Source organism: Dermacentor variabilis, chromosome 7 (genome assembly GCF_050947875.1).
Source record: "Dermacentor variabilis isolate Ectoservices chromosome 7, ASM5094787v1, whole genome shotgun sequence".
Classification (NCBI taxonomy): domain Eukaryota; kingdom Metazoa; phylum Arthropoda; class Arachnida; order Ixodida; family Ixodidae; genus Dermacentor; species Dermacentor variabilis.
This window is the reverse complement of record NC_134574.1, coordinates 115,210,208-115,354,386: the sequence shown is the minus strand read 5'-3', so window position 1 is coordinate 115,354,386 and position 144,179 is coordinate 115,210,208. Positions and strand designations below refer to the sequence as shown.

Here is a 144,179-nt window from a genome sequence, read left to right as displayed (position 1 = left end):
CATCAGTGCGAAGTCGAAGGACGAGAGGAGGAGGAGGAAAGAACTTTATTGTGTGCCCTGCGAGTTGGTGGGGAGGGCCAAAGGCCCCGCCTAGGTGACAGCCAGGAGTTCGTGGGTCCTGGCGGCATCCTCGGCCCGCTGGACGGCCCATAGTTGATCCCCGAAGGCGGGGCTGAGCAGCGCGGCTTCCCAGCGCGTGTGAAGGCTGCTACCAGAGGCCGCGTTTTCTTTATTGTTATTTATCCCTCGTCATTCCCATAATATATGCTCCAGAGTGGCTGTGGATTCACATGTTTTGCATGTGTCCGTAGAATATACGTCCGGATATATGATGTGCGAGACAAAAAATAAGATTTGCTTTTAAACGAATTGCGACGCCTCCGTCACGTGCCACCAGTCGCCGTGACATCATGGACTTTCGCGGCGTCTGCTCGGGTCTAGTTAATTCTTTATATGTAATCATTGAACTACATAAATAAATTCCGCTTGTAAAGCGGAATTTATTTACAGAATACCTGCATCGCCGAGAAGAATTTACGCGGGGCATACAAGTGTGGTAACAGAAATCAGAAATGTTTGTGCCTCAAAAGTTCAATAAAAACAGGCAAATTTAACATTGTACACATCCAAATATGCAATCACAAACTACGAGGAAGATATATAGCATACATATCACGTCCCTAGATATCACTATAACGAAATTATTCCGCCGAAGGCGCCGTCTGCTATTACAGTATTTCCCAAGCGGTTGTGGCATGATGTGCTCCTGGGCCATGCACGACGACTCTAGGTCTTGACCTGTGGGATCTTCTAGGGCCTGGCAGCGCACACAAGAATGTTTCTATTAGCCTAAAACGCGTCGCAATACCACTACGCACGTTGCCAGCTGTGAGCTACGTCAACGCTACAAGTGTCCCACTAGAGACTCACCTGGACTTCTCCCATCCCATCGCACCTCCTAGTCCACGGTGCGAGATCGTTGATGCAGACCTTCTCGGCCCCTTTATGCAATCCACCAAGGGCAATGAGTGGCAACCAATGGATCTGCGTCGACCACCCGACACGCTACACCGAAACTGTGGTGACTCCTACAGCAACGGCCGTGGTCGTTTCGCGCTTTATGCAGCCGTTCATCTTTTTGCGCCACAGATCCCCAAGTGCCGTAATCAGTGATCGTGACCGGAAAGTTGTTGCCGATCATATCGTGGAGCTGCTTCGTCCTTCTGCGTGTCAGTTTTATCGCAACCCGCACCTGCACCAACTCTGTTACGGTGAGATCTCCTTATTTATGGGAGATGGGGAACGATGATTGAGGCAAGCTTATTTGTCGAGCAGACGCAGATGCAGATGCTTGGTGATATACTGGCACGTACTCACCCTGGGGGATTGGCCAATAATCTGCAGGTCACAGTTTGGGCGAACGTCGTCCTTATCTTCTATGAAGCGTCCACCGTAGAGCAGCGATATGATTATTTAGTGTTTATTTAAAAGAGCAAGCTCGAGAACACGTGTCAGGTTCAGGGAGCGCTCGTGCCGAAGATGTACAGTCAAGCACAAAATTTTGCGGAACACTATATCTGAGAAAAAGCCGAATATCTGCGCAGACTCGCAACGCAGTCTAGTATTCGCATTTACAGCTTCTACTGGTATATGTGAAAAACATTGTGATGTTTGGTTTGGCTGACTATCGTGACCGGCTGCTCGGAATCGGAATGCTTTCCAAGATTCCGTGGACCATAAGCTTTTGTGGTTGACTGTACCTTAGATCCGTGAGGGTTATCGCGTGGTATCAGAACGTACGGCTGCTCATTTTGTAAGAAAGAAAACAGAAGAAAATGAACAGTGAATGCTAATGTGAAGACGAAAGAAGCAAAAATATGGAGACAAGGCAGGTTCATTGTATTGACATCATTTAATGAATATCTCCGAAAGGTACTTTGGCGTTTGAAAGGGGAAAAACAACATAAAAGAAACTACTTTTCTGGCGCTGGTAATGCGCCTTGCACGTTTTTCATCGCGTCGTCTATATTGCAAAGTTCGCTTCAGAAGTTTAATACACAGTATTGCAGCCTATCAATGGATGGCTACTAAAGAGCATCAAGCCTTCACACGATGCGCGTCATGTTACATTGTAGCTCTCACAGATAGAGACATAGACAAGTTCATTATCAACATGCTGCGACAAATTACACTGTGATACGTAAATGCCAACCTGTACAAACCGTTATCATATCAAGCTGCTCTGCTAAACACGAACATGGGCACGTGTGCAAATATTTTTTCGAAATATGAGTGATAGAGCGGAATCAGAGAGCTCTCACCAAGCTTGATATGCCTAGCTAACCAACTTGAGCATTGCAGTGATGGAGGAAGTGCTTAACCTTGTTTCAAATTTGGCTGAAGCTGTTCTAACTTTCAAATCTGGCGGTTGGCCGGGAGGGGTAAAAGGATGAACATCAATTCACGCACGTGAACATCAAGCAGGACATCTCGAAAATACAGTGCTTTGGCTTGCTGGTAAAATCTTATTCCAAACACTTCAGGTGTGCAGCCATAACAACCACTTCGCATCATCATCGATTGAGTGTACAGTGAACGGGGAAGAGATAGCCATCAAGCTCTACATGACCTGAGTTTGTACTTAAAGCTGAAGTAACATTAGACACAATTTAGTGCAACTTCCCTCTTCCCTCTTCAATGGCTTCTGTGGAAGCTTCTAAATAAGCCAAATATTCAAAACGACGTTCATGAAGCTCAGTCCCTAGGAGCTATGTCAGTGCAACAATGTGTTTTGTTGGTATTGGAACTTGGTTTTGTTGGTTGGTACTTTTGTTTTTCACTTTGTGCTTCGTGTTTCACGTATGAACTTTTTGCAAAGTGTAAAAACAGTTCTGGGCATGCCTTGACACTCAGGACTAAAATTCTTTCATGTGCTGACCACTGTCCACGGTGGCTATACCTCTGCTAGTGCAGGTAATATTGCATTGCACAGATCGCAAGCAGTATTCGCCTGCATGACTTCATATACAGAGTTTTACCATCTCGCCGCTGCACCTAAAAAAATGAAGCTCACGAAGGAAGGACCATCATTGTGCACAGTGAGGTTCTGATGAATTCGGCCTAGTCGTTCCTAAAGCGACTTTAGTCAGGTGTACCTTGGAGCTTCCGCTCGTTCATTGTATATTGGAGCCTTCTTTGCAGCTTCCACGCTTACGCATGCAGATATATACACGAAAGGAAACATAGTGCACGCTCTGATGGTTTGCGCACAAAACACTGTTTGTCTTCTTTTGTTGAGAATCGTTCAATAAGTTTCATCCATGACGTGTAAGCCTTTATCTGCCCCGTACCATTAGATGAAGCTGATAAGTAGGCAGCGTAGAATTACGTGTTCCAGTTCATCGGTTGCTACTTCAGCAATGTGGGATGTGGTGGTGAGGATGGAAGGTGAAGCAACTAGCGTCCAGCGCCGGTTGCCACCTGGTCAGATGTGGCACGTGTGATATTCACATCGTTCTCGTTGGAAACATCTTTCAAAGCGTGGCCAACACGTGAGTCTTGACCTCCGGTCTTGACCTCGTATTGACACACACGCCGGAAAGCATTTCCCACGTCAGTTCTCGTCGCGTTAGATAAAGCATCCGAGGAACGGTTTATGTTTTGAACGGGCACGCCTCGATGACGTTCCAGTGACGCGTTTGAGTACCTCAGCTTAAGCTAGACAAAAGGCAATGATATATGGCCAGATGAAGTACGGAGCGTCTTGTGCGCCTGGATTTCTGGAAAAGCTTGAGTCTCGATAAAAACACACCCGAGTTATGCGAAAGCTTCTCGCACTGGGCAGCATTGCGTTAAGTGTACCTTAAGCTGAAGCGTTTCAACGCACTGTTTTGTGTCCAGCTGCGCTCAACATATTGGTGCGAGCCACACACACTCAGCTTGGTTCCTCGCGTCTACGTTGCAAGAAGAGGAGCAGCACAAAACTTTCGTGAATGCTACTACACCGTCTCCGCAGGGAGTATTAACACGACGAAGGTCCACAAGCCGGGCCCCACTCAGTCGAAGCACAGCGCCTCCAAGTCCAAGTCAACACTAACAGACTCGCGCTGCACACTCTGCCCGTCTCATGGGTCGAAGCTGTTCTCGGCGTCGTTCTGGTAGTCGAAAGGCATGCTCTCGACTTCGGGGTTGCCGGCTGTCGTGGGGAAGGGTCCCTTGGTGCCGGGACAGTCGCAGACGGGGCAGCCGGCAGAGTTGCGGGTCTTGGTGCACGGGGCCTCGCAGCTCTTGAGCTCCTTGCAGGGCAGACAGCGGCACATCCGACAACCGGTGGCCATTTGGATCGAGGTGCAGCCGAAGCCTTCCTTCGGCACGCATGGCTTGTCGTCGCAGGGCACTGCGTCGTGGCAGGGGAAATGTAAAAAAAAAGTTAATAAGCCGACTGACTGGTCAAACACTCTTGTCACTGATATCATTTGGTGTCGGGTGAGCTGTTGGCTGACCCATTAGCTATTGGCGGAATTATGCGCTAACTTATTACATGTATAGCAGGTTCAGAGGGCCCGCGCTTGTGCGATTGTGCTTTAACGCTTCGTGTTTGGAAATCCATGATTCATACAAACACTTTTCATGGAGCAGTTTGCTCCGGATGAATGAGATGGCGCTGCCTCAGGCGAAAGCGTGCAAAAGTACTCGAATGCAAAATCATTACTGCTTCTGCCATGCTACTGTGCGATCAGCTATTGTAAATGCAACTGGGTAATTGCTGGTGCAGTGTGGGGCTCCATTCATGCTGCAAAATGTGAAACGGAAGAGCGAAGACGTGTGCAGTTGGATGCAAGAACAGTGACTGGGATATAGAAGAACGGAATGAATCTGTGTGGCGAAGTTCGCGAACTGCTGCTGCACAAGGACTCCATGTGTTTCCGGTCCTTCGCGACGCGCAGGTTTCCTCAAGGATACACAAGTTCACTCATCTGCCAACGTTGTATCGCTAACCTCCAGAGAAATTCAACCTCGTAACGCCGGCAAGAGTGAGTACTGCTCATTACAACGTGATAAAGTAGCGCCGTTTCCTGATGTAGTGAGTTCTTTGAACGTTATCCACAAACAAACACACACACACACACACACACACACACACACACACACACACACACACACACACACACACACACACACGCACGCATGCACGCACGCACGCACGCACACTTATACCGACTCTACTGCCCATGCATCAAGAATAAGTGAACGGAATCTACGCTTTGGAAGTGTGGATAACGACAACACCAACAGCATATGAATGTTCGAAGCTGAATGTTTTGTGACTGTAGAAAGGTTAAGCGAGTGACTACCGATAATGCGTCTTAGCTACAAGCTATTACAAAGTACAGATTATCTAAGCTCTAAGCTTTAATTGTGCGCGACAGGGGCAAATCTACCGCAACTGATCACAACCGCGAGCGATTTGGCAGAATGTAAACAATCAGGTAGCGAGCGCACTGAGGAACGTTATTGAGTCAGAAACAAGACAAGCCACTGCTTCAAATTGATTGGCAAATAAAAAACAAAGAGCAACAGACACTATAATCCTGATTTAATTCAGAAGCGAAACGTTCGGACAGCTTTGAATACATTTCTAGCCCCGCTTCTAGTATAAGCATCGTATACTTGGCTCGCAGCGTTTCGACAACGCTTAATGAGCTCAGAAAGCGCTTAAGTGTCCTCTGAAGCTGCGACCAAAGCTTCGTGTCGTCCATCCAATTACTGCTTACGATATCCGCCAAAACAGAGGTTTGCTGAGCCGCACCATGGCGTCATGCACATCCATTGTAAACGCGGAGGCAGCCGAGGCAACCAATGGACGCGTCACCACGTGATCAAACATGGCGGCGCCCATGGGATCGTCGTGAAAAGGATCTACACAAGGGTACAGTATACCAACTCCCGTCTTCTTTCACCGAATCATCTCTGATGTGATTTGTATTTCGATCGATCCATACATAGACGCAGAGACTGACTGATTTCTTAACAGTCGGAGTTATCGGTCGATATAGGCAGGTTAGCAGACTGGTTCATTATGATCCATTGCCTCATTTACAAGTAGCCCAATAACCATGCGTTATGGATGCTTGTGGCAACTCATTAAGGTCACAATGACTAGTTATTGTAGCATTTCACTTATCTATCGCTAGCGCCTTGTCGGTCTTGTGATTCCGTCAATGACAACACTCACCGCATTTGCAGATGGGGCAGTTGTCCGGGTGCTTCACCACTTTGCACGTGTATCCGATACCGCAGTTCGGAATGGGTGGACAGGAATCTGCACAGAAGAGGAATGGCAGCATTTTTAGGATTTAGTTAATCACTACTTGCAAGCTTCCTTTGACCCGCTTGTGTATTTGGATGTGATCTGTTGTTTTATTGTTGTTAATTTTAATATTTATGTATTACATTCCTTTTGTATCATATCAATCAGTTCTACCTAGTGTACCCAGCCTAGCATTCCTTTTTCACTCTTTCAGGAACAATTTCTGCAGATTTCTGGACAGCAATTACTCTCGTCTCATGACGTCCTACCAACCGAAGAGAAAAACAGTGTGTACCAAGCTCCCGCCAGCATTCATTTCTTGAGAGTGACAAGTTACAGACTCGTAAAAATTAATTACCATGATCCCATAATATATGGTCATTACACACTAATTGCCAGTACTGACGCAAAAGTTCCAAACTTCACAACACATTTTTGTGTTTCCGTAGGCGTATAAGAATACGGGAAATTATCTATGTAGTCACGCTAGATCATGTGGTCTACACGGCTATAACATCAGCATTCTCAATCCTTTACCAAGCCCAGCCTATTTATACGACTACATTTTATGAGACACTACTGATTAAACTCCCGTGTCTCACGCGGTACTGTTTCTTTTTTCTTCTAATTTCGCTTCCGAAACTGTCACTTTAGGTAACACACGGAGATGCTCACGAGCGCGGCATATTCAATGTGCTTTGAATGACGAAGGCGTCGAACTGGATCAAAGTCCCGCTGCTTCTCCCATCACTCGAAACAATACCTCCCTCCCTCCATCTCACTACCGTTTATTTTTCATTAGTAAGCTTACTTAGCCATGACACAGCCCTGTTACATAGCCCAGTTGCACAAAACAGCCACTCTTCAATAATTCACCTGTCGGAATTAGAGAAAATACAGGGACCCAACGCCACTCTCTGCTTGCTTTACTTTTTCGTGGTAACATAAACATACGCTTCTGCATAAACAAACGTGCACCAATATTTCTAACGAGCGAAGAGGACAGCACTCTGTAATGTAAATCGGAATTACTAATCGCCTTCCAATTCCATCAGCGTCTGGGCCAATCCCCCACAGTGGGAATCAGCCAGTGACAGAGGCCAAACAAACAAACAAACAAACAAACAAACAAACAAACAAAGAAACAAACAAACAAAGTAGGATGAGAAAAGCGTGGCAGCTTTATGTTAACAGCGCTTCCAAGGCTGGGCATCTTTACAAGGGTCACGGTACGCTTCGTCACAGTTGTTCCCCTTCACAGCTGTCGGTTCGATTTTCTTTGCGTCTATTTCTTCCAAAGGGGCTACCACACTTCATCCTCTAATTCACTTGCCATTTCTTCTTCTTCTTCTTCTTCTTCTTCTTCTTCTTCTTCTTCTTCTTCTTCTTCTTATTATTATTATTATTATTATTATTATTATTATTATTATTATTATTATTATTATTATTATTATTATTTGCTTCTCTTAGTTTTCTCTTTCGACTTAAACTTGAAGTTCACGTCTGTCGAATTCATTTACGCCGTCAATCGGCGCAAACCCCTCGATCTTCAGTACACGTGCACACGAGAGCCGTAATTTCTTTCTGTCGCGTGTGACGTCTCATTCATTATTTGTCTCTAACGCCTCACGCACGGCTGCATAAGCCTTCGCCACAGGGCTCAGGGAAATCTTTTATTTATTTATATTTAGCTTTCGAAACGCCCTTCGTGTACCTTCGAGGTGACGCTCCTGCAAGTTTCAAACGCCCATATGTTGCGTACAGTCGCTAAGTTTAACCGGCCCAGACATTTCTAATGCGCAGGCAGGAGTCGTACCATACGGGGGAAACCCGCCACGTGATGACTTCGATAAAGCGAGGAAACGATAAAGGCGAGTCCTTCACCTTTTCTCTTTTTCCCCCAGAAACGAACGGCACAACGCAAGCTTCGAAGACTAACCAAAAAAGAAGAAAATAAAACGAGAGAGAGAGAGAGAAAGAGAACTGAATGTGAAGGGGGGAAATATCAGTAGTGGTCGCAGACAACGGCGCAAGAGGATCTCACCTTACAGGAAGACGAAAGAAAGAAAAAAAAAATGTTGTCGAGTGGGTAAACCAAGGTTGCAGACTGGGCGAGATCAAACAGGAAAAAAAAAAAAATAAGAAGAAGAGCGAATTAAGGAAAACGTTCGTCCGTTTGGCGCCTTGCGGCAAAGCAGGCGGGGTCCGCGAAGAGAGACGGTGATTACAGTGCGAAGGGGGCGTGCTTTACGCTATGCGGCAGGGCCACCGGACTTTCCATCACGCGTCGAGTGGTGCCTGCGGGCGCGCGTTCTTCCGGCTGCGTAAAAATGAGGAGACGAGGGAGCCGTCAGCCAGTCGATGCGTTCACGTTAACGCCGCCGGAAACGCACGGATTAGTTCACGGATAGTCCAGCAAAACAATCACTAATTAAAAGCACTGTATAACAAATGATTTGTTACTCATGTAAGATTTGATTGTATTTTTTTCCTTTTGTCGGTTTTTCTTTTGGAACGAATAATAATAGCAATAATACTTACATTAACAAAGAGACATAAAAAATACAGAAGTCAGGCACAGAGGGCTCTCGACTGGCAGAGAGCCTGGCGGACAGCGAAAACTCACGCAGCGATACTTGCGAAATAGTTCGTCCAAGTTGTCGGCAATGCAAAGAACGGAGGGAAACAGCAGACAAGTATGTCAAAGCTCGCAAGAAAAGGACCGACAGGTTATAAAGGACAACGCGACATAATAGTACGTATATTTAGCATAACTATTTCAAACCACAGAAAGCCAATATTTGATTAGAAGTAAGCCTGAGATCCTTTTAAAGTTTATTCTTGGAATCAGCATCAAGGACATCTTGCGGCAGTGGATTAAAAAAAACGGCGGCGCATCAAATACCCGCCTTCTTTTCCATACGCCGCTCAACACCTAGGAATTTAGTAGCTCTATCTCGGCCCAAGACTGGCGAGGGACAGCGTGTGGCACCAAAGGCATCTTACCCACAAGTGTCTGAAGCCAACCGTTTCCATTTTGCAGCGCATCGAAATCGTGCAAAATCAGTGCACCGCACACTCCTTTCTTTAATTATAGATATCTATATTGTAAGTAATAATTTTCAACAAAGAAGGCAGAAGAGAATCAACTCGGTTTCGAGATCGAATCGAGCACTGCGACTTTTACCGTTAAATGCAGTACTGGAGAATGCTGTGAACTAAAGCATGTACAGTTGCCTTTCGGACCGACACTGGCACGAGATATCTTTCCGATACATGACACGTGACACAGTACGCAACTTCTTGACATATGCGAGCAAGATGGGTGCTTCACGAAAGGTCGCTGTCGAAGGACGGACGAACGTACTTCACAAGTAGACACTTCCATAGCGAGCAACGAGCCCCGTACCAAAGATAACGTAACAGCGGGATATACTTTCACAAGGGGGTTCTGGTACAAGGTGAGCTCTGCTTAAGAAGCATTTGCAGCAGTACGGATAGCTGCAAACCAGCCTGTTGCCTTTGTAACTCCAGTTTGCACAGTGGAAATCGCAACTGCATAACTTGATGCGCACGCTAGCAAAACAATGTCGTCAGCGTATTGACAAACAGAAACAGATACACATCGTTCGCAAGGTCATCAGCGTGCGAGTTAAATAACAATGGACTTAATATCGATCCGTGTGTGGCGCCAGAATTCAGTTCAGAATTCGGAACTGTCTAATCGAGACATACGGATGTCTGCTGTGGAGAACGTTTTCTAAGTAGAACGTGCCGTCTGAATCCAAGCAGCGAACGCTTACTTAACAATATAGCGTGAGAGGGCCTCCTACTGATCTTACCATAATAATTTAAAAAGAAATGTTTTTCTAAGACTTGAGCTAAGCATGAGATTGTTGGAATCGGTCTATAATTTTCAACCTTGTTGCGTGCGCCGCCCTTATGTAAAGATGCAAATTTTGCTAGTCTTATCTTAACTGTGGAATTACACCACTTGAAATGGCAGTGTTCATGATTTATGACAATACAATCTTTTAGGCATATAAAATTTCTTTGTAGATCATTATTGCTAACACCGGCAACTCCAGGTCATGTTTTTTTTTTTTTACTTAAGGGAAAAAAATGAATTATATACCTCATAATTTTGTCTTCTTACAGAAGGCAGGCCAATATCTGTCTAGGCCGATATCCCAAGTTTGTGCTCCGCAATGGGCATGTATCCGCTTGGTGGATTTAAACACCTATCCCCCCAGAAAAGTAACTGTCCGAACTCTTCATATATGATTTTACCATTACGCCAAAACTGAGTAACATAATCTCCATATAGCCAAAATAGAGGTATGCAAGCCATTGTAATCTTCGTTCATGGAGAATAATATATCGGCTTTGTGGAGTTAAAGTTAAGCGCTGTATGCGGGTTTCAGTCAGTCGACGCGCGTCCTTAAATGTGCCTGTATCGCTAATCGGTAGCACCGTCTACGTATTCGCGGTATGAGCAAGGGCATTTTTTTCATACGCCTTTCTTCTCCCAACAAGGAGAGTCACGGCCGTTCGCATAAGCGCTGTTTCCTGTTATTCACGCAACCCCGTGGCTAAAGGGACGAAGAAAAATAATAAGACGAGTGAGTGTCTAGGAAGCGCCACGCTGTCAAAAGTATACAGCTTCCGCGTTCGAGCGTTAACTGACGTCTCAATCGTGTTCACGGCGTTTACCGTGCTTGCTCCTCAAAGGCCAACTAGAGGAAGAAGTGCACTGCGGGCTTGTCGACAGAGAGAGAGAGAGAGAGAGAGAGAGAGAGAGAGAGAGAGAGAGGGTCAGCTCGCCCGCCTGCAGCTCTGGGCGGACAGAATACGCTTTGGTTCCGCAATCTTCTCTACACACAAAAGGTTTTGCGCAAGCGCCATCGTACAGCGGAAGACTGCAAGCTGCCCTGACGCCGCGCTCCTATACGAGCACGCCGGCGCGTTTCGCAACGCTTGAGCAAGTTTTCGCTACTCATCATAAGTCGCAAGTCACTCAAGTTAAGGACCCGCAACGCTTGTCGTTTTTACTTTGTTTGTTTGTTTCGTGAAATGAATCATTCGCGCTATTTGTCTGCCACGGGCTGTTTGGCGAGTCCTGTCTGAGTGTATAGTGTTGTGTGTTCGCCCGCGTGACCCAGGAGCTGCCTAGGCTCCTCAGAACAGACGCCAGCATCGCGTCACCCAACACACGTACCGCATGTTTGGTGGGTGAGAGGGATGGTGAGTTTGCGGTGGGGGAAGGGCCCGTACGCCGGTGCCCCGTATAGTTTCCTACAAAAGTTACCAAGAGGCAACTCTTGTGCTATGGCGTCCACGGCAGCGGCAAGCACAGCGGTTCAGACGAGGTGCGAATGATGGACAGTAGGCATGGATTTGCCCAAGTATCGCCCTCCTGGCTCCAAACGGCTTTGTGACTTTGGAAATTCGTCATTTCTAGAAAATATTGCACTATAAGTACAACAAATCCAAGTGAATGTATGTGCGTAGACACCTATTGCCGTGCCGTGTTTCATAAAACTGATTGCTTGGAAATTTGAAAAATAAAGGGAAATTAAGCTTAAGAAATAGCGCCGCGAGGACGTCTGAAGCCGCAAGCACGAAGTTTAGGCCCCCTAATTTGCATGTTAGGTGAACGATCACAGCTCCAGAGTTCTCATTAGCGATTTCCGTACGAGTCTCTGCCCTACACACTACAGGCTTTCAGAAAAAAAAAATTGAACTCTCAACACCGCGCTTCTGTTTCGCGGAGAACGGCGCGCCGTCTGCTGCCGGCAACACCCTATAGGAACACGATGGCTCCAGCGGAAGCAGACGTCACGTCACCACACACGGACGCCTCGAACCGTCTGCGCACGTATCGCCTCACCTCGCCGCCCACGCAGGATGGATCGTTCAAGCAAGAACTCGAAGAAAAAAAGCCTTCCGGAGTCAGGCGCGTACACACACGCGCGTGCAGATAGGCGTGCGCGAGGTGTCATCACGTGCTCGCGGAAAAGACCCGACTCGCTCGGCGCTCGCAAAGAAACGAGGCGAGGAGACGAGTCGGGAGGAGGGTCCTTGAATTTTCGACAGGTGCGATACCGGCATGTGTATGGGCCCAGCGAGGGGAGCGTTTGCGTTTATGCAATCTCGCATTCCTGCGTATCCAGTCCTATACATCCTGTAGACCTCTGGGTGGAGGAGCTCTTGGAAACTCGCGGCAGTGCCGTCGTTGCGGACAACGGTCTTTCCGTTCCATAGAACAACCACGCTCATTTCTTCGTCAGTGTATGCCAGGACCTATTCTGGAATTAAATGATGTTATGCGGTTTGCAAGTGCCAAGACCACGGCATGATTATGAGACAAGCCGCAGTGAGGGACCCCACATTAATTTTGACGCCTGGGCTTCCTTAACGTGCGCCCAATGCACGGGCGTGCTTGCATTACCCCCCCCCCCCCCCCCAGCGAAATACGGCCGCTGTCGCGACTTGACCCAGCGCCCTTGGGCTTAGCGGGGCAACGTCAAAGCCACTACGCCACCACGGCGTGTATGATGTGTTCTATCGCTCAATTTCGTTGTACAGCGATAACCGGAGGACAGTCTGTCGTAGAGTCGTTGGTATGACGCTTACTTTTGTTTGGATCTCACCGCTGGTACGATCTGTTGGGAACTCGGCGCTGACGCCCGTGGTTGTACCTGGGTCGCAAGCCCCAAGGGTAGCGTTGGCCTGGCGGCCTGGGGTACAACTGGAAGCATCCGAAGGTCCCGGCAAAGCATGAGTCGACTGGTAACAACGAAACAACTTGTTTATTTTAACATCGCAAAGAGTTGGCGGTCAGGTTTGACCGAAGTAGAGAGACGGGAGAGCACTTCACTCAACAGAAGAAATCGGAGCCCTCCTTTTGGCGTCCGGGGGCAGCTGTTTTTATACTCTCGCAGTTGAGGGCAAGAAGGAACCCCTCAAAAGACGAGCACGTGAATGTACAATGGGCTAATGGTGACGCACACTGTCGTAGCGATGCCGTAGCACCATGTCGAGCACGATCTCGTAGCACCCTGTCGTAGCGCTGCCGTAGCACCATGTCGAGCACGATCTCGTAGCACCCTGTTGTAGCGCTGCCGTAGCACCATGTCGAGCACGATCTCGTAGCACCCTGTTGTAGCGCTGCCGGTCGGGCACAATGACTGTAATGAGAGGATGATCCCTGCTTTCGCCTCGCCTGGTTCTGGCACAATGACTGGAATGCGAGGGTGATCCTTTGCGGTCGCATCGCCGCAGTCGCGCCTGGAAACACCTGGCGATGAGCGTTGCGGCGACGACGATCGGGCCAAAATGTCTGCCGCCCCGCCGCAGTCGCGCCGGCAAAACCACGTGTCGCAGGCGAAACGCAACAGACCGCCCCGCCGGGGGAAGGAGATCCCGATGGACAGGGGACTGCATCCGCTGTCCGGAGGGATGTCGCTCGATGATGCTCATAACCGAAGTCGGGCGTCCCTCGACGTTTCTTGAGCGCAGCGCACAGAGAAGGCCTCGTTCTCTCGTTCAGGTTCGCACGGGACACTGCAAAGTGACTTCGGGAGAGTTCACATTTTTGTTCTCGTTCCCGGCAAGCGTTAGAACTACGCTGAAACTCAACCGCTCAGTCAGCAAGCACGGCACAACCCTCACTAAGCCCTGCCAGGCTCTTTCCCCTTTTTATACCACTGCCTAGTTCCTTACAGTAGTCTAGCATCACTCAGAACACGTCCACAAATTGAAAAATTGCACTAGAAAGCATATCATCACTTTGAAACACTAAACAAAAGCAATATGTTAAAAAAAAAATCCTGCCTCAGGAAGAAAAACATCAGTAACAAACAATTTTGAGGCTGATTCCTACGTTAGGGGCTTCGACTTAAGCCATCGGCGTTACCGTTGAGACTCCCCTTTTTGTAACGCACCTCAAAGGAATATTGTTGTAAAGCGAGGCTCCAGCGCAGGAGGCGGCCATTTTTGGGAGAGATGGTCTGCAGCCATTGGAGAGGGCAGTGATCCGTCTCAATGATAAACCTCGAGCCGGCTAGATAGCATGACAATTTCTGAACGGCCCACACGAGACACGCACACTCTTTCTCGGTGGCGCTATACGCCTGCTCACGACTGGTCAGCTTACGACTAGCATACAGGACGGGGTGTTCTACTTCTCCATTTTCCCGTTGGCACAGTACAACGCCCATGCCTCGCTCACTAGCATCGCACTGAACAATGAACCCTGTTGTATAGTCTGGCGATCGTAGCACAGGCTGGTTTGTTAGGGCACTCTTTAGGGCGCTAAAAGCTCTTTCCTTTGTCTCTTCCCAGACGACTGTTTGAGGCTCTGTCTTTCTTAGAGCATCCGTCAGGGGAGCCGCGATATCAGAGTACCTAGGGATGTACCTCTGATAGTAGCCGGCGACACCCAAGAACGACCGAATATCGGTCTTGGTGCGCGGTTGCGGAAAGTCTCGCACAGCGGCCACTTTTATTTCAGAGGGGCGGCGACGACCCTGACCAATCACGTGACCGAGGTAGACAACCTCGGCCTGTGCTAACTGGCACTTAGGAGCCTTGACTGTCAAGCCCGCTTCGCGCAGGCGGGTTAGCACTGCCCGCAAGTGTGCCATATGCTCAGACCAGGATGCGGAGAATATCGCTACGTCGTCTAGATACGGTAAAGCGAATTCTTGCTGTCCCCGCAACACTTTATCCATGAGACTTGAAAAACAGTATGGCGCGTTCTTCAAACCAAAACTCAACACTTTAGGACGGAATGTTCCCATTGGTGAAATGAACGCCGCATACCTACTAGCCTCTTCTGTAAGTGGAACCTGCCAATAACCCCTGACAAGATCTAGGGTGGAAATAAACTGAGCGCTACTAACTTTCTCAAGGCGCTCCTCGATGTTAGGGATCGGATAAATTTGATCCTTAGTGATGGAATTAAGCCTGCGGTAGTCGACGCAAGGACGAGGTTCCTTGCCCGGTACCTCAACTAAAATCAAAGGGGAGGTATAATCACTCTCACCTGCCTCAATAACACCGAGCTGTAGCATTTTCTTTACCTCAGCCTCCATAATATCGCTCTGGCGGGGTGACACCCGATACGCCTTGGATCGTACTGGCTCTGTGGAGGTAAGTTCTATATCATGAGTAAGTACAGATGTCCTACCAGGCCTCTCAGAGAACAGACCTTGAAACTCTTGTAATAGCTGGTGTAGTTCGGTTTTCTGCTCGGGCGACAGCGGTGCTTTACTGATAAGGTCACTAATGACTTGACCGGTGTCTTCCCTGTTCGTCACTGAGCCTAGTCCCGGAAGCTCGACCGGAAGCTCTTCAGGAACGTTTACCATCATGCACACCACTGCTTCCCTTTGTCTATAAGGTTTGAGCAGATTACAGTGGTAAACTTGCTGTGCTTTCCGCTTTCCTGGCAGACTTACCACGTAGTTAACGTCCGACAGTTTCTGAACAATTCGTGCTGGGCCCTCCCACTGCACGTCTAGTTTGTTGTTTAGCGATGTGCGCAATATCATGACCTCATCGCCCACCTCAAAACGACGGGCCCTGGCTGTCCGATCATAATAAACCTTGGCCCTCTGCTGGGCCTTTGTCATTGCTTCACCTGACAACTCCTGTGCCCTTCTTAAGCGTTCGAGGAGCTTAAGTACGTACTCCACCACGACTGGGTCGTCGCCCCTACCTTCCCATGATTCTCGAAGCATGCGAAGCGGAGATCGAAGCGAGCGACCGTACACCAGTTCAGCTGGCGAAAACCCCGTAGCCGCATGCGGCGCGGTCCTTAAAGCAAACATCACCCCAGGCAGACACAGCTCCCAGTCAGTTCGATGTTCAAAGCACAACGCTCTCAACACGCGCTTCATGACGTAGTGGAGCTTCTCAACGGAATTCGACTGTGGGTGGTACACTGAGCTGTGTAACAGCTTTACCCCACACCTTTCGAGAAAAGTTGTCGTCAAAGCGCTAGTAAACACTGTGCCCTGATCTGATTGGATTTCCGCAGGGAAACCAACTCGCGCAAATATGGACAGTAGTGCATTAACTATCTCAACTGAGCTGAGTTCTTTAAGCGGCACTGCTTCAGGGAACTTTGTCGCTGGGCAGATCACAGTCAAAATGTGTCTGTACCCCGTGGCTGTTACCGGAAGAGGTCCCACTGTATCAATAACGAGCCGTCTAAAAGGCTCCGTTATGATAGGTACCAATTTCAACGGCGCCCTTGATTTGTCCCCTGGTTTGCCCACCCGCTGACAAGTGTCACATGTCCTCACGAAATGGTCTGCGTCCCGAAAACACCCTGGCCAATAGTACTCTTGCAAGAGACGGTCCTTAGTTTTCTTAACTCCTAGGTGTCCGGACCACGAACCCCCGTGTGACAAGCGCAACAGATCCTGACGACAGCATTGAGGCACGATCAGCTGATCGAACTCCACTCCTCGGCGGTCTAGATACTTCCGGTACAGGACTCCACCTCTTTCCACAAAACGCGCAGTTTTCCTGGCGATACCTTCTTTGACATTGCAGCGCACGTTTTCCAGGCTGCCATCCTTTTTTTGCTCGACTATCAAAGCCGACCGGCTGACTTTTAGCAACCTATCAAGTCCGTCTGACGTAGGCGCGATGAGCAAATCAGTAGATAGCTCTTCTAACTTTCCCGCGTCGGGCGTTTCCTCTCCAGTATCTGGCGCCTTTAACGTTACAGACTCAAGTTTATTCAGTTCGGGCGTGCTCGGAATATCAGCTTGCTGCGCCTCTGACCCTTTTTCGTTGTTTGATAACGTCGGCCCCGCAACTACCGCCTTTGCAGCGAGCTCCCGAACCTTCGATCTGGTTAAGGCCTGAACACTAGCTTCACCAAACAAAAGCCCCTTCTCGCGCAGGAGGTGATCGGACCTGTTTGAAAATAGGTACGGGTACTGGGGGGGCAGCATAGATGACACTGCCGCCTCCGTCTCAAGCGCTCCGAAAGGTCCTTCAATAAGCACTTTTGCTACCGGCAGACACACGCTATGAGCTTCCACGGCTTGCTTGATCCATGCGCACTCGCCCGTGAACATATGGGGTTCTACGTAAGACGGGTGAACTACATCCATCGTAGCTGCGGAATCGCGAAGCGCTCGGCACTCTTTCCCGTTCACGAGGAGGTCTCGCATGTAAGGCTCGAGAAGCTTCATGTTCTCGTCAGTGCTGCCTATTGAAAAAAACACAACTTTTGGTGTTGTCTCCGGACACTGCGCCGAAAAGTGACCCGGCTTCTGGCACGTATAACACAAGCGCGCTCGCCTCATCTCGAACCGCTTTCTGCGTTTGGCTGCCGCCGTCTCTTTACGTTTGGTCGGACTGCTTTCGCTCGCATCCGCACTACGCGTGTCCCCCTTTAATCTCATGGGCGTGAACTTCGGCCTCTCAAACTTCGAGCCAAATTCACCCTTTTGACCGTCCTTAGCTCCGCGAGCCCGACGCGTCACAAACTCCTCGGCTAGCTCAGCGGCTTTAGCCACCGTACAAACGTCTGGCCTATCCAAGACCCAGTATCGCACGTTCTCCGGTAACCGACTATAAAACTGTTCTAGCCCGAAACACTGCAGAACTTTATCGTGGTCACCAAACGCTTTCTCTTCTTTGAGCCACTCCTGCATGTTCGACATAAGCCTATACGCAAACTCTGTATATGACTCACTTCTGCCTTTCTCATTTTCCCGAAACTTCCGACGGAACGCCTCCGCAGACAGCCGGTACTTTTTTAGCAGACTCGATTTTACTTTGTCGAAATCCTCTGCCTCCTCTCTATCTAAGCGAGCGACTACGTCGGCCGCCTCGCCGGGTAACAAAGTGAGCAAGCGCTGTGGCCACGTTTCCCGAGAGAACCCCTGCTTCTCGCACGTTCGCTCAAAGTTAACCAGGAACAAACCAATGTCCTCTCCAAGCTTAAACGGCCGCATCAGGTCAGTCATTTTGAACAATACTCGTTCTCCTGCACCGTGTGCCTGACTTCCATTACGAGCGCGTTCCATCTCAATCTCGAGACGCTTCATTTCCAACGCGTGTTGACGGTCGCGCTCTTCTTTTTTCTCTTGTTGCTCTCGCTCTTTTTGTTCTTTAAGTTCGCTCTCCTGTCTTTTTGCAGTCTCCCTCTCCTCAATGGTCTCAAGGCATTCCGACAGCTCGTCATCCTCAGCTTCTAACTCAAGAATAGCCTTTAGCAGTTCTGGTTTTCTGAGTTTGTCCGAGACATCCAGACCCAACTCTCTTGCAAGCTCCAACAATTTCGGTTTGCGCAACGACTTCAAATCCATGGCTGCTCTGAATGCTGCTTTCTCTACTGCCTATTATTGTCTTGCCGCAAACTAACCCGGCAGCAACGACAACCACAACTACCAGCTCTGTTTCTGACACTAACAAAAGCCTGGCAAAGCTCAGAAGAAGAAAGTCCCGCACTCACCAAACCTCGCAGGCAGGAATTCCGCGTAGTCGTTCCGCTGCAGGCAACCAGTCGTCACACAGGGCTCGTTGCACTGCTCCCGGATCGTCGTTGAGCTGCTCAGCATACAGTCAACTGCATCTCTTTGCTGCTGGCCTCCGTTGTCGCGATCCCACCGCTGCCACCAGATGTTTTGGATCTCACCGCTGGTACGATCTGTTGGGAACTCGGCGCTGACGCCCGTGGTTGTACCTGGGTCGCAAGCCCCAAGGGTAGCGTTGGCCTGGCGGCCTGGGGTACAACTGGAAGCATCCGAAGGTCCCGGCAAAGCATGAGTCGACTGGTAACAACGAAACAACTTGTTTATTTTAACATCGCAAAGAGTTGGCGGTCAGGTTTGACCGAAGTAGAGAGACGGGAGAGCACTTCACTCAACAGAAGAAATCGGAGCCCTCCTTTTGGCGTCCGGGGGCAGCTGTTTTTATACTCTCGCAGTTGAGGGCAAGAAGGAACCCCTCAAAAGACGAGCACGTGAATGTACAATGGGCTAATGGTGACGCACACTGTCGTAGCGATGCCGTAGCACCATGTCGAGCACGATCTCGTAGCACCCTGTCGTAGCGCTGCCGTAGCACCATGTCGAGCACGATCTCGTAGCACCCTGTTGTAGCGCTGCCGTAGCACCATGTCGAGCACGATCTCGTAGCACCCTGTTGTAGCGCTGCCGTAGCACCATGTCGAGCACGATCTCGTAGCACCCTGTTGTAGCGCTGCCGGTCGGGCACAATGACTGTAATGAGAGGATGATCCCTGCTTTCGCCTCGCCTGGTTCTGGCACAATGACTGGAATGCGAGGGTGATCCTTTGCGGTCGCATCGCCGCAGTCGCGCCTGGAAACACCTGGCGATGAGCGTTGCGGCGACGACGTTCGGGCCAAAATGTCTGCCGCCCCGCCGCAGTCGCGCGGGCAAAACCACGTGTCGCAGGCGAAACGCAACACTTTGCACCCCATAATGTGGACTTGGTTTTGAACATGCTGTGACACTGTTTGGCCTCTTCATCAATGACACCGACCCCCCCCCCTCTAAAGAAGATAGAATCAGTCAACAAAGAATCGCATGGCTACCATGGCTTGTGCTTGCCCTTCATTTCCGGGTTGCTGACAGATTTACGTTTTTTTAGATTTCAGCGGAATGAACGTGAACATAAAATTTCTCATGGGCAACCGTACATCGCCACCAGCTCGGCATGAATCTCTTCGCCAGTATGTCCCCAGAAGCGCAGAAAGTGGATTCCCCCAGCTCGTTCTTGAACCAATTTTCCCGTTGGACGCTGCCGTGGACGCTGCCGTACTTGTTTTGATGCCCTCGCGGTGTTCCACGGTACTATATGAAACGCAGTTTGTGTATTCCGCTAAGACTAGAGAAACGTTCGCTCATTTTGATGCACATCCTGTGAGCATGTTCCAATTCGTGGTACCGATAATACGAGCTTCGTGAACGCGCCCCTCGCACATACACGAGTACACATATGCCCTGCAGGCCGCGTTATTGTTTCAGGAGCACGCGCAGCCCTGGGGGGCGCTGACGCGTGTTGAGCCCCAGGGTAGCGTATCCCACCGCGGTCAACCAGTTGTTGCGACTCGGTGTCGGAGCGGCCATTACGGTTCCGTGGCTGATGATGTGCGAGATGCCGGGCGATCGAGCGGTCCGGGGCGACGTCCAAGATATGAAAAAAAGGGTGGTTTATTTACAAATTTACATGCTGAGAGTTTACATGTACTTGTTTGCGTGTCACAGTATATGTCGGGTCCCGTCTAGTCCAGGCAGGCGCTCATCTCGCCCGTCAGCCTTGGTTGCGCTGATTAAGTCGCCAGATCCCTGGTCCACAGAAAGCAACGGTGCAGCGTGAAGGGCCTATCATAACAGCACGCTCGCCGGCGAAGCCTTAACCGTCGAGAAGGGATGCCGCGGGTTGTAACAAATGCTGAACGCCAATCGTAACACGCGGTTTACGAGACGCCCGCGGCCTTGAAGTTCACTTTGAACCCAGCCGCGCGTGCAACGGGTGAAACGACGCAACGCTTATTCATGCACGCAACGCCTCTTTCCGGCATGCAAATATCACGATCTTGTTTGCGCAACGTTCCGTCTTCAAGTACTCCGCCCGGCGTCGCGGCTACTACAAAGAAACGGGGCTGACGTCGTTTGGTGAGCGAGAAACGACGAGGGTGGCTCCTGCATTACGAAGGCGCTGACGTGTCCGCTTTGGCAAGAAACGGAACCTGCCGCTGCTACAGCCAGATAAGCAAATGAGGGGACGACGCAGCCCGCCGCCACCTACGCTGCCACGAGCCTCGCGTCTTCCGGGCGCGTCCGACTACATGGGGGGGGGGGGGGTGCAAGGCTACAAGAGCGCCCCCAAAGTACTGGGATCGCGCGTTCTTCGAAGCGTCTTGCGATATTTCAGATGTGCTAGTAACACTACGTTAACGGCGATGAGCGATGTATCTATGTACATATATATGGTCACGCACGTAAGCATGTAGACGTTACATCCACACGCTGACCGCCACGGGGGCTCAGTGGCTATTACGTCCTGTGTAAGAAGTTGCGGGTTCAAGTCCCGGCTCCGCAATTCGACCCTTCCTGTCGGGGAAGCAGAAATAAGGCCGCATTATTTTTCTTTCTTTCTTTCTTTCTTTCTTTCTTTCTCTCTCTCTGTTCAGTTAGATTTAGGTACACGTTAAGAACCCCAGGTGGTCAAAATAAATCCGGAACCCGCCACTACAGAGTCCCTCAAATATGACCCACTGTGCAGACTCGGCACCCTGAACTTCACAATGAAATTCAACGAGTACGCGTTAGCAATGCTGTACCATAAATGAGACATCCTTATAACGACCTCTACTGTGCGGAAGCTGGGAGAAGCTGGGAGAAGTGACGGCTCACTCAAATGTATGCATTTGGCGATTCATGCTGGCGAGTGCTAAATGGCCAAATGCAAGAAAAAGTTGTACTAACACTATATAATTAAAACATCCGAAGGACAAAACAGCTTGCCCTGAGCTGGTTAAATAAACTAGAAGTACAATCTCTCAGTGGTCGCTGCAGTTTCTTGAGTGAGTGCAGTTTGATTTGTTTGACTATGATAACTGGCAAAGATACCCTTATCGAAGAGATCAAATTTGCTTGCTCGAGCAGTATTAGACTCGATAGGAAGTGCCTGCCTGCGTCTCAGACCGTTCGTACTTTTTTTTTTCTTTCTTCTGCGCAGCATTCGCACGCAAACGTCGAACAAATTCGAGTCTGAGAATTTCCCGTGATCCGTTATTTTTGTCCCGGTTCCTCCAGTGTGCAGAACAGTCAGCCAGGTTCCAGCCTTCATTGTCCTCCCCCTACCTTCGTTTTAGCCTCTCACTTCTTTCACGTCGAATATTATGCCGATCCAGCTGAAAGATGACGGTGACAGCGCGTTACAGTCCGACGCGTACAACTTCATCGAGAGTGAATCGAGCAAAGTTCTGGTGAATTTATTCACGGGTAACTCGAGCCAACTAAGAACGTATTATCGCGGCCCACTGACCAAGTCAAGGTGCGAAAGAAAATGCATCTCGGTGGCCATTACGGTTTCCCTTGTAGGGTTGTCCAAGGAACCTTGCTAAGGGCTCTGAAGCGTCTGTATCTCGCGTACTTTGACTAATTGAGCACTGACCAGAATAACTTTCCGGTTATATAACACCCGGACAGACGACGCCCAGTCAAAACCTCCGCCTCGTACAAACCCTCGATTCAACCTGTAAGAGACAAGTCTTTAGACGTATCGGCCTGCGGAGACAGCTGTGCTCGTGAGGATTGCATAGCGAAGACATTTTCTTTCCTCGCACGGCGTCTCTTTTTGTTTCTGTTCTTCGTCGGTGATTTTGACTGACGATTACGGGTTCCCGCAGCGTGCGTATATCGCGCTCGGCCTAGCGTGAAATGAGAATCGTCGCACGCTCCTCGGCGGTCCAACGTGGGAATCCGACACTGCTTGAAATTCCGCCCCAGGCGACGCATGCAGCAAGACGCGCTACGCTGTGAGCATTCCTGTAAGATATCTTTTGATGCTTCTGTTTGACGTACGTGTTCGTAAATACGGAGAGAAGAGACAGGAAAAAAAAACGATTTTATACCGATTCTGAGGCAAGTTCGAGGAACGTACTCCTGCAGCTGCTTGGCATTCCGCGCGGGGAATCGAGGGGCCATCCCCGCCGATTACCGCGAAAACGGTGCGATGTCGTTACATCCGCTTACAGCTGGAGGACGTTCGTGTAAGACATGGGTAGGTTACGCTCGAGATCGGGTCGCATTTGCGGCGTTCTGTAACTGGCGCGGCTTCTTCTCTGATGACGCTCGCTTCCTCTTCGTCGCGCAGATGTGACGTCATATGTAAAGAAGAAATGAGGTAAAACTACAACCAACTGTGAGCGTTTTTGGTATTTCGCTGCAAAGTCGGGAGAGTTCGTCTTTTTGTGGAAGTGTATTGGCAGTCGAGCAAATGCGCGAAGCAATAATCGATAGACGAACCTCACAAAATCCGTTCAGTCGATGTTTGGCGTTGCTTACCTTCGTGCGAATTTGTGGAAGGAAGTAAAAATAAAAATGATTCGTCGGTAACGTGTACTTGGGATGTGCCAAGATTACATACACTGTTATTAAATCGTTGATACTGTACGAGTCTGCTGTTACAGATGTATGAATACTACAAATCGTGCGTGTAAAACACGTTTGGCCTTGCTAAATGCAGCTATGTGTGGTTGCGTTGGTCCAGTTCTCTCGAGAACGGTGAACTTGGGCGCGTGTTCCCGAACTGTATTAAGTACTTGCGGGGGGTGGGGGGGGGATGAGGCGAGGCTTGGGATACCTGTGTTCCGTCGGCGAAGAGATTCCCGGGCTATAGAACAGGGAATTGGGGGCCGGAGGGAATAGAAGTACAGGCGGGACCGTAAGCTGAGTAAGAATGCGAAAACGACATAACACGACTACCTTGGAAGAAGGTTTCGAAGGAAAAGCGGATGCGGCCTCGGAGAGCTATAATGTCAGTCACGACGACCCGAATAGCTGCGATACATCCTGGCGTACGTTCCAGAGCGATCAAATGACGCTCACGCCCGGCGTTAAGAAGACGCGCGCAATCGGACGTCGACGCTGCCGATTGGCTGACGCGATCTGCAGCTTCCAACCAAACGCTGTATCAAAGTAAAGCACGCATGAGCAAGTATGCACTGAAAGGCACAGGCTTCCTTAGTTACGGCGCTGCACTCATCTCTTCCGTTTCCTTTTCTAAAATCACTTCACACACACACACACACTCGATGGGGTTGCAGTCTTGAAACGTATGCGCTGGCATTCGCGAGTGCGATCGATGCCCATTGGAAAGTCGAGGAGACCGGGATACCCTCCAGTAAAACAGCTCCGGGTGGCATTCACGAAATTACACCGTTGCTACAGCACGATAGCTGTAGCAACGGTGAGCACACCACATGCGTTGCGAATGAGGCCGCCGAAACGCGGAAGACACGCGAGCACCCAATGGCGCGAGCGGGACAAGAAAAAAAAAACGGCGAAAGGCAAAAGAAATGTGCAGACAAAACGAGTAAGACAAAACAACACAAAGCGAAAGAAACAAACAAGCAGAAGAAGGAGGGGACCGACACGCGACCGAAGCAACACGACGGCGGAGTCGGAGTAAATTATACGTCGAGAAAGCGGCCGCACCAATAGACCAAAAAAAAGAGCGAGCGTAATAAGACCCACACGACTGCCTGCGCCACGGCAGCCAACGCGGAAAACGCAATAAGCGGCCGCGAAATTCCGTCGACAAAACAAGCGCCACTCGGCGGCGGAGTAAGGTCGCACGTTCGAATCGCACCAGATCGGCGACGCGATAGGGGGCCGAGACGGCAGCGGTGGATTTCCAGTGAAACCCAGCTTGCTGGGAGACGTAGTCGAGAGCTAACGTCGCTGTCGTCGCAGCCGTGTTTTTTTTTTTCTGTTCATATTTTTTTTTCATATTGCGTGCATGCGTGCGTGCGCGTGTGTGTGTGTACATCTAGCATCTGTACAACCATGCGCGAACTATAAGGTTGATATAGGTTCCCGCAAAGCATCCTCCGCGTTGCTTTATTTTTCTCTATCTCTTAATTCTTTCCTGCACGGCCATCGCTGGTTTTCTGTCGAACGCTGTCCGTTTCGCACTCGCCGGTAGGCGAGAGCCAGCAAACGAAGAAAGCCTGCACACACCACCTCGTGAAAAACCGAACAAAATGCTTGGAGTGCGGCATATCATGCAGTATGCAGTGTAGATGCACGTTTGTAAATCAAGGGGGCGCAGCAGCGTTAGGTGTCGCAAAGCACAGTACAGCGCGCCTGTGTAGCTAGCAGATAAAAGCGACAACGGCAGCAGCGACCGAAATTGATAGGGCAAAATGCACAAAAAAAAAGAACGCCCGTCTATCGTGCGTTCGGTGCACGTTAAAAACCCCAGGTGATCACATTTAAGCCGGAATCCTTCACGATGTTCAGGACAACATTCATTTGGGCTAGATGGTGCGTACTTGAATTACGAAGGAACAGCGCCAACGAAGTCGATCACATTGGCGCTTGTCCTGTGTCGTTCTCCCCACTTGTGATCGTCTTCGTTGGCGCTGTTCCTTCGTAATTCCCCACGATGGCGTGCCTCATAATCACATCGCGGGTGGGACGCACAAAACGACAGAATTCAATACAATCGTACCACGAGTGTATAAAGCAACATTTTAAGCAGCATAGACTGATTCCGCGAGACTATATTAATATGCCCTCGAATTCACGAACGACGTACATCAATTCGCCACCATAATATCCGAGTTTGGAGCCCAATTGGAAATTATGGAATAAGTTCGCCGTTACCGAGTCGCCGAGCTTTACGGTGTATAAGAGGACATAGATATGCCGCAACAGAAAGTGACACATGCTTTTGACAACAGAACAAGCGAGGGAAAAAAAACGTTTGCTGAGTCACAGTTTCGTGTATGTATCGCATATTTCGTGAATAATAATAATAATAATAATAATAATAATAATAATAATAATAATAATAATAATAAAGATGATGGAATGCATAGTGTACTACACTTGGCGGTGAGCGTTCAGGAGACCGTTAGGCAATTGTAGAAATTCTCGAACTTTTCTTTGTTCTTGTTTTTATAATTGTCGCGATGCGGAAAGTTTTGCGCTCTAAACATGGAGTGTGAATTGCACGCAGGCACATTCATTTATGGAATCCGAAAGATTGTGAAAAGCCACAAAAGACGAGCCTTCTGACCGGATCGTATACATTGGCAGCTTTTATAGATTCCTCTCTCGAGTAGGCCTCGTTCAGAGTAGGCCTCATGCAGTGCCTCAAAAGGCGGCGAATCGCGCAATTCACGGGGATTTCAGATGTTTGAACACATGCCAACGAACTAGAGGTCTGGAACTGGCCACGGTGAGTGTTATATTGCTCGAATATTATTTGCATTTATAGCGACGCCCACGCTGAATAGCGTCGATATTTGCTTGTGCACTGCGAATTGCGGGGACATAAAGTATTAGTCGCCAGCGCGAGTCACTCAACTGGCGTAAAGAAACTACGATAAGTGAAGAGATCAACAGCGGTTTATGTAGGGCTTGAGCCTCAAGCTGCCTCCGGCTGCCCCAGGCTTGCGTCAGCGTTTTGACAAGGGGAATTGCCTCTAGTCAGCGCAACTGCTTTTTTGGAACGCCTCGACTTCCCTCACCCTTCTCTACTTCTACGTTTATTTTCCTAACCCCAATGGGAGTGCCCAAGAGTGAGAGATCACGTAAACACTGCCAAGAAAAGCAGTTGTTGCCCTCACATAGTCAAGTCGCCTTGTCGAAACATTGGCTTCTAAGACTTCCGTTGTTTCGACCAGTGTTACTCAGCTCAAGTGTCCAATGTCCCCGTGAACCTCAGTCTTGTCACGATGTGCGGAGAACACGCATGCCAATGCGGGCGACGCCGTCTGCTGCCTGTTGGTCACTGTGTCTGTGTGTCTCGCCGTCTTCACAACGCCGCATGGCCCAAGCCTGCCTCGAGCGACGCTCCAGTGCACCCCACCCCCCTTCCCGTCTTTCTCCCTCTCCCTCGTTCTTGCACGCGTTCGTTCGCGTGCTTTTCTTCGAACGCAGAAGCCTTCGGTTCTGAGGAGCTTGACCGACCGGCCGACCGCACGCCGACAACATGGAGACTCGCCTTCAGCAGGCCGCGAAACGTGACCCGAATACCGAGGGCTATTCGCTTACCCTCTTTCTCTGCACTCTTTCTTTCTTTTTCTTCTTCGGGAGGATGTGCAAAGCTGACAAGCGCTCTTGGACGCTGCCGGAGGTCCAGCCGAAAATATGCACCCTGCAAGTTGAACGCTTTGCTAAAGATCCATCAAAGCGACCGAGCCGACGGAATGCCGCGTGTCCGTGTGTTTTCCTTCTTTTTTTTCTTTTTGAGAATAGGTCGGACAGCGTCCCGGCGTCGTCTGTTCCATCTGCCCATTTTGCTGCCTTTCAAAAAAAGACGACTACTGCGAGTTTATCCGGTTTGCGATATCTATCGCTTCTGCCTGTACTTACCTGCGCCAAAAGGTATCGGGTTTCTTTTCTTCGCCTCTTCCCCGCTGATGACCTGTCATTGACCTCGTTTTGTAAACATGCCCTTTCGCCAGCTCGAACTTTGAATTCCTTGGAAACGCCGGGTGGGCCTGTGCGGCGCGAACTCGTACGTCACGTGCGCGGAGATGGTTTCTAAACGACGAATTTAAGGGAGCGTTTGAGTGCCGATCACTTGGCCTGTTAACGCGGCCGTTTACTGTGCGTAAAAAAAAAAAAAGAAGATGTGCGGTGCCACCGTCGGTTCGCGAGCAGGAAAGTGATTGTACAGGTACGTTCTGTGTTTATGACCACATTACTTTGACTTCACTGCTCGTTAAATTGAGAAATAGTTGGCGTAAAATCTCAAGATGACGGCACCCGTGAGGTGACTGCCCTTTGTTGTAGTGCAGAAGCATTAATGACAGCACTGGTCGACACAACGATGTCTCGTCTTCCCTTCTATGCAGGTAGGGACGCTCTGCGAAGATGGCCCATGTATTACCTATGCAGCAAACAAACCGCGTTTGCACTGGCGGTTCCCAAAGCGGCAACTCTCGAGTGACACTTGCATATCTCAATGAGGCAATTCAGGTCGTTTGTGTTTCACACCGACAGCCTTCATTCGCTGCTTCGCTCACTTTGAACGGACGCCGGTCAATCTAGCGCAAGAAAAACCGGTACGAGGAGAGTCAGCTTGGCTCATTAGGTGTGTGTGTGCTGGCCGCTGCGTTGCCGAGCAGACAACGTCCATGGGCCGCGGGGGTTTGTGCCCGGATAGACAACCAAATGCTGCTCGCTGGCCCGGTAGACAAGTTGGGTCACTGACTCACTGGGTATGCGCGATTGGCTCTACGGCTGCGCACTCGGCTTCGGCAGTGCGTTTGCAACATTGGTACGTGCCCGTTCTTGGTCCATCCCCCAGAATGGATGTGACAATGCGACTGCACGGATATTGCCGCCGTTTCAGCTGGGGTGCTGTGATTACGACAAGATAGGCTCTTTCGTGGTATAATTTGGCATTGTGGTTTGCGGCGAGATCGCCACCTCGTGTATTCGCTGATGTGTCCATGAGCCTTCCGTGGTTCACGGATGGCACGGCGATACGCAGCAAGTTACACAGAAAGCTAGCACTGACTTTGGAGATCATCGTCAATGACTTCTGCCACAATTTTATTTTATACGTGCTTTCCCTTATTACTTCTTTCGATTGTTCATGTATTCATTTATACTTGTAGTGCACCGGTATGTGTAACTTGTACTGGTTCGCAATTTCCGAATTAATTTTGTAATTGTCTCAACGTTCAACCATATTTGACGTTGATACTTACTTTGTATATGCCATGGTATTGTTCAATGCCTTGTTTTCTTCTCTTGAACGCTTATGTGCACGTTGTTTCAAGTGTCCTATCCAGCCCACTAAACTGCACATAGATTCAAGCGCGCCGACAACAAGCGCTTATCATTTTGTGCGTTTCTTTTTGCCCGCTTCCTCGCGTTATTTCCGTATGTGCAGCAGATCACAAAGTCAGCTGTTGTGGAAAAGCCAGCGATGAAAGTCGCCAACTCTTCCGATATCCTCAAATAAATAAATAAATAAATAAATAAATAAATAAATAAATAAATCGGTGACCTGTAGGGGTCCCTGTCGCGGGACTAGTCATGCTACTCGTTCATGCAATGGAGTCTGCACGAGGCCGAAGAGTCCAATATTTGTACAAGACGGCACGCGCTTGCTGCTTATGTTGGGTCACGTGGTGAAGTTAGTCAGTCGCGAGCAACGCCTCGGTTGACCTTCCCAGGCCGCATGGCCCCTTCTCCCCCCTTTCTCCACACACACACACACACCAAGGAAAAAAAAGAAACTGAATAGGCTGTTCTCCGTAATGAGCCTTCGCCTCAAATGAAAAGAGCGCGGAGCTCGATATGCGACCGCAAACTGTGACCCTCGCCCACCAAGTAGAAACTTAACAAATGAATCTCTACCAGTGACCCAATGGCGTCGGGCGAGCTAGCAAAGGAAAAAAAAAAAGACAAGATAAACAAAGAAACATCCTGCTATGCAAATTTGAAGCGGCGATTTCAGCGTCAGATATCGCGTACCGCCATCGCCCCGGCGCGAGGCAGAAATGTAAAGAAGCCGGGTTGGCGCGCACACAGAGTCCCGACACTTTGCAAATAAAGCAAGCATACGAGGAAGAACAGCGGTCTCCCGCGAAGCAAGCAAGGGAGGAGAGGGTTATCGTACACGCGTTCCCTCGCGGGATCTCGATGCGCGATGAATATACTAGCATCCTCGTCCGGCACAGCCTTCAAGGATACGTGCGGCCTGTTTCGCGGAAAAAACCCGACGCGGCGGCCAAATGCGCACGTCGAGCGAGTGAAAAAAAGACGCGCCCGTCTCTACGTTCTGCGTCGTTCCCCCGAAAGCGGACAAGCCCGCGGCGACAGCTGAGAAACGTTCTCGAAAGTTTCGCCCGTCCGAGACTCGGAAGCGAGCGAGCGAGCGAGGCCGGATGATTTACCGCGACGCGCGTTAAGATGTTGACCGCGCTGCCGAGGTGAAACCGCTCCGCGTGTTGCGAGCAGCGCGAGAGGCCGTCCGCGGGGGAGCAGCAGCGCAGCCTTGAATTTATTCATATCGGGGCTGTTCAATGCGTGAGACCCACGGACGCGGTATACGTATACAAGTCGGTGGCTGCCGCGCTGGCGAGTCCATCTGCATACCCATTGTCTTGGCTGCTCGTTCGACAACTTCCAATTTGACGCGTTCGTACGCAACGCGCGGCGCGCATGCGCCTTGGTCTGTCCTGCGAGCGTTTCCTTTACCGCCCTCGTGCGGTTGGTACACTTTCTTACGTTTTTATTTTGAAAGCCAGCACTGCTGTATAAAAGGTGTGAAGCATGCGCGTTAAACCCGCCGCGGTGCAGCATGGCGGTTAGGGTGCCGCGCTGCTAAGCACGAGGTCGCGGGATCGAATCCCGCGGCCGCGGCGGCCACATTTCGATGGGGGCGAAATGCGGAAAACGCCCGTGTCCCGCGCATTTGCGGCACGTTAAAGATCCCCCGGTGGTCGAAATCAATGCGAAGTTCCCCAGTACGGCGTGCTTCGCAATCGAAGCGTGCGTTTTGGCACGTAAAACCCCAGAATTAAATTAAATTCGCATGCATGGTGAAATACACACGCATGCAGTTTCTTACGCGTTCACCGAATTCCAACACGCATCAATATAGCACGGACCACTGGACTAGATATGGTAGTCGCGTGGGCGGATCCGGCGTAGCCCCACTCCTGACAAGCAAACGACGTGCCTTGATGAGCGCCATCCGGGATAATTCCACAAGCGGGTGCGGGTATGCTGTACTTGTAAAGCGTGAAGCAGCTATCCGCATCCATGTTCTCCAGCAAGTTTCCAAACGATTCCAGACTAGCCGCGTCCTGCGACGTGTCGAACCGGCTTGACACACAAACGCACCAGTGTTTCAAACTTGACTGCACGAATCGTTACGAAATGAAAGTCGCGTCTCGAGTGTGCCGTAAAGAACCTCTATATGTAGCTTCTAGCGCGAGACGGAAATTGCACGGGATGCCATCGCGTGCGCGTTGCTCGTTACCGACGTTCGAAATGAGCGGACGACCTTGCTATGCGTGAAGTGTTTACCGCGGGCGCGCAGACTTGCGCTGAACGCGTCTACGACCTCAAAGAGCGGACCGACTGTGGTGTTACAGGGAATGCTTACGACTCCGGCAACGTTCCGGGATAACTTAAGACGGCTACAACCCTTTCTTTCCCATTGCATTTGGTACCTCGCCCTGTGATATAAGACGCGGGTGGCGCAGGTTGTACAAGCGTACACATACAGTTGGTAATGTTCAGCGAAGTATAGCGGGAATGTACAGTGTGGGATCCACCGAAGAGTAGCCCCTTACTTGCAAGTCAGTGCGCTATCGGCTCAAAAGCTTGCTGGGAGCGCGGTCCCGTGAGACGCGAAGAAAGAAAGAAGCTATACGCATTCGTGCAGCTTTGGCGCACGGCTTGGAATTAAGCGTTTCAAACTGTAGAAGCGCACTCCAGGAGAACAACGCTAAACTGGGCTACATTTCCCAAGCTATGCGAAAATATTTTCACGGAGTTCGCGCCCGAAGGCTTCGAGAAGACTGCACTTTCATTCCTCGCCTTTGCCTTAGTGCTATAGTAGCGATGCGTTCAAGTATAGCTCAACTTGCCTAAACTCGAAAACATTGCGAAGGAAGATCTGCGAAATCATTCTTCAGCAAAAGAAGAATGTGAGGTGTCGAGCAAAGTGGAGGTGTATAATGCAGTCGGGATCGCACAAAAGCTTCGATGTGGACGGATACTTTGCACATTCCCGTCGTTGGTACGTAAAATTTACCCGATAGATGTAATTAGAGAAAACAAAAGAGCGCTGGGGAGGAGACTCGTATAAAACAAAATAAAGTTCTTGGTGATCTTCTAGAACCACCACGTCTTTCTTTTTTACGCTCTCTAATCACCTCACAGCGCTTATATCGCTAGTATAGAGAGACAACAGCCTCCTCTTCAAACCTGCTCTTCAGAGATCTCTAAAGCTGAGTGAAATCGCTCAATTATTACAGCGCCATGTGCTCATTCAGAAACCTGCAGGTCTCTGCGCTTTCCCGCTGGGAACATTCCAATGGCGGAGAAATTTAAAGCAGACACGAAGGTCATCCCATGTGCGTTGGGTCAGAAACTAAAGCAATGACAGTCTTGTAGAAATGTCCATTAATCCATGCGAGGGCGGAAAATGGAGTACCTCAACGTGGCTCCGACATTCATCGCTGCCATTTGATTCTTCTGTTATTCGTCCGCGCATGCGCATTCCTTTATTTGGCTCCTCGCGCACAGCCGAATCGCATGCGGCGGGAGCCTTATCGAAGGGGGAGGAGGCGGGCAGCGCGAGTGCGGCGAAAAACCGACTACGCAGTGCCAGTGCCCCACTGACGTCTATCACCGCACGCGAGAACGAAGAAGATAAAAAAAAGGCGCGTAAAGGAAAGGCTAGAAGGCCGGAAGCGAGATAGACGTCGCATCGGCAAGCGCAAAGCACGAGGCAACGTGCACGAGATACCACACGGTTTCTCGGGCGAAGCGAGGCAGAAGGCAACGCGGCCGAAAGGAAGTGTGTTCTGCACGGCGGCGGAAGCGAAGAGGTCACAGCACCCGCGCACCATGTGCGCAGGCGAAATGGAAGCCTTTGACTTGGTTCCGGAAGCGACGCTGTTCTTCGGAACCAGGAAAGGGTTCGTCGAGTCGTCCGTGGCCGATTCTCGCCGTAATTATTGTCACTGATTCGGATGGTGTGCTTCGAGAGACCGCTATTTAGAGAGGAAAGCATCTTCGGGAGATAGAAAAGCGTACACGTCGGGGGGTTCGTATCTGCATGCGTTTCAGCGTCTTCGTGTAAATCGATGTAAGCGCCGCAACGTTTTGTTATGCTTTACCACCGAACTCAACGTCAAGCTATTCTAAATGTTGCATGCGGTAAAGCGAAGTTACGATTACCTGTTCTCTCTGCTCTGTAGAAAACACACACGTGCATAGTGCCGTTCTCTTCTTTGTTTTTCTGTGCTTTTCAATGAAAACGTAAGCTACCGAAGCAGAGTGCTTTGTACTTATCACGTTGCTTGCAGACACTTTCGTCTTGTGGCACAACAATTAAGGTAGCTCGGCACACCTCGACAATTCCTATGGAGAACTATACCCAGAATGAACCATAACATCATACATCATGCCCGAGGAGCGCAACGTTTTGATTTCGGACACAGACAAAAGCTTTTTTTTTTGCTCGAGCCAAAGCATAGTCGACAGTGGGCCATTTTTGTCTACCGAAGTCTGGATGTACCTGTCTGGCTAGCCTCTTCAGGTCTGAAGACGCTAGCCTGCGGTATACGCAAGCGCACGCTGCCACACCTCCGCTTCGCGAAACCAGTAGTCGCCGAAAACAAGCAGCCAAGAATTTGAAATGCATGTTCGATACAAAAATAAAAAAAAGGTTTTGCCTGTGAAAACGAGTAGCCAACACAATGAACATCCTGGCGTCAGCATCGTCTTAATTATGCCCCTTAAAAAAAGAAAAGAATGAACCGAAAGAAACAACGAATATTTTGGTCAGAGTCTAGCCGCAACCAACTCGAAATTCGTCCATTTTCTTTTTCCTTCTTCTCGTTTCTTTTTGCATTGAGGGTTCGTGTCATAAATTAATTGGCCCTAAACTTGGTCGTACGTCGACATCAGGAAACAAAGGCAAGCGAAGGATGCGGCCAGCATTACTATCACGAGTACGACAGTAAAGAAAAAAAAGAAAGGACGAGAGACACCGAGCGACGAAGGCAAGCGACAGAGTCAGACTTCCACAATCCCCACGCGACGGCCAACCAGCCAATGTACGGCCAAGGAAAATCCGAAAGCAACGACGCCAACCAACTCGACGCAAACAATTCTACAGCGCCACACTGGAACCTCGCGCAAACAACTCCGTTGACCTGGCACGCTTGATATGGTCTCAAGGCACGAGCGTGCCTCGATGTTGGGCCAGTTCTACACCGTGCCAGGCATTGACAGACGCTTAAATACAGGTTTCTTCCCACGTGTAGCCGAAGAAAGGAAAAAAAAAACAGCTGATATCGATAAGAAACTGGCGTCCTTGACTGAGACCGAGATATACCGAGAGCGTGTACATAAAACGAGGACGTCTGCATCGACGGTTATTCAAGTCACGATCGGCACTACGGAGAACCGCCGACGACGCCAAGACTCCATGCATGCAACCTCAAGACGCACGGGTGACACTGTGACCAAAGAGACGCTTCCGCTGTTGTAGTCCGAGCTGTTGCCGATGACAGGACCCAGATGCCAGAACCGTAGAGCTGCAAGCAGACTAGCTATCGGCGACACCCCGTGTATAACGCCGAAGGACGTTTTCATTGCAGTGGTTCTAGATTTCTCCAATGGCAGGATCCGCCGCGTTAGCTCAGTGGTTATGGCGCTGCGCTGCTGAAACCGACGAGGTCGCGGGTTCGATTGTCGACACCAGCGAACTCATTCCGATTTGGAATGGAATGCAACAATACACGCTCGTGCACTGCTCTTTGGGTACACGTTAATGAGCCCCAGATGGTCAAAATTAACCCGGATGCCTCTACTCAGGAGCTACGGGGTCTCTCATGCAGCAAACACTGCAGCTTCATACTCCATCATATATCAACGAGCCAAACAAAGTGAGCATTCTGTTGCAGTTCGAACGTTAAAATGCATAATTATGTTCCCTAATAGCAGGACCTAGAGATCACGTCATGCATGCAACAGCGCACTGACCAAGAGCGACACGCATTTCAAGAACGCATGCGCACAGACGAGGCAAGTTATTGGCCTAGTTGATCGGCACATCTATCCGCCAGCAGTATGTGCCGTCGACAACGTTACCAACAGACGCACTCATTGCAGTGATCTGTATAACAACCGATAAATATAAGACACAGTAGACAGCAGCTCTGCTCTAGAAGACGGCATGACTCCAAGAAGATGATCAGACCACAGTTAAGTACATATACCATCACAGTGACTGAGAACGACACACCTTCCAAAAACGCATAAGCTGAGATGGTGCAAGCTACTGCCCACGTTGAGATTCAGGCATCAATCCACAAGCAGGAGTTGTCGACAACGCTACCACCATACGCACTCGTCACCGCGATCCATGTAAGAAGGCGCCAGTTATATAAGTCAAAGACAGCAAACCGCCCGAGCTCCCTCAAATTTAGACATCATTCCATCTGGCAGTACTCGTCGTCGGCAAACTCTACCAGAAGACGCACTACTGCCACGCTCAACAGCGGCCGGTGATAGCAGGCAACCTCAAATTACGGCAGAGGAGGGCACTCCTAGAAGGACGGCACGACATCTCCGAAGACGTCCAAGAGGGGCAGCGATTCGAACACTTACCTGTGGCGTTGTCGGTGCTGTCATCCTGCTCGAGCGCGTGGCAGAAGGCCGCGACGGCCAAGCCTGCGGCAACGAGGGCCCACCACCGCGTAGCGTACGAAGCACTTGCGCGACACATCCTCGGTGCGGAACGAACGGATCACGAATGCCAAGTGCGGGGTGCGCTCGCGCGTCTCTTTCTTTCTCCCTTTCCCGCTGACGCTGCTGCGCCTGTCGGCCGCAACGCCGCGCTCTAGGTAGCGCGCACTCCTTGCGTCAAAACCCGTTTCCCTATTGGGCCTGTCCCTGTCACAGACACGCTTTCGCCCCGTCGTGCAGGGGAGGGGGGGGGGGGGGGGGGGCTGCCGACAGAAGGAACCGTTCCGGACGCCGAAGGGTACGCAGAACGGACGACGCGGAAGCCACGTCTGTGGGGACAAGGAGACCTGGACCTTTTCTGTTGAAATGAGCACTGCCAGTACCGGCTACGACATTGAGAATGGTCATTGTAATGTGGAAATGCTTAACCAAAGGCCGCTCTCCAAGCCGCGTAAAGGAAAAGTAGGATAGCTAGATAGATGGATTGAGCTAGGGGGATCAGGTTGGAAGCACATGCTTGCTGCTACTAAATTTCACCTGTATATGGGCTAAAGCGATATGAATGAGGAAAATTACTCGAAAAAAAAGTGCTGATTAAGGTGGGGGAATAATGAGAAAATAACCGAATGATGGATGACATGACGTCCTACAAGCGCCAGGTCGAAAAGCAAAAAGAATACAACTAACGCCTGTTCACCTACATCTCAGGTCATGGAGAGTAAATTCGTGCAGAAAACAGTTGGACGTTTTGGAGTAAACGAAATGCCAGCATAGTAATTAATTCAGTATTAAATGGTTATCGAAGCTACCCGAACTGAGAACTTTTCCCAGCGTACAGTTAATTTTCCCCGGATTAATTAACAGTTTGAATTTGTAAAATTCCGTATATAAAAAAATAATACGTTGTTATGATCGACCTGTCAAGTGTAAGAAACGTTCAGGCGTACGTTCCCATCACTAGATGATTTGCCTCGTCCCAGAAAAGGCTGTCGGGATAAGCCTGGAGATCGACCTGCCAAGTGTGAGAAACATTCAGGCGTACGTTTCCATGACAAGATGATTTAACTCGTCCCAGAAAAGGCTGTCAGGATAAGCCTTGACATCGACCTGTCAAGTGTGAGAAACGTTCAGGCTTACTTTCCCATGACAAGATAATTTGCCTCGTCCCAGAAAAGGCTGTCAGAATAAGCCTGGACATCGACCTGTCAAGTGTGAGAAACGTCCAGGCGTGCGTTCCCATGACGATATAATTGCCCTCTTCCCCAGAAAAGCGTCACCCCTTTACGCCCTCAGCAGACACAAAGGAAAGGACGAAGAGAAGAAAACCCAAAGGGCAGGAGCTCGTCGACTGCAGAACCTGACGAAGGCGCTGATACTTGATTGATTGATACATTCTTTATTGGTTTATCACATGTACGTGTGATGGGAGGCGAAGGGAAAAGCCATTCAAGGATGGCTTGAGGGAGTCCTTCGCCCTCACAGTCCTTCGTCCCCATACTTCCACAGGCTCCCCAAGTTTTCCAAGAAGACATCGACCACCACAAGACCGCAAGCGATTAAGTAAGGGCCTCGTGGCTCCCGTATGATCGACCTGTCAAGTGTGAGAAACTTTCAAGCGGGCGTCCCCATGTCGACATAATTGCCCTCTTCGAAAAAGCACCACCCCTTTTTTCCCTGAGCAGACACAAAGGGAAGGACGAAGAGAAGCAAACCCTAAGGGCAGGAGCCCGTCGACTGCAGAACCTGACGAAAGCTACTCAGTGAAGGGACTCTGTCAGCGCCTGAGAGGGGCTAATCACTGTCCTTTGTAAGGATGAGTCGAGAAGCACCGATGTAAGAGCCCCATGGCGTCCAATCACATTTCTGAACTGTGATTACAAGCTCATACCAAAGTGTCTGTCTATGCGACGCACTCCAGTACTCAACACAGTTTTGGATCCATACCAGGCATGTTGTGTCCAGGGATGTTACACTCAGCTTCACCGTTTAGCAGTCAGGGACCGTCCGCTATGTGCAAATGCCAGGAAACTTCCAGGTATTCTGTGCTCCTTCGATCAGGAGAAAGCTTTCGATATCATTAGCCATAGGTACCTGTTCCGGGTTTTGGAAAGGCTGGCTTTAGCGTGGATTTTCGGCAGATGGTCCAAGCTTTGTATTCTCGACCGACTTCTGCTGTTCTCATGCAGGATCGCGTTTCGGAGGCATTCATTGTGGAACGTGGTGTATGGCAGTGGGATCCTCTCTCGCCTGCCCTCTACGTGCTCGCTTTTGGACCGCTTCTTCAGAGGTTGTCCTTTGACAGTAGAATTGGCAGGTTCCTACGTCCACTAGGTTCCCCTTCAGTTGCACTCTTTGCCTATGCGGATGACTCGTCTATTGTCGTTCCGGACGAGGCATCAGCTTCGTCCGGAACAATCAGTAACAGTCAGTAACAATCAGTTACTGCGCGGCAAGTGGTGCAAGGTTGAATAGGTCGAAAAGGACAGCCATGTACTTGACCTCCACTCCGTCCAGTCCGCAGCCCGTTCATGGTCTTCCCGTGAAAACGTCGTTGCGAATTCTAGGTTTTCTATTCGATCCAAACGGTCTGTCTTCTGAAAACCGGCAGCAAGCTAAGGAGAAACTTGAAGCCAGGGTTCAGGAATTCAGCGCCTTGTCATGTCCATTGACGGCTCGAGCGACAATTCTTCGCTCACATCTGTTTTCCTTCCTTGCGTACGCGGCGTGTGTCTCCTGCTCCAACCCCAACTAAGGTAATCTTGGAGAGGGTCCTCTTTCTATCCTCTGGAAGGGGACGATTGATTGTGCAGCTCGGCAGCAGCTTAAGTTGCCCAAGGATAAGAGAGGACTCGGAATTCCCAACCTGGGCATTGTGGCTACTGCGCTACGCGTCAGGTGGACCCAGGTTGCTCTTAACTCGGATATGCTCTTGATTCGAAGCTTTACTGCTTTCTTTCTTAGTACCCGACTCCGTTCGTTTTCGCAAAGCACATTTTCCACTCTTTCCCTCGCTCAGCTTCCTTGTCCACCATTTACGCGGCGGCTGCCAACCCTCTGGTATGCCTCCACAAGGTTCACCCCGGCGTCGATGTAGTTTCGACTCCAATCCAAGAACTAGTCGATATCCTCACCCCACTTCTCCCCCCCCCCCCGCATTGCCAAAGGTACGATCTGTCCATCCACAGACCAAGCTTGACGCTCATTACGGCCAGTTTCCTCGACGCCAGGCGCACTACATTCATGTACCGCCTGGCGCGAGGATACCTGCCGTTGAGTCACAGGCCCTTCAATGCCATTCCGGCTCGTGGAGTGTGCCCTTTTTGTTGCGGTCGTGAGGATTCTGTTCATATCTTTACGCAAAGTTTGCTTCCCGCAGCTCTTCTCCAACGGCTTGCTAGCCCTTTCAGTCTCCCAGGTGTTCCATATCAGACTGCTCACTTTTTGCAAGCTTTGCCGAAACAGGCGATTAACCAGTTCGTGCTTCTTCTTGTCGAGTGATCATACCAAGTTTGGTTGACACGCTGTGAAGCGGTTTTCAGGGGGGGGGGGGGGAGGGAGGCGCAGGGCCTTCAAGAAATGCTTGCGAAACACGGAAGGAGGTCTGGTTCAATCTCATCCGGGAACGCCATCACTTGGGCGACAAGAAGTTTCCCTAAGTGTGGGCTTGTCCGGCCGTGATTTTTGGGGAGACAGGTGGAAAACTCTCCATTAAGTTATGGTGCATGCTCCAAAGGTTGCTCGACAGTCGATCCACGGAGTATTGTTTGGCTCAGTGGAACCCAGAGCCGGAACCGGCCGTGGCGCACCCTCGTACGGTCACGCTGCTCCGCGGATGGCCTTGACCTCTCTTGTGTTAAAGCAATCCAAGGGTCTGTGAGGCTTGTGTCCTGTAAGACGGACATGGCTGTTTGTGTGTTGAGTGCAGCTGCCCAGTCGCGCGCTGCACCACAGCAGCCCCCTTGTCCGGGAAGGACCGTTGGCCTGAGCCAAAGCACCCCAACCCAGACAACCCGGGTAGAGGGGAGTGCCGGTGTGAATGTACCGAATGATGTTGGGTTGATGAGTACATGTAAGCTCTCGGACGCGGCACCTCCGGTGGCCAAGTCCTCTTCCCATCTGACAACGGCACCAATGAAGTGATCGAATACATTATTTTCTCTTTTTTTCATCAACACGATGAAATGGTGATGATGAAAGTCGTGATGATGATCGTCGTCGTTTTCTGATTCTTGCGGTGAATACCCACCTCACCTGGTCAAGATTGTATCAACGTAGGGTTATGTGGAGTTAATATACACCGTAGGTCCAAGGGTGTTGAACAGTGGGCACATAGGGTTGGTAAAACTTTTGTGGTCGCTGTCCGAGGTTCGAATCCACTTCCTCGTGAACCCAGAGAAGTAACTGCCAGGTGTACGAGCTTACCTGCCGACTTTACAAGTTATTATTTCAAGAAGACTCATTTTCTTCTTTTTCTCTTTCATTATGCACATGTCAAGAGTACATGACTTGTCCAGGTTACAAATCATTAGCGTAGAAAACTGAGCAATCCGGTAGGCGTCGACACTGTTTGCTGCGCAGTTCGCAGAAAAAAAAAACGCGTATATCCTACACTATTTTTAATGCTTCGTCTCGTTTTATCGAGACGAAAATAAATGCAGAAGTTACATTTTCGGCTGTAAACGCAAAACAAACCGCAAGATTAACAACTTACACTGTCAAGACTGGCAATTCTTTACCCGCTTAATTCCTTCTCCACAGTTGGGGAAAGTGTATTAGACTTCCGCGGTTATGCAATATGACCCTGTGCACCTATACTGATGCAATGGTTGTAACAAAACAGATATTTCAAACAAGGTAAATAAGCGACAAGAAGAGTGCTTTTTTTTAGCCAATGGGCGCTGACGTAGTTACATAGTCAAGACTGGCAAGTCTTTACCCGCTTAATTCCTTCTCCACAGTTGGGGATAGTGTATTAGACCACCGAGGTTATGCAATATGACCCTGTGCACCTATACTGATGCAATGGTTATAACAAAGCAGATATTTCAAACCGGGTATAAGCGACAAGAAGAGTGCTTTTTTTTTTTTTTGAGCCAATGGGAGCTGACGCTTTTCACGCAGTTTACAAGTAACGATTTTCTACATGGACGAAAAAATTTGTCGTGGTTGAACGGGGTTAAACAAAGTTTGCCGAGCTAAAAAAAAAATGAAGCTGATCGCCGCCATCTTGCTAAGGGCAACCGGCCCGAACCGCCGTAACGGCCATTGCAGAGCTCATTCTGTGTTTATCGTGCTTATTGATTGTGCGATATTGTAACCGCGTTTAACTGAATGAAGCATGCTTTCTGAGGAATGTACAACATCTGACTAGGTCATGGCTGCACAACTCGCGTTAAGAGGACGCCGCCTATAACGCATCACTCGTAAAGTAACCTCTCATCGTTTGATCACGACCGGCCGTATGTCGTGCGTACATTCGCTGCACTTAGAAACCAGTATACAGTGATACGACCTCCAGTGGGCCTCCTTGTAACTACCTGGAGAAGGTACAAAATATGAAGTGCAACTTCTCCACACGTGCACAACCACGCGATAGCGCTCACGAAAGATAGAACGCTGGTCGCGTCGTATATAGTCCAGCTCTCGCGTTCGGAAAGTGCATTTTATCTTTCGTACAAGAGGCTGGAAACCCTTCGCGTCAATTAGAGGGTAAACAGTGGTAAATATTCATTACGCAGTCCAGTAACACGGGCCTACTTTGTACATTGGCAATTTTTTTTTATTTCCAAATACTGTTGGCCGTCTTGGCCGTAACAGGGTGGGTACAGCTGGTTTGCACATAGCGTAAAAAAAAATGAAAACACTTTACAAACGTAAATTGGACATGAAGCAATGAATGTTGGAAATACAATGCGAAACAAATAATGAAATACAAAAACAATAGTTTGGCTAAGAAATACATGTTTCTAACAATGTGACAGTGATATTGGAAGCAGCATGAAAGAAAGACTATTGTATGTATTTCTAGAATAGTGTGACAATGTTTGCACGGCACCACTAAGATTAAAATTCATAAAAGGTTTTTAACGTGTTCCTCAAAGATTTCAATGCTACTCGACTGCAAAACAGACGCTGGCAAACTGTTCCATTCCTTAATCGTTCGCGGAAAAAATGAGTAAGCGTACATGTCCAGATATGCTTTTGGAATGGAGAACATGCAATGATTGCTTGATCTGACGTTTCTAGCCTGCCTGGGAGCAAGATAGGACGTGGTTTCAATATTGAAGTGGCCTTTCGACAACAAAAAAAGAAATTTAAGTCTAGCTAACTTCCGCCGTTGAGCCAGTGGAGGCAAATCAAGCAACCAAAGCATTTCGGAAACAGAGTCAGTACGATAATACCGGGAAAGAATGAACCTTGCAGATTTTCTCTGTATCTTCTCAATGCGGTTTATAATTCCGGATTGAAACGGATCCCAAATGACACTGGCATACTCTAACGTTGGTCTAATGTAAGTTAAATATGCAAGTAGTTTGACGGGTGTCGTTGCTAGTTTTAATTTTCGGCGAAGGAACCATAACTTTTTTTCTGCAGCTCCATAAATTCTGTCTATGTGTGATTTCCAACTTAAGTCTTTCTAAATTGTTAAACCTAGGTATTTTATCGTTTCAGCTTCGGTAAGAATTGTAGAATTCTTCTCATAATTACACTCAATAACATGCTTTGTTTTGTTTGTAACTATGAGCATGACTGATTTAGATTCGTTAATTTTCATTTTATTTTTTGCGGCCCAGACTTCTACAGCTTTAAGGGCTTGACTAAGTGACGCCTGATCGCTTTGGTTATTGATTTCACGATATAATAAACAATCGTCTGCAAATAACCGGATGGTTATGTCGTTACTTATGTTATGAGCAATATCATTTATGTAAACTAGAAAAGGAAGTGGTCCTAAAACGGATCCCTGTGGAACGCCTGAGGTTATTTTTAATTGGTTAGATTTGTTACCATTTATTTGAACGTATTGTGTCCGATCTGTTAGATATGAGCGTATCCACATAACAACATCATAATTTATATTCATTTCCATCAGTTTTTTAATTAATTCATTATGTACAACCAGATCGAAAGCCTTCGAGTAATCTAAAAATATAGCGTCGACCTGCTTTCTATTGTTCAAGGAAGCTGAAAAATCGTTGATCGTTTCTATCAACTGTGTGACAGTCGTGTGACATTCTGTCTGTCATTCAGCCGTGTGAAATTGTCTGTGACAGACAATTTAGCAAAGGCCACAAAAGCGCTGCTGCGATATTTGAAAGCGACCGGATTGAGTCAGCGTCTGGGATTCGGACTGAGTGACCGACTGATATCTCCAGTGGACTTTCTCTTCTTTTAATCTTTCCGTCCCCCTTTCCCTTTCCCCAGTGTAGGGTAGCCAACCGGGCTCAGTCCTGGTTAACCTCCCTACCTTTCATTTATCATTCTTTTCTCTCTCTCTCTCTCTCTCTCTAGCAACGCGAGGAAGTGTGATTGGCGAAGTGTGCCGCCGATACATTTTCTCGAAGCCTTTAGCCACCAAGTCGAACAAGCGAAAAGGGCGTAGCCGTCGTCAGCAAACGGCGACCATAACTCCTCTGTTTATTTTCATGTCAATTAAAAAAAAAGGGGTGGGCGCTGTGGTTCTGGATCTCTGGCTGTGCTTGCGATGATCGATCGCAGCATTGACCAAGGGCACGTCCCAGCTAGCTTCCCTCTCTCATTGCATTTCCCTCTGCCTCCGCTGTCCGTGTTTTCGTTCTCCGTACGCGCGCCGGCCGTTTGCGCCAACGGACACCAACCCTATAGCGCTTGCCGCCTATTCGCTTCGGTTAAGCGAGTTTAGCCATAAGCGAGCGATTTCCGCAGAAGGCCATTGCCGCCGAACGCAAAAGGAGGCCGAATAACCTTTCGTAGTAGCACAAAGACACACAGCACGTCAGCACGGGCACATTAAAAACAGACCCGGCATATACCTGACACTTTAACAAGCTGAAAAAAAAATGATAAGCTGTAATCTGAGTGACGACTAATGGCACTTCATCTGGCAACGTTCGGTGGCGTCCACGCAAGGGTTGAAGCAACTCTTCGATCACTAAGCGTACCAATTAGTCCAACCCTGACCATAATTCACCTGCAGTATATATTCGTCGTAATCTCTCCTTGTAACATGATGCAGTCGTAGAGTAAGATACTTCTGTTCCGGGCCAATCTACGACAATGAGCGTGATATGCGGCTGTAAGATGAATAAAATTCCAAAATTAAGCTGCAATTTGTTGGAGGTCATCCTTGGCTTCAATTGATGTTTCTCAAGGGCATTATAGAAAGCAAGCTTTTCATAAGGCGCAAAACAATATCACCTCAGAAAATGAGTTGAGCGTACATAATGAGAACGTACTGCGCATATTTTAAAAAGAACTTTCCGTTTTTTTGTTACCATACCTGGATGTGTGAGCATGTACAAGGAGCAGGCCCCATAGCACGGGGCTATAAGGGGAGCTTCTGTTACTGAATACAAAAACTTGATGAAAGTACACGGCAGCTGTTTGTATTGTATTGATATTGTATGGTCGAATGTTGGAATTTGTTAAATATATAACAATCTGGGCACTAGTTGACAATCAACAAACTAAATTTAAATTAAAAAAAAAGAAATTGCGCACGATATTCAACCGATGATTACGATACTCCCTAATGCGAATTATGAGCGCAGCTGTTTAGGTGTTTTGAATTCGCGATATATTGTGGCAAAGAATTTCATTCTGAACTACGTGGTTCTCTCGGCGGCGGCAGTTAGCCTCTGCTCGGGCAGCTCACTTAGCAGCAGCGGCAGACGAAGCGCCTCCACCGTTTTCATCGCTCATTGTTCAGGAAGAAAGCGTAAACACGGGAACGCGTGGATCGCGCTAGACCCTAATCGCGCGAAGCGCATTCTCTAGCGGCGGCGGCGGCGCAGGCGAAGCAGCGCATGCGCAGTGTGTCCGATGCCCACGCCAGCGCTTTGTTTCCACGTGCTCGCCGCATGCCTGGTCGCCGCCGTTGAGCACGTCTAGTGCGGCAATCGGCTTTCCTCCTCACCCTATCGCCATCCTCGCCTCCTCCGCTTTCTTCCTCGCGCTCTCTTCCCTCTCGCCGTCTTTCATCCCCCGCTGCGCTCCGCGTTCGCTCTTTCGTCCTTGCATGTGCTCGTTCGCTCGGTCATGCCGAAGACGCCGGGATCCCGACGCTGAGCGCAGGAACGGGCGCCTAGGAGCAGCGATATAAAGTCTGCGAATCCCAGGCGCTGTGGGAATCGGTCGGTTTAAGCGAGAGGGCTTTCATTGGTGTTTGCGAAGAACGGCATTTTTGTTTAGCGACCCCTCGCAAGTGCGGAGCACACTACTCGGTCGCACAAGATTTTTCTGGAGGCTGCCTCGCTCAACATAAACTTGTGGCGCGCGATCGCGCGCATGCCACACGTGATGACGAAGGAATGACGGCGATAGAACGAACACAACTGCGTAAATATGATTGTGTGACGACGACGCAACGACGACGGTGAAATGACAACGATGGCACGACGACAATGGCATGATCGCACTGGAACCACTACGAAACAAATGATGACGCTGGAATGACCACGAGGGAATGATGACAACTGCATGACGATGATGGTGCGACGAGACCGTGACGACAACGAGATGCCGATGCTGGAATGGTTAAAACGGTACGACTACGACGGTGTACGGAAGGCAATGACGCAGCTAGAATGACGACGTTGGCATGACGACACTGTATTGATGATGCTAAAAGGATTACAATGGGATGACGAAGTTGGAATCACGACGACGGCATAGCGACACGGCGTGACGACGACGGTATGACGACAAAGGCATAACGACAGGGGGATGACGTCACTGGAATCACTGCGACATAATGACGACGACGGAACTACTCCGACGGCAAGACGGAAATGACGTGGACGTCGACGAAATGATGACGGAATCACGATAACGGTATGACGACTACGGCTGGGAGATGGCGACGGGATGACGACGATACGACAACGCAGTTACAGCGACTGAGTGAAGATGGTGGTACGATGAAGTTGACATGACAGCGAAGGAACGATCACAATGGCACGAAGGTGATGAAATGACGACACGACAACGACGGCGTGCTGGTGTTGGAGCTCACGTCCGCGCTTACGTGCATCCCCTAGCGCCGCAGGCGGCCTCGTACCGCATGTTTATATTGGCTGCGTACTAAAGCAGCCGCGCAGAAATGACAAGGGCGCCGCAAGAAACGTAAACAAAACCAGCACCACGAGTGCTGAACAAGCAAACATGCGAGCAAACATCCGGTTTTCCTGCTCGCACTGTATCCGGTACCGGTCAGTCTTGCAAGACTGTAGCCAGCAAGGATGACAATGGTACGACGACGACGGAGCGACGACGATATTACTTCAGTATGACTCACGCATTCGGTGAGAGGTACTCGGCAAGACAAACAGAAGCAGCAGCAGCAGGAAAAGGAGGAGGAGGAGGAGGAGGAGGAGGAGGAGGAGGTCTCAGGAAGAGGCAAATAGAGCGTCGCTTTCTTTGCTGTTACCGCCAGCCAACCTCCTAGACTAGCCCTTAAATCAGCGCTCCGCACGTCAGGTAGCAGGCAAACACGGGTGGTGTTTGAAGATCGCTCGAGAGTTGCGTACTAAAGTGGAGAGAAAAAAAGAAAGAAAGAAAAGCGGCAAGGAGGCGTGTTACCGCTAAAGAAGGCAGGAAGACGCATTGAATGAAGAATGTTCGCGGAGGTCTGCAGCAGCAAGAGAACGCGAGCCCGTCGGCGCGGGGTCATTTCTGCTGAAGACGTGCACCCTGCGTGACGTCACGTAAGGGGGCGCCTGCAGACTGAAGCGAAACGTTGACCAAAATGTAGTTTCGCTTTCCGGAAAGAGTCACAGACTCGCCCGCGGGAAAGTTCGGATACGGCCTGGGTGTTACTTGTTTGCCAGATTTTGGTTCCAAAGGCCGTTCCGAAGTGCTTTCTTATTTTTTTTCCCCGAGCGTGAATGAAACCCGCAAAGTTGCCGCGCGACTGGCAGCTCGAGGCGCTTTGCGTGTATTCGCGGGCTTCTTTCACGCCATGAATTTGTAGCACATATTGAGCAACCGAAAGCTGTATCGGGAGTTCTTCATGTTGCTCTGCAATTTTCTCCTTGACACTTTTCATCTAATTACAATATTTGAGAAGCTGACTAATTAATTAGAACTAAATATGTCATTACGTAGAATGAAAAAAGATATAATCTGAGTATTTGCAAGCGACGGCAAACAACATTACCTCGGTTCTGTCCAGCTACGTGGCATTCCCATATTTAAAAAAAAAAATACTCCAGGTAACGTTTGCCGGGACACCCTGTGTATACACCTCTGCCTACACCGGATTCCCACGCGCATTCGCTTTTCTCCACTTCGACACTCCAAATGCTAACGCATTAAAAAACAAGCCAAGCGTAAGAATAGCGCATCAACACGCGTCTTTGCGTAGCCAACAGGAGCCCGTAGCTTCGGCGCCGGGCGATGGATGGGAAGTGTTTCGCGAATACGACACCCGCGACCGCCGTTGTAGCCCGGCGGCGTACCGCACTGCCAGCGAGAACACCTGAACGCGCGTGGCTCGCATGAATCACGCTGCCGACGGCTACATGCACCGGCGACGGCTTCCACCCCCCCCCCCCTCCCGTCACGCTCACGGCGCTTCCTCGTCGCGCAAACTAGCGGCGAGGGCCGTCGACGGCAGCGACGTACGTCACCGCCAGCACGCGCTCGCGCGTGCGTGCGCGCTTTCCGCGCTAAGGTCAACACACGCCGACCGCGATGCAGAACCACCCGCACGCCTGCACTCCGTTTCCAGGGCGCCTACCAAACCTTGGCGCTGGCTGCGATCGAGCAACGCGCTCGGTCGCGTGTGTACAGTCTCGAGAAACTCGAGCGGGTATAGAACGAATTCGCTTTTTTTTTTTTTAAAGCGAATTCTTCGCCTATATGTGTATACGTATTATATATGTATACATTGCCGGCCTTTCGCGTGTAGCTTGCTGGGATGCACGGAATTTTAACCGACGAAGTGTGCCGGTTAGCACACTTCTGTTCTTCTGCTCCACTCAAACAATACGTCGCGACACAGAACCTGTGAATAAAATACTTCGGCTCATGTGTACGTCTCTTAAGTACGCGCACTTCTTAGCGGAACAGCGCGCAACATTCAGTGGCTTCCTTGATTTCCTCAAACTCCTTATATTTCTGCCTGTCCCCCCTCCGTTCTTCGACAGCATGTAGAATTGGAATGTTCCACGGGCACGCAAGGAGTGCGGGAGCCTTAAAATGTGTTTAAATATGGGTCGTACTTCTCTGCGCACATACATCTGGCGATGTTCCTTCACCAAGCACCCCGCATCGCGTTCGTCCTGGCTTTGTCATTGTTGCGTCGACGCCCAACAGGTGCGCCTCCGCCTGAACTCGCGTTTGCATTTCGGCGTATATATATATATATATATATATATATATATATATATATATATATATATATATATATATATATATATATATATATATACGTTGCATCATATGATTTCATTAAAGTAACGAGTACTACGTGCCAAAACCACTTTCAGATTATGAGGCACGCCGTAGTGGAGGACTACCTGGGGTTCCTCAACGTGCACCTAAGTCTATGTACGCGGGTGTTTTCGCTCGCCTCCATCGAAATGCGGCCGCCATGGCCGGGATTCGATCCCGCGACCTCGTGCTCAGCAGCACAACACCACAGCCACTGAGCAAGCACGGCGGGTTACACACGTTGCATAGGACGACAATATAAGGACAATTGTATACACGCATCGCATTCGGTTTTGTTGCATTCACTCAACCCCTGTCACCAAAGCTTATGCTCGTTCACTCAGATTCCAACACGTGTGTATTAAATCTTAATATCAGAGCGAAGCCCTCTTTGCATGCTGTGGTCGCACACCGCCGAGCTCGACCGTGGAGGCCGCGCGCGCTATTTCTGTTTAGGAGGCGGATGCGCCGCCTACCTGCTCGCGCTTCGCATCGTTTTGTTTTTGCTCGCGGCCTGTGACATCATCGCGCCTGGGCGGCAGCTACTCATCCGCCGCCGACGCGAGGTTGCCGGCGACGCAAGGTCGATCCGTGCTCGCGGACACGCCCGACATTTTCTCTCTCTTTTCGCTGATCCGTTTTAAACGCGCAGGCATTATTCTTTGGCGAGTGTACACCCCGGAGAAACCGCGTCATTCCCGTCGCGCCTTGTGACTGGGAAATAAGCGCGTAATTCGCCAAGTTAAGACGTTTAATTGTTATAATACTGTAGCTGTAGCTGTAGATGAGCTTTGTAATTGATAAAAATAAACTGGTCACGCCAAGGCGTAAGCATACTTTGGCGAGTACACCGAGGAAACCGTGTGCGTTCCGTCGCGCCTTGTAACTGGGAAATAAGTGCGTAATTCGTCAAGGTTATACGTTTAATTGTTATAATACTGTAGCTTTATATGATTGGTTACCTTAGAATTGATAAAGAATGTACTGGTCACGCCAATGCGTTAGCATACCTTGCCGAGTACACCGAAGAAACCGTGTCTGTACCGTAGCGCCTTGTAACTGGAAATAAGTGCGTAATTGGTGAAGTTAACGCGTTTATTCATTTATTTATTTTTATTTATTTATGAAGAAATCCTGTTAACCCTCTCTTGAGGGTCATTACAGAAGTGTTATAACAGCGTAATTGTAGTTGATTGGTAGCTTTGGAATCAATTTTAAAAAGCTCGCTTCGACATGGTCATTTGATACAATAAAAATTATGAAATAATACTCGCAAAAATCATAGTCAGCAGAAGGAAGAGCGAGAACAGCGACATGAACAAGGAGATAATCAGTAGCTAGAAGAGATCGGAAACGACGTTATAGGGCAATGCTCGATAAAAAATAATAATAAAAGTAGCTGGTCACGTCGCCGTTGCCTCGACTTAGTCATTTGATGCAATAAAAAATAATTTCGAATGATAAAAACAATATAAAACGAAGCAGCTACTCAGCCTCCAGAGAAGAAATGCAGATTGTCTCCTTCAGAATAAGTCATTGTACCGAGCGCAGCAAAATATTATAATCCCCGGTAATGTATGGATTGAAAGTGTGGTCGGAACGTTATGATGTGGTCTCAGCAGGATACTTGCTTAGCCTGTAAGCCACAAAAAGAAATGCTTTAGAAATTGTGAGGATTTCTACTAATGCGTAGGCATTCTTTGGCTCCGGAAGAAGTGATGGGTAGACAAGCATACGTTAACAACCTAAATGAGAAAAAGTAAAGTAATTGCCGAACGGAAAATGCTTACGCATTAGTAGACAATTCTCAGAATTTCTGTTAAATATTTATAGCCCAGCTCTTTATAGCCCGTTCCTGCAGCGAGCCTCAGCGGCGTAGGCGTGCCGCGAAGAATGAAAGCGAACGCTGGGCGCAGCGGTAGATGAAAGAAAGGCCGTAGTGGAGAGAGGAGGAGGAAAGAGCAGGAGGATTTTGCAGCGGAACCATGAGGCGGAAATTGGCGGAGGAGTGCAGGGGAGACGGTCTGCGCATGCGCTGAATTGCCGGCGGGCACGGCATCGGCAGCCGCGTAGGTGATCTCATATGCGCTGCGGGGGAGGGGGAGGCAGGCAGGTTGTGAGGTGGGGAGGGTGTTAGGGTTGGCGTCTGACACCACGTGGCGACAGGTCATTCACCCTACCCCTGAGGCGGAGCCCACGAGCGCCAGAGAGGTCATTAACTCTACCTCCTGAGCCGGAGCCCACGTGCGCCGGAGAGGTCATTCGCCCTACCCCTGAGCCGAAGCCCACGGGCGACCTCTTCCACTCCTCTCATGGTCGTGGCATCGTGTGTGCTTACCTCATCTCCTTCACCTTCTCTTGGCCGGACCCCACGATGCCGGAGAGGTCATTCACCCGACCTTCTCCCCGGATTCGTCGATGAGAGGATCGACTTCTCCTTCCCGTGCTCGGTATGGCAGGAGGAGGGGCCCTCTCTCCGTGCCTGTCACGTGTCATCGACGAAAGCAAGATCCCGCCTACACTTGTAGAGAGCCTATTTAAGGGGCTCCGAAATGTACTTTTGATATACTTCATACTTGAGACTTCTTACTTCATGCTCTTCTTATTTTCTTTCAACTACCTTTGAATAAACAGTGCAAGTTTCGCACTGGCAAATCGTCTCGCCCCTGCTTGGTCGCCATGACCTGCCGGATGCCTGCAGCCCGCCGACAACGCCACGCTACCCAATAAGTAATGTCGGTCGAGCTTCGATAGGCAGGCGCCGCTACTTCTCGGCAGCAGTACGGTACGCTACCCTGGAGTACGCAACAAGGGCTACGCTCGTCCACAGCGTCTGCTGCTGAGGTCAGTACGCGGTAGTAGCGTGTGTGGCGGGAATCACTGCTCCTGCAAGGAGCGATGACGAGCGGCTACGAGTAAGGCTCGATGTGACGCTCCCTTGGGTGTTGTCGCCGCTGGCACTGGTCCCCGCGACGAAGGGCCGCTCTCGTCGTAGGTGGATCGAAAGCGTAGTGCCGCGCAAGACGGGCTGTGCGGCGACGATGGCTACGATATGGCGCCAGAGTAGCGCGCGTAATGCGAATTTCGCATTAAGGAATATCGTAACCATCGGTGATTTCTTTTTCTTCTGATCGCGACTTCATTTTGCGCTGTATACGATATATTGCCGATGCGTATGTGCCCACGCTATCGACTCGGGTAAAAATGCTGACAAGTAATGAAAGACGCCAAGATAATTACGGGAGTGTCCAGTACAACCTTTCTCACAGATCAGAGTTGATGTTGTATATACGGCGCTAAAGCCGGTTGATCATCATCCTCCTTCAAGCACCTGGCTTAAAATAGTTGCGAAGGTTTTTGCACAAAGCATCCCAATTTCACTTGCTTACTTTCTCAAGTTCACCGAGTGAGCGAGTGAGTGAGTGAGTGAGTGGAGTGAGTGAGTGAGTGAGTGAGTGAGTGGTGAGTGAGTGAGTGAGTGAGTGAGTGAGTGAGTGAGTGAGTGAGTGAGTGAGTGAGTGAGTGAGTGAGTGAGTGAGTGAGTGAGTGAGTGAGTGAGTGAGCGAGCGAGCGTGAAGATGCCCCATTGACTAGTTCGCCCTCAGACCACACCCTATGTGTGTACACCACGCAGTGATAATTTAATCAAGTTATAATTAGGAGTGCTGCGGGACTGAGGTATCTCCCAATTGTCTGCGTCTATACCCTGTCCTGGGCTATCGATTAAGGACTGCGTGAGAAATGTGCATAGGACGATCTCTCAAGTTCATCGATACCTCGAAGCGTTTTCTAAGAACGACGACAGCTGGCAAGGTGTATATATCCGTCTCCTCGCAGTTCTCGATTCACGTGAGCAAGGCAAGCACCTTACAAAAAAAAAGAAAAGAAATGCATACGCCCGGCACACTCGGACGACTTGTTCGTAGCCCTAATCTACTGGCGCACATAAAAAAAAAGAATATCGACTTTATCCTTGCCACCAGCGGTCAGTGATTAATTTTCTATTCGCGACGTCGCTTCCGAAGATCTCTTTGCCAGCTGGCAACTTTCCCGGAAAAAATAACACCCGTTTCAAAATTGTCAACGCTTGCCAGTTCGGTTGCCAAGTTTGCATTATCTTCTTTTTCTTGAGTACGCAACCTCGCTGCTCATCGAGTGTTCATGCTGCAACGATTCGCCGCAACCCCGTTTCTCGCGGGAGGACACACTTCCTCGCCCATGCAGGAAATGTCACAATCGCAACAACTCGCGGCGGTCAGAAGCGCCTTTTCGCACCACGTGTGCAAAGAACCGAGACTTTGGACCCAAATGGCTCTACGCAAATACTATAGGCCTGTAACTTGAGGTTCAGTAGCGTCTGCGAGCGATGGAGCAAAAAAAAATGTTAGGCGTGCCGTTAAGAGAAAGGAAGATAGCGGTGTGTATTAGAGAGCAAAACGAGTGTAGCCGATATTCCAATTGACATCGAGAGAAAAGAATGAAGCCTACAGGCCATATGCAACGCGTAGGGCAGCTAACCAGTGGTCTGTCAGAGTTACAGAATGGGTGCCAAGGTGAGGGAAGCGCAGTCGAGGACGGCAGAGAATTATGTGGCGCGAAGAAGTTAGGAACTTTGCACGCGTTACGTGGAACAAGCAAGCGCGAGACGAGGGTGATTGGAGATTGCTGGGAGAGGCCTTCGTCCTGCAGTGCACGTAATGGTAAGATGACAATGATAATTAATGGTCACTATGATGGCGACGATGGTCGTCTGCTCTACCGCCTGTTCTGTGCTGCGAGTTACGCCCATGGTATCCGCCCTCCCCGCACTCGGATTTCATCGCAGGGTTAACGTGTTGCCCACATATGGGAGCACCAAAGCAGAAGCATGATTAGATTGAAAAATTTTATGATTTATATTCATTATTTTATTGTTTTTGTCATGACAGCGCGAAACTAAGAGAAGTGGATTAGTCGTCATCGACTAAGGTGCCTACACTTCCAAATCTCCAAAACGCATATAATAATAATAATAATAATAATAATAATAATAATAATAATAATAATAATAATAATAATAATAATAATAATAATAATAATAATAATAATAATAATAATAATAATAATAATAATAATAATAATAAATCAGTAACTTCGTCAGTCATTCGAGAAAGAACACAGAGAGTAGGAAAGCTCATTTGAGGCAAGGCAGAGAGGTTGGCCTGAGGTGACAGACATCTAGCCTAACTCCACTCACATTGAAGGAGAAGAGGAGAAAGAGAGGGACATTAGGGTGAGGATAGATAGCAGGAAGTGAATATACATACGTTCATGTCCGACGAGTCCGATTCATAGCATTGAATCTAAGTCTGTGAAAACAACAAAAATTAAGGCAGAATTTATGACTCACATCGTTGATATGATGCTCGGTTGAGGGCCCTGTAGTATCACCTGTTCACTAAACGGGCTGTTGCCGATTGGCGCTAACGAAGAGGCTAACGGCTGCATTTCGCAGTCATATTAGAGACAAGCGCAGTATTCAACGCTTCAGGAGACATACAATTCGGGAAAGGGGGTTGCTTTTGGTGTGATTACAGGATTGGCCGCACCATCTCCGCCCACTTCCCTTTGCAGCACACTGCCAATTGACTTTGAATGTTCTGCTTCGTGTAAATGTGAAGAGACTATCGGTCGTCTGCTCTGCCACTGCTCCCGCTTCGACAAACCATGCCAGACTCTCCAATGTGCCTTGAGCAGACTTTTACCGTTTGTGGAAGGTGAAGTCCAGGGAACCCAACATCACCGCACAGAAGAGAGAGAGAAAATAATGCAGAGAAAGGCAGGGAGGTTAACCAGCTAGAGGTAGTTCCGGTTGGCTACCCTGCGCAGGGGGAAGGGTTAAGAGGGATAAAAAGAGAAAGAGAGTGGAAGGGGGAGATAGAAAGAAAGGGAGACAAGCACGAACAAAGCGCGTACACTACAGAACGGCAGGGGGCGGCATTCTTAGAGTCTGTCGTGAAGCCCCGTAGACCGCAAGAACGTTAATAGCGCGAATAAGGCCTTCAACGCGGATGTTCTTTCGGAGCATTGGCCTAAAGCTTTTAGTTCTGAAAGTGGACGATTGTCCAGCTTGTCCAGTACCCTGCACATCACTTGTCTCTCAGCACTGTATCGCGGGCAGACACAGATAATGTGTGCGAGCGTCTCGTCGATGTTACATGTGTCGCACGTGGGGCTGTCGGCCATTCCTATGAGGAAAGCATAGGCTTTTGTAAATGCAACGCCTAGCCACAGACGGTAAAGCATGGTCTGTTCACGTCGTGGTAATCCAGGCGGGAGGTGCATCCGTATGTCCGGAGACAACGAACGCAACCGACACATGGTGAAAACATTTGAGTCCCACAGGGGCAAAGTACACTCACGGGACATCAATCGCAGCCCAGCCGCAGCGTCTGTTCGCGAAAGCGGAATGAAGACTCGTTGACCACTTTCATGTGCCGATCGGGCGGCTTCGTCGGCTTGGTCATTCCCGCTGATGTTACAGAAAGGCACACGGGCGATTACGCGGTACATGAAGGCGACGTACTTCGAGTACCCCACGAAAGATACGGTGCGCCTCGCTTAGTGCACGTTATTAAAGTGAACTCCCCATTGTCTACTCTCTCTCTCTCTCTCTCTCTCTCTCTCTCTCTCTCTCTCTCTCTCTCTCTTTCAATTCACCTTCCCATCCCTCTTGTGTAGGGTAGTCAAAAGTGGACAGAATGTGCAGACACATATTTTCATTGCTGGCACGTAAAGGGATTATACTTATCAAGTACGAAGGTCGTAAAGCACTTATATTTAATTTCCATCTACTCGAATTGGTCTCGAAATGCAAGGATTGGTGCAATCGACATTATCGCGACGTCGTGACGCACCCAAATTTGTTGACGTTATTGTGTAGCCGTAAAGCTACAGGTACAATTACGTTGATCACTCGTAAAAATAAACAACGGTGTTGCGCATTTCACTTCGGGCAGCAGCAGGAACGGAGCAAGCCGGCGTATCATGACGTCATCGCTCCACGGGGCCAGAAGCAAAGACTGGTTCGCAGAAGCAAGTATCGCACATTATTTAGGGCGCTGCTCACAAGCCCCTAACTCTCTCATGCCACGCATAGCTAAAATGAGTCCTCCGATTTATCTTCTTTTTTTTTTCTTGCTCAAGAAGCAGGGGAAGTGTTGAAAGCGCCAACGAGGCGTTACCGAACACCGACAAAAGCCCTCGTGCAATGACTTCACGGTGGCGTAAGCGCTGGCCGAGAAAGGCAGGAAGCGTTTCGACAGAACTCGGGTCCGCTTCGTCGCTGCTTGCTTATTATCAGAAAAGCAGCCGGGTTTTTTTCTCACTCCTGTCACTCGCTCGTCACGTGTTCGGGGGCCCGGGGCACTGTATGTTTTGGTTGAGTCAAGGCCGCGTCGTACCCTTAGGCTGGGCAACATTCCGTGAGCTATAACTTTGTTTCGTCTCCCCGTGCAAACCGGCGAAACAAATTCCTACACGTCCGTGAAGGAAAGAAAAAGAAAACATTCGCCGAAACGTGCCGAAACAGCGTACAAATGCATACTTTAAAGAATACAGGTTGGCAGGGTGTGATCACAGAGGTGATCGAAAGTGTCTCAGGCCTACCGGTATAAATGGGGGATTCTACGTAGACGGGTGGGAGTGTGTGGCTCGCAGATTTCTGAGACCGAATCAACAGCAATCGAATAGTGGGAGAAGCGAGTCGAATCGAGTGTCGAATATGTTTCGAATAGCTTGCGAATTATGTTCAAGCCTTCTCACCATCAATATCGAACAATTTTTGCGTCATGGTAATCACAAGAATAGAAAGTTTTGCCATCGTATTTAGCATTATGAAGCATGCTTTGCTGTAACCACTAAGGGAGACTTAGCAGATTGTTCGCAAACTCGGGGATCTTCGTAGCATACGCAGTCAGGCATTATCATAATGTGAGCGCAACGCATGCCTGACTTTCAACTTCAACATTTCCACATATCATCATCCATTGATGATATGTTCTTCATCTGTATATATCATCGCCAGCAGCATAGCTTGATCCTCGTGGTAGTAGCACGAGCTCGGCTGAAAATGAGACGGTTCCTTACGATATGAAGTTTGTAAAGACAGCCTTGTGGTCCGATTAATAAATGTGTATACCTTCTCGACCAAACCAAAGAAGCGTGCGCTCTGCCGCGACGGCAGAGTGACCTAAAGGCAATTTTTCTCTAGTTCGAATGGTCGTAGCAGATGTTGCCACTACTGTATAAAGTATACGTTGCACTGGAACAATCTGTGTTAATATAACCAGAGGGAACAGGTGTACGTATGTGTACACCTACGTGAACAGGTGATACGTACGTGTCATAGTTATATCAGTCAGCCGAAAACGCTAGGGGTTTGGGAATATTCGAAATTTTCGACTGACTAACCTAATGGTGCCGTATTAGATTCGGGCTTCGAATAGGGAAGCGATTAATCATAAACACGGATATTTTTCGAATATTTCAAAACGTCAAATGTGCGCAATCGAACGTAAAATTTGAGCAAAAGTACGATAAGTTTCATCTTCGCTGGCACACTATATAGTCGTAAAACGTAAGGAACTAACGTAGTCGAACTGGCTACGACGCTCAGGGAGGCTAGCCTTAATTTACCGACTCCGCAGCGGTCATCAGCGCTCTCCGAAGAGTCGCGTGCATACGAACAAACTGCCTAGTTGTCCCTAACACTTCAGTGGTGCTTTTAATAAACAACGCTTCATAGCGTGCAATGTAATGACAGAAAAATAGCTAACATCATGATTCCTAGGACGCGACGAATAAATGTTTTACATAATTTCTGAAAACGGCCGTTAATTATCCGTAAAGCATTCGATTCGATTCGCTTCTGACACCATTCGGTTCGCATTCGACTCGGTGTCAGAAATTGCTTTTCGCACACCCCACTGAAAAACAACCGGAGACGTGCTACCCCCCCCCCCCCCCCGCACTCCACGCGCGACACGTGACACGTGCTCAGTAAACACACTTGGCGGCGCAGTCTCGTCAACGAGCGCGAGTTGACGTGCTTACTAACCGAGCGAGCGACGACCGCGACCCTGCGACGGTGACGCAAGAGAGAGAGAGAGAGAGAGAGAGAGGGAGGCGTCCCGAACCAAGTCAGGAAGTTTCGCCACGGCGAAAACTCCCGGCGCGCTGTTATGCGCGGTTAACTCGCGGACGCGGTGCAAACGCTCACGTATCGAGGGGTTTTCCCCCACCCTTCACGCGGTCACGAGCGGGAATTCTATCAACGCGAAAGGTCGCAGTCGACCGCGCATCCCGCCGCCACCCACTCAACGGTTACGTTATGCCGGCGAGAGATCCGCTTGCGCGTATCGCAGAAGCTCTGTGCCGCGTGTTATGAACGGTGTTATCGGAGCGCGCTGTATACCACGCGGCCTCGCACTGTGCGATTCCGTCGGGCGGGGAAACAATAGCCACGAAGACGCCGCCACTGCGGGACAAGCTTCATCCGCCATCGCTACATTGTCGAACGTTAGCGCGCAGACGCAGATTCGGAATACGCTTCAAATTATGTAGAGTGCCAGTTAAAATTGTGGCGCACCCGCCGTGGTGGTAAATCGGTTAGTGGGGCGCTGTTCGGCTGAGCACGAGGTCGCGAGTTCGACTCATGAACGCGGCGGTCGCATTCCTATGGGGGCAGAATTCCAAAAAGAAAGAAGAACGCTCGTGTACCGTGCTTTGGGTGGACAATACAGAAACCCATGCGGCCAAAATTAATCCTTAGGCGTCCCTCGTGAGTCATAACCCAGTGTGCGTTTTTTTTTGTGCTGTTAAACCTCGCAGTTTAGTTTATTTTTTATCCTGACGGAGTTGAGCTTTACGAGAAAGCTTTAGCTTGGGCCCGGCTCCGATGCCGCCTATTCAGATACGCGTAAAACGCAGAAACGCTTTTTCTGAAACAACCACTGTGCCTATTTTAATAAAATTTGTTGCGTTTGACAGAGAATGTTAATTTCTAGTGACTGTCAATTGGACAGTTTCCACTGTCATCGGGCAATGTGTGGTCATGTTAACCTGCGCGCCCGTGGCACCGTGCTGATTAATCTAGTTAAAACACGTTGACGGGATAGTTGGCTTGAATCCATGATAGATTGCGTAAACGTGACTGAACAAGGACGTAGAAAGAAGTGGACACACAAAGACAGCGCTGTCTCCGTGTGTGTCTTTTCTTCTACGTCCTCGTTGAGTCACGCTTACATATTCTGTCATTGTTAATTTATTTAGTAAGCGAATGTTTACAAGTATATACGGCCGTTAAAACTACTATCCTTACTTCTTACAGCTATGTACACTATATTTAGCTATCGCAATCAGTGCTTCGCCTTTCCGGCGGAACTGCGAATTCTTTGCTCTTTTTTCTTCTTCAGAAGTCTTCAAAACTGATAACAATGTTCATTGAAAAGGGTCCTTTATACTTATAAAGCGATTACGGAGGTTGAGTTTGAAGGTAAGCCGTTATAGCTCTGGGGCCACGAAAGCAATTTTACACTTTCTATTGGCGGCAACATCAATAATGTTTTTAGAAAAACTTTATTCCTTTTATTTGATATATATATATATGTATATATATATATATATATATATATATAGGAAATTTACCGTCGCGTTTTCAGGCATTTCTGTTTGGAATTCTATACCATCTGACATGAAGACATCTACATTATTATCATTCAAGCGTAGAACGAAGGAGCATTTCATGAACACTTCATCTGACGCGTAGCATAATTTAACAAACCTAGAATTAATTAGTATGTTGTTCACTTTAACATTACGCAATGTACTTTTCAATTACCGAGTTACTAAATTTTGCCTTAATTGATACTTCTCCTCGTTGTTAGCTTTGCGTGCCATTTATCCTCGTTTGAATTGTTGCATGTTATATTTAAGATTTATTCAATTATTTTTCTTCTTTTTAACTCTGTGAATATACCTGTGATATTGTTAACAGATTTTTTTTCTATCTTATCGTTTATTTCCGATGTAGAAACTGTATAATATATGACATGACTCACTGTTTGCCACGATCCTACTATCCTCTTCTCATGTTTTCTTAGGAGGTCCCCCCGACAGTTGTTACTTCGGGACCTCCGAATGTGTACTTATACCCATCTTGTATTTGTTTTGTCAAAAATAAATATTGATTGATTGATTGATATATATATATATATATATATATATATATATATATATATATATATATATAGAAGAGCAGCCTCGTATATTGAGAGGTCGAGAAAACGCACCCTAAATTCTTTTTTTTGGGGGGGGGAGGGGATAACAATTGGAGCCACGACACCGGAGTTTCTTGGGTCTGCAAGCTCATCGCTCTCAACTCGCGGACAGACAACGTTGACCGGACGCAGCGGCAGGTGTCGGAGGTGCCTGCTCGTGTTTTATGCTTTCGCGAAGCTCCAAAGGACCCTTCACCAGATTCGGGAAATGCAAAAGAGACAAGCCCGATATGTAAATGACGCGCTGACGATCGTGTCTGTAAATTACCAAACCGATGCCACGGCGTGCAAACAGCTCAAATTTCCAACGGAAGCTCACCCGCCCACACTTTTTAGATCGGAGTTAAAGCTTCCGGCCAGAGAATCAAGGTCCCGCGGATGATCGCCTCTACGTGGTACGCACTGGCCGCAACGTCACCTGTCATGGCACGTGACTTCAGTATAAGTAATTCAATGCCGAACGCGCAGAACAGCCACTAAAAGTGTGCCGCGCAGCAAAAAAAAAAAGGAAAAGAAAAGAAAAAAGAAGAGACAGATGAAAAAAGAAATAAAGGGAGACTATGCTCGTGAGCAAACGTGGTTCGGTCCGTCGTGCCCGACATGGTAGAAGGCTGAGAATTAATGCCACTTGCGGATGCTAATCGAGGGGTAGGGATGGAGTGCCGATGTTAGTAAGGGGGCTTTAAATGTTGGCAGTGAAGCTCGCTCCCTGCCATCACGGTGCCGGGACATTTCAGTTTCACCTACATCTGCTTTACTGGTGAACAAATTCGAAAAGCTCTTGCGGTAAGACGTTCCCTAGACGGCGCCTTGCAACTTGCTGTGTATAACCAACATTTTCGATGGGGACCAGTCAGGCGTTCAGCAGGGCGTTAGCGGGCTTCAGGGATACGAGTGTGAGAAGCGTTTTCCTGAACGGCTGACACGCAATCTCAGCGTTGCCTGCCGCTGCTCGCCGCACTCAGCGTCAACACAGGGGGGAGGGGTGGGGGGACGAAGAGTCGCAACATTGAAATCTCGACTCTAATCAGGTTAATCTCGCTTGGATCGGGCCTCCTATCGCCACATCGCACTTGCCAGCTTTTTTGGAAAGGTGATGGAGAGGATGGTACTGACTCGCTTAGAGCGGTACCTGGACCGTGACGAAATATACCCTGATGCTATGACAGACCTTCGGCGTGGGCGGTCTCGATAGATGACGTGATTGACCTTATCTCGTCTGTACAGTGACAAAAAAGCCTCGAGAGATGGGCGCATACGACAATGTACCGGAAGAAGCTATTCTGGATGCCTTGGGGAACATGGGATAGGGGAGGGGGCGTGTCTACCAATGTACTTATTTACAGTTATTTTAAGGGCAGAACCTTCTTTGTAAAAACAGAGGATGGCACAACAACGCATGGTTGTACTTGTTGTGGTGGACCTCAAGGTGGAGTCCTGAGCCCACACTCTTTAGCCTTGCGCTCTTCGACCTTGTTGGTGTACTTCCGATGTCCGTGCATCTGTCAATTTGCGCAGACGACACCTGCATCTGGGCATCAGGGGTGACGCGTCTACCAGTGCGTGTCAGGCTTCAGAGAGCGGCTAGACCGACGTCAAACTACCTGCAAGGTCGAGGACTACTAGAACTGTCGTCTGAGAAGTGCTCGCTGATTGCCTTCACGCGCAAGGCGATGGGCCCATACGTCATTAAGATCAATGGAGAGGCTATTATGAGAAGACCCACTGCTTTCTGGAAGTTATAATAGATCGCGACCTGTCCTCGAGTCCTCATATTGCCTACAGGAAAAAGAAACTCACCACGATCACCCACGTGCTCAGATTTCTTGCTGGAAAGTCGTGCGGTGCATCTGTACGAGCGATGCTTCAACTTTATGCTGCTTTTCCTCGAGGTCATGCGCTACAGCTTACCTGTGCTGGGCAGGACCCGAAGAACCAACGTTCACGTCTTCCAGTCGGTTCAAACTCAAGCACTGAGGATATGCCTTGGCCTTTCGAGAAGTGCATCTTTAGCAGCGACTGGCGTCATCAGGCGTGATTACCCATTCACAACATATATTCGCGTCTATGCCTGAAGAATGCGCATCAGGCATTTCGCCCAGATTCCATCACGCCACCTCGCCTCATTTCCTTCTTCTAGGCCACACTCAGCGTTAAGTAATATTATTGCTTCGCATCGCTCAGTGCTTCCTTGAAACTCCACGCCTGCAGCGAGAACACTATTACCGTTTTGGTGCCTACATCTCCTCGAAGTCCTCCTAAAAATTCCTGGAATTGAACAGAAAACACATTCGTCCTTTAATTAGCCCTGCATTAAGCAACACTACTGCTCCTGCATGAGAAACACAGCGGACGCCTCCACATTCACACGGATGGTTCAGTTTTTTCTGCAAGCTCAGCAGTAGCAGTGGTTATTTCCGCGAAGTCCGTCACCATGAAATTCAAGACATCGCATTCTACATAATCGGCGGCGGCAGAACTCGCCGCCCTCCGTTCTGCTCTAGAATTCGCAATTGAAGAACCGTCAGAGGCATGGCCAATGTTCTCCGACTCCAAGGCCGCTCTCCAGTGCATTATGTCGCCATTTCGTCATAGACCGAATGAACACTTAGTCGCTAACATAAGACTTCTTCATCACCACGCAATAGAGAAAGAAACACAACATAGTTTATCAGTGCATACCGGGCCACTGCGGCATCTGCGGAAACGAGCGTGCAGACGAGGCCGCCCGATGTGCTCATGATGGTCTCCACTGTGTAGCTTGTGGGCTCCGGGGCATGGCTTCGGGCCAGCTGAGGCTCTCAGAGACGACAAGGAGTGCGGGAGACATGCGAGAGACAACTTTTACTGTCCGGAGCCCAGACCAACTGAGACCGGCTGCCTGATCGCCGTTCCCCGTGCCAGGCCCGCTGCGCGTTGCCCGGGCGCATGAGCCCCGCTCCCATTATTATTATTATTATTATTATTATTATTATTATTATTATTATTATTATTATTATTATTATTATTATTATTATTATTATTATTATTATTATTATTATTGCGGTGGCGGCACCGATGTGTCGCCATGCGGCCTGCGTCCCCGGAAGAAGCTATACTGTTATTCAGAACAGGCACAGCTACAGGGCTTCGTTCGTTCGCACGTGAACTTACACTCGCACAGTGGAACTCGACGTAATTTACCAACGCTCGTCTCCACGACTTGAATCCGAACGTACGGCTCCGCCCTCCGTCAGGAGCAGCTGTAGCTGAGGAGACGCTTCTGTGCCGCTTGCGGCTTGGCGCGGCCTTCACGAACGCTTGCTCATTTCAGATCGGAATGGCCAACAGCCTTGCATGCGATAACTGTAGCTTCAAGGAAACAATTGCCTACCTTCTCTGTGAGTTTCAGCGCTTCAGTGCGCCCAAGAAAGAACTTTCAAGGGTGTTAGATAGTCTTGACAAACGCCCTTTGTCGGAGGAAAGGACCCTGGGACACTGGCCAAGACCGTCCTCAGCACAGAAGGCTTTGAAAGCGCTGTTGCACTTCTTGTGGAGGACTGGTCTTAGAGACAGTCTGTAAGCAGTGCCGTCGTATTCTCCTTTCCTTTTCCCCTTTTATTTTTGCGTTTATTTCCTCATTCCTTTGCTTTTGTAACATCTCTTTTCTATTGTCTTTCATTCCCCTTACGCCCTTTCCCCAGCACAGTATATAGCCAGGCGGTCTGAGAACTGGCTAGCCTCCCGGTCTTTCGGTCTGTTTCTCCTTCAAACCTCCTTGAAACCTATGCGCCGAGGTGTCGCATAAGCGACGGAGCTGATCGGCAGCACGAGGGCAGCACGAGGGCAGCACGTAAAAACCGCACCTTGAAAGTAAAGGAGTGGGCCAACCATACATACTCGCGGTGATAATTGGTGAACCGATCGACAGCAACAAAAGGTAAACATATTCTAATAGACAGCTTTTCTTTGTGGACACAGGGTTATCTAAGTCCTTGGAATAAGAGACGTTTAACAATGTAAGAAGCGCAACCTCTTACGCTGTGTCTTGCGGACCGAGCTCAAACTGAACTGCGTGTTGTTCTTGCAGGAAGGAGTCCTTAGCCGAAGGTTAGTAACTGTCATATTTCTACCCGCGCTTGTGTAACGACGTGGCAGCTGTTACATAGCTTTATCTTTACAAAGCGAAACTTTGATTCTATGACTTTCCGCCCTCTTTCCTCCTCAAACAGAAGACCATCAGCGAATAACCTGTCAACTAGGGTGACTGCGAAAGAGCCCCTTCAATATGCACAGAATACTTGGACCGTGGTCAATCATTCAGTTGCAGCAAAAGGCCAATATCTTCTTGAAAAATGTTTGAGTGGACGCCGGATTAGATAAGTGTCGTTGATAGGCGATGTTGCTTAAGGACGTATGGATCTGTTCTTTGTGTTGTATATTCTGTATACTTCAGTGCAAACTGAGCTCACTGTTTGGACTTCTTGATGGCGTTAATAAATAGATGACTGCTTCAGCGAGGGTTACTGTTGCCGTGTATCCCGCGTACGTGTAGGGGCGCATGCAACAGTGAGAAATTCGGCATGCACACTCCGTGAATTCTTGTGAATAAAGTTTGCAGATAGCCGAGACTATCACAAACGTATCAATATATATATATATATATATATATATATATATATATATATATATATATATATATATACGGATGAGATCGTTCAAGTGGCTCGGGAGTTCTATAGAGGTTTATACAGTACCAGTGGCAGCCACGATGATCACGGAAGAGATAATATTCTAGAGGAATTTGAAATCCCACAGGTAACGCCGGAAGAAGTAAAGAAAGCCTTGGGAGCTGTGCAAAAGGGGAAGGCAGCTGGGAAGGATCAGGTAACAGCAGATTTGTTGAAGGATGGTGGACAGATTGTTCTAGAAAAACTGGCCACCCTGTATACGCAATGCCTCGTGACTTCGAGCGTACCGGAATCTTGGAAGAACCCTAATATAATCCTAATCCATAACAAAGGGGACGCCAAAGACTTGAAAAATTATAGACCAATCAGCTTACTGTCCGTTGCATACAAAGTATTTGCTAAGGTAATTGCAAATAGAATCAGGAACACCTTAGACTTCCGTCAGCCAAACGACCAGGCAGGATTCCGTAAAGGCTACTCAACAATAGACCATATTCACACTATCAATCAGGTAATAGAGAAATGTGCTGAATATAACCAACCCTTATAGCTTTCATTGATTACGAGAAAGCGTTTGATTCAGTCGAAACCTCAGCAGTCGTGGAGGCATTACGGAATCAGAGTGTAGACGAGCCGTATGTAAAAATACTGAAAGATATCTATAGCGGCTCCACAGCCACCGTAGTCCTCCATAAAGAAAGCAACAAAATCTCAATAAAGAAAGGCGTCAGGCAGGGAGATACGATCTCTCCAATGCTATTCACAGCCTGTTTACAGGAGGTATTCAGAGACCTGGATTGGGAAGAATTGGGGATAAGAGTTAATGGAGAATACCTTAGTAACTTGCGATTCGCTGATGATATTGCCTTGCTTAGTAACTCAGGGGACCAACTGCAATGCATGTTCACTGGCCTGGAAAGGCAAAGCAAGCAGAATGGTGGGTCTAAAAGTAATCTGCAGAAAACTAAAGTAATGTTTAACAGTCTCGGAAGAGAAGTGGTAAGGAAATACATCTACTTAGGACAGGTAGTGACTGCTGATCCGGATCATGATACTGAAATAATCAGAAGAACAAGAATGCGCTGGGGTGCGTTTGGCAGGCATTCTCAGATCATGAACAGCAGGTTGCCATTATCCCTCAAGAGAAAAGTGTATAACAGCTGTGTCTTACCAGTACTCACGTACGGGCAGAAACGTGGAGGATTACGAAAAGTGTTCTACTTAAATTGAGGACGACGCAACGAGCTATGAAAAGAAGAATGATAAGTGTAACGTTAAGTGATAAGAAAAGAGCAGATTGCGAGAGGAAACAAACGCGACTTAATGACATCTTAGTTGAAATCAAGAAAAAGAAATGTGGGGGGGGGGCATGGGCAGGAAATGTAATGAGGAGAGAAGATAACCGATGGTCATTAAGGGTTACGGAATGGATTCCAAGGGAAGGGAAGCGTAGCAGGGGGTGGCAGAAAGTTAGGTCGGCGGATGAGATTTAGAAGTTTGCAGGGACGACATGGCCACAATTAGTACATGACCGTGACCGGGGTAGATGGAGAAGTGTGGGAGAGGCCACCCTGCAGTGGGTGCAACCAGGCTGATTATATATATATATATATATATATATATATATATATATATATATATATATATATATATATATATATATATATATATATATATATATGTATTGCGGGGTTTCTGGCTCTCGCGGCGTTTTTCGGGCTCGCGCGGTGGTTGCGTGGAGCCATTGCGTTGTGTTGCCGGATAAAACACTGTCGCTCTGCTGTCCATCCTCGCACGGGAAGGTCAACAGGCTTTCACCGTTGGCTGACATTTTGGCGGGATTCGGGCCCTGCTTGCGTGCGCTCCGGGTAAGCGAGCGCAAGACCGGGCCCGAGGAGAGACCACAACGGGGCGTCTGAAGGTGCGTACGTGTTCCTCTCTGCCGGCGGCGGCCCCCTTTGTCCGCCGCCGGCCGATGGTTACTTCGGCTCGTCGGGGTCCCGGCCTCGGCGGGCGCGCGCGCACTCTTCAGTGGTCTCGATGTCCTGAGGCAGCGTCTGCCGATCGTGCCCCCGTCTGTCGTTTCTTTCTATTTCCCTTTTCTCTGCTGTGGGGGCGCGCGATGGCAGGCGCTGACCAAAGGATAGGCAACTTCTTACTGCTGGGGTTCTTTGTTCTTTGTTCCTCGTTTCTTTGTTCTCTCTCGGTCGCGGTGCGCCGTTAGCGGCCACCGGCGACCATTCGGCCATGTTTTGTGTAATTAGCTTCAGATTCGGACGTGATGTTAAAACGTGTGTCTGTATTGAGTCCAACCTTAATAAATGTTCTTTGTGACTTCTCGAGAGATTTACCTACGGTCTCCCTTGCTGCGCGCGCGGTCTCGCCTTCCCCTAAGCTGGGGGCCGGCGGGGCGCGTACGCGCGCAGCTGCGCGTCGGCACACGGAGCGGACCGGAGCAGGCGCGCGCGGAATGGGAGTGTGCGCGCCGCGTGAGCGTCGCGAGGGGACCACAATATATATATATATATATATATTGACATACATGATACGTTCAGCGTCATTGCTTAGGCAGTAAAAACCAATTTCGCCTGACGGTATATAATGCAATAAAGAAGCAGTGAGACGCTCTATCTGACTCCGGAACGGAGATTGATTGCCATTTGCGCTCCATCAGTTCGCGGGAGGAGGATGTTTCGCGCTACAACACGAATTAAATGGAATCAATCGCGCGAAATTATTTTGCCACGAATGCACGCTTGAAAATTAAACTGTAGGCCAAAGGTAGAGGACGCTTCGTTGGAGGCGTCCAGGCCGGCCTCGACAAGTATGCCGGTTCTGTTTCACTTGCAGTGCAATGTGTGTTATTTCGGGCGTTTCTGCTGAATTCTTTTTAATGTTATCTACTACTATTATTTCCAAACTGAATTGTACGTGTAAGCATATATATATATATATATATATATATATATATATATATATATATATATATATATATATATATATATATATATATATATATATACGTCACATTTTTATGTCTTCTGCAATTAGCAGTTTCTTTATTGCCAAAGCGATAATCAGTTTAGCGGCATAAACACGACCACAGGGAGGCAAGGACATAAAGACAAGGCGAGAGCTTTAACGAGTGCTTAATCGATTGAAGCGCGCTCTGCCTGTCTTAATGTCCTCCCCTCTCTGTGATCGTGTTTACGCCACTACATTCCTCATTGTTTTACGGGCACCAACTTGGTTATATATATTGCTAGAGTATATATAATACTGCTAGAGTATATTTCTTTTATTGCTGCTTGCATCATCACCCTCTCTCCTACACGTTTATTGGAGGGACAAAATGTAGCGGGGTATAGACCGTTTTTTCGTAGGCGCCGCCATATTGTGAACGCAGTGGCGCCGCCTATGAGCAGCGCCATACTGGCTTGGGTGAAAGCGGTCTTTTGCATGGCAGGTATACGCTCGGCGGCAGGTTCTGGCGTTTGTTTTCGCGGTCGTGCGGTCTGTTTAGTATGACGTGCGTCTTCTACGTGGTAAACGGTTCTGTGAGACGTGCTGAAGTGGTTTAAGGCGTCATGACCGGAATTTGTGCTGGCGTTGAGGTGGACGGAACACGCAACGCGATGTGTGCGCGCATATTCGAGTCTACAATCAGCCTCAGAGATGAATTGTGTATTTCTGAATGTTGCAGTCACTAATGTGACCTCATTGCAGTATTATCCTCTATTTATAAGCTGCGGTTTAGGAGCCATGAAACATACGCGACGATCGTAACAGCGTGAGCGTGGGTGCCGTTCTGCTACGATAGGAGCTGTGATTTTATACTTTGACAAGCGTTCAAACTGTTCGCTGCAGGTTACATTGCGTGACTACTTGGTTCGATGGATGAGGTTACCGCCCCTGAATAAAATAGTTTTGGCAAGTGATAGCCGCATACCTTACAGTCTGAATTACGCTTGTCCAGCAAAGGGACTGTTTACGAACTGCGCGAGCGTCCTAAGCAGTGGTAGGTGCTGGATTACATATATATTTGTTCTATACACCGCATGGTCCAAGCATACCGCATCAGCGGTTATATATTTATAAACATTGTGCGGCGTAACTATGCGAGGCCCTATTGCGGCGTTAGCCCGTTTTCTCTTGCTTTTTCGAGAAAGAGGATGATAAACGAATTTCTTTTTCGGCTATGTTCGTTCCGTTCTCTACGACGCACTCACACGCATTACGGAAATTTTGTCCTCAAAAGTAGGCATCGCATTCTTTTTATGCGATCCCTCATATATTATGGCTGTATGCAGGCCAAAAAGGCAATGCCGAAGCGCACAGCTTACATATGTACCGTGCTGGTTCAACAACCACAGTGATCGCTGTTTTGAGCAGCGCCATCGGCCTCATGCAGGAAGGCTACCGTAGACATATGGTAATTTGAAGCCTACTAGACCTGAAATGCGCGAGAACGATGCCGGTGCATCACAAATATTTGATTGCGCCTGCCGCTTAGATGTTTCGTGGTTGCCTTAGGTTGGCCGTGCACGAGCATGCGCTCTTATGCTTTATGTTTTACTCCCTACGCCAAGCGATCAGATATTGAGCAGATTTACCATTTCATGCTGCTAATACAGAGACACCGCTTTTCTTTGCTGAATTAAAACCGATATAAGCAAAATGGTTCACAACACATACACACACCGCGACTGATAATGTGCGTACACCGCGGCTGATAAAACGCGTCACATTTTTGCGCCCCCAAAAGATATTTCTGCCTACTGTAGTCACCGATGCACCGAAAGGCTTCCCTGACGACCTTATATGAACGGACACGGCGTAAATTTTACAAAGTACCATCTAAAACATCTCGAAATCATTCCGCAGCACGCGACAGCAATACTTTCAAGCAGCGCCGCGCCGGATCACCCAAGCCAGAGAGGAGGAAAGGCTCTCCAAACGCCCTATCCTCCTCGCCCGATGAAACGGTCTATAATTTTGAAACGTTATGTGCTGCCTACATCGGTAATGTCTTGCATGCGTGACAATAAATGTATCCGGTACGGGCTTACAGCTATGAATTTTCGTGACATTGTGGGAACATGTATAACGCGTATGAAAATGTGGATAATGTAAATTGACTGCAATAAACAATAAAGTGGAAGACTACAACGATGCTGCTACACGAAGTATACTGCAGGAAGTGGGGAGACTCGAATTACCTTCATCTTAGAAAAGTTTGCACGCGCCATGCGTTATGGCACCAGCAAACGTTATCAAAGGTCGCCAACTTTCCATCTATATGGCTTTCTGAAAATGGAATGCAGTCCATTTTACGTGCATTTTTATTTTTTATTGCTTGTGCCATTAGGTATTGTATTCCGCGTGTTGATCTTGCCGTTGTTCATTTGGCCGGCTATGTTTCCTGAACTACCTGTAATTTGTTAATTTACCCCCGTCCCTCCACAATAATGCACCTATACGGCATTGTAGGAATCCTGGAAATAATGATAATCATAATACTAATAGACTGGCTGCCACGCCTGTGTTTCTTGCGAGCGCTTTGTGAATAATAAAAGGAATCAAGCCTTAAGAAACAGTGAGTGTTCTGCGTTAGAAGTAGCAGGATTTGCCAACCCTCCGGTGCTGGCGACTTCCGCTGCCAACTCCGAAAGATAATCAGGGAATGAAATAAAGTCAAGCAGAACGAGACGTAATCAACTCAGTAAAAGCTAAGCACGGGTGAAACTGCTGTCCCCACTCCCTCCCCCCGGCCTCCGTTCTATGTCGTCACAAGCACGTTTGTTGCGATTGAAAACGACTTTTTCACAAAGCCTTACAAACCATGCAGAGATCCGCTTCCTGCTGTATGCCTAGACCGACTCGAAAGATGAGTTTTGCCGCACACACATCCCGGATAGTGACGTCACAGTTTTCCCCGCACACCGCTTCGCCGCGAATGTCGACGGTGTGGGGAAAAAACATAAAGGTGACGACGACCTCACGAAGAAGATCACCTGATTTCTGTAACTCTGGACACAAGGCGATTGCGCTGCATCCCTCTCTATATTGCTTTATTTCACTACCTGCGGGAGCATCCGACTTTGTGCAGCTCCGGAAGGATGGTTCTGCTTGCGTCCTCATTGCAAGTTGCTCGTTGCTCGCGATCACGAATTCCCACTGCCGGAACCTTTAGTGAATGGCGAGCATTGCAACCATTTTCTTGAATGTGTGATCTGAAGGTAGGCATACTTTAAACGTGTTAATGAAGTGGGAGGCGACTACGGTACGTTTTTTCTGACATACTTAGCTTGGTTTTGACGGAAACAAGAGATGGTAAACAATAAATAATAAAAAGCAAGAAAAAGGCCTCGCGGTGAACAGTGGAGATTAATTTCGAAGCCAACTAATGGAATCAGCGACTGGTACGGAAAGACTGGAAAAATTCAGGGACGAATTACACAACCCCGCGCCCCAAATTTTAATTTTTGACGCGAGCATCATTGCCAGCCTATTTCTTCTTATGATGCTCGTCGAAAGCTCCAACTTGAGGCGCTAGTGAGACCCCGACGAGCATAAGGACGATAAAAAAAAGAAAGAAAACGTAGCACTGAACGGAATAAAAGCGCGCTTTCATTGCAATCTCTCAACTAGCACCGACTGCGCATTGTAGCGTTCAGTATAAAGAGAAAACGTGAGAATTCCAAACGCGTTTGTTGTCTCTCAATGATTGCCGACGTTCGAAATTTTGACAGAGCAATTCTACGAGGAAAAGGCGCATAGCAGGAAGATATGGATTATGTTATACCATGTGGCTTCTCTTCTTTTCTTTTTTAACGTCCATTATATGTTAGAAATATAAACACAGTGAACCCGATAAATCTGAGACCGTCATTGTAGCCTCCGTGTACTAACACATGCAAACTGCAGCATTTGGCAGCCAATACGGCGAGAAAACTCATTTTCAGAGCGTATAGCACATTACTCTAAGGTCCCACTAAGCCGAGGTGATGTGGTGACCAAATGTTTAGTTTTGTATATAAACTCTTGTTACGTTATAAATTGCTTGCTGTGGGCTCATTGAGGCAGGTAATACCAAAACTACTCCATTTCTCCCCGCTATAAGGCAATAAATAAATAAATAAAGAAAGAAAGAAAGAAAGAAAGAAAGAAAGAAAGAAAGAAAGAAAGAAAGAAAGAAAGAAATGAATAAATATGCTAATAACGAATCTGATTATTGTAACAATGATATGCTTTTACCATGACCGATTTATCAGTCAGTGTCTAACTGTCCACGCCGGTACACAAGCGAAGGATACACAATTCAGGCTTTAACTTTTTGTGAAGAAGTCATCCATATAAGAACAGTGCCAAACACTCAGTTGAATTTAAGCGCTGGCGAATGCAAAAAAGACCCCCCCCCCCCTCCTACCCCCGGTTTCAGCATGCTACGATGAGGCGATTTCGCGTATAGTTTCTGGCTTATCACGCCTACCTTCATGGTAAAAATGCCAAACTTTGGCCCGCAATAAGCGAAATTTATCAATGCTAATCATTTCTCTCTAGTGTCACTTTATGCAAAGAAGCGCACTTTGCGGAATAAGACCACGAAAGAAAAAGAAAACAAAGAAAGAAGTAAAAAAGAAAAGAAACGGTAGCACTTCCCTCACTAAAAATACCGGCGAGCCTAGGACAGCGACCTTAACGGAACATGATAATTCTCGTGGAAACGAGGCAGAAAGCAAAAATCCTGCCGGATCTTCCTGGCAGCGCAAGGCCGCTACGCCCGCGCTTCACGTAGGCCGCCTCCCACGCGCCTGACGTCATCCGTGACGTCACACCAGCTCGACAGCTCTTTGCTCCGGCGGCGCACGCCACGGAGACGAGCTCCAGCCGCGTCTTCTTCGTCTGCGCACGTTTTCTACGAACGCCTGCGAAGACAGAGCAATTCAGCTGGCCTTCTCATCAAGCATCGTTTCTTTGTTTCTTTCTTTCGCAGCAGTGGCCGGTTTGTGCGTTCTCGGACGCTGTATTACAGAGGAGGTGAAAAACCGTTCCGTCGGGCGTCCGAGAGGGCCAACGCGTTCCTCGAATCTGAGGGAAGGGCGTTGCGAAACGCGGTTTTCATCCCTCGTTTAGAAACCGGGCTACCGGAGACGCCCCCTCCATACTCCCACCCCCCACGCTAGCCTAGCGTAAATATACAGAAGACGTGCTCATCGTGGCGACAGTGGGCGCGTTAGATAGGCGACGCTCACGGAATCTTTTGGTCGCCTCCACATAAGGGCTGGCTTATAAGCGTGATCATCGTACTAGAGCTTTCAGCAAAAAAAAAAAAAAAGCAGAAGAAAAATCCGCACACAAATAGCTTCACGTTTTCCTTTTTTTTTTTTCCAAGGACGGACAACGAATGACACTCTCTGCCTGCCAATCTATCCATGTCCGGTAATATATCCATACACATTGAAAAAGTGTTCCTTTAAACAAAGTGTTCCTTTTTGTGGATGTGTGTGCTTTTATCGAGTCATACCTTGTACGTGCTACAATCCGCCTCTTTCATTTTCCTGTGCTGCCCTCTGCCGCACGCCGCTGAAAACGTTCTGGAAGGGTCCCGGAGCTGCGCCGGTTGATTTGTGTACCTGCGCCCGCGTTGAGTGCGCGTCGGTTGTGGGTTTCGCGGATCGCGAATCATTATTAATGGCTTCTTTGGGACGGCGTGTCGTTCCTGAAGCCATATGTTGCACTCAATGACTGCTGGGTGAGCAGGCCTGAGTGCGCTGATCTGCAAACAGTGCGGCCGATAAAGGCACGCCAAGTTCCATTTGGCGGCACGGCTGCCTAGGAATTTGTCACTGAACTTTGCACTTAGACGTCACTTTTTACATTCTTTTTACACATTATTTAGGCGCTTCGCATATTCAAAAAGACTTCGAGCGCAGTCTTCTACGTCGAATTTATTAAAGCGGTGCACCTGTTTACATGGACATCTACAGCCGCAGGTCGTTGTTATCGTCAAGTATTGTGGAAAAGGTCCATCGCTGATATGAAATAGTGTCAAAATGTAGCAAAACATGCATATCTGCGCATATGTGTCATGTTGTTACACCCTGAGACGAGTAAATATGAGCGGCCGAAGCACTTAAACAACGGCAACTGTGATCCAGATACATATATTGCGGGCTGTTAGTTAACTCATTCTCGGTTTTCTTGAACTCCATCATACTTACAGTTTTAGCGTGCCATAGAGCATTATTAGAGAAAACTGTGCTCGCATAAGTGCTCATTTGTAGGCCATGTTGTTCTCTCACGAAAACGCGCGGATACTATCGCTCACACGGCGTTGGTATAAATGAGCGAGGCGGTTGTTTTTTGATGCTGTACACCGAATACACGGTCTCTTGTTTGCCGCTCGACGCAGAGGCAAACAGTGCATCCCTGAAATCGAGAAATGTGTCGGCAAAGCAACAAGTACAGGCCCACCCATATACGTACCGAATGCGGCCGACAGCCTACAGGTACGGTGACGTAAGGATGTTGGCACAGCGCTGTGTCGCCGCTTAGCGCTTATTGTGTACGCGTCGGGCAAAGTGTAGCTGATTTCTAATCGCTAAGGCCAGAATTGAACTATAAAAGCAATTTCGTTCCACCTAAGTGCCTACATTTCAGTTCAGGTCCGCCGGTAGCGAGTGTACGAACTCGGTGGCGCCAGGTTAACCTTCGCTGAACAGGATCGACATTGGCTCAAACTTAGCGGGCACGGCTTGAGAGGGTTAAAGCTTGTGCATTTCAACTTGGTAGGCGTGCTTGACTCCCATTTTGAGCACGATTAATCATATATATACAAGCGAATGCGCTGTCGCTGTTGTGTTGTCGGTTCGACGGCCAGTCGAGCGGGGTTCGGTCGAACGATGGTCGGCACGCTGATTGCATGTGCCGGTGCCTTCGACAAGAAAGCCTGTCGCAGTACAACTCGCGCTCGTCGGTTGCGTCGTTGTCGACCTGGTACGTTAAAAAGGTTTCAGTGACGCACAATAGTCGGTCAATCATTGGAGTGAGCGTCTTGTCGGTCTCGTATCGACCCACTGTGGCCGCGCCTTACGAGTACGTGCAGTCAGCAACGCGCTGCCACCACCAGCAAGTGAGGACCGACGCTGAAAAAAAAAGACTTCGTCGACAACGTGATGTACTTAAGTGTCGCCCAAGTGTAACGCACGGGCTTTTTCGTTAAATTGGCGAACCATTCATGAAAGGCGGCAACTACCTGGCGCACGGTGCAGTCCGGACAGCTCGGACGATGCCCGGGCCGCTTTCTCTTTTAAAGTTGAGTTGCAGTCTTACGCTACGCACGTTTTACGCACTGCACCGACGTCGAGATACCAGTAGAGTTTCAACGCGGTACACGGCACCAGTGCTTTTTTTTTTTTTTCGGGGGACTCTCCGGCGGGTGGCCACGCACGCGTCCCTTCCAAAACGTTTCGCGACTAATCCGCTAGGGCAGGGCGCATGCGCCGTCGTGCCTTGAAAGAGGCGGATTTCAATAGGCAGCCTGCCAGGTTATGTATACATTATTTGGTTCCATTCTTTCTTGTAAATTTCGCTTTTCCAGAAGTGCTCTTTACTGCCTGTACTACATTAAATTTTGCTTAGGTATACTACAGCTTCGTCTTATTAAAAAAAATACTTATTTTGTTTAGCCACCTCGCGATATATGTGCTAAACGATATATGTACTAGCCCTTGCGATATATGTACTAAACGAATTTACCACTCCTGCCAGGGCCACAGCTCAGACTGTGGTATCTCACCGATAACTAAATAATAAAGACTGGCGCTATGCAGTGACTGCGGGAACTGCAAGCGTAGCGATTCAGCCAGAATGTCCGGAACGATGGCGAGTTGCCTTGCCTTAAACATCGTCCTTCTGGATTTAAATGGCTTTGTTACTTTGCGAGCTGATATCACTTTCAACGAAGCATTGTTTTATGTATCCAACGATTTGTTATGCTCACGTGTGTGTGGTCAGAGATTATTGCCCTGAGGTGGCTATAGAAAAATTGTAAAGGTTGGGGATTTAAAATATAACGTGTAATAGATGACGTCACATGAACGCCTGAAACCACAAGCACAAGGATTAAACGAATGTATGTGCTAACCATAATTCCCACATTAGCGGATGGATTACACCGCCTGGATTCCTTCTGGTAATTTTCGTAATGTAGCCATGTGATCTTCATACCTGTCAAAACTGGTTGGGCGAAAAGTAAAACACGTGAAAAATCAGCTTTATTTTTCTGTTGTTGTTTTTCAAATGCTATCAAATTGGAAGGTCAATTATTTAGCATGCAATGATACCGGCTTCTCAGTCGCATAGCAGTAACAAAGAAAGATAATAACAGAAGTAGGGGTTGGCAAATACTCGAAGTTTTGAATACGAATACACACCATTAGTAGACATATTTTGAAGCGAACTATGCGGTATACTTGAATATTAAAAACTAAGCAAATATGTCGCAAAACCTGATGTCACAGTTTAGTTACTGCTCTCCGCCTGCTAAAGGAAGTGTCACAGATTATTATAAGCGAGACAACGATAAAGATTTGCGAAGCCGAAACAAAGTGTGTAACGCAAGCTTTGTTTTTCGTTTTCGCGCTGAAAGCCGATACATTACCACATGGGATATTATTGTCTGTAGTCTGTTATCTTGTGTTTTTGGCAGTCTGGTTCCTGTAGCAGTTTTATTCTATACGCTACACCTAGCGATGTTTTCGTCGTAACGGGCCCTTTTGCCGTGTGTATACGGCACACAAGTACTTCAGCAGCTTTTTTTTTTAATTATTCCACGACATAATTCTATTTTTGGTAACTACTTATTCGTAGCTTTTGCAAAGCTAGTCGCACAAGGTTCTATAATTCTTAGAATGCTTGTTAATAATCGACAATAGTTGCTGGAATGCTTGCCTGCAAGCAGGCTGTGAAGTGGTACAGCTATTCGTGCAGTTACTTTCCTTTTATGACACTCAGTAATCTAGTGTTTAAGGTTGACCCAGTGTCCCTGATATAGTGACCTTTCTCTTTTTCTTCTTTTTGCACTAGCCACCACAAGCGAGGTACCTATTTATTCCGAAATAAACATTCCTTCTTGAAATATGTGCGTCAGCGTTTCAGTATACCATATTCGATTCAAAACTCGATACTTACTATTCGTATTCGATTCGTACTTGAAAAAGGTGATATTTGCTCCCCTCTAGATATGAGGTAACAAAAAAAAAATTAGAAGCTCAGAAATTCCATTAAACACGAATATCAGTGAGGTGAGTAAAAGAGATCGCGATGTAGTCTGATATATACAGCAGCGCATTGATAAAGAAGGCTGAGATTGCATATTTTGAAGGGAGGAGAGGGGGCTTATTTTCTTCCTCTGACACATAAAAAGTCATCTGAAAGTCCGTTCAACTGGTCGGTTTGTAGTCGACTGAAAAGTGAAAATCCACCACTGTTCCCTGCTTGCTAAGAAAACATGCACTCGAAGCGGTCAGCTTCAACCACATGCGTGACCTCTTTGTATCACAGCTTCCAGACGCCATCAATCGTTGCGACTTGTGTTTTTAGGTAATTGAAGGAAAACAAACGCTGAATTATCGGATAGACTACTTCGATCCAGGACAGAACTTTCCAACCCGTATCCGAAATTTCGGATACACTGGTCGGTGACATGCTGGCCAGCAACACGGTCCGCAAAGAACGTGTTGACTGCACTTTTGCCTCATTGAAACAACAAGCATGTAAGGGTACAGGCTACGAGCACGTGCCCAAATAATTTCTCCTCCTGACATGGTTGGTAGGATCCTGTATAACGAGCTGTTTTACTGACAATGTCGCAGAGCCGTCAAACGCATCGTCATTAGCACGTAAGGTTGCAGTCCTAATGTCGCTCCACGCAAGTATCATCTATAGGTGGAAAGTATTTCTGGAAATATTTTTATCTCTCTTAAGCGGAACGGCCTTCCGCAAAAAATCACAATATATAACGAACGGCTTCCAAATATTTCAAGTATTTTTTTCTAAATTTCAAGTATTTTTCCAAGTAACTATCTCGTACAGAAAGTGTCAGTGACGCGAGAAAGTCGTTAAAGTGGTACAATTTGTATACTAGCAGTTGCAGTTTTATTGCAATCCGCTGAAAAAAAAAAAAGCCTAGAAAATGCGGCGGGCGTAATATACTGTCTCACATTTTAGTGGGACGTGAAACTCAAGAGTGAGAAGTTCTCTTGGAAATGAAGTTAAAGTTCAGCAAAGACAAATATTATTCTAGGTGCATCAGCAAATTACCCTTCTACAATGAAGAAAAGAAGGAAAAATGAATAAAGAAATTCTTGCCGTGAGTAGAAGAATTCTTGCCGTGAGTAAGCGAGAAAATACGCAAAAATGGAAGACGGGTGGCGACGCATCCTTCAAGTTCCCGCACCATCTAGCCGTGACATCATCTATTATGACCCCGTCCGCTCGGGTGTAGTCAATTTATCAATCATTAAAGATGGGCTACATTGTATTTCTGAAGCGCCAAAAGCTGAACTAAGCAAATTTCGAGAACCTTCGTTGTGCAACAATGGCCGAAATACGAGGAAAAAAATACAATTTCAAATTCGTGACGTCGCACTGGCGTACTGGCGCGGCGGTTTCGTTGTAAAATTCAATAAAATTGAAGTTTTAGCCTCTTTGTCTGCTCCAATGATCAACGTATTACCACAATATTAGCGAAAATAGATTTTTCAAATAATGCTTTATTAGTGGAAACTGTGGAAACTGTTCAGTATTCCTCTTTAGGGTCACTTTAAATGAGGAACGAGCAGCTACTCCCGTAGAAAAGAAGAGTGGCCCATAATCCTTCACTTCTTTTAGTTTTATAAACCTCTCAGGTGACTTATCGGGAATTAATCTCTATCGCTTCAAACATCGCCTTCACTTACTCATATTGAAAACGTAATGCTCTGCAAAAGTTCATGAGACCTTTGACGAATTCTCTCAACAAGAGAACACACTCCTAACGTACAGTCAATAACAATCGTTCTCTTTCGTGACTGAAGTTCTCCCAACGAAGCGTTCGCGGCAGTTTGGAAGCAAAACATTCGTCACCGGCTTGGGTGTTATTCGTAAAACGGAACTCTGAAACATCTTCCAAAGTTCCTATACAGTGACATATAGTCATCGTACAGCACGCTAGTTTAATGCACCAAAATGTCGGAGCGGTTTATTGATGCGAAACATCAAAAGCCCTTTGAGCGAAAAAGCCGGCGTCTGTAGCAGCGAGACGGCATCTGAATTCTAATTGGCTGCGACGCCACGTCACGTGCCCGCCTCGACGGAGCAGAGCGGGCGAAGAGAGGAGAGGGCGTGAGAGGAGAGGGCAGCACTGGGACGTGCCTCTCTCTCACCCCCACTGGGCTTGGCTGCTGCGCACGCATGCCGGCCTTGGTGGCCGCTGCTGCTTCCTCGGTCTGTCGTCGCGCAGGACGTCGATGGGGTGCGGCGTTGGCACCGCAGGTTGCTGCTGGCTGGCTGGCTCGGGCAGCCCGTACCGCTGTGGTACCTTACTCGCAACGCAAGACTCTAAGAACCGCCCAGGACCTTTCCTTGGAAATTAATGCTTTCGCATTCAGAACTTATAAAAAGTACTTAGGTGTCCTCGGGTTCGTTTTTTTCTCTGAACGTACTATTGGGAAATACTAAGGAAATGCTAACAAAAATGTTCAATGTAACAAAAAAGGGCAATTTCTTTCGCTTCCGCTCATTTAGTTTTCTCAGGTTGTATGCCCATGTGGGGCAGAGAGGAAAAGCGCTCGAGTACTTATACTGAGGCACACGCTAAAGAAACACAGTTGGTCCAGTTTAATCCAGAGTCCCTCACTACGGTGTTCCTCAATCAAACCGTGGTTTTGGTGCGAAAGACACAAGAATTTGATTTTATTTTAATTTTCCCAGGTTGTCACCGATTACTTAAATAACCTATTTTTTAGCAAGGACATTATCATTGCAGTCAGTTTTTTCTCTTGCGTTGCTCTGTTTTTTCTTTCTCGTGTATAGATCCGGATTGCTTGTCCATGACTGCTATAGTTTCGCTGTCTGTGGTAAGGTAGCGTCCGTAGCTTCCTTTTAGGGATGTTGCCTCCAGTCTGAAACGTTGCCTTGATTGTTTTAACCACCTTGCTCGCTCTTTACCGCCCCTTCTTGCTCTGCTGTGCAGTAGTACTTGCATAACGAGCTGACTATACTTTCTTAGAATAATTCACGTGATCTAGCATTTTGTATCGTTATCACAAATTGCAGGCCGAGCAAATCTAAACCAGCAAGAACGCTTCTTTTGGCTTTAATATACGTTTACCAGCTTTCTTTAGCTGACGTGTATGTATAATAATTATCATAATCCCACATATAGCGATGCATAGCGCAGCGACCAGTCGTAGCAACGGGCGATATAAAAAAAAGAGAACATTGCAAGCGCGATGCGCGGGAAGAAGTATTGCTAACGGTTTTGCACCAATGTTCGGCGGTGAAGAATTTGTATATCTTTTAAACAGCTGAATTCGGTACATAGGTAAAGCGTAAATATATGATACATACAGTTTATGCTACCTGCTTTTGGCTTCGAAGTCAGGGGCCGAACTACAACAAAACGTTTCGTTTTCGAGAATCGTTTATGATTGCCCGGCCACTTTGCCACAAACATCTGCGCTGCCACTATTGATCGGCGTTTGTTCTGAGGAACGAACAGCTCTCTGTCTACACAGGCCGTTGGGTTACAGATCCTGAAATGACGTACCAGAGAACGCGAGCGGTGATGTACTTGGAGTTGAATACACCCTAAGGTCGTGGGCCATTCATACGCGCAGAACGGCGGCCCCGCGAATCACACGGTTGGCCCTAAACGTTGATCTAAGAATCCTATACGTTTTCCGTCAGTGCTCGCACGCGTTATATTCGGCCGCGTAATTACAATGATCCGCAGCCACCATTTATTCTATCCGGGCTCACTGCGCCCACCAATGTACCCGCATACGTTGACTCCTTGACCTCAGCGATACGAAGTCGTTCTCGAAGGTATACGGGCGACCTCGCGAGAAAGCGGCGGATCGCGTGACTTCCTATGTAATTTCTAGATTAGCCTGCCACTGCTGCACGGAACGAAGAAGTCTTGGATCTTCTTTGAAAAGCAGTACGGTGGGTTATCAATATCTCAGTGCGTCGTCTGAGTGTGATGGCCTTAAATATGTTTCCTTTCATCATGAGTAAGAGCTCTAGATCGTCGATTTCGAAACTCTAGAAAAATTACTAGGAAGCCTCACACAGCTCTAAATAATAGAGAGCTTTGGCTTGCCCGGTACCCCGGTTAACGGAAGCGAACGGGGCGTTTGTTTCACCGGAGGGGCATAGGCGTAAACGTGAGCGGCCGGAGCGGTGCAGCCACCTCTGGTGACGCAGAGCTCAACCAGACAAATACAGAGCTAATATTGGAGTAACGAATTCCATTCTTTTTCGCTGCTGGTCTATATCTGCGCAGAGCCGTAATTAAGTCACGGTTTGCCCCTGCGGAAAATTTACATCAGCAACAAAATAGAATATACGTGGTTGATGCAGTGTTAACTCTGTATTCGTCTGATTGATCTCTGCGTCACCAGGTGGCTGCACCTGTCAAGCAGCTCACATTTACGCCCCCCCCCCCCGCCTATCCGCTAGTCCGCTTGCGTTTACCGGAATGCCGGACAAGCTAAAGCTCTCTAATTTCCTGTAGGAGCTTTGTCTACGAACCAGTTTCGGTTTCATTTCCCTGGAAGTGTGTGTGTCGTGACGTCACAACGCAGAAGATGGCCACGTGGGATCAGGACATTGCGACGTTTCGACACCCGTTCCGGCTGGATCCTGCCACAGAATGAGTAGCGGCATGGTCGGTCCGAGAGCCAAAAATGTCGCGTGGGGTGCTGTTTGGAACATTGACAGATTCCTTCATATTGTCAAACTCTGCAATGGCGGCACTTTGAGCCAATCGGGGAGTCCGTAGCGGCCCTGCAGGCCAATCAGAGCTGACAAGATGGCGACTTCTAGAACATGGCGAAATTTGACAATGTCCAGGATAGCACTCCTGCTCCCACGTGCGAGGCCACCTTCTGAGTCATGACGTCACGATCTATACACTTCCATGGAAACGAAACAGAACATGGTTCGTGGAAAAGCTTCTAGAGGAAATTATTTAGGTCGACCTGGGGCTTGCCAGCAATTTTTCTTTTCTGGTGCTTGATGTCCAGGGATTAAATTTAGAGCAAGAAATTTTACAGAGGAAAACGTTATGTCAGCATACTCATTTAAACTGAAGACCGTGAGGGTATTTAGAGACAGCAAGAAGGACTTGAAACACTGTTCCCATTGTAACCTTATAGTGATTTATTCGCGGTGAAGGGGTAAGGATGAGGCCACGAAGCCAGACGACGCACTGAAATGCGCATAACATAACCTGTAGTTTTTCACAGAAGTTATTAAGATTTATAACCGAGTGATTAAGAACCAGAATTCCGCGGTTAGATTCTGTGAAACAGCGACTGGCTAAACTTAGAAACTGCGGTGGAAGTCACACGATTACAGCACACAGTGGCGCACACGGATTAGACAGAAAGGAGCGACGGGGCAGGCGTTGAACTCACAACTTCATTTCTAGAGTCCATGTCGCTTTCTCTGTACCTATGCTGCATGTCTCTGTTTACGTCAGTTCAGTTAAATCCCCCGGTGTAACTTTCTAGACGCGGCGGTCGCTATTTCAACCGGCGCCTTTACTGGGTATAGCGACGACGAGGAATGTACTGCGTCGACGTCCTTGAGCCGGCGATTGACCTCCCCTCACTGCGCCTCAAGGAAATCACGAACCTCCTTGACACTGCAATGCCACTTGATGCGATAGCGATTTCAGCACACTTCTAACGCTCTCTCTCTCTCTCTCTCTCTCTCTCTCTCTTTCTTCACCCGTGTCTGCTGTAACAACTATCTATATTGGACTCTTCGAGGCTGTTTTCCTCGCTGCTCTCCTTTGGTGAAACGCAAATTCATTTCGTCAATATATGCGCTTGTTAGATGAAAGGCGTGATATTGTGCTGGTATACGTGCGTACAAGCCTTTACCGACGAACAAACGAATAAAATCGTGCGCTGATCGAAGCTGCAGCCAGTGTATAGAACGGCTACACCATATAGGACGAACTGCAATAAAGTGCGAACTTGTGCCAGTTGGTACATGTTGCACAAAAAGAAGAGCGAGTAACATTCAGCACAAGACACGTACAGGACATAAAAAAGAGCCGTCTTTTTCTCGTGTCCTGTGTATTTCAGGTTTACTCCTTTTTTTTATGCGCCGTACAGGAGTTTATGGTTGCCACGATGGGTAACGTCGGAATCACCGCTCCCGCTGCGAGCTATACCGCTACTTTTATATTATTATTATTGTTAGTAGTAGTAGTATTGTACAATGGTATTATAACACTAACTTTGCAGATCTCCATAAGTTTTACGTCAGGTTCGCTGTTTTGTGCCGAGTTTCGTATTGTTGTATCGTAGTCACTTTACCACGATGCACGAGTTCTTTTGTTCGTTTTGTTGTTAATTTCACCTTGCGTTTTGTTCTATGTCAACTGTCCCGTTCTATAATTGCGCTGTTGCTTTAAATGCGTCTCTGCTTTTCATTCTTTTTTTTTCTGGTATTGCGCCCAAATATTGTCTCCTTCGGTTTGTCTGTCTCTTCCTTCTTTAATACTTACGTTACTTTTCTAGTTATTTTTAAACAAATTTTTATGTTGATGCACCCTCACGCCAGTATTAAGATCTCAGGACTTTTCTTGGGCAGGAAAAATCAACGATGCATTGATGCAAGCACATGTGCTCGCAAAAGCCTCGCATTAATTTTTAAAGAATGCCATCAATTATTTTTCTTTCACAGGCAGATATCTGCTGAAAACGGGAAGTGCGGGAGGAGGAGGAGGAGACAAAGGAGAGGAAAGACAGGGAGGTTAGCCAGTGCAAGTACCGGCTGGCTACCCTGTGCTGGGGAAAGGGGTAAAGGGAATAAAAGGAGAAAGAAGAAGAGGGAAAAAAATGGAAAAAAAAAGAGAAAATTCACACAGTAACGCGAAACTACGCGCTACAACGTTTAAAGGCGGTCGCACAATTCGCAGTTCCTTAAAAACTTCAACAAAGCCCTTAAGGCCTTGAGTGCCGAAGCCCGTCTGGACCAATGTCCTAGAGCTTTTTCCTCTGTAAAGGGGCGATTGTCCAGTTTTGCGAGAGCGGTCACGAGCACTTTTCTTCGCACTGCGTAACGGGGACAGTCACATAGGAGGTGTTGAATCGTCTCCTCGCAGCCGCAGGTGTCACAAGTAGGGCTGTCGGCCATGCCAACGCGGAATGAATATGAGTTCGTGAATGCCACGCCGAGCCACAGGCGGCACAGAAGTGTTGCTTCCGCTCGTGGCAACCCTGGTGGTAGGCGGAGTTGCAGACGTGGATCCAATTTGTGGAGACGTGCGTTCGTGAAATCACTGGTGTTCCACAGATTCTGCGTAAGCTCGCGGGCGAGGTAGCGAAGACTTGTGGCTGCGTCTGTTCTTGACAGCGGTATGGGTATAATCTGGGCACCATCATGAGCCGACCGGGCAGCGTCATCCGCACTGTCATTTCCTGAAATTCCACAGTGTCCCGGTATCCACTGGTAGATGATGTTGTGTCCCTTGTTGATTGCGTGATGGTGGAGCAGTCGGATGTCTGCGACTAGGTGCTCATTTGGTCCATGGTTGAAAGGAGACATCAGACACTGAAGAGCTGCCTTTGAGTACCATAGCAAAATGCAAATGACAATGCAAAACTGCGTCCGGGCCACCACCTGCAGTGGTTAAGGCGCTACGTTAGCCACTGAAGTTAAGACGCCGGCTTCCAAGCCCGCTAGAACGCGCCAACAACAGCTCTTACTTTTGAAACCGTGCTGCATGGCCGCGTGTTTGTCACAAATGCATGCGAGTGTAAGAAAGGGTGTATTCAAAAGAATCAACTAGAAAGGGCTGCGAAAACAGGGTAACGCGCGTAAATTCACGTGGAAGATCATCCACACGCCTTTTTAAAGCCGGAGAGAGGGTCGTCACATAAGAATTGTAAAGCGATACGGCGTGCTTGCCCAATAGCACGTGGGCTGAAAGATTCCTTATTCCAAAGCCAGTGAAAAGCCGTTTGCAGAAAAGGGCTGGAAGTACTGTGCTAATCAAATATTCCGTATTATTCATGGTGACTATCAATGCTAAAAAGATTATCCGTGCAACTTAACTAACCTACTCGCGAGCGCGGTTGAGTAACGTGGCTACATTTGATTATGCAGCCACGTTACAGCACGAGAACACCGGTGGGGTTCAAGAAAATTTGTGGAATCATGGCTCGTCCATGGTAGTCGGTCTGCATGCAATTGAAACTGTGGCCCTCTGCCAGATGTTTGCGGCAGTATCATACATATATTGGATGAATTATCATTGATTGAATTATTGATGATGATTATTACTATTATTGAATAAATTCAACCATTTGTTGCCATTTGGATGCCGACGATGCCATCCGCAAGGGTGGCGGAACGTCAATTTTTGTTAAACTTTATTCTTGAATAAAGCCAGCGATATAAAAAAAAAAACGTTGAAGTATGAATTCCTTTGGCTTTGGAGCAGTTTTTTCACGCACACAACCATACCTGGCTCAAAACTTCCTGTAGGAGCACCTTGAAAATACACGCACACAAGCGCAACCCCGCCCCCCCTCTTTCCACACACGCACACTTACACAAGCGCCGTCGTTTATTTGACACACTCGAAACCGAGTAAGAAATTTTATTCGTTTTGAACAGTGAACGTTTGTTTCTGTTCAGTTCAATCTTATTTCCCACGATTTCTTATTCCACATTGCATATAAGTGGTGGGGTTACGTATTGTAAATTTATTGGAACACAGGTTCCATTGGATTATGCCGAAACATCGACGGACAACCGATAGATGCAAACTGGGCGGGTGTAGGTGGCTTCAGTCTGATGCAACCCTGAAGAAAAATGAGGCCTTAAATAGTACAGCAATGTGGGAACGCGGGCGTGAAACGTGAAGCGGATGGCCATGGGCGTCCTGAGATATGCGTGTGGTGTACAATGTGTAGAGCGTGATGCAATCAGCGGCAGGAAAACTTATGGAGACGACATGCTGGCAACACGAAGACGATAAAAAAAGTAGTGATAAGTTGCTTTTGACTTTCGAAGATCATGTATCCTGATGTTGCAGAAGGATAAGAAAAAAAAATTACCGCTCATGGGGCACCCCGTACAGGTGGTAAAACTAGCGAAGCTGAAACGTGCGGCCCCGGTGTTTATCGCTAGGTTAATTCCGACGCTTTATTAAACTCTTTCTCAATTATTGCTTACGTCTTTGTGCTTCTTAATGAGCTTACGCACGCGTTCGGCTTGGCTTTATCGCAGGGTTTATTTGGAATGCCGCATATTGGGGTTTCGCATCATGACCATGACGGAGGAGTGAGATGAGCGGTTCATCGTGTTAATCCAACGGGTTCATCAAAATCTTTCTGAATTATGTTACGCATTTGTGTTTCGTAATGTGTTAATCGTAGTGTTTAGGGCTCGGTTGTGCGCTGTAGTTACCGAGCGACACATCGAGGCTGCACATTTCATTTAACTAAAGACAGGGGCACATTTTTGAACCTATTGTGAAGTGGGAGAGAGACGGCTGCGCGGGCTGTGCTGCGAGAGACAGAGACGTCACTGTCGGCGTAGCCAATGGCGCTCCGCACCTTTGCTGCGAGGTAACTATGTAATCATGACTATTGTCTTAACCCCGTCCCCCTCTGGGTCCCTTCCCTGCAATAATACGTAGATAAATGCGTATGCCTTACATGCGTAAGTATTTCTATGCCTACCCAAAGAGAAATTTGTCCGTCCGTCACGCAATACGTATGCAATGGCTCATAAGCCCGTAGTAGGGTTTCTGTGGTCGAATTACGAGTGTTTCGCCTGTGAGCGTATGCAGCTTCGCTGTAAAATGAATCTTCCGTTGTAAGCGAACTCTGTCCAACGCAAACACGGCGAAATCAAAACCTAAACTGTAGTTAAACGAGGGCGAGCGCTTCCGAAACTATGAGCATACATGACTGAGACGAGAAAAGTCCACGCACTATATAAACACGAGATTCTGTAACTGTCGCTAGACGACACTCCTTTCTTTTTTTCCCTTTCGTTGTCAAAATAAGGTAATTGATAAAATATAGCGCGACGCGCATGTTTAATACCGAACACACGATCTTTGGGTTTCAAATGCATTTAACCAGTTTTCCATTGTCGTCATAATGTCGTCATCGTTAACGTATTTTTTTTTTTTTTACTATTCTCGTCTTCAAACCAGCATGTCCTCCTTCTGCGTATCACCCGGGGCTTTAATATATGAGTGGTTTGTGCGCGTTTCAAATACGCATTTCTCAATTGCTGTAATTTAAAAGCGAATATATATATATATATATATATATATATGTGTGTGTGTGTGTGTGTGTGTGTGTGTGTGTGTGTGTGTGTGTGTGTGTGTGTGTGTGTGTGTGTGTGTGTGTGTGTGTGTGTGTGTGTGTGTGCGTGCGTGTGTGTGTGTGTGTGTGTGTGTGTGTGTGTGTGTTAATTCTACCATTCAATAAATGCATTTTTCTTATCTTCTTCGGAGTTCCATTTCGAAATATATGTTCCACATACACTGTTGCATTACCGGTTGGTTCTATTTGTCTTTCATATTTAGTCCTTGTTTCATTACGCGCGCTTAATATTCTATCTCATAAATACAGCCTTAGAATTTGTGTGCGGTATCTAAGTGAAACCTCTTTCTGTATTTCATTTCTGTCTCGCACTGCGTTTGTGTACAGTTCGGTCTCCTTTCTAATGGCATCGTGGCCACTAGGGCAATTGAAATAAATAAATAAATAAATAAACATCAAGGGTAAAAAGCGCTCGCCACTAATCAGCAACGTCACGTGACGCGATGCGCCGTCCCACCATCCAATTTTGTGGTTCGATCCTGTCGTGGTAACCCACCTTGCGTAAACATTTCGGCCACGCCTCGCAGAGAAACATATTGACCGACAACCACGCACCGACCGCCAGACGTCAGTGACTCACCGTGCTGACGTCACTCGCTGCCGCGAGCGTGGGTTTCAAATAATAGAAAGCGACAGAGCAGGCGGGCTCGAGCGCCCACGGATGTTACATGCGGCAACCGCGCGACGGCATCCCGAAGCCTACTTACTATACGCGGGTGCACGCATCCACGCCGCTTATTAGAGAGTTTTAGATAAGGGGAGGCAAGCGGCTTGCGTACGAAAGAACCAGCGGCCACGGTAGTACTCATGCGCAGAACCCTACGTCTGCGTGGGCGCATACGCAGTATCGTCGCCCCTATAGTTCTTGCGTACGCAAGCCGCTTGCGTCCTCTTATTTAAAACTCTCTAAGTTTTCATTCACGTCGTGCGGTGATGTGCGGTGCGGAAGGCACGGCTTGTAAAACGCCTTCGGAGAGAGAGAGAGAGAACCACACAAACAAACACAAACGAGAAGGTCACGAAAAAAAAAAAAGTCTAGCCGTATTTCGCTCAGTTCTGTGCAGCGCAGTCGAGGCTGAATATACTCCTTTCCTTGAGAGAGCCCCAAAGGAAAATTGAAATCTTAATTCCGGGGTTTCGAGCGCCCAAACTATAGTATCTGATTGTGAGGCACGCCGTAGTGGATGGGGGACTACGGATTAAGTTACGACCGCCTTGCGTTCTTTATAGCGTGCGCCTCAAGATAAGTGCACGAGACACTATTTGCTTAGTGCACTCTGTAAGGATGTGTGCTAGAGTGCCTTTTGACCGTCTGCAAAAAGGGCATGAAGTGTCATGCTCTGTTGGGAACATCTTGTGCAAGAGCACGGGATGCGCTAGCGACCCCGCTTGCGTGCGTCGCACGATCGTTTGCTGCATTCGGTTGAGTTGCGGATGCGGACGGGGAAGCCTACATCTGCCGCTTCTGTACATTTGCGTGATTTCTTTGTAGCTTGTCACGGGGTGCGGTAGCTCTGGCTCGTCCTCGGCCCGGATTGAAAGTTCTCGGGCATAGTGGTCGGCGAGTGCGTTGCCTTCCACGTGCGAGTGAGCCGGGACCCACACGAGCTCAACGGCCCGTCCCGGTGATTTGCATTTGGTGAGGATCGCTAGTGCCGCGGGAGAGATGTTCCCCTTGCGGTAGCTTGCGTAGGCGGTCTGGGAGTCTGTGACCACGGTCCTCACTCCCGGTTGGGCGAGTGCGAGGGCCACGGCCACTTCTTCTGCTTCGGCTGTATTCGTCGTCCGTATCGACGCGCCTGTGACCAGTTTATCAATGGTGGTGACGACCGCCGTTGCTCTGGTTCCGTGCTTGGGAAGCGAGGCGTCCGCGTAGAGGACCTCGGGGTCCTCTTCCGGCTGTCGAGCCAGTGCCTTGGCCCGCGCAGAGCGTCTCTCGTTGTTCCTCCCCGGCTGCATGTTCCGGGGGAGTGGCTTGGTTTTAATAATGTCTCTCCACGTTGTGGGGAGCGGCTCCGTTGTCGGTAGCTGTTCAATTTGCCATCCTATCTTGCGTAGGACGGCCCGACCGTGCTCTGTCCGGCTCAGCCTTACTCTCTGCTGGGATAGGTGTGCTTCCACCAGCTCTTCCACCGTGTTGTGGGCACCCATTTCCAGCAGCTTCTGCGTTGACGAGTAGACTGGGATGCCCATGGCGAGTTTAACTGCTTTCCTTATCGTCGTGTTCAGCGTCTCGCGGTTCACCTTCGCAAGTTGGAGGTACGGGGCGGAGTACGCTACGCGTGACACGACGAATGCCTGCACCAGGCGCAGTGCGTCTTCTTCTTTGATTCCTCTGTTCCGGTTGGTGACTCTCCGGATCATGCTCAGGACTTGCTCGGATGTGGTCTTGATTTTGTTGACGGCTGCGTGCGCCTTGCCGTCGCTGCGCAACAGCATGCTGCAGGCCCAGTATCCGGATCTGCTGCGTTGGTTTGATCTCTGTGCCGTCGATGGTGATGATTATGTTCGGCGGCGGCTCTTTCTTTGGTCTTCCGGGCTGTACCATGAGCAGCTCCGATTTCTGTGGAGCGCAGCTCAGGCCGCAGGTCCTGGCATACTCGTGGACGGTCGTTGCCGCTCTCTGCAGGGCTTCCTCCGCCCAGGCATCGGATCCCGCGCGGTTCGTCCACACCGTTATATCGTCGGCATAGAACGCGTGGTCCACGCCCTCGATCTGATTGAGTAGTTCGGGCAGGGGGCAGGAGTGCTAGGTTGAAAAGCAGAGGCGACAGGACAGACCCCTGTGGAGTACCCCTGTCTCCGAGCTCCACAGGCTCTGACCGTTCATTTCCTATCCGGAGAGTCGCTGTTCTATTGGTTAGGAAATCTTTAATATAGCCGTAGGTCTTGCGGCCACACCCCGTCTTGCGCAGGTTCTCGAGCACGCTGCCGTGGGACACATTGTCGAAGGCCCCTTTGAGGTCCAAAGCCAGTATACCCCGGGGCGCGTGCCTCGTTGCTCTTTTAAACACTAGTTCGTGTAATTGGATCAGGACGTCTTGGGTGCTCAGGTGCTGGCGGAATCCATACATGGTCGCCGGCATCTGACTTGTCTCGTCCAGGTGTGCTTGAAGTCTTCTGAGAACCATGCGTTCCATGACCTTGCCCACACAGGACGTGAGCGAGATGGGGCGCATGTTCTCGATGGTCAGAGGTTTGCCGGGTTTAGGTATGAACCGTACCTCGGCCTCTTAACATTCTGCGGGCAACTTCGAGCTTTCCCAGGTTCTGTTGATGTGACCCAGGAGCCCGCGTGCCGCCGCATCACTCATGTTATTGAGCAGCTTGTATGTAATGGCGTCCGTTCCGGGTGCGCTCGTCTTATTACTCTCGTCTATGGCTGTTAATAACTCCGTGATGGTGAACGGTTCATCCAATGCCGGATTTTCCGGTCCCCCGTACTCCTCCGGTATCGGAAATCGCCCTCTCTCTGTCTTGAGGTAGATCGCCTTGAGGTCTTCAATGAGCCTTTGGCCGTTGCCATCGTACGCGTTCAGAACTTTGGTGAGGTTGCGGTTGGTTGCGGTCTTGCTGCTCAACGGGTCGATCAGGTGTCTGAGCAGGCACCAGGTCTTGCGCGCCGACAGCTTTCCCTGCAGCCCGTCGCACGTACTCATCCAGTTCTCTCGGCACAGCTTGGTTGCGTATTCAGCGATCTTTTTGTTGAGGAGCGCGATGCGTTTGACGAGCTTCTTGTTTCGTCGTTGACGCTTCCATCTTCGCGTGAGCGAGTGCCGCGCCTCCCACATGTGTGCTAGTTTGGCGTCGACGAAGGGCGTCTGCATCGTTGTCACAACTTCTTGAGTAAATCTGTCGAGCGCGATCTTTTATTCTCGCGCCCATTCTGCGTACGTTTGATGTCTGCCATCCTCCGCGTTTTCTCCGGAGGTCTGGTTTTCTTCGTCCGTGTGCTTGCGCATTCGGTCCCAGTCGGTGATCCGGGCTTTGCCGAGGGCTGCCCGGTACCTTGGTCCCTTGATCGTTACGCTTATGATGCTGTGGTCGGAGCCCAGGTCTACGTCTTCGTTCCGCCAGGCCACTTCTAGGGAGCCCGCCATCCACGACAGGTCCGGGGTGGTGTCCCTGTTGACGCTATTTCCCCTTCGGGTGACGACGCCCGGTTCATTAAGGAGCGCCATTTCTTGGTCCTCCATTGCCTTTGCCAGAGCCTTGCCTCGTTTAGATTGGTATTTGTAACCCCATGTAGTGTGAGGGGCGTTGAAGTCGCCTAGGACCAGGAGCGGCCTGTTCCCCGCCAACCTCTTCGCCTGGCTCACTGTTGTTTCAAAGTCGTACTGCCTTTGTGATGGCCTGCAGTATGCGCTCATCACAAACAGGTTTCCGGCACTGCCAATAGTCCTTGTGTGACCCTCGACCAGCGTGTGTTCGCAGCCCTTTTGCGCCGTGAGGTGCTGCGTGGCTGCTATGTTGGTGCGCACCAGTAACGCCGTCCCGCCTTCCGTCGGATCCGTGTAGGTCACGTAACCCGGGAGTCTGGGTCTGCCGTGTGTCTCTTGTAACGCGATCATATCCGGTTTCTGGTCGAGCCCATCTATGTGAAGTTGTAACTCGGCTTCCTTGGTGCGGATGCCCCTGCAATTCCATTGGTAAATGATCGTTGTTTCCCCCCCGCGGATTTGCTTTTTACTGTTCGGCGTCTGCGCCATCTTCCTTTGACGTTTTGATGCGACCGCGCCTGTACGCGATCGATTCCTTGACTTTATTAGCGCGTTCTTTCCTTAGCGCTGCGAACTTGTTCTTCACGGTTATCGTCGCTGTCTTCGCCGCCAGTCGTTCGTGCTTGACTGACAGGATCTTTATTTGACCCTCGAAGACCTCTAACCTGGCATTCATATTGTCGAGATTCTCGTTAATTTGATTGATGGCTGCGAGTATCGCTGCCAGTTTGCCCTCTTGCGGCGGTTGCTGTTGTTGTGACGTCTGCGGTGCCGCTGCTGCCGTCTTGCAGTCAGCTGTGGTTTCAGCGTCCATCGCTTCTTGAACATTCAATGCTTGTGGCATGGGCTGCGCCTCTCCTCTCCGCTCTTGGCGGGGCGAGAGGGGGTCCCTCCGCGGCACCTTGCGTTTCTCGTTGGCGTCCTCGCGCGCCGTGCTCGTTTTGGTTATTTTAGTCGCTGAGCTGCCGCTAGCTAGCGCATCTATTTTACTCATGAGTGCTCTTATCTGCACATTCTGTTCCTGAATCTGGGCGTTTTGCCTTTCGATTAGTCTTTTAAGCTCTGTACATTCGCCGCACTCTTGGCGTGTTGCGGCGTTTTGGCTAGAGGGGGGAAGTGGGGTAGGGTTGAGGGGTGGGAACTCTCTGTCGTTCCCTAGAGCGACGGAAGACCTGTTGGTCCAGCCCACCTTTTTCTCGGCGAGTATCCCTCGTTGGTTGGACTCGACCCGGGTTCTTGACCTGGTCCGGGACCTCGAACGGGATCCCCGGCGTCTCCCGCTCGAGCTACGACTGCCTCCTTTTCCCATCGTCTCCCAGCGGCGGCCGTCCTTGGAGCCAGCCGATGGCGCCTGGTCGGCCCTGTTTGGGCCATCCCGGGAACGGGATCTCGATCGTTGGCGGCTTTGGTGGCTGCCCTTGCGGGCCGGCGTTCTCGAACGGCTCCGCGAAGAGGTGCTGCGTTGGGCACGGCCTGCAGGACCTCTATCTTCTTGGCTACTGTCGTCGATTGCCCGGAGCCGCTCCCAGCGCCGGCGCCGCACCACGTACGGCGTCTTGAATTTTGCCTTACAGGCCCGGCCGGCGGTGAGATGCTTGCCGCCGCACAGGCCGCACTTGGGCACGCACGCGTGCTCTTTGTCCGGGTTGGCGATGCCGCACCCCCGGCAGATGCGATTTTGGGGATTGGGGCACACGTCCATTCGGTGTCCAACGCGGCCGCACTGGTAGCAGACGTCGATCTGCTTGCGGTGCAGTGAACATTCAACGAGCAGCTAGGTTCCCGTAACGCACGTAATTGGGAACCTTGGGTCCCTCGAAGGCGATCACCACGGATCTGGTCTTGCCAATTCGTTTCGCCTGCAACGCCGTCGGGTTGTGCTTGTGCACCACTAGGTCTTGAATTTCTTGGGGGGTGTCTTCTAGCGGGATGCCTCGTATCACTCCTTTAACTGTTCCGTGAGGCGCCGATTCGTAAGTGCTCCCCTCGTGTGCCGTTCCTCGAATGTCGATGCTTTTCACCATGGCGTACTTGTCGGCGTGCTCCCTCTTCGAAGTACTCACGACGATTATGTTCTGTTGATGGTTTGGACAAATAATATCTTCTCTTGCTGCAATTGCATCGACTTGGGCCGCCCCAGTAATGGCTCGGCTGATTTCGATCCGGGCCACATCGCTCACTTGAAGCCCGCCGCGTGGCCGCATTATGATCTTCACGTCTTCGCGCGGGAGGTCCGGCACCCTCGCGCCCTTGAGCAGCTTGCCCTTGTTTACTCGCTTCATCCTGTGACTAAGGCTCTTGTCGGTGGTGCCATAGACGTCATCGCCACGTCTGTTGCTGACATCAACTGCGGCTTCGGCGCCATCTTGGCTTGCGTGGCTCCTTTGCTTCAACTTCTCGCCGGCGGTTTTCCACCCCTCGGCTCTCGTGAGCTGATCCGGCGAAATTTCTTCGCCATCGACCTCAATTCTCATAGCGGTCGACATATTGGGTCACTGTCCGCTTGCCAAATTAGCGATTGGTCGGTAATTGGCTGCGGCTCGATGCGGCCTGAGAGTAGGCCTACCGCTTCCCTCGGCCGAAGCCGAGGCCGGTGGGCGCTCTTCGTGGGTCACAAAATCGGCTCTAATTACCGAAGAAATGGACGCCTACCTCGGAATTGGGTATCCCGGTGGTCCACGTAGGTTCATACATCCGATCGATGCACTTTCATGAAGATCCGAGTTGAATAATCGGCGCAATTAGAGAAAATTCAGAGAGCTGACGTGGAACACGTTCATTCAGCAACGCAATCAATTCAAGAGAGCTCGCAGTAACACCGCACATACCTTTCAAAATCAGGCTTTACCAAAAAAAAAGAAGGCAAATATTTAAGTTCTGGCAGCAACTCCAATTACATTTAACGAACGCATAAATTTCAGACTAAAGTTCAAGAAGGTACAAATAATTTAATAAATGTTTGCAATACGGGAAAGAGTGTAGGGTTCTTTAACATCTCGTTGTTGTTTTTTTGCAGTATGTCTACGATCAGTGTGTGCTTCAACATATTTGGCGACTTGGGCATCCAACGTCCAAATATTCCCATTGTGCAGTTGCACGCAATTGCCACGCCGCGAAGCACTAGACCTCCGTCTTATCGATTGGGCTGCCTTGCCTGGGCCGTGTTGATGATAAGCACGCGCTCCTGCACAACAGTGAGATACAGCGGCGCTTTTCTCAATGCAGCAGTGCAACACAGCAGTTTACAGGAATAGCTGTACATTGCATCACGCTGCTCAAGTCAAGGCTACACCGTTCGGCTGCATACAGGGATGCTTGATGTTTGCAAACCTGCGCTTGAATATAAAAATGCTACAAACTATAGGTACAAGTGTAACTACCACTGTATTCTGTATCTGTAATAATGTAGGAGGGCACAAAGAAAGATCGGTAGAGCACGAAGCCATTTGTCCGGACTGTAACTTTCTATCTTGAGGATGACTCCTTAATAAGCGTCATCGAGAGTGGGAGAACAAGTGGCAATAATACATGTAGACAAATGTGCAATATAATCCGTTAGGTCCATAGTTCAATAGTTTTTAAGAAAAATTTTCTGTGCGCCCACGCGATGTTCCCCCAAACATAAAGCAAGCACATTAGCTACAGCGAAATGTGTGAAAGCTTATTTTCAAAGCCCCTTTTAAGAACTGCGAAATCGCAGTTATAAACTCTAAGCCTTGATTTTGTACATCCCAATAAAAGCCTACCTCCCATCTCTTTTCCTATTTTCCATTTCCCATGACATTTTGGTCGTGTTGCATACGAATTCGACGATTGCAGTCCAGTAAGGTGCGACTTCCAAGTGCTTTGAAGGTAACTTGCAAATGACGAGCTACATTTTTCAGCAATTAATATTCAACTCGACCAAATACTTTTCGATACCGAACAATTAGTATTCCACTCGGTTACCTCATTGCCTGCTATTCAGTAACGTCGTTACTTTGTCCTGGGTACCTTATTTCTGCAAGACAGCGATTAAGTTTCCCACGCAGGGATGACTGCTCCACAAAGCTGTCAATGTGAATGAATAAACGGACAAGAATAGCTCCACGGGGGCTTTGTGCACATTTCTTATTTCTGCCGCTTAAGTTTTTCACCACAAATATTGACTATTTACTAAATATAGTCAAATGCACCAACTAGTCCAACTTGGAACTTTACTATTCTCCCGAAAGGTGCCACGTGGCTTAGCTGTGGTGGAGCACTGTGTTTTCTAAGGTGTCATTCGTGCGTGTGCGTTATATTTCAGTACTAATAGCCAGACGACGAGCACGTGTCCATCTGGTTCGCGCGAAAAACAGCCGAAGTATATAGCGTCACGGCTTAACTTTTGGTATTTTCTCCCCATCTTCCACATTTTGCTGGCACCGGAGTCCGACGTGCTTTGTTACGCTTGGCGTGTAACACCCCGGGCAAAAAGGATGCTCAATGACCATGCCTAATCGAAACGCAGGATGGATCCCTAATTTGCTATGGTTGTCTCGAGTGGTTGCCGGTATGGCCGGCGCCCCGTAGTGATTACAGGTCCCTTTGTGTGCGTGCAACTCTTTTCACAAACTGTGCGACTCTAGAGGAGCACCCTTTCCGCGAACCGAACAGGACCCGCAGGCTGCCGCCAGAGCAGACAAGCACGCACGTGAAACATCGCATAGGAGAAAGGATCAGCCGACCATCCCCTACCAGACTCAGGGCATATCACGTGACGTTGACGTGAGCAAGATCCCGCCTACGATTTCAGCGGGCCTATTTAAGCGGCTCCACAATGTATTTTTTTTCATTCATTCTCTTCTATCATCATTATCAGCCTGTTCTATGTCCACTGCAGGACGGAGGCCTCTCCCCGCGATTTCCAATTACCCTTGTCCTGCGCCAACCGATTCCAACTAGCGCCCGCGAATTTCCTAATTTCTTCGCCCCACCTAGTCTTCTGCCGTCCTCGACTGCGCTTCACTTTCTTGGTACACATTCTGTAACTCTAGTGGTCCAACGGTTATCTAACCTGCGCATCATGGCCTGCCAAGCTCCACATTTTTTCTCTTAACGTCAATTAGAATATCGGCTATACCCGTTTGACCTCTGATCCAAACCGCTCTCGTTCCGTCTCGTAACGTTATGCCTAGCATTCTTCGTTCCGTCGCTCTTTGCGCGATCCTTAACTTGCTCTCAAGCTTCTTTGTCAGTGTGCACGTATCTGCCCCATATGTCAACACCGGTAAAATGCACTGATTGTACGCCTTCCTTTTCAATGATAATGGTAAGCTTCCAGTTAGGAGCTGACAATGTGTGCCGTATGCGATCCAACCCACTTTTTTTCTTCTATGAATTTCCTTCTCATGATCAGGGTTCCTTGTGATTAATTGACCTAGGTAAACGTACTCCTTCACAGACTGTAGGGGCTGACTGGCGATCCTGAACTCTTGTTCCCTTGCCCGGTAATTCATGATCATTTTTGTCTTCTGCTTATTAATCTTCCAACACCGCTCTTACACGCTCTCTGTTAAGGTCCTCACTTATTTGTTGTAACTCGTCTGCAGTGTTGCTGAATAGAACAATGTCATCTGCAAACCGACGGTTGCTGAGATATTCGCCATCGACATTTGCGATGACGCGACAGCGTCTAGGCAGCTGCCTTCTGTTCCATTGTGATGGTCTTTCTCTTCCGCTTTCCACTGGGCTCGTCGCGGTCGAGCAGCGCGTCTGACACAACACAGCGCTCCGCTGTGTGATCGAGGAGGCAAGTGAACTTCGCTGCTCCGGCTTTGCTCGGCCGGCTCGTGGCCTCCGAGATTACCCTCATGACAATGCAATCTCGGAGGTCACGTCCAGCTGCCAGCCCCCGCAGCGCTCTGTAGGGAGAAGTAAATGCACGGCTCCAGCTTGAGCCCTAAAATTGCGACGCGGAGATCTCCGAGGTCAGGCCCAGCTGCGGTTGCCTGACTTCTACTGCATTCACTTCTACAGCGCGGCGCGCACAGGCAGGTGCAGCTGGGCGGCGCATCCGAGATCTCCTCTGCGAAATCTCAAGGGCCACGCGCAAGCCTGCGCCAGTAGCACTACAGCCTTCTAGCACACTGTAGTCGCACCATGCGCGGTCAAGGAGGTTGCATACTAAAGCTTCTGGAGTGGAGGTGGCTCACCGAAAGTGAAGCTGGTCGCCGCCATCTTGCTCGGGGCAGAAAGCCGGCGCCGCGTGTTTAGTAGGCGTAGCAGAGCACGGAGTGAGCTGTCGCACTGCTGATGCAATGGTATTTAATGAATGTGACATGCTTTTCTTGAGCACTGCAGCACTCCAGTAAGCCATGGTGAAATCGTGCGTTGCTTTCGGCTGTAGAAATCAGCTTAAGAAGACGATGGGAATAACATTTCTCCTGTCAGTACGCCTCTCTTTTTGCTTATGGCAGTCTGTATGGTGTGCGTTTTTTTCAGTTGGGAGCCATGGGGAAGGGGTACGTACATGATGTACTACATTACACGTGGTTCGGTGTTAAATTTACGCCTTAAGTATATATATATATATATATATATATATATATATATATATATATATATATATATATATATATATATATATATATATTCGGCATGTCATTCTTATCGTGGTATGTTGGAGAATGTTTCTTTGTTGTTATACTTTGATTATTGGTTTGCTTCACCGTCGCATTGACTAAGTGTCATTGAAATGACAGTGTATATTGTAATTGTACAATTACCCAACAGCTTTACCCAGGAATAGAAAAAGACTGAAATAAAAACGTTGTTTACACGGGAAGAGACCTAAATATCACACACACACACACACACACACACACACACACACACACACACACACACACACACACACACACATATATATATATATATATATATATATATATATATATATATATATATATATATATATATATATATATATATATATATATATATATAACGTTTCCCCCTTCTTTTTCTTGTGGGTTTACGGCCAGCTTCTACTTCCGTTTCTCCTAATCGAGAAATTGCGGCCACGCCTGCCGTGGGCATCAACCGGCATAAAAAAAAAAAAAAAGCTTTCCGCAGTTACTCACAAGCCGGGCGGCCATTGTTGCACAGCTTATACCTTATCTCTTCGCCCCGAGTTCTCTTCTGCATGTGTAACGCGGGTCATCTAAAACACGCACCGATTACCGATACGAGGCTCCGGATCATTGTTCAGCGCGCTATTTGCTTTGTCTTCTACGCCCATTGATTAAAATGTAGGTTGTGTAGGCCGGTTTCCTAGGCTAAGCATATCGTTATACAGATCCTCACTACGTGCGCGTTGTCTGCGACAGGCGTTGCATTTCCCGTCCGCATATATGTGCTTCAGTCGTGGTAGTCGCAATACCACCCTAGTATGAAAAGTTATCTCATAATCAGCAGTAGCGCCAGAAACAGGGATAGAGAAAGACGGAAGGACGACGGTTGGAACATGCACGGCGCTGACTATGAACCCGCAAATTGATGCGTGTCACTGCCCCATGCGCCGTGACGTAGCAAATCAGCTATAGAAGAGGGGCAGTGACATCGATGAATGTGTCGGTTGAGATTCATTTCCTGTCGCAGTTATGGAAACCTAAATTAAATTGTGGGGTTTTATGTGACAAAACCACGAATTGATTATGCGGCACGCCGTAGTGGTGGTGGTGGGGGGGGGGGGGAGGGGACTCCGGATCAATTATGGCAACACCTGGGGTTCCTTACTGCGCACCCACTACGATGTACAATAAAGCTCGCGCTTTTGCGTTCCGGCCCCGTTAGGATGAGGCCATCGCCGGGGGGGGGGGAGAGGGGGGGTAGTAGGTCAGACCCCAGACCCACGACTTCATGAGTAAGAACGCTTCTGCGCCCGTCAGATAACGTCACGGGTGGCTCAGTTTTGTATCCGAGCTTGTTTAAGAGCGCCCCTCAGTCCCCAGGTGTAGCTTGGGTAAATAATTATTGTTATTTTTATTCTAAACGTACCGCAATCCCGTAAATGGAGTTCCTCAAAAAGGATGACAAGTCGCAGTATTACACCAGTTTATATTACCATAGGCGTTTACACGAATGCCACACTATAGCGTACTGCATACCTTAGCGCATCCGTTGACCTCCCTGCCTTTCCTCTCTTTGCTATATCTCTCTATTTAGCGCATCACGCTAGGATATGCAAGCCGGAACATGTCTCCGGCGGTTTGCTTTGCGTGTGCCCGTAGCGAAGTGCACACGGCGTCAGTCTCCTCACTTTCAGTTTTCCTTTCTCTCTCGTACGCCAGTGTTCAGATGCAGCCCGTGAGACTATACTCACCGCATCTAAACTACCCCCTCGTTGCGACTCGCCTTCCTACAGCCCATTAGGAGGAGGAGGAGGAGGAAAAGAAAGAAGGAAACGTAGGGAAGTCAAACAGACGTAGGTGCGCTTTGCTACCCTACACGGGGGGAAGGTAAGGGAGAGGGAGGGAAGAAATTACTCTCAGTGTGAACACGTGTAGTTGTCCATCACTTCGCGCCTGCGATCACTGTTGCCGTTCGATCGGATGCAATGCTCTATACATGCGGTGCGAGAGGTCACTTGTCGCCTTCCACTTAACGCCGCTACTACAATGAGGTTTAACTCGCCAAAGCAACATATAAGTTTATGGGGGACGCCGCATTGGAGAGCTCCCGATTAATTTTCACCAAATGGGGTTCTTTAAGACGATGTCACCCAAAACACAGTGCATGAGCGTTCTGGGATCTCGCTTTCACGTGAATGCCATTTCACCGGTTTGGCGAAACAAACGTCATAAATGTAGCATCAAGTTGCATTGATGAGCGAGTTGAAAAGGATGCGTACTTATTTATCAGCACGAAAACAACGAAAGATACAGAGTTAGAAGGACGCAGGACGAGCGCTGTTCGACAACTGAAATTTATTGAACAAAACGCTTGAAAAAGAAAATTTGTTCTGTATTCTTCTACCTCGGTGTATCGTCCCTAGAGCCGTTTAATTTCACGAAATAATGTCTTACCAACTAGCCTCCCAACACACTCTTCTCAACTATAGTTGAGAAGAGTGTGTTGGGAGGCTAGTGACTTAGATTTCCAATCTAAGTCACATGGAAATGGTTACTAAGCAAGTCCGTTGCGTGCTACAGTGTAGCGTTGCCCAATCTAGCAAAAGGACAGATGGCTTAGATACACAATAGTTGCGCAACCTTTCCATATGGAAAGCTTCAGCAAATTCAAGCGCCCTTCTGTCTTTGTGCTTGATGACGATGCTGATGTCAGTTTTGTCGAAGAAAGGTTTGCAACCACATGATCAATGCGCTGAAAGATTAGAGGAAGGTGTTCCTGTTAAGGTTTAAGGAAGATTGGAAACCGCAGTTGCTCAGTAACCATTTCCACGTGAATTAGATTTCCTGCGTACGCAGATAGCTGGTTTACTCGTGTTTTCTTTTTCAAGTGTTTTGTTCAATCAATTTCAGTTGTTATACAGCGCTCGTACCCTGTCCTAACTCTGCGTTTTCCATTTATTTTTTCGCGCTGATTAATAAGCATGAATCAAGGTGCTAAATTGAATAAAGTGGACCAATACAGATCATCAAAAAGGTTCCCACAGAAAAAGTGAACAGGGAGAGAACAGAATGCTTCATGTGACACCATTACTGATTGAGTTGAATAAATTAAACCAATCGAATCCTGGTTGGTGGAACATCTGTTTTAAATTGTCTTAAATTTTAATTACTGAAATTCTCTTTGTACGTGTAACCATGTAGCTCTTTAGCCATTTAACGAAAAAGGGGTTGATAGGCGCTCAAATGCCGTTTCCCTTCTTTAGTTATACTCGGGCTGTAACCCGATGAGGAGAGCTCTCAGCTACTCTAATTCAGGGCTTTTCTCAAGTGGACTCCAAGTTATTTTTGGACGGAATTGGGGACGTTCAAGTTTGGCGGTTATTCTCTACAGGAGACGGACGTCAGCGCGATAGGAAATACTAACACGAGACAGCCATCGCAGTAGTGTCAACAGCGGCGTGTGCCTGCACAATGCCTCCTTTACTGGCATTGGCCTGCACATGTCTACACGCATTGTCACGGAAGCTACACAATGCCTGGCTATCTTACATTCTTTTTCCCCTCGATTACGTGTGCTGCAGTAATCTCCTCCAAAAAGGACAAATGTGTGAACATTGCTAACATTGCAGGGTTGTAGCGACATCTATGAGTGACGCGGCGGACGACACAGGCAAAACCGAAGCCGATCTGGAACAACTAGCGACACTCAGTGGTTTGCAGATCATTAGCAGCTTACAGTGAATGCAACGAAACAATTTGCGTACTCTAATTAAAATAATAAAAAAACACAACTTCAAGTCTTTTATTAATTTGCAAATTTATTGCAGGTACCTTTATGCTGTGTGATTTACAAGTTGTCTTGCGATCCCTAGGTGGCGCCACCACTTCGCCACGTCGCGTGCGCTTACGTCATTCGTTGATTCCACGGCCCCAAGATTCCGCTGGGCTAGAGGGTGGAGGCAGCCATATTGAGAACTTCCGGAATCGCCAGGTCCCACTGAAAACGCCGTAACTCAAGTGCAAGCAAGCCAAAGCTCTACCACAGACTCGCCTCCCCAACAGCCACAGAATGACTACCATGAATCCAGAGTAGTAAGTGACTCGCCTTCGTCCCCTTTCCTGATGCTTTGGACCGCTAAGTGTGCAGGGGTGTCGCCGGCTAAGCCTACACCGCTACGTGTGTGGTGATGGGTCGTCGTGTGGGGTGAAAAGAGAGAAGCGACAGCAAGGCAGTCGTGACGCCTCCACGTCGACGCCGAGTTTGCGCATGTGGAACGTGCCTGGGAGGCCTTTCCCCGGCAGATTCTACCGCTACAAACGCGCGGATGATCTTAGTTCGAGCGTGGCGTCCCCGTGCGCTCTAAAGTGAGCCCATATGAAAGGTCCCATTGATTTGAAACCCCTTGGTCGTCACGAGATCAGTCTGGCTGGGATTAGCCAACCCTTACGTCGCAAACGTGGGCTCGGCCCGACGGTGTAAATCACGCTGGCATGCACGACTTTGAGTGGCTTCGCGCGAAAGCTTTAGCTACAATGCTGGATAAAACTTGAGCCAGGCGGGCGTGAGCGGGCGTTTGTTCGAGGTGATAACGATACTTGTTGCGGAGGCTGGGAATGCGCTTCACTGGAATATGCCTGGCGCTACGCGTACGAAAACGGTAGCGACGCACACGATGTTTTTCCTCGTTTGGACGAAGCGTTCGCTGTTTACTTATGCTGCCCTGCGGAGGAGGCTTGCTTGCGCCAAGTGGCAGCATGTTTGAGCGCCCCTTTGTCCGGTTGTCTCGCTGAACAAAACTTTTTTTCGTAGCCTTCCCTTGCCCTCCTGTCTGGACAGCTGTTTTTCCCCCTAGGCCTAACTAACGGGGTGTGTTTCACTCGCTATCTCGATCGCTCGAATGCCGCGCTGCTTTTCAATGCCCTTCGAGCCCGAGGCTACGCTTTACGCCGAGTTGTATTGTCCGCGGCGACCGTGATCGTCGAGGTTGTTCTACATTTGGCTCCAATAGAGGAACCGACCAAAGCGGTGTGATCCACCTTTGAAACTTGCGGTCACCGTAAATAACACGCGAAAAACGACGTTGACTGACACAAGTTTTCATTTTGCGTAACTGGGACTGTATGCTCGCATTGTTCAAGGGTGAAGTGCGGAAACCTCTTGTCAGTGTGTGTGTATAATGCTTATCTTGATAAACACAGCATTATGGCTGTATCGCATTTTACAAGACACCGTTTTCGACGGAGCGGCGGCTGAATTGCAGTCCGTTCTTGGAACATTTGTTCTGGGCACGGTACTTCCGAGCAAGGACATCAGACTCGACTGCAACTTCCTTGTTGGATGGCCGGTCTCGTTTTTATTGACACCATAAACATTATTCCGAAGGCTCAGCGTGCTGCTGACTGATTTAATAAAAACTGGCCTATGGAAAGTGTTTTCGTGATAGTTTGTCAAGCCGCTATTGGTCGTAGTAGCCACCTGAAAGTGGGCTTACGTAACAGGGTAGCAAGCCACGGTGTAGGTTGAGCGAATGAACCTGTACGAACCGTTGCGGGTTACCAAAATAGCGCAAACGTATTCAGACTTTCGCGACAGTTTCCACAGCTTTTCCTCGTAGCCTGCTTCTTGTTGTTGGAACTTCGTCGTTTTGATGCGCGGCCCAACTGCGCACCGGCTTAGCGAAGCTTGTGCGCAGGTTTATTTCTGGCATGCATCAACGTGGCATATTGACTGGTTCTTGAATTGCGTGGCTGATTGCGCCGTTCATTTTTCGCGCAAGCATCGGGAATTTCGCAGGCGATGACAGTTTAGTAAACACAGGCATACGACGGTACACCGAGCTGTGTCGCCGTGACAGATGTCTGCGTTGCTACGTTATCCGTGCTGCTCCCCGTTCGGCTCGGGTTCAAGGACCTGGACCTTCACTGCGTCGTACTCGACCAGGTGACGTTGCTACCATGACGACGTCATTGCCCGGGACCAAGTGCGGAAGCGTTGTCCGTGCTCCGAATCTTTAAGGTGCTGTTAATTGTTCGCCTTGTTGTAACCCGCGTCGCCACGAAAACTGCGCAGAGAAGTTGACACGTTTGTCCCGTGACGGAGAGAGTGACGTCATTTAATCTTCATCAACTTTCTCGCCTGACTCACGCTTTCGGCGCGTGGAAAATTTTGAGGGGACGCTCACTATAATGACATGACAAGCAGCGGCATGCAGAATGTTGTGCCTGCTCAGCTGCATTGCGCTGACGCGACGTCACCCGACTTGTCAAACCCCTCTCGACGTCCTCGCTCCCTGACCGCCCCCGTAATCGAACCATTCGTATAGCAACTGTGCTCTGCTTATGTCGACGCCGCACTGCGATCGGGCGGACAGCTCCTGCCCCGGCATTATTTGGGTGGACCTGATTTAACAGTAATCGCGCAACGACTTTCGTGCGTCACCCCAGCGCGTGCCTCGGTGACCGACTGAGAGGCTCATCAGGCGGCGATGAGTCGTAGGGGCGGCGGTGACGCCTAGAGCAGCCGCCGCGACCCCCGCGGTGTTTCGTAATCTCTTATCCGTCAAACATAGCAGCCCCAGACCACAGTGCTCGCGCTTCGCACAAGGACGAACCTCTTGATAAGGAAAAAAGCCACTGGAGAACGGGGGGGGAGGGGGGTGAAGAAGGTGCCGGTGTTGCTTTGGCGAGGTGTCGCCTTTCTCCTCGCCTTACCACTGCGGCGAGCTGCTTTTCTAGAACTCGCGCTGCATTTTTCCCCACCCTTATTGAAGGAAGGTAATACCAGGTGGCCCTAAAATATTCGTCCCATAACAACCGGCAACTGCAACAAAATCCAACCAAGTCGGTGGACGTTCTTTTTTCTTCTGTGCTGTTTATAAGAGCATGTCGGAAACAGTTGGTCGAAGTGAATGTACCGTGCACGTCCAACCACCATGTAACGACGCAGTTCACAGGATAGCTCCACTTTGTACTTTCAGTGCAGTTATGTCGATGTTTTGTATGGTGATTGTGCATATCAAGAATGGAGGAGAAACCTTTGCTGGAGTTCACTGAAATAAAAGGGGGGGGGGGCTGAAATCTTTCAAGTGTGCAATTCTTAAACCTTTACACCGTTTTCTGAAAAGGCTCTAAGGATATGCAGTTCACTATGCTCCTGTTCATACAGAGCAGGTATTGCTACAAAGGTTATATATAGACCTCCCTTTCACAGCTTGCTCTTTGACTAAAAACTAGGGCCAGATACGAAAGTCGTAGGTATGTAGTGTGATTTGGTGCGAAACATTGTCTTACTCTGTCGCAAACTGATATTTACCACTTAACAAGCTGAGTGACACATTTTTTCCGAGCAATGGGGGCAGCACACTGCTTGGATTTATAAAATGTATGTTACATACTGGTAGCACAGAGGTAAAAAAGGTGCCCAGATAGATGATTTGATGTAATCTTATGTCCCATATTATTCTAATATGTGAAGTAGTTATTCCGTACAAAGCGTTGCAGATCACAAACGTGAAACGGGGAGTGAGAGTTCTATGACAGCACTATTTGCATAGCTTCCGCAGCATTGCCTGCGAAGCATGAAACGGAGTTCATAAGATAGTCAGTCACTGCCAATAGGAGTCGCTTTTCAGCTTTAGGGTTGACCTTCCAAGCTTTATGGCATTGGGAGTTTCGATTCCCATCTGTGGTAGCCGCATTCCAACGGGGTGGAATGGAAAACTGCTCGTGTAATGAGCGTTGGATGCACATTAAGGGTTCATTCACACCGGCGACCGAGCAGCGAACCGCTAACCCAAAACAGCCTTTTTGTCCAAAGTGATTGCCCAAAGTGACAATTTGCAGCCATATATATGACTGCTCGCTTTACGATGAACTTGGTTGTTCAACTTCTGCAGTTGCCCTCTGTCAGTGAGCCCGAAAAGAAACCCAGGTGGTCAAAATCAATTCGGTGCACACCACATTGTCTCGCATGGTAGATGTTGTTTGCGTCAGGTAAAGCGCCATAGATTGAAGGCTGTGTTGTTGGCCGGTGGCTTGTAGTCCGTACGTGCATAGCTTGCTTTTCAGGTTTCTGCTAGTTGCGGACACATCGGCATGCATTTGGGAAATTGGCTATCCAGTATGGTTGAAGCATACATATCTTTACTGGTTGTATACGACTGGCAGTGTGTGCAAAGCGTGGGTTGTCAGAACAAGAGCCACAGCTGGCTAAACCAAGTTTCCTGTGATATGGTATCCCTCTTAGCCAGGGGCAGCTCTTTTGAACAGGAATGTCAAGGCCTATACTGTGGCATGTGTGCTATTCCTAAGTGAACAATCCTTGCTGAAGCCTTCTCTATGGCCCGTACGTTGTCTCTGAAGATGCTTGTTCAGGAGGCCCCGTGTTCATTCGTTTCTCCAGTGTTGTGAAGCTGTGCAAAAAATTGGACACAGATTTGGGTTTTCTAGCTGTGTTCACGAGGATGCTATGGGGACTTCATTATGCATTCTCGTGTGTAGAAATTATTCGATAGTCAAAATCGTATTCTTCAAATGTTTTATCAGAGAATTTCACTGTTGCAGCACCACCCCTAGTTTTACCTATGTCATGCAATTCCCCTTGTTGATTTTTGTGCAAGAGCTGAGTATGGCTAGCTGATCATGGTCTCCTTTAGCAATCCATGGAGCATGAGGAAACGGCAATTGCATTGTGTAATGCTGTTATAAGGGAACCTAGTGTAAAGGGCTCTTCCAGCTGAGCCAAGCTGCTGACTTGTTTGCTCTTAATATTCTCGGAGGTAGCATTTATTTCATGGGACATTTCGCTTTCGCATTTCATTCGGAGTAAGCAGACCTTGCCTGTGGAGAGGCGAGATGAAAAATATGTGCATCTTTCATATTTGACATGAAATTTTTTTTGAATTGGTGAGAGGTCTCTAAATAGCTTAGCATTGCCCACTAGATATGAAACAGTCTATCTCCGTTAAAAATAAGTCAGCAGTTCAACTAGAACAGTGACCTCCGCTAGGCCCCTTTATTAGTGTAACGTTCCAGTTGAGTTTTCCTTAGAGACCCCAGGCTTCAGGGGCATATACTGTATTTGCAAGCTTGAAAAGGACTAGGGAAAGGACTTGGGAAGCTTGGACAGGTATAATGTAAGGATTCCTTTTGCTAGATTCCATCCCTGGTTAACCATTGTTCAAGGCAGCTGATCTTGATGACATGGGTGGAGTGCGACTCGGACCACTGGCGAAGTGTGTAAAGGCAGCTGTGTAAAGGCAGTATTGCAATAGAATTGCTGCATTATTCCAGCCTTGTTCAACTTGGCACAAAAAATTATTGGCTAGGGCAAGAGGGGTTGAATTTGGAGTTTTCACTTGTTCTTTGACACTCTCTCATTGAAGATACAGGCCGTGACCCGCCGTGGTTGCTCAGTGGCTATGGTGTTGGGCTGCTGAGCACGAGGTCGCGGGATCGAATCCCGGCCACGGCGGCCGCATTTCGATGGGGGCGAAACGCGAAAACAACCGTGTGCTTAGATTTCGATGCACGTTAAAGAACCCCAGGTGGTCAGAATTTCCGGAGTCCTCCACTACGGCGTGCCTCATAATCAGAAAGTGGTTTTGGCACGTAAAACCCCAAATATTATATTATATATTATATTATAAGATACAGGCCGTGTACTGCTGAAAAAAACTAATGGTATGCACAGCATATGCATTTCGTAGACATGCCTGTTGCAGACACACCTGCTGGTTCGTTCTGAGTGTTGTCAGGTATGATGATAATCCTTGCGGAGTGACAGTCTCTGATAGCCTTCCGTTCCTTCCTTGGATGTCTGATAGACTGACGTCACACCAGAATTTCCAGCATTACCACCTGTATCAAGGAGGAAGGGCCAAACATTTTTCTTTTTTTTTTTTTGACATGCAGCATTAAATGCCTACTTGCATTGTTAGTGCGGCATATATTAGTCACTTGGAATGCTGAAGTATGTGAATACCGTGAAATCTTGTCACACTAAAGTTGGAGAGCTGCTGTTTAGGCTGTCATAAGTCTAGTCTTTCATCTGCCAATGCGTAGTCTTTTTTTTTTTCTTCCAGAAAAATGTATTTAGTTTAAAACGAGTGTACCTCTGAAGGTGTCTATATTGTACAAAATTTCTTTGAAAACAAATATAGGTACTTTGTAGCTTGGTATGTCTGCTATAGTAGGATACAACTTAACAAAACAGCTGTTGGCAACTAAGGCACATGGACAGCACAGGGTCGTTAGTCCGCCAGCCAATCACAGAAGCAAACAAAATTGTCAACCATTTCAAAATGGCGTTGCACTTGATACCTCCGGAGTGTCTCTTGTTCTTGGCCTTTTCATTGGCGGAAGCGATGAGGTGTGCAACAGACACGGACAAAGTGTACAGTCTAAGCATTTCGCTCTTCCAAAGTCTGTGGTACAGTTCATTTCAATGCTGACCCCATTGTGCTCATGGAACTTCACTGCCAACTGAAGTGAAACTTGACAATAGTTGCAGTGAAGCAAGCGTTCTGTCAGTTCAATAAAGAATTAGGCTTTCACTGTTCCACTATAACCGACGAGTGAAAATGTACAAAATTATGTGCTTATAATTTTGTTGTTGTGGTCACCTCCTTATTTAGGTAACAATGAAAGTTTGAAGTACAGTCAATGACCTATGTTTTGGACCCTCTAGGGAACATAAAAACATGCGAAAATTCAGGCAGTCCGAAAAAAATGAATGCATGAAAAAAAAAACGCACCTTTTTCTTTTTTTCTCGGGTCTAGAGGTAAAGGGCGAAGTACCAGACTTCCGAAACCCTGCCAAAGCATCAATGAAGGTGCTATCTGATAACTTCTGATAAAAAGAGGCGTTCAAAAACTCTGTATGCAGCCAACTGCCGGTTTATTATGTACATGTGCATTGTCGGGCAGCCAGTGTTATTGCTGCAGTGGCTTGAAGAACTTGTTGATTGTTGTTTGGACGGCGTTCCGGTTGCATGCGATCACATTTGCCTCAATCTGAGCAAGGGTCATGTCAGCACTGTACACCGATGAGTCAACAGTGCTCGCGCCAACTCGGCGCTTGTAGGCGCCGCAGGCATTGGCTTCTCATTTTCAACATCGGAGTCTTCTGAATCCCCCACAACCTGACTGACTATTCCCTCGTCAGTCAGTTCTGCGCAGAAGTTGAGCTCGTTGTCAGCGTCAACAAACTGTTCATAAGTTATTTCCGTGGGTACGGTACTGCTTTTCGCGCTTCGATGCCATTGGTGAGGACGACGAAAACGGAGGGGGGGCCACCGAAGGCAAGCAAAATCCTCAAGTTGCGAACAGTGGAGTTCGCTGACGAGCGTTGAAGCACCTTGGCCTAGCGTCGCAGAGCACACTTGACACAACAGCACAACCACACACCACGCTAGCCAAAACGTGGCCTGCGCAAACGAACGAAATAGCGCCGCTCCTAAAACTCCGCCGGAGGCGGAAATGCGGCCATTTGCGGCGATGAACATAGCCAGCGTGGCCAGACCAAATCGGTGTGTGACGGCTAGATTCGGCTAGTTGTGGTTCAAAGCGGTGATATGCTTCGGCTGCAAGTTGATTTCCTTTGCAACGGCGCTGCGCGAGGAGCCAAAGAACCTTCCGTCGCGTCAAAAAGTCCAGAAAATTGGACGGCAGGGGGTTCGAGCATCCGAAACTTCAGATGTCCGTATACATTGATTCTATGGGGTTCGTGGCGATGCCGCGGAGACGTCCGAAATATCGGGCATGTACGAAAATTTGGGCGTCCGAAAATTCAGTCGTTGACTGTACAAACTATTTGCTGCCTCACCGAGGAACAGTGGCTGATGGTTATGAGGGTGTGGGCTGTGCTTCACTGCTGACTTGAGTTGCTGGACTATAGCTTCATTCGGAGTATTGGTCGAGATTTTCTGGTCACGAATATGTTGACAGCTAATTTTGGTAAAAGCTTTAGAAAAAAAAGACTGGTCAACTTTTCATATTTTAATGAATATAACTTCTCTTTTATTGTTCATTATGTATCGGTTTTTACTGGCTTCAGTGGCTTCTGTGAATGAAAACTGATCTGTGGTTCTTGTTCTATTTGCAGTGACTATTTATTTAAGCTTCTCCTCATCGGCGATTCGGGAGTGGGCAAGTCCTGCCTGCTGCTCAGGTTTGCGGTGAGTCTTTTTTAAAAAGTGCTGGATGACTGAACCATAGCTTCTTTGGGCCCTGGAGGGTCTGGTGCAAATGTCTACATGCAGTGGCAGCATTGAATTGAAAGGGACAATGGATAAAAGTGTTTGAGCTGCATTAGCAAACGAATAGCAAGAGTTGCCACTCTTACTGTCAGAAGAGGAGGCTTGGTGAGCCATAGAAATGCAAGAATGCAAGACAGATAGTAATGCTGAAGTTGGGATTATGACATCGTAGATTATGGCTGCACTTTCTCGACGCTAGTTAATTTTTAATTGAAAGATATGTATTTCTTTGTATCCTGAAAGAGGCATAGCCAAACTTAACAAGTTTCGATAAATTTTACTGAGCTGTAACGACCTAATAGGAAAAAGATATATTATTGAAGATGCTGCGATGGGGGGGGGGGGGGTCACACTGATGTATCGTCGCTGGTGATTCGACGCAATATTCAAGAAATGGAACTTTGTCATTTCCTTATATGATTGGCTTCTTACTGTGAAATTAACAAAAATAGCATTTAAAATATTTAAAACGATGCTTATAAGTCCAAACTGATTTAGTGCTTCTCTTCAGTGTCTTTCTAAGCCAGCATGGGTAGGATGTAAATTTGTTTAAACCTTGTCATTCGGCCTTTCAACAGCTTTCTCCAAGCTCATATTTATTGTCACTGCAAATATTTCGCGCTGCAAGTACTGAGGTCATTTAACCAATAATTACTTTATGACCAGAACACTGCAAAAAAATTCCTTTTCTGCTGCTCTCCAAATACCACCTGGGCTTAAAGTACTGGCATGACATCTTCAACTTGTCTGCTTATAAAAGGACACTAGGGGGGTGAACTACTTCAACGAAGTTTACTCTAACAAGTTCCTCATGTAGCAGCCAAGCCACATATGATGACAACCACACCCAACTAATGGTGAATGTCGGTGATCTATTTAGTTACCTTCCTTGGATGTCTGAGTGGCATATTGGTGCTAATCTTTAGCCCTTCTAGACAGCTTCTTTCCAAAAATGGCCTCTGTAGTTATGGTGCTTTTTTTTTTTTGCAGGATGACACCTACACGGAAAGTTACATCAGCACAATTGGTGTGGACTTTGTAAGTTGCTTGTTTGCTCCAACGAAATGCTGTATGGCTGTTCAGTGGCCAAGATCACCGCTAAATTAGCCTGCTGATAAATCCCATGCAGGTGCTCACACAAAATCCAATCTTCCGTCAGTCGCAAGAAGTTCTAGTGGATGGAGCTATTCGTGGGAATGAGACATGCGCTGTTGAGTAAGCTTGAGTAAATTGTGTGATCGGCCATCTTCAAATGTGTGCGTGAAAATAATTGCATCAATGTGGGGCTGGAATAGCATTGCTTTTCAACGCTGACTGTTGCAGCTTGTTGCTTGCCCTAAAGCTTAGTTTTTGTAAGTGAAATGGTTGACTGATGTGTACTTGTCAGGTGAAAAATTTAGGAATCAGGTTGACTGAAAACGGATTCCTAAATACTGCACTCTGCAGATGCTGCACAGTGGTTTTCAGAATGAGGTTGTCAAGACATCTCATAAATATTAAGAGCGGGGCAGGCAGTGTTTGAAATCCGCAGGCAGTGTTTGAAATCTGCAGGCAGTGTTTGAAATCCGCAGGCAGTGTTTGAAATCCGCAGTCAGTGTTTGAAATTCGAAATCTAATCATCGGATCTGTCTGTGGCACTTGAAATGTGACATTTCTTGATCACATTTTAGACAAACTTGGGCAACGCACACAAGCTACCACTGCTTCCACAGCTACAAGGCTGTGTGGATTAGATGACTGCAATCTTAAGTGAAAATTATGGTAGCTTATCAATGTGGCAGTTTGCATCATGCTCACGTAGTAATTCACACGTCATTTCCGAGTGAATTTTTTTGAAGAATGCATGTTAGAATCGAATAAAAAAGTGTTTCTACCGTCACCTGCAGCATTTCAATTAATCCCTTGCGTAACTTCGCTATTAGGTGGGATGTTGTTGCCTACCCTCTCCAGCTGATGCATGCCTTTGTGCAGTGTGCTTCTGGCAGACCATACACCTGCTGCATGGAGCTTTGTGGTTAGCCAGCAGTAATTGTTGAGATAGAAATTGAAGCAGGCTTGTTTCAAGTCCTTCTGCAACCAACACCTGCTTCTAATTTGAGTTTCTCTATAAAAAAAAGCGAAGTTTTATGAAGTGCAACAGTTAAATGGGTCTACTTATCAGCAGTAATTCAAACAAACAAGTTTCAAACTAGATTAGTGTATTATTGCATTTCATCTTACAGCACGTTAGCAATCGTAGCCTAATGTATGTCCCAAAATGTATGTTTTAGAGTATATCAATTACTATTGCATATTACACTCCTGTGTTAACTACACATAATTTGTTCCGGTCACTTTTCTTGTTGGCATCTTAACATAAGCTGACAGTACAGCATAAGCCATTCAGTTGATGAAACGGTTGCTATGGTAACTCAGTGGCCATGGGGTTGTGCTGAGCACAAGGTTGCTGGTTCAATTCCCAACTGCGGTAGCTGCGGGTTCAATTGCCAACTGCGGTAGCTGCGGGTTCAATTGCCAACTGCAGTAGCTGCGGGTTCAATTGCCAACTGCGGTAACTGCTTTCTAATAGGGCCGAATGCAAACACTTGTGTGCTGTGCCTTGGGTGAATGCTGAAGGTCCACAGATGGGCACAATCAGTGCGGAGCCCTACACTCCATTCGCAAGACATCAAAACTCCACAATTTGTAAAGTGTATTTTTGTTTTTCATTGGCTACTGTCTTGAACTTCTTGGTTTGTCACACCCTTTGGTTGACAATTGGTCTTACTCACTAGAGAAATATGTGCACAAGGGTACAAGACTTTGCATGATGACACAAATGTTTCGGCAATGACCGGCTGTGACTGTATGCCCAATCCGTTCCTTTGGCTGTCTGAGACGAAGTCTTGGCCCGAGTGTGCAGCAAAGGACTTTGCTGAAATAGTGAGGCCATATTGTAAGAGACCAATTAGGCACTTAAAGTAGCACCTAAATGAGTTTGTTTTCCTGTTGGCTGTGGACCATGTCATGTGGAGCATCCGAGCGATTATTCAGGTTTCATGGTGATCGCTGAAAAGTTGGAATATTTTGGAGTACCAATACGATCACTGACCGACAAAGCAGACAACTTTGTGACACCATCACTGGGCTTATAGATCTGCTAGCAGGGAGGATGCGGCACATCTTTTTCGAAGCTCGACTAACGGAACTAGAGAGCTATGACAAATTAAAGACTATTTTGTACGGGTTGCGCCAGTTGCCGGGGTAATTATCTGAGGCAGTTCCATTCCACAACACCCCGCCACAAGATCAGACCTGGCAGCGCCTTGCATCGAGGCTTGAGAACTGTCACACATTCTATTCGGTGGCATGAGACGTAAAGACATTCAAAGATTGGTTTGTGCTTCTAGTTGCGGATCAAATGAGACCTTGAGCTAGGAAGCATGGAAGCATGTTAGACGCAAAGTGAGCAACATGTGGGTCAAAGCACACCAGGTTGCTGATTTTCTGGAAGCCTATGAAGATATTTAAGACAAGAGGTCTGCACGGAGGCAGCTATTAGACGAAAACTGCGGGAGAACCCAGGGATGCGGAAAGTCCAGCAAATGACATGCAGGTTGCTGCGCCTAGTGCCACGCTGCTAAAAGTGAGCCGCTTTGAAGAAAATTCAATATGTCTGCTTTGTGTGCAACGGACAGCACTATGAGTGTACTTGCCCTAGGAGAGCGATGACGTAGGAGAAAGCCGTATACTAGGTTGCCAAAGACTGAAGCTCACATGCGCTTGGTGGCATAGATACCGGTCTCGGTAGTTGTGGCATATCGGCCAACATTCAAACGAAGCATGATTGTGTGCACTGTGCAGTATGTTGACCTAACGAGTGGGAACTTTTCATTTGGAGCATTGGTTGATTTGGGTGCAGAGATGACCGCTCCGTGAAAGCGCCGTGCCGGAAAGCGCGAGGCACAAGATGGGGAACGTGATGCTGGTATCATCTTTTGGCAGAAAAGCTGTGGCAGAGTTATCTGGATGTAGACGGGGACGGTTGCAACACTGGAAGTACCTGTCAAGTGCGCATTCACCGAATAACTAGCGACTTGATATCTGCAAGCATGGCAGATGCTAAGAGGCATGTTACAGTGCTTAGGTGCTTGTAACCGGGGCTGTTTTTGGAGTCCACCATCACCTCAGATATGCAGGCAGAGAGTAGCTGAACATTGACAGCCCAGCCTCGAGTGCAGACACCAACCAGATTGCAAAAGTTTGCCCAATAGTGCAGCAAGAAGTGTGCACTGAGCCTGATAGCACAGGACAGTAAGCTGCCTGCACCCATAAACTTTCGGTGAGTACACTAGCCATCGAGCTGCGGGAAGTTCCCATGGCTGGGGTGCACCACAACGATAGGGCACAAGCAGGCAAGAAAAGTGGGGCTGTCCTTGTGTCAGTGTGCTCGGTGTTCAAGAAAAAACTAGCTAAATAAACAATTTGCGAGCAAACAGAGGCCAGAGGCTGCTGGAAATGTGGCTGTGTTGTGCGCCAAGCATGTGCACAAGTGGGTGTTTCTGAAGATAAAATTGACTCTGCAAAAGCACTTGGATGACTCAAAAAAGTTACTTTCAGGGTACACGTGGCTGAAAAACTCTGGAAACGAGAGGAATGGTTGATGGGGCAGCGATTTTGAAGCCTTGTCCTGTTTGCTGTAGTAGGATGACACCGAGCACATGGGAGAGAGGCTTGCTTATTGCATTGATGAGATGTCTCGGAAGAATTTATGAAAGGGCCACACAAAATCGCGATAGATAGCTGCATGATGGGCTGTCAGGCGCTTGTCAGAGGTGCAGGTAAGGTGCTAGTGAGGCTCGCACGTATTTTGCTGGGGCTACGACAAGATAGTTGCAGTATGTGGCATCACAATAAGATGTCGGACATGCTCTCTGGAGCATGGTTGCACCTTCAGAGTGGCTTGCGGGTATGTGTTGTGACCTGCTGCAAGAATATTCCCTTCCATGGTCTTTCCTGGTGTCTGGGGACCATGCCTGGGAGCTACCAGGAAAAGCTGCATGCATGTTCAAGTGCACTTCACAATGTCTCATGTGGCATCATTCTGTTTCCTGTTAATGTAGCAGTGTACATGTATGCAGTATTGTTTTGTTCATCGTTTTTGAACTTTTATGTGCATTTTCAAGTAACCAGTTCATTACTGTTATTTTAGTTCATATCTTTCTTGTTACCACGTGTGTGCAGAGATAATTTACGATAACAGCCCAGGTTTGAAGACTGGCCTTGTTGGTATAGCATATTAGAGGTAGGATTTCGCAACATTTTGGCGACACACACAAGAGAAACGCGCCACAGAGCGCCAGCTCAGCAGAAGACAATGTCAATAAAGGTCACGAGAAAGGTACAGTGAACAGAACGACTATTAAGAGGGCCCATTGAAGTGGAAACGAAACATCCCTAGGTTGAAGACTGGGCGTGTTGGTATAGCATATTAGAGGTTGGATTGCGCAACATTCTGACGAGACGCACACAAGAGAAACACACAGCTCTGTGTGCGTTTCTCTTGTGTGTCCCGTCAAAACGTCACGCAATCCAACCTCTAATACCCCAGGTTTGTTGTGCATGACAACCACTTGGGTTGTAATTATGACTTTGGGTGCTGGGTGTATGGTCGTTGTGGGGGTTCGTTTTGTTTATTTGAAGTGGGCGCTTGCTCATAGTTTCCCTTAAGTGGCGTGCTCACTTGTGGCTTTTCGTATTTGTAAATGTCTGGCAGTAATATTTTCTTTTTTCCTAGTACATAGCAATGTACTATCAGCAGAAATAACACGCATACGAGTCTAAAAATAGCCTAGTGTTTAGTTGAATTTCTGCTATGTACTCTATTTGCAATTGTCCTAATTTAGGCTCAGAAATGTACATCTGATTGCACATAACACTCTTGTGTAACTACGTGCGACGTGTTCTGACCACTTTTTTTTGTTGGGGTTTGAATTTTGGCTAATGGTACAGCATAAGGCATTCACTAGCTGAATCGGTCACCATGGTAGCTCATTCGAAACTCGTGTGCCGTGCCTTGGCTGCGTGCTGAAAAACCACAGGTGGGCAAAATTAATGCGGAGACCCATTTAGGGATGAACCCCAGGTTTTTTTGGCGGCTGTGGCTTGAGAAACTTTTTTGGTATTTCATGCCTCTGTGGTGGATATGCAAAATTTCGTAAGCAGGCTTTCGACCTAACCACGATGGCAGACCTCGTGTTAGAATCGTAATTAAGCTGTCTGTGTGGGCCGCTGACACCATTCTTGCTGCCTTCTCTTTCTCGTACCATCCAAGCTTTAAAAAAGCTGGTCTCAGGTTTAACAGTGCTGCTAGCTGGAATGCGTGCTTTTTCGTTGAAACAAGTTAGCTGTGTGGGAAAGCGTGCGTATGAAAGTTTGCATATACCTTATTTGTCTACCAGAGAAATATGCGCACAAGGGTGCAAGACTTTGCATGATGACACAAATGTTTCGGCAACGACTGGCTGTGACTGTATGCCCAATCCGTTCCTTTGGCTGTCTGAGACGAAGTCTTGACCCGAGTGTACAGCAAAGGATTTTGTTGAAATTGTGAGGTCATATTGAAAGGGACCACATATAAAGGGGTACTAAAACGAGTTAGTTCTCAGTGTTGGTTGTGGGCTGTCACGTGAAGTAGCCGACTGACGATTCACATTTGGTAGTGATCGCTGAAAAGTTGGAATATTTGGGAGTACGAATGCATAAGGGCAACTGAAATTTAGGACATTTTGCAGTGTGCCATTCAATAATTCAGACTCCGCCTGCAAAACTGCATGCTAATGTGATCGCGGGCTCCAGAAGAGCTTTTTGTTTTGATACATCACTGACAACTCCACATGGTCCCTTGCATGGATGTTGGCCGTGTTGCCAGCACCTTCTTAAAACCGAAACTAGCGAAGCCTAGTCCTGTAGTCAATGGTCTCGGGACAAGCGAAACAATGGCATTAAGTTAAGAAGGCTGCATCAGAGAATGCCTGCTGCATCTTTCGTTTGTTGGGGAAGTTTTCAGCATCCAGCATTCATTTGTTTAAAAATAAAACATTAATGCAAGTGGAACTCGCCAGGTGGCTTGACTTGCACCATTGTCCATGGCCAGTAGTTAGCCACTGCTGGAAAGAATGGTACTCAGCTAGTCAGCACATTCTTTTAATATAGTTGATGTGAAAAGGTGTTAGTACCCTATCTGAACAAAAAATTTACCATATGTATTTAAATGTTGAGTTATAAGACATCCAAACTAGTTCTTCCAAAACACAACTTTTGACAAATTTATTTGCTGTGTTGGTGTCGCAGTACCTGCCATTTCTTGCTGCAAATAACCGTCTTTGTTGGCTAGAAAATTCATTAGAAGCAGACTCCAGAAGCAGTTTAGAGTCCCGATGATGGTGAAGCCTAATGAACTACAGCCAAACACTAACCCAACCACTCGTGCATGCCATCTTGCGTCCTACTGACAGACTGCACACAGACCTTTAACAAGCCTACTTATGAGGCAATCATTCCGACATTGCATCACGTATATCAATGTGTGGCGTGTTTGGATCGGACTGCTGGTACGATCTGTTGGGAACTCGGCGCTGACGCCCGTGGTTGTACCTGGGTCGCAAGCCCCAAGGGTAGCGTTGGCCTGGCGGCCTGGGGTACAACTGGAAGCATCCGAAGGTCCCGGCAAAGCATGAGTCGACTGGTAACAACGAAACAACTTGTTTATTTTAACATCGCAAAGAGTTGGTGGTCAGGTTTGACCGAAGTAGAGAGACGGGAGAGCACTTCACTCAACAGAAGAAATCGGAGCCCTCCTTTTGGCGTCCGGGGGCAGCTGTTTTTATACTCTCGCAGTTGAGGGCAAGAAGGAACCCCTCAAAAGACGAGCACGTGAATGTACAATGGGCTAATGGTGACGCACACTGTCGTGGCGCTGCGCACGATCTCGTAGCACCCTGTCGTGGCGCTGCGCACGATCTCGTAGCACCCTGTCGTGGCGCTGCCGGTCGGACACAATGACTGGAACGAGATCCCTGCTTTGGCATCGCCTGTTTCGGGCCCAATAACTGGAATGAGATCCCTGCTTTGGCATCGCCTGTTTCGGGCACAATGACTGGAACGAGATCCCTGCTTTGGCATCGCCTGTTTCGGGCCCAATAACTGGAATGAGATCCCTGCTTTGGCATCGCCTGTTTCGGGCACAATGACTGGAATGCGAGGAGGATCCCTAGGCGGTCGCATCGCCGCAGACGCGCCTGGAAACACCTGGCGATGAGTGTTGCGGCGACGATGATCGGGCCAAAATGTCTGCCGCCCCGCCGCAGTCGCGCCGGCAAAACCACGTGTCGCAGGCGAAACGCAACAGACCGCCCCGCCGGGGGAAGGAGATCCCGATGGACAGGGGACTGCATCCGCTGTCCGGAGGGATGTCGCTCGATGATGCTCATAACCGAAGTCGGGCGTCCCTTGACGTTTCTTGAGCGCAGCGCACAGAGAAGGCCTCGTTCTCTTGTTCAGGTTCGCACGGGACACTGCAAAGTGACTTCGGGAGAGTTCACATTTTTGTTCTCGTTCCCGGCAAGCGTTAGAACTACGCTGAACTCAACCGCTCAGTCAGCAAGCACGGCACAACCCTCACTAAGCCCTGCCAGGCTCTTTCCCCTTTTTATACCACTGCCTAGTTCCTTACAGTAGTCTAGCATCACTCAGAACGCGTCCACAAATTGAAAAATTGCACTAGAAAGCATATCATCACTTTGAAACACTAAACAAAAGCAATATGTTAAAAAAAATCCTGCCTCAGGAAGAAAAACATCAGTAACAAACAATTTTGAGGCTGATTCCTACGTTAGGGGCTTCGACTTAAGCCATCGGCGTTACCGTTGAGACTCCCCTTTTTGTAACGCACCTCAAAGGAATATTGTTGTAAAGCGAGGCTCCAGCGCAGGAGGCGGCCATTTTTGGGAGAGATGGTCTGCAGCCATTGGAGAGGGCAGTGATCCGTCTCAATGATAAACCTCGAGCCGGCTAGATAGCATGACAATTTCTGAACGGCCCACACGAGACACGCACACTCTTTCTCGGTGGCGCTATACGCCTGCTCACGACTGGTCAGCTTACGACTAGCATACAGGACGGGGTGTTCTACTTCTCCATTTTCCCGTTGGCACAGTACAACGCCCATGCCTCGCTCACTAGCATCGCACTGAACAATGAACTCTTTTGTATAGTCTGGCGATCGTAGCACAGGCTGGCTTGTTAGGGCACTCTTTAGGGCGCTAAAAGCTCTTTCCTTTGTCTCGTCCCAGACGACTGTTTGAGGCTCTGTTTTTCTTAGAGCATCCGTCAGGGGAGCCGCGATATCAGAGTACCTAGGGATGTACCTCTGATAGTAGCCGGCGACACCCAAGAACGACCGAATATCGGTCTTGGTGCGCGGTTGCGGAAAGTCTCGCACAGCGGCCACTTTTATTTCAGAGGGGCGGCGACAACCCTGACCAATCATGTGACCGAGGTAGACAACCTCGGCCTGTGCTAACTGGCACTTAGGAGCCTTTACTGTCAAGCCCGCTTCGCGCAGGCGGGTTAGCACTGCCCGCAAGTGTGCCATATGCTCAGACCAGGATGCGGAGAATATCGCTACGTCGTCTAGATACGGTAAAGCGAATTCTTGCTGTCCCCGCAACACTTTATCCATGAGGCTTGAAAAACAGTATGGCGCGTTCTTCAAACCAAAACTCAACACTTTAGGACGGAATGTTCCCATTGGTGAAATGAACGCCGCATACCTACTAGCCTCTTCTGTAAGTGGAACCTGCCAATAACCCCTGACAAGATCTAGGGTGGAAATAAACTGAGCGCTACTAACTTTCTCAAGGCGCTCCTCGATGTTAGGGATCGGATAAATTTGATCCTTAGTGATGGAATTAAGCCTGCGGTAGTCGACGCAAGGACGAGGTTCCTTGCCCGGTACCTCAACTAAAATCAAAGGGGAGGTATAATCACTCTCACCTGCCTCAATAACACCGAGCTGTAGCATTTTCTTTACCTCAGCCTCCATAATATCGCTCTGGCGGGGTGACACCCGATACGCCTTGGATCGTACTGGCTCTGGGGAGGTAAGTTCTATATCATGAGTAAGTACCGAAGTCCTACCAGGCCTCTCAGAGAACAGACCTTGAAACTCTTGTAATAGCTGGTGTAGTTCGGTTTTCTGCTCAGGCGACAGCGGTGCTTTACTGATAAGGTCACTAATGACTTGACCGGTGTCTTCCCTGTTCGTCACTGAGCCTAGTCCCGGAAGCTCGACCGGAAGCTCTTCAGGAACGTTTACCATCATGCACACCACTGCTTCCCTTTGTCTATAAGGTTTGAGCAGATTACAGTGGTAAACTTGCTGTGCTTTCCGCTTTCCTGGCAGACTTACCACGTAGTTAACGTCCGACAGTTTCTGAACAATTCGTGCTGGGCCCTCCCACTGCACGTCTAGTTTGTTGTTTAGCGATGTGCGCAATATCATGACCTCATCGCCCACCTCAAAACGACGGGCCCTGGCGGTCCGATCATAATAAACCTTGGCCCTCTGCTGGGCCTTTGTCATTGCTTCACCTGACAACTCCTGTGCCCTTCTTAAGCGTTCGAGGAGCTTAAGCACGTACTCCACCACGACTGGGTCGTCGCCCCTACCTTCCCATGATTCTCGAAGCATGCGAAGCGGAGATCGAAGCGAGCGACCGTACACCAGTTCAGCTGGCGAAAACCCCGTAGCCGCATGCGGCGCGGTCCTTAAAGCAAACATCACCCCAGGCAGACACAGCTCCCAGTCAGTTCGATGTTCAAAACACAACGCTCTCAACACGCGCTTCATGACGGAGTGGAGCTTCTCAACGGAATTCGACTGTGGGTGGTACACTGAGCTGTGTAACAGCTTTACCCCACACCTTTCGAGAAAAGTTGTCGTCAAAGCGCTAGTAAACACTGTGCCCTGATCTGATTGGATTTCCGCAGGAAAACCAACTCGCGCAAATATGGACAGTAGTGCATTAACTATCTCAACTGAGCTGAGTTCTTTAAGCGGCACTGCTTCAGGGAACTTTGTCGCTGGGCAGATCACAGTCAAAATGTGTCTGTACCCCGTGGCTGTTACCGGCAGAGGTCCCACAGTATCAATAACGAGCCGTCTAAAAGGCTCCGTAATGATAGGTACCAATTTCAACGGCGCCCTCGATTTGTCCCCTGGTTTGCCCACCCGCTGACAAGTGTCACATGTCCTCACGAAATGGTCTGCGTCCCGAAAACACCCTGGCCAATAGTACTCTTGCAAGAGACGGTCCTTAGTTTTCTTAACTCCTAGGTGTCCGGACCACGAACCCCCGTGTGACAAGCGCAACAGATCCTGACGATAGCATTGAGGCACGACCAGCTGATCGAACTACACTCCTCTGCGGTCTAGATACTTCCGGTACAGGACTCCACCTCTTTCCACAAAACGCGCAGTTTTCCTGGCGATACCTTCTTTGACATTGCAGCGCACGTTTTCCAGGCTGCCATCCTTTTTTTGCTCGGCTATCAAAGCCGTCCGGCTGACTTTTAGCAACCTATCAAGTCCGTCTGACGTAGGCGCGATGAGCAAATCAGTAGATAGCTCTTCTAACTTTCCCGTGTCGGGCGTTTCCTCTCCAGTATCTGGCGCCTTTAACGTTACAGACTCAAGTTTATTCAGTTCGGGCGTGCTCTGAATATCAGCTTGCTGCGCCTCTGACCCTTTTTCGTTGTTTGATAACGTCGGCCCCGCAACTACCGCCTTTGCAGCGAGCTCCCGAACCTTCGATCTGGTTAAGGCCTGAACACTAGCTTCACCAAACAAAAGCCCCTTCTCGCGCAGGAGGTGATCGGACCTGTTTGAAAATAAGTACGGGTACTGGGGTGGCAGCATAGATGACACTGCCGCCTCTGTCTCAAGCGCTCCGAAAGGTCCTTCAATAAGCACCTTTGCTACGGGCAGACACACGCTATGAGCTTCCACGGCTTGCTTGATCCACGCGCACTCGCCCGTGAACATATGGGGTTCTACGTAAGACGGGTGAACTACATCCATCGTAGCTGCGGAATCGCGAAGCACTCGGCACTCTTTCCCGTTCACGAGGAGGTCTCGCATGTAAGGCTCGAGAAGCTTCATGTTCTCGTCAGTGCTGCCTATTGAAAAAAACACAACTTTTGGTGTTGTTTCCGGACACTGCGCCGAAAAGTGACCCGGCTTCTGGCACGTATAACACAAGCGCGCTCGCCTCATCTCGAACCGATTTCTGCGTTTGGCTGCCGCCGTCTCTTTACGTTTGGTCGGACTGCTTTCGCTCGCATCCGCACTACGCGTGTCCCCCTTTAATCTCATGGGTGTGAACTTTGGCCTCACAAACTTCGAGCCAAATTCACCCTTTTGACCGTCCTTAGCTCCGCGAGCTCGACGCGTCACAAACTCCTCGGCTAGCTCAGCGGCTCTAGCCACCGTACTCACGTCTGGCCTATCCAAGACCCAGTATCGCACGTTCTCCGGTAACCGACTATAAAACTGTTCTAGCCCGAAGCACTGCAGAACTTTATCGTGGTCACCAAACGCTTTCTCTTCTTTGAGCCACTCCTGCATGTTCGACATAAGCCTATACGCAAACTCTGTATATGACTCACTTTTGCCTTTCTCATTTTCCCGAAACTTCCGACGGAACGCCTCCGCAGACAGCCGGTACTTTTTTAGCAGACTCGATTTTACTTTGTCGAAATCCTCTGCTTCCTCTCTATCCAAGCGAGCGACTACGTCGGCCGCCTCGCCGGGTAACAAAGTGAGCAAGCGCTGTGGCCACGTTTCCCGAGAGAACCCCTGCTTCTCGCACGTTCGCTCAAAGTTAACCAGGAACAAACCAATGTCCTCTCCAAGCTTAAACGGCCGCATCAGGTCAGTCATTTTGAACAATACGCGTTCTCCTGCACCGTGTGCCTGACTTCCATTACGAGCGCGTTCCATTTCTACCTCAAGACGCTTCATTTCCAAAGCGTGTTGACGGTCACGCTCTTGTTGCTCTCGCTCTTTCTGTTCTTTACGTTCACGCTCTTCTTTTTCTTTTGCAGTCTCCCTCTCTTCAATAGTCTCAAGGCATTCCGACAGCTCGTCATCCTCAGCCTCTAACTCAAGAATAGCCTTTAGCAGTTCAGGTTTTCTTAGTTTGTCTGAGACATCCAGACCCAACTCTCTTGCAAGCTCCAACAATTTCGGTTTGCGCAACGACTTCAAATCCATGGCTGCTCTGAATGCTGCTTTCTCTACTGCTTACTATTGTCTTGCCGCAAACTAACCCGGCAGCAACGACAACCACAATTACCAGCTCTGTTTCTGACACTAACAAAAGCCTGGCAAAGCTCAGAAGAAGAAAGTCCCGCACTCACCAAACTTCGCAGGCAGGAATTCCGCGCAGTCGTTCCGCTGCAGGCAACCAGTCGTCACACAGGGCTCGTTGCACTGCTCCCGGATCGTTGTTGAGCTGCTCAGCATACAGTCAACTGCATCTCTTCGCTGCTGGCCTCCGTTGTCGCGATCTCGCCGCTGGCAGACCGTTGTTTGAAGTCGTAGGCGATCTCACCGCTGGCAACCAGATGTTTGGATCGCGACACTGGAGCGATCGGATGGGAACTCGGCGCTGACGCCCGTGGTTGTACCTGGGTCGCAAGCCCCAAGGGTAGCGTTGGCCTGGCGGCCTGGGGTACAACTGGAAGCATCCGAAGGTCCCGGCAAAGCATGAGTCGACTGGTAACAACGAAACAACTTGTTTATTTTAACATCGCAAAGAGTTGGTGGTCAGGTTTGACCGAAGTAGAGAGACGGGAGAGCACTTCACTCAACAGAAGAAATCGGAGCCCTCCTTTTGGCGTCCGGGGGCAGCTGTTTTTATACTCTCGCAGTTGAGGGCAAGAAGGAACCCCTCAAAAGACGAGCACGTGAATGTACAATGGGCTAATGGTGACGCACACTGTCGTGGCGCTGCGCACGATCTCGTAGCACCCTGTCGTGGCGCTGCGCACGATCTCGTAGCACCCTGTCGTGGCGCTGCCGGTCGGACACAATGACTGGAACGAGATCCCTGCTTTGGCATCGCCTGTTTCGGGCCCAATAACTGGAATGAGATCCCTGCTTTGGCATCGCCTGTTTCGGGCACAATGACTGGAACGAGATCCCTGCTTTGGCATCGCCTGTTTCGGGCCCAATAACTGGAATGAGATCCCTGCTTTGGCATCGCCTGTTTCGGGCACAATGACTGGAATGCGAGGAGGATCCCTAGGCGGTCGCATCGCCGCAGACGCGCCTGGAAACACCTGGCGATGAGTGTTGCGGCGACGATGATCGGGCCAAAATGTCTGCCGCCCCGCCGCAGTCGCGCCGGCAAAACCACGTGTCGCAGGCGAAACGCAACAGGCGTCAAATTTTGCCTAAGCTGCATTACTGCATTAGGCTTCTACAATACTAAAAGAAGCCACTCTTACCATGAGAGGAGGCCTTGCAATTTAGATACGCAGATACTGGTGACAGCTTGTTCTTTCACAATCTTTGGGTGACGGGAATTTCGATGGCGCCTGTTACAGCTTAGTTTATCGTTGAACCGGGAGAACAGACCACATTTTTATTCCTGATGAGGCAAAGACTGAACCTGGCAAGTTCCGAGAACTGAACCATACTGGCCCAAATATTAGAATATACAGTATCTTGAAATTCGTGTCGCACATGGACATACTGGTGCCGAGATTTTCCCATGAAATAAAGAAAAATGGAAGCTGGGTCTTTTATTTTCGGCTAGTTGACCTCTCAAGGTGAAATTGTCAAAAAGTTTTCAGGAGATACTTCATCAGTCTAAACTAATTTAATGTTTCATTAGCATAACTTTAACCAACCCCCACTACCTCAACACACAAATTAAACTTTCTGTGGCTATTTATGGCGTCTCTTTCTGTTCGTAGTGGTAACAATTGTGCCACTGGAGTGCAGCAAATCAAATGGCTCATTGTTGGGCATGTGATATTGCCATCGTACATAGCACATATACAATGCCAGTGGCAATGCACTGAGCCTGTCCCAAGTAATCGAGCATGTCTGCATTTTCTTTGCCTCAGAAATAGTCGCCAATTGGTCGCCATACTGCATTACTGCGCCACTGTGCTTGGGCCCAGATCTCAAAATCGGCGCACAGAAGAGCTGCTGGTATTAGCTAAGTCAGGTGTGCATTACCTGACTAGCTCGGTGGCTGCGTCACATTCGAGAATTACTCAGCGCCGAATGAGCAACTACATTTCCGTCGCGTTTTTGTGCACCTTGGAACATCGGTCATTGTAATCGCAGCTACAAAAAGTGACAAAATTGTGGTCACTGAGGGCACTTGTGAGTGACCTCAATTTTTCAGTTGTGACATCCTACTTGATTGGCCAAGCTCTCATCGAACTCTTGAACATGTAAATTGAAGCTGTACGTGCTGATGTGTGACCCATATCCGGTCTGTGTTAATCTGGTTTTCCTTCCCCCCTTTTCTTTTTCTCCTGCAGAAAATAAGGACGATAGAACTAGAAGGAAAGACCATCAAGTTGCAGATCGTGAGTATATCTGTCCTTTGTTTTGCGTGTCTGTAGTCAAGGGTCAGGTCAACAATGCAGTAGAGGCTGTTCCGAGAAAAGTGTCTACCTGTCATCCTTCTGTGCTTCAAGAGTCAAGTCTTCTTACAAATGCCACACCCACACAAAGAGGTGTTCAGCAACAATTGGCACCAGAACAGCGAAAAAAGAGAAGTGAAAGTGGGGATGTGCATTCAAAATTGAGTCGAGAGGGACGACGGACGAGGTGATTCATGGCTTTGCTCGTTCTTACTGGGTTGTAGGAGTGCTTGTGAAATGTGGCAGTTTGGTTGGCATGATGACACATGGGTTATGACTTGCACTGATTGCATTTTCCACATACCTTCCTTGGATGTCTGAGAATCAATCAACTGCCTGTTCTTTGGCTGTGTGCCACTGTTTTTAGCCCCGCTCGCAAGGCTAAAGTTATTGTGGCCATTAAGAAGAATGTGTTGCTGGGCTAGATGGTTGATGTTACCAGGATTAACAAAGTGTGAACCTTATGCGAGACAGGGAAGCAAACACTAGTAATTTCAGATGCTCTAATGCTGCGGACTATTTCTGGGGAAATCATGGCCCGTGCCTCTGATATCCACATTCAAAGGATCTGAACTGACAGCTTCTTGATCTTGCCTCGGGGTCATCGTGTGTTCACCTTTGGTCATCCATTTTGCATACAGCTTCTGAACATTATTCTTGAATTGCAGAAACCCTGCCACTTCTGGCTTGGCTTGGAGGGGGGCTGTGTGCATAGATGCTGTGCATATGCTTAGGAGATAGCCCGGGGCTGTCATAAGTTATCAGTGGCAGGAACAAGCAGACGTCTACTGTTGCAATTTTTGGGGGTGCAATGATTACTTGAGGGGCGATAAAATCTTATTTTTGATGGGCAATATGGGGGGTTCCAGCATTATTCGAGTGAGAGAATTGCGTGAGTAAATACGGCAGTTAAGATAGTTATCTGGAAAATTTGTCATTGAAACTATGTAAAAAGTCCTGGTATCTTCGCTGGGTAGTTGAGCATGTTATGCTTACCTAGTATATAAACAACTGACACTGTCTCAAGGTGGTGTGGTTAACTTTTTCATTACTATGCCTATTCAAGTTGATCACTGGTGATTGATGATTTCAGTAGCCAATTTTAGCACGTTAAAACTGTTTGTCAGATATGAGACAGTATACATAAGCTAGAAAAATGTGTCTCAGAATCTGTTCCATTTTTCTGTCTGTGGAAAGAGTGGTTTCTGACACAGGACTTGTGTCAACAGGATTGTAGTGAGAATTCGTGTGGTCTTTGCCTTTTCTTTTTTTCATTTCATTTATTTACCCTAAGGGCCCAGAATTGGGCAATACATAGGGGGGATAGCAACAAGAAACTTAAAAGGGGGTTATAAGTATGAAGATTAAAACACAAAATAAAGAACAGAACTGTTTTCAGCATTAAGGAGGTACAGTGCATCTAGTAGTAGCATGACATAATGATTATATAATGCAATAACACAAGATAGAACTGCAAAACTATTAGAACAATGCAACAAATACATGACAGGGATCAAAGGTAGTAAGGTGCTCAAGCAGGATAACATGGTTGTTTAGAAAAGATCAGCTGGTATGGCAGGTTTGCTCATTAAGGTAGTTTAGTAAAGCTGATTGGGAAGAAGACAATTCCTTAATGTTGACAATGAATTGCTAAAGGGCATTCCACTCATTTATTGATAAGACTAAAGGTGAGTCAATATTTTTTAGTCCGTGTGAAAGGAGGGTATGCCTTGAGTTCGTCCGTCAGTACAGGCAGAGATGTGGGCTGTTGGATGAATGAATCTGCATGAAAAGGCACTGTCACGGTAATAAACACTGAAAAAGGATAATCTTCAATATTTTCTGCTTATTACGAGAGGTAAAATGCCAAGTGTTCTTTTTATGGATGACACACTGTGATAATGAGAATATGAGGACGAGATTAATCTAGCGGCTTTGAATCGATTCCAGCATCTCAGTAAGGTAAGCTTGGTATTGGTGCCATACGTTAGAAGCACACTCTAAGGATGGTTTAATTAGCACATTAAATACCTGAAGTTTTCGGTTTGAATCAGCAATGCATAAGTGATGTTTTAAAATGCCAAACTTTCTAAAAGCTTTGCTAGTGATTAGTTCTACATGTTCATTCCATTCTAGAGCGTAATTGAACAGGACTCCTAAGTATTTAATCCACGAAACTTTTCAACTGCTCAACTCTTAATTAGGTACTGGTTAGGCAATAAATTGAGACTGGGACCAAGTTTAACGTGTTTAGTTTTGTTGATGTTAGTTTTCGTCTGCCATTTGCTGCACCATCCTGAAAGAGTCATTAAGTCGGATTGCAGGGCTAAAGTGTTGTTCTGGTTTGCTATTTCTTTATATGTTACGCAGTCACCTGCAAAAAAAAAACTTATCGAAGACTGCATGTTAGTCTATATATCGTTTATGTAGATTAAAAATAACAGCGGTCCCAAAACTGATCCTTGTGGGTCTCCAGACTTGGCATGCATGTGGTGAAATACGCAGTGATCAATTTTAACTCTGAAGTCTGTTGAGCAGCCTCCTTGCTATACAGAAGTCGGCACATCCTTTTGCTATATTGCATTTGGGGGCTTGTCACATCAAAACCCAGTGGCTGATTGTAAATATGGGGAACACATTTGGGAGTCTCCTCTCGCTGAAACCTTGGGCCATAGTTATAGAAAACCGGCTTCTGGAGGTTGTCAACATGATGATAATCTAGATGTGACCTTCTGTGATGGTCTTCTTTCTTCCTTGGATGTCTGAACGTTGGCACAAAAAGCCAGAATTGCCAGTTTCTATTGGGGCCACTCTTTCTTGGCACGGCAACTGTGGTGCCACAATTGAAGTGTAGCCTGAAGTCTGTTGGTTAGAAAGCCCTTAATCCACACACATGTTTTGCCATCTAGCTGTAGGCTGTGCAGTTTTGTTAGATGTTGGTGGGGGACACAATCGAATGCTTTAGGGAAGTCAACAGCGGTAGCAAAAACATTGCCTTGTTACCGTTGCCAGAAAGAACCGTGTTTGTGGTTTCTGGCAACCTAAGCTCTCGTGAATTGCACATGCTTGAAGTAACTCTTGTTTTCTCAACACTTCGAGCCTAGAAATCTGTCTTCAGATGCCGCCTTGTTGTGTCAGTAGCCAAAAAACTGTATTGTACCTTAATGGCTAAGGGGTGCTCCTGATGCTCACATTGCACCAGGAAATGGCTGCAGTTCTACTACACAAACGGAACCCTTCGCTATGGTGTCTCATAGTCCCGTGTTTCCTTGAGATAGTATTGGTCGGCTGGGATAATGATGGAACTTTCGGAATTGTTTTTAGGTTTTTCTATGCAGCTCGTTGATTTTAGTATGACCTCAACCTGTGCTATGTGTTTGTGCCTTCCTAGTGGGACACGGCGGGGCAGGAGCGGTTCCGTACCATCACGTCCAGCTACTACCGGGGGGCACATGGCATCATTGTTGCCTACGACGTCACAGATCAGGTACGTGGCAATAGGCCTGTAAGGTTCTCGGTATTACTGTATTTACTTAGTCCTAACATGCACCTGACCAAAAAGTAGCATGTCTCCCGTTTTAGCTATTAGAAAAAGGTGCAATTTTGAAAATTTAAACTTGACAGAATGGCAATTTATCTGCCATGTGGACGAGGCAGATAGGCTGGGAGAGGCATTTGAGGAAAAGCTCTAGAAGCAACGCTGAGTGGGTGGGGACGTTGTGCTCCCTGCGAAGCTGTTGCATCCGGCGCAGCAGTTAGGAGGGGCGCCGGTCGCGAAGGTCCTCCATGTTAAAGGAGCTGTTGGAGGCGGGTGCATTCCGACAGCATGAGTCTCTCCAGTACTTTGGTCTTGAGGTGCTGATATGGTGTAGTGCCCGTGTGCGTGGAGAGAATGTCCCAAGAGCTCGCTGGTAACATGAGGAGGAGGGACTGAGGCGACGTGGTAGTAGCGCATCGTTTCTGGGGTGATGCGGTAGAGGCAGGATTGCACCTCGATCTGGTGAAACCAAACATGCGGATTCTGGGGCCAGAAGGGTGGGATGTTAAGCTGCAGCGACGAGATGTCCTGCGGACGCGAGTCCTGTTCTGTGGAGGGCTTGGGCAGGTCAGTCATTGTGTTCATCCTAGGTCACCATTTGTAGGCTTATGCCTCGGGAGCGAAGGAGAAAGGCAGGTGACCTGAATCGACGCCAGAATATAACCGTGAGCCATGGCTTCGTGTGCCACGACTAGGTGCAGTCTTTTTCTTCTCATGAGGCCTCGCGCAATCCGGGTTCTAGGTGCCGCCCAAGGGAGGGCACCACACCATATTTACCAGTTTTAACACCTCATCAAAAAGAAGTAGCACATCTCCTGTTTTAGCAATTGTATAAAGATGCAATTTTGACTATTTAATCTTCACAGAAAGTCAATGTAACAACGGTGGCGTCGGTTAACTACCTCTTCACTTCATCGTATGATGCGCGTTTCGGGAATGTCAAAAGTGCATGTGGCTCCTTTGCTGCAAGCTTAGCATTTAAAATAACTTGGAACAGCTATCATGATTAAAGTGTGCCTTTGGTGTCAGCCTACAGAGAAATTGTGCTCTGTTGTCATCTTGTGATGACAGCTGGTGATGCTGACTGACAGTCGGCTGTTGCCAATGCCGCAAACGTGATTTTGTTTTTGTATCTGATCGTAATGCGCCAGCCATTTTCTAGCCTATCTTCTCTGGAAAAAGGTGTTAAATTCATGTAAATTGGGTTAATTTAGGCTCTCAGTCTGGTACAGGCAAATGTTGCGTTGTTTATTACATCAAACTCCACGAGTAGTCTTGTGCCAGGCGTACCCATTCTCACGATGAAATTTCTTTTTCGCACTGTTGAGTAGCCTCCTTGCTATACCACAGTCGGCACATCCTTTTGCTAGATTGCATTTGGGGGCTTGTCACATCAAAACCCAGTGGCTGATTGTAAATATGGGGAACACATTTGGGAGTCTCCTCTCGCTGAAACTTTGGGCCATGATTATGGAAAACTGGCTTCTTCTGGAGGTTGTCAACATGATGATAATCTAGATGTGACCTTCTGTGATGGTCTTCTTTCTTCCTTGGATGTCTGAACGTTGGCACAAAAAGCTAGAATTGCCAGTTTTAATGGGGGCCCCTCTTTCTTAGAACTGCAAATGTGGTGCCACAATCTGAGTGTAGCCTTGTTAATACCTGGGGCGGCATGTTGCAGTAACAGTTGCAGTGTTGTGTGGTGGTTCCTGGGAAACACTGGCTTGGGGAGATTCAAGGCTTGGTACAGAGGTATCTCGATATAACTATAACTTTAGGGGACCACGGTAAATTGTTCGTTATTCTGAAAGATCGGTAAATGAAAGCCCCAAAATTAACCATTCTTCCCATCGAGCTATCAACTCGCTAGTTGCCACTGTAAGAGCTATCCACGAAATTGTCGCTGTTGGCTCTCCGCACATGCTGTTGCTATTTTCCATAGATTCTGCCAGCGCGCAACACAGACGCTGCCGCCAGAACAAAAAGGTAGCATCGTGTCTGTCACCTCCGAAGGGAAGCAGCGCAATGTTTCTTGCTTTTTGTTTGTTTTTCACATTTCTCGCTGTGGACACTGCACCTGTCTTGTTGGAGGTGGTCACCTGAACTGCATCAGAGCTCAAGCGCATGTAATCGACGCCGTCCAGAAAGGGCAAAGACCGTGTCCCGTGAGTAGGGACGTTGCGTTTCACCAGGGGCGTAGCTAGTAGGGCTGGTTTCGCAGAAGGTGTGTGCAGAAAGGAGGGAGATGCACCTCTGCCTCTGTTGCTAGGCGGCACTTTTCCGAGCGGAGCATGCGCTCACAGAACCCGATGCATTGTCGCCTTGGCTGGCCTGCATTATTTTTTTCTCCGGCGCTGTCTCGGGTTTTTCGAGAACCCATGCGCCGTGACATCCTCTTTGCCTTGCGGTCCGTTAGCCTCCTTTTTCGGCTGCCATGAAGGAAACACTAAAATCGAATCGATGGATTTTGGCATGTTCATTCATAGTACTGAAGTGTTAATGTGATGTGTAAACGTAATAATGATCGTCATTCTGAAAAGTTCGGTTATCTGAAGTTCATTGTACTGAAATATGTTCATTGAAAACTATAAGCAGTCGGCAGGTAATTTCTGAACACTTTGTTAATGTGGTGTTCGTAGTAATGAGGTTTCAGTGTACGTGGATGTTGGCAATGTGACTTATGGGGCGTTTGGTCAACATTTTCGTAGTTTCAGGCTTCACCAGAGTAGCTGTCATCTCCAAGTGTATTGATCTTTTCTGTTTTGGCTGTCGGCAGTTTCGAAACTTGCTTCATGCAAACTTAATTGAAGTAAAAATTTGAGCATCACTGATTTCATTATACAGTTGAAACTCGCGATAATGAAACCCCAAGACAGCGAAATTCTCGCCACAACGCAATATTTTTGTATCTTTGGTGAATGCCCGTAGGATTCAATGCGTTTCATACCGTATTTACACGATTGTAAGTCAACCACTTTTTTTAAATTTGGAAGTCTGAAGTTGGGGGGTCGACTTACAATCGAAACCAAAACATGGCCCCACCAAAAAAGCGAGACCAACGGGAGCTACAACGTAGTTACAATTTTATGTTTGCTCTATGGCCCTACCCGTATCTTTTCACTATCTCGTGTGTTTGTTCGCTTTTTGGAGGGGTTTATCAACATTTTTGAGTTTTACAGTGCATGCAACACTCATTGGGGGGGTATCTATAGTTGATGGAAGCGCCGCTGTTCCCATTTGTGGCCGCACCCTCAGAACGGCGGCGCTTGCGGGGAGTATCGGTAGTTCAATGAAGAGCAGTCACCGCTCGTGGGTTTCTCTTTGTCTGTTGAAAGGCATTGGCATTGGTTTGACGCGTTCCACTTGACTGCCGACTACGTGCTACTTCTACGCTTCCCCAGTCGTCATGAGTGCATAGGCCCACTAATCGTTCGGCACTCGTTCGCAACAGCGTTCAAGAGGGCTGCCATCTTTTACGCCAAAGAAACAAATCACTGCGCAGCGGGCTGCAATTTCGTTGTTTCTGAACGGGTGATGTGAGAGTGGCGACTGCAGCGAAGCGAAATTTTCACCTGTGATGGCAAGTGAGAAATTTCCCACGTGTCAAAGTCTGGACGCTTTCCAGAGCTGTAGGCTAAGCTTGCGGCGTACGTCACTGAAATGCGTGATCGGTCCCTGCCAGTGAAGTGCGACATGGTCATGAAACAAGCCCGGACCTTCGCCCTAATTTTGAGGCCCTGCTCCACCGTGAGTAGAACGAGTGGCTGGCGGCAGAAGACCGTGAAATTACGCCAACTGGACCTGTCAAAAGAGCCTCCCAGACAGCTACGTGTGGTTGGGTGCATTCGGCGCGGGCTGCTGTTCCACAATATGTCGTGGTGCGGTCGTTTGCCAAATGTGAAATTTCGCTGGACCACGATGCGCTGTGGGACCGCAGCAACGATGACGATGGCAGCACTAGTGAAGACCAGTAGTCCAGTGACCATGTCAGCTACTAATAAATTTTCGTTATCGAATACGCCCTCGGGTATGCTCTTTTTTTTTTTCCTGTCGCGCAATATGGGGGGGTCGACTTACAATCGTGTAACTACGGTAGCTCTCGACCATGAAATGTTCCTGTACTATCCCGCATCAACAAAATTTGCCGGAACGTAACCCCGCATATTACCTGCTCCCTCATGTCTAGCAGGCTCCAAAATGTGCTCAAGTACCATTGCTTTGCACTAAAGTTGCGTAAAATACCACCACATTACACTTGCATGGGCACTGCCATTTTTGTTTACAAAAACAACCAAGCGCCTGGAGCGATTGCGTGTGCCGGAAACGCATCATGGGCATCATCTTGTTTGATGATGGATTTTGAAGCGGCATGAGTGTTGCTACTGACATGTTACGACAGTTTTTGCATACCTAGGGCGGTGCTTAATGTGCACCTCAGTGAGCAAAATGCAGCAAAAACAAGGAAATCCACGTCTCACTGATGTGGAATTGTTTATGGTGCTTAGCCATGCATCGGGCCGTGATAAAGCGATCGTCGGGGAATACAGTGCAGTCCACATGTAACAGTAGCACATATAACGATATCACTAATAATGATGAGTCGACTTCAGAGTATCAACTTATGCGTTAACGTTATGAGAAAAAAAAAACATATAAATGTTATTCACCGCATATGGGATATAACGATCAAAATTCTGCCTTTTGGGTGGCATTTTCCATGCAAAATAAACGTGAGGTTTGCGTTGTCTAGCTCCCCTTAACTGAGACGGGGTGAATAGTTTGCGTGAGTTCGTATCTGCCGCCATTACCACGCAGCGCATCCCGCCAGCGTGCCGCATAGAGAGCATCGCAAGTTGGTGCCAGCTGCTTCGCGTCCACGTCGCTGGATTTACTTTAGCTGCCTGCAGCTGGCTCTGTAGCGTTCATGGCCCCTTCAATGATTTATCCATTCAGTAGAAATTATTGGCTTTTTCCAACTGGGTCATGAAGGCTCCGAAACAGCCAGAACATTTGCCTACTGTTGGATCTTCCTACCAGTAAAGAAAATGTGTTCAATATATCAAGAGAACATATTACATATATTTATACTGTATATTAACAGGACGTCTTGAAGCAAATTTAAAGAAGGTTTGTTGCCGCGCTAGTTGGTGTTTAGCTTTGTTTGTTAAATGGTGCATTCGGCTGATTGCTTTCGAGCACGATTGGGGTGCACCTTACATTTGGCTGTTAAATGTCTACTGCTTGGGGCAGTAGACATTCCCTGTCCTGGTATCTAGAGGAGGTTGTTAAAGCATGTTTGAGTGGCAGGAACTACTAAAATGTACCATAAGGCACTGTGATTGCATAGTCTTGTTGCTGTACTACAATTGGGATTTGACCATGCCACGGTGTAATTGAGGTGTAGGCATCCCACTGCACGAGTAGGGGTGTAGCTTTATCATTGCAGTGCATTCAGGGTTTGGCCCTATTCTTCGTGAGGGCACTGGTTGCTGCGAAAGAAAGCTGGCTTCTTCTGGTGGTTGCCAAACATGATGACACACATAGACTTGACCTTTTGTGATGGGTCTTTTTCTTCCTTGGATGTCTGAAAGTTTGCATGCCTAGCCAGAATTGCCAGTTTCAGTACAGGCCAGAGTTGCAAACTTATCGGAATATAAGCCCTTCCACTGCAATTTGTATGTAGCATTGCCGTTGTATAAACGTGCTAGCCGCATTAATATTGTTGCGCGAAGGGCGAGTCAGTAAGACAAGCAACTATTTACAGGTTATATTTACCACACGCGTGTAGCAATATGCCATAGTAGGTAAATTTCATTGCGGCCACCTGTACTGGGATGCCACATTGTGACCTTCATTGTGTGGGTACTGGCTGGAGGTTATCAAATGCAGTAGTGGTCCACCTGCGCCATTTTGCTACAATTCGAATTGCCTGTTCCTGGCTGCGCCAGCCCACTCAAGTATAATTTGCGCCAACTGCGCGAAAGTGCGGTATTTTCACGTTTTCATGGCAGTGAAATGTTTTCAGTAGCGTTATGCAATCACTCCACTATACGAATGGATTTGTAAACATTCAAATACAGTCGACTGATTTTCCGTAAGCCCAATTTACGGACATGTTCGGAAATGTTCTAGAGCATTCGCAGCACCGTCACTTACCCATAGTCAATGTATAAGAACATCTGAAATTTCGGACGCGAAAAACCTTTGCCGTCTGATTTTCCAAACTTTTTACCATGACTGAAGGTCCGAAACTGCATTAACCGAAGCCTCCACTGCGGCCATATTGAGTATCTCGCCGCCTCAAACCGGTGCTCTCGCATGCAGATCCGCTGGCAGCCGTAGCCACCATCGCGGTAACGCTAGGCCCAGCTGCTTCGATGTTAGCTGCCAAGCTTGCTGTTTGGTGCTGTATTGAAGCAAATCGCCACTGTTACTCAGTCTCTGTAATCCTCGCCAATGGCTTCCAAGTATGGCTCATTGCATATTACCAGTTCCCGAAAGTCAGCTTCCCCTCAATACCGCAGTGTTACGTGGTGAAGCATACGCGAAGTATTCCGGGGAAGCATTAAAAAAAATTGGAAGGGGCAATTGTCACAGGACATCGTATGTTTCCCTTAATTGTACATGGGTGTACCTGCCATTTCCTATCACAGTATGGGCACCAATATGCCTACTATAATAACAGTAATAATAACACTTTATTGCACAAAGTTGCAAACAAAGCAGCATACAAATCGGGCCTGCCAAAGCCACAGAGGGCTTGAGCGGCAGGGCCTGACAGGCAGCAGAAATCATTAGGAAATGTAAATGGCACTTTTCACATTTTAAGATAGTCCATAGGAGGAAAAAAAATAAAGGGAAGTAGTGAAGGCAACTAATTGTCTGACCACTGAAGGCGACTAATTGTCAATTTGCCTGAGTGCCTTCTTTAACTTGTATTTAGTTTGAGCGTGCAAGAGGCATTGAGATAAATTATTAAAATATGCAGGAACATAGTAGCCTCGTGTTCTCTTGCCATATCATGTAAAACTGGCAGCCCTTTAGATCTTTACGTGCACAGCTTTCTTCTCGTTACCTTCAATATTTTATTGTTTACAAAATTAAGTCCCTTGTCTAATGAATAAAAATGTTTGCATCATCTACGTGGTTACCGTCTCTGGGAAGACAAGTTTAATTGGTTGCTGTTGGCTTTCTCTTGCTTCACTGTTCAGCATCACTTAATGACACAACACCTAATAAGCTTTGCCAAATGGCTACGGATTACTGCTGTACTACTGCAAGTGTTCCAAAAAGACATTTTTCTGCTTCGAAAGTGCTTCAAAATGCTGTTGTGGCTGCTCCTAATCTGCTCCAGAATGACCTTTTACTGCTCCAAATCTAAAACTGGCTGGACCACCACTGCAAATGGTACATTTAGACTTGACCTTCACTGATCAACTTTTACGTCTTTCATGAATCTGTACAAAGCCATAACCGCCAGTTTCAAGTGGGAACAGAATATAGTCCAGATTTGCTGTTGCCTCTACCTGCAGTATGTCCATTACCTGAAGATAGTTGGGCCATACAAGACAGCTAATTGTGCTTTTCCATTTTTGGGCTCTCTGCAGCATGCTGATTGAGCACAGTTTAGCCAAGGATACTAGTTAGGAGTGTGCATATATTCGAAAAGTTTGAATATTATACAATATATTTTTATTAGTTGCATTCGATTTGGAAAATAGATGTTCGAACATGTTTGAATGTTTGAACATTCGGTTGGATACGATTATTCGAATCAGATCGAGCATATTGCTGACTGCGGTAGCCAACATGCTTCTTGGCATTTGTTTCTATCAAATGTAAGACTATTGGGGAGATTTTCTGCTGAAATTTGCTATTTCGTGCTGCTAGTGAAATTTCGCCTCTAAAGCACACTTAGCCACTAAATGTCTATTAACTGTGCAGGAAAGCCAGCCTTTCAGTAGCAAGGGGTAGGGGTTTTCGCACACCGCTTCCCTCAATTGAGTGTATTGCTTGTGACAGTGTGATGAGTGAAGACTGGCACAGGGTCAAATGCCTCCGATTTTATGGCCATTTGATGCAGTATAATAAGGCACAGGCTGGTGAGGACAGCTAGTGGGAATTGCCAAATCTTCCAAGTTTCAAGCTTACTAGTCTAGCTTTTTAGTATTGTCAATTTAATTGCAATGCTCCGAGATAAAAAAATTCACCAAACTTGCTAATAAATGCATGTGCGCATCATTTGATATTTGAAGCTGAGTATTTGTATTCAGTTGCAAAATTGTATTTGCACAGCCCTAATATTAGTGTGTTCTTCACAAGGATTGACAATGTTCTTATCTCATTTAGCAGACTTTATTAGGGCGATACTTAGTCATTGTTAAAGGTGGTTGGAGTTTGAAACTCTGCCACTGACTTTGTCATGCTTAATTTGATTCCTTTGCTCTTTGATTGCAGGAGTCATTCAACAATGTCAAGCAGTGGCTTCAAGAAATTGACCGTTATGCCTGTGAGAATGTCAACAAGCTCCTGGTTGGTAACAAGTGCGACCTCACAACAAAGAAGGTGGTTGACTACACGACAGCGAAGGCAAGTGCTGCGTTTTGTCAAGTCATTTCTCTACAAGTTCTTCTCAGCCCAATTAGCAAACTGATAAGCATCAACATATGCTTTATTACTGCAATGCTGTTATACTCCTACACGGCTGCGGAACTGAACTTGTAGTGATCTCTGAAATCGGGAATGCGAGAAAAGTGAAATACAGGGTTCATAGTGGTCCTTGACACTCTTCTTTGAGAACCTTTGACTTCGATAATGACATGTCTCAATAACCGTTACATTTTCTGCGGTCCTTAGAAATGCTTGAATTTCTGCTTTAGCTCGCTCATTGTATTTTTCCTGTACATCTGGCCCCACATTTGGCGCAGTCAAAAGACCAAACATATTCAGCTTAATTACCGTAGTGGAGCTCGGTGGCCATTTGGTCGCTAGGTCTGTTATTTGTGTGTGTGCCTTTTCGTTTGTGTGCAGTAAAAGAAAACTCCCGCACCCTTGAGGCCAGTGTTTTTGTTCCGAGCTCTCGAAGGTAATGTTGCTTTTATTTCTTGGAAGAGGCCTTCAGGGCATTGGAAGTAATTGTGAAGAATATAGTCCGTGGTTATGGGGTGATGGACTTGGCATGATGACACACATACTCCTGGGAATGATGAAAAGTGATTGTTTTCCCATCAACCGTTCCTTTGGCTGTCTGAACACAAGTCCTTGCACCCCAGTTGCTGTTGTTTTGTGAGCAGCACATTTAGGTATTTTCCTCTGGTTAGAAATTATGCATTGCAGGGTGAATTTGGAAATAGGTGCTTAGGTTGGGTTAATACCTTTTTATTTTTTCGGTGTCTTAAGGCTCGCATATTTCGGGGTTAGTGTAGGTATACTGCAGAACGCATAAAGGTTCTGGTAACATGTCACAGCTGTCAATATTGTTCTACACTGATATGGGACTGTTAACGTTTTGATTTTCCATCTGTATACTTTGAGATTTTGTGTACGGTTCTTCTCGCTTTTACTCTTGTTGGAGCCATTGTTGCTTTATTTGCAATGTTGCAGCACGTGACGGCTAATCTGTACCTGCCACTTTCATGATTTGATAGTAAAAGTGCCAGATTTTTCAAACTAAGATTTTTGATTGACACCAATAACTTTGTTTTCTTCATCTGTGCCTAGTTTAGGGGAGAACACACTCAAGAAAAATAGATGCCGTCCTTGACTTTCTTTTGTAGCCAGATTAGTTCAGACATGTCGATTTTGTAGACCTAAATGCGTAGCGACAACTTACAGAACCAGTGTTTAACAGCAACTGAAACTTCAGCTGCCATTAAGTGATTGTATTGTGAATACACTTCATAAATATTTGTGGCACAGATTGTTCTTGCTGCGACTAGGAGCATGCAAAGTGCCTGTTGACAGGGCCTCTACAGAACAAAGCCTGCAAATTGTGAATAAACAGTCATCTTCATAATCACAGATCTTGAATAAACGGTCAACATCTTGATCATCAATTTTTAGTGCAACTACAGCACCCTTATGGCCTGAATATAATCAAGAGGACTCTCGCATTCATGCAGTGCTTACGAGTAACACACAAGCTTGACTTGTGTTAAGGCAGGAACAGTTCATCCATTTCTCTAGGTGGGAAGAGAGCCAGAATGATTGAGATACACAGATTTGTCTAAAGCTGTGGTTAGGCATGCATTGCTTGTTGGGGAGGCAGTACTGACTAGCTTCTGTGGCGTGTTATTTAACTTTTAGGCTAGTGACACGCAGGGCCACTGGTACAGCAAAACCTCGTTAATTTGGATCTTACGTGACCAGAAGAAATGTCTGAAATAACTGAATGTCGAATTATCAAAATTCTCAAGAAAACAAACAAATGCTTACTACGTCAACTTGCTTTTATTTATGAATCAGTAAATCCTGCTTATATTTTCCACTGAAGCAGCGCGAAAGCTGCAATTCTCATCGCGTCATGGCTGATCAGTGCATAGCAGCGAAGGCCTCGTGTGTGTTATTGTCCTAGACTCGCTTTTGCTCACCATGATAGCTAGACCAGATAGATAGTGTCTTCACGCTGAGTGGCGCCTCCCCGTGCCACCAAAGGGAAAGGGGGAGGGGCGCTCACTTTCATTCTAGATGCCATTTTTCTGTAGAAAGATCGACATTTGGGCATGTTGGTACTGGTTGAGCATCTTGAAGGGGCTGTGCAAGACAGACATAAGGGAGGAACACACAGGACAGCTCTGAACTCGCAACTAACTTTATTCAAAGGCATGCACAAACTTATGTACTACAACCCATAGCCACGATGGGCAAGCATGTGGCTACGGGTAGTAGTACATAAGTTCGTGTATGCCTTCAAATAAAGTTAGTTGTGAGTTCAGTGCAGTCCTGTGTGTTCCTGCCTTCTGTCTTCGTCGTCTTGCGTCGCCGCCCCTTCAGGATGTTTAGCCATTTTTCTTTTCTAATGTCTTCAAGCACACACATATTTCACTTTGATGTGAAGCAGATGTCTTAGAATTAAACTAGGATGTTGCAACTCTACACAAATGTGCATTACGTGCAAATGGAATGTTTCTTCAGACGAAAAACCCAAGCTGCAGGAGGTTGTTTCCTTTCGGTTTCACATGTGTGTTCGTCTGTGTTGACTGTGGTATTTACGTGCCCCTCGCGTTTTACCGCCGCAGGAGTTCGCGGACCAGCTGGGCATTCCCTTCTTAGAGACGAGTGCCAAGAATGCCACAAACGTGGAACAGGCATTCATGACAATGGCGGCCGAGATCAAGAACCGCATGGGCCCCCCAACAACAGAGGCAAACCTGCGATCTGGCGACGGCAAGATCAACCCGGGAACGCCCGTCCAGCCTCGCAGCTCCGGATGCTGCTAATTCGAAAGACATGCCCCCTTCCCCCCTTTCCTCCTACACCTAATACCCACAGTTTCAGAGGGAGACCTCCCAGCCTCCTCCTCCTTGCCTCTTGCTCCCCCTCCTTCCATCTCGTCCCCCATCGAGGGAGACAAGGATGTACACACAACGCAGACATGACACATTAGTGGGCACGCACCGAGAAGGCTTGCAGCTGCCACGGGGATGTGCGAAGAGGATGAGAGCAGGAGCTACAACTGGTCCACGTGTTTCCTGGTCGCGCCCACTTTCCTTCCCCTGTTGCTTTCTGTGTAGCGCCTCCTCTCCCATTCCTTTTTATTGTTGGAGAATGTTGGCACATGAGTGAACCCGTGTTCCTCCTGTCTCGTTCGCTTGCGTTTTTGGGCTGCTCCACAAAGAACCTCTTACACTCGATGCATCTACGGTGTGACCCTGTCTACATGTAGAGCTGTTGCTACTGCTGCCTATGCACAGCTTTACCGTGCAGTCCTCACCGTATTTAGGTTTGACACCGTGATCAGTCTCCTACCCCTCTTCATATTGGCTACCTTTCTTTTTTTTCAAAATATATAAAGTTAACTGTTCTTGTGTATGTATGTTAATATGTTGCTTTGTCATTTGCCATATGCCTGTGACCTCGCTCTGACACGTTGCCCACACTTTCCTGAACTCTTGTGGGCTTGAAGTTCAAGCCAAGGTTGTTTTTACATTCTGTTAGAGTCTAAAGTGATGAACTTGGCTGGTGACCGGCTTGATGTTTGGATTATTCCTTGTTTTGTTGGTCCTGTCCGCGCCATGCAATTCGAGTTGCTGCTCAAAGTATGGCAAAAGGCTCATTGTGAATGTATGCCTTAAACTGTTTGTCGTTCGAGCCATTAAAGTGTTTCACATGCATGGTCCACCAAGAACTTGTGCATTGTGAGAGTGCTCCAGCTAACATGTTGTGTCTCGCACAAGTAATATCACCATCTCTTCCTTGGAAAGCAGTAGAGGGGAGGGACTCAGGGTACAGTTAACATTCTGTAGCCACGTAATTTGCATTCTGACATGTTGAAGAGTGCAGGGAAACTTGGTGCAGAAGTGCAGCAGTGGTTAGCGTGCTAGATCAAATGTTTTGTACCGAGTCGTGAGATGTTTGGAATGCTAGCGTGCACATTTTTTTTCTATGCGACGAAGTTGAGGTGTTGGTGTGGACCTTGGTTGGAGGGGGGCTACAAGGGGGAATAAGTGCACACATTGGGGAACAGCGTTGGGGAACTGGGCCTGGGTTTTCAAACCTTGGGTTAGTCAAATTACGGGCTGCGAATGGACTGGCATCAACCCAAAGCCACTCCTTGTCCTATGACGATAATTCTTTGGGCGTGCCACGTCCAGAGTCTTGCTCTATCTTTTAATCTGCCGTAGCATTCCACGCGTACACAAACATGACGAGCAGGGACTTCGTCAACGTGCAGAGTCGGAGGCTGGGAACTTTGCTGCGACCGTGTTGAACCTGAATCTGTGAGAATGTGGGGCGACATTGCCGCGAGTACACGGTGCGCGTGCTGTTTAACCCCGCAGCAGAAGCAGCGGAATCGAGACTAACGGCAGGCGACAATAACAAAGTGCACTGTTTACTTTGGCTTGCGCCACTGCCTGGTTTGACCGAGGCTGGGGCTTTTTTCTGCCGGCATGCGCTGGTCACGCTGGTTCGAGTCGTGAAGGGCTGTCTTCTATTAGCAATTCCTTTTTTTTTTTCTGTTGGAATGCCTGTATTACTGCTTTACATTTATATATATATATATAATTATATGCTGTATATGGCAATGACCACCTCCACATGTACATAAGAAAGGCGTAGGCTGTCTGTTGTGAGCTCTGTTCCTTCTCCCAGAGCTTGTGCTGGTTTTTAATGCAGTTTGTTTTACTTCTTGATTTGTTTTGTCTTCTTCGATTGCAAAGTTCTTCAGTGACCAGTCCAGGACTGGAGCCCTGCTGCAACCTTTGTTCTCATAAGGGATTTAACCGTCCTGCCAAATTCAGAAGCGGCAAGGAAGTTAGTGAGGTGCCGAGTGTATGTTGCTAGAAGTGGCACGTTTTTTTTCTTTGTATGCATGCGTTGCATGGTGTTACCACATTAGCCGAAGGAAGAAAAGGGTTTTTGTTTCTACAGTTGTGGCACTTTGCCATCAGCATTATTTTTATTCTTTCAAAATTTTTTTGTCATTGCAACTGTGGGGTTGATGGGGTTGCGAGACTTGCCTGCGAGCTTCCCTCGTTGTCACTGTGTGAGCGAGGATCGTTTTTTTTCTTCCTGTTCCTCCGGACGCTTTTGTGCTCGGCCAGTCGAACGTGAGAGGTGTATGATTTAGTGTATATTTGAAGCGTATTAAAAGAAATCTCTTTGTTGGGCGTTTTCTTGTCTTCTTGTAGCCTTTGTGTTGCACTGAATGTGACAAGCAGTGGCACTGCGGAAAGTCGTCACATGGACTGTAGTCGTACTGAAAACCAGTTCAACTCTAATTTGTGGTGAGCTTCACTGTGGATGTATTTTTGGTTAGACTTGCGTTGAATTTTTAGTAAAAAGTCAATGTTCAAGGTGGTGGATTCCTTGTGTTCTCATTTTTAGTGTTGTCCTGCAAGTGCAGTGTCCAGATGGAGCATGCCTCGCCAGTCGAGCAAACTCCCATGAAAGTACTTGGCCAAGGTTCAAAACCTGTACGTAAAGGTAACCAAGGTTGAGAACTTGTGCTTAAAGAAAGTAACGAAGGTTGAGAACCTGTGCTTAAAGGGACACTAAAAGTTAGTATTAAGTCGCCGTGGAATGTTGAAATGCCATCCCAAAAATCTCGAAACACTTGTTTCGTCCGAAGAAAATTTCAGAGAAAATGCGTTATGAAGCGTGCACGTACCTCTAGCGCAGTTCAATTCGCCCGCCCTCGGATCGAGGAGTGGCGCCGTCGGTGTGTAAGACCGCCCTCCGACGGCGCTACGGCTTTTCTGCGCAAATGCGCGGCCAGAAATGGCCGACAGCAGCGCGAAAGCGAGACTATGGTGGCTAGCGGAAGGGAAAGCGCGCAACGATAAGCTGGTTCTTTATCTTATGACGCCAACTTTGATGTTCGTTGCAATGGACGACCCTGACAACGACAGTGACTCTCGATGCTTGGCTCGACTGCGGCGATTTAAGCACTGATGAACGTGACCTGCTGTTGAGGACTCGCGCTGCCGGCGTCGTTGCGTACTGCTACGACGGCAACTGTCGTGGCTGTACATATTCGCACATTTGTAGCTTTTCCTTCATGAAAACCAAATGCCGCGCTCACCGCCCGTCTTCGACCTGCAGTTGTTCTTGCGCTCGGAGAATGCAGGCAAGACCGACGGAACAGCGCTACGGGAAAGCATTGCTTTGAAAGGCACTCCACACGACTTCAGTAAGTCGGCGTTGAACTCTTAATCCTCAAGTGCAGTGAGCACACTGTGCGATTTTTCGGCTCTTTGCCAACGCGCTGTGGCAGAGGTACGGCACTTAACCACTTCGAACGGAGAGGTTCACTCGTTGGTACACGGTGATAAGTGACGGATTCGCCGCTGCAACTGCCCTTGGCCAAGTTCCGCGGACCGTTCGCGCATCGCACAACATCGCATGGACGTGGCATTCTCGCTGCGTGTTCCAAATGCAAGTTTC

At 48.0% G+C, this 144,179-nt stretch overlaps 2 protein-coding genes across 2 annotated transcripts; one reads left to right on the top strand and one right to left on the bottom strand.

The window, feature by feature from the left end:
* Positions 1–1,893: 1,893 nt before the first annotated feature.
* Positions 1,894–35,584, bottom strand: LOC142587803 (uncharacterized). The gene is made up of 3 exons (XM_075699073.1): positions 35,423–35,584; positions 6,236–6,322; positions 1,894–4,396 (listed from the first exon to the last, which is right to left on the bottom strand). The coding sequence occupies exons 1-3, from the start codon at positions 35,538–35,540 to the stop codon at positions 4,125–4,127; spliced, it is 477 nt and encodes a 158-aa protein (XP_075555188.1). The 5' UTR covers positions 35,541–35,584; the 3' UTR covers positions 1,894–4,124.
* Positions 35,585–101,504: 65,920 nt separating this feature from the next.
* On the top strand, positions 101,505–142,904 carry Rab1 (RAS oncogene family member Rab1). Its single transcript, XM_075699072.1, has 7 exons — positions 101,505–101,663; positions 109,675–109,747; positions 110,819–110,866; positions 125,432–125,479; positions 128,928–129,023; positions 137,532–137,663; positions 140,312–142,904. Exons 1-7 carry the CDS (start codon positions 101,641–101,643, stop codon positions 140,510–140,512), a joined length of 621 nt encoding a protein of 206 aa, XP_075555187.1. The 5' UTR covers positions 101,505–101,640; the 3' UTR covers positions 140,513–142,904.
* Positions 142,905–144,179: the final 1,275 nt, after the last annotated feature.

Bases quoted from the DNA above. Each gene is read 5' to 3' on its own strand.
- Rab1 (XM_075699072.1), top strand. From the start codon at position 101,641: ATGACTACCATGAATCCAGAGTA. The intron at 101,664-109,674 runs GTAAGTGACTCG...TTCTATTTGCAG, and splicing joins ACTACCATGAATCCAGAGTA to TGACTATTTATTTAAGCTTC. The intron at 110,867-125,431 runs GTAAGTTGCTTG...TTTCTCCTGCAG, and splicing joins GCACAATTGGTGTGGACTTT to AAAATAAGGACGATAGAACT.
- LOC142587803 (XM_075699073.1), bottom strand. From the start codon at position 35,540: ATGTGTCGCGCAAGTGCTTCGTACGCTACGCGGTGGTGGGCCCTCGTT. The intron at 6,323-35,422 runs GTAAGTGTTCGA...TCTTCTGTGCAG, and splicing joins CAGCACCGACAACGCCACAG to ATTCCTGTCCACCCATTCCG. The intron at 4,397-6,235 runs GTGAGTGTTGTC...GCCACGACGCAG, and splicing joins CTGCCCCATCTGCAAATGCG to TGCCCTGCGACGACAAGCCA.